This window comes from Muscardinus avellanarius (assembly GCF_963383645.1).
Source record: "Muscardinus avellanarius genome assembly, chromosome: 6".
Taxonomy (NCBI): Eukaryota; Metazoa; Chordata; class Mammalia; order Rodentia; family Gliridae; genus Muscardinus; species Muscardinus avellanarius.
In genome coordinates this window covers 135,670,312-135,811,395 of record NC_137791.1, presented here as the reverse complement: position 1 = coordinate 135,811,395, position 141,084 = coordinate 135,670,312, and the positions used below count along the sequence as shown (strand labels likewise).

Genomic DNA, 141,084 nt, shown 5'->3' with positions numbered 1-141,084 from the left:
CGTCTCACCCTCCCAAGTACTGGGATTACAAGTGTGCACCAGCATACCCGGCTTCACAGTTACATTTTTAATGTGCCTATAATTAATTTTTAGGTAGGGCTTGAGGTAGGGATCCAAACCTACTTTTTTTCCGAAGGTGTTCCAGCGTTGCCTAGGGAACGGCCCAGGCTCTCTCCTGTCTGCGGTTGTTATGAGCTTCCTGACATGTGTGGTCTGGATTCTCTTCTGTGGCACTAGTTTATTTATTTATCTTTGCACCAGTACCACACTGCCTGGAGCATCCCGGCTTCAGCGTGTGCTGGTATCTGCTGGGGCAAATCCACTCCTCCTCCGCTTCCTTCTTCCCTTCCTCCTCCTCCTCTTGCCCCTCCATGTCTCCTTCCTCCTCCTCTCCTCCTCTCCCACCTCTCCCTCCTCCTTCTTCCCTCTTTTCTTCTTCCTCCTCCTCTTCCTCTTTTTCCTCTCCCTCCTCCTCTCCTTGCTCTCCCTCTTCCCCCCTCTCCTCCATCCATTCTACACACAAGCAGCCGGCCACTCTGTCCCTGATCCTGATTCTCCGGGGCAAACCAGCCATTTGTTACCTTGCCTTTGCTCACGGAACCTTCTGTCTGTCCCTCGCCCCCTCTTCCCTGCTCAGTGTAGCCTGGACGAGCATCACGTCCCGAGGGGCCTTTGGAGCCCCCCTCCACAGAGCAGGCAGCGTGTCTTGGCACCTGACAAATGTGCCCTGCGGCTCCTCCCGCCCCGGCGCCCAGCACAGGGTGCCAGGAAATGCCCGCCAGACCACATGAGCTCCTGCTCCGCCTCTGCTCGCCTCTCTTTCCCTGAAAACACTCCGTCAGTTCCTCGAAAGGGCAAGAAGCAACTTCCCAGCAGAACCCGGGTTCCTGTTTCAAGACCAGCTCCAAGAGCCGCGCCCTTGCAGCCCGCTGGGTCGGCTCAGGCAGGGTTAGGCTTTCGCTGGATTATTTTTATGCTCTGACTCTTTTTCCTCCAAGGCTGGGCTTTTCGTCCTGTACCTGGTGGGTGAAATTTTATTTAAAAAAACACGCCCAAGACCTAATCCCCATAAAGGTGGAGGTGACCTTATTGGAGATAAGAGGGTCTTTGCAGACAAAGCCAAAGATGTCCAGATGAGACCATCCTTGCTGGGATCCCGCCCCAAGTGCCATGACTGTCCTTACAGGAGACAGGAGTGTGTGTGTGGGGGGGTGTCCGAGGGTGCCATAGCAGGGATGGAGGCCAGCCCGCACCAGCCAAGGGACCCACAGCCGCTGGACCGAGGCTGCGCAGTGACCCCGGAGCCCTGGCCACGCCAGCCTGGCCAGCACTGTGGCTTCAGTCCTGTGAGACTCACTTTGGACCTTTGGCTTCCAGATCTGCGAGGAAACAAAGCTGTGTGGTGCCAGGCCACCAGGGTACTGTCATCTATTCCGGCCCCTCAGCCTCGGGAACGAGTAGGAAGGGCACCCAGCAGGAGAAAGAGGGCAGGCGGGCCTCAGCCCCCGCCTGCCCAGATGACGGCCTGTCTGGCCCCACACGTGCCACCCCTCCCCCAGCCTGCTTTCCTCTGCCCCCTGCCAGAGCAGGAAGGAACCTGGACCCCACGCCATGGGTCCCTTCTCCAGGAGGACGAGGTGGCAGGCAGGGGCATCACTTGGCCCAGGTGGGATCAGCAGGGTCACACTCAGCACCTTGAGCCCCTGCCTGCCAGGCGCCGGGGGCACCCACCACCCATGGCTCGAGGTTCCCCGTCCCCGGGGATGGCCAGCGCCCCCTCGTCCTGCCTCCCCTGCTGTCCCAGCTTGCTGTCACTAAAGTGGGCACAGGTGTGATGGAGGTCTCCGTGTCAAGGGGGCTGTGGTGTTACAGCCTCTGGGCTCCGGGCTGACACTCAGAGCTGCTAGGAGTCACCCCCAGACACCATGGCTCCCAACCAGGGCGGGCTCAGCAGGGGGCGGGCCAGAGGGAGGGCGCCGCCGCCAGGGACATTCCACCCGGAGCCCTTTGAGCAGTGGCTGAGGCCCCCAGGCCTCCTGAGCCCGCTCCAGTCTCCCCACAATGTGTCCCACAGGAGAGGTCAGCGTGGGGTGGGGTGAGGGTGAGGGCTCCTCTGGATGCCTGGGAGGAGCTTTACGCCATGCTGGCACCCCCTTACTATATATATATATATATATATATATATATATATATATATATATATATTTTTTTTTTTTTTTTGCGGTACTGGGGATGGATGGAACCACCCAGGGGCATTCTACCTCTGAGATACACCCCCTGCCCTATTTTTTTTTAATTCTTTATTTTGAAACAGAGTCTCACTGAGTTGCAGAGGGCCTCACTAAGTAGCTGAGGCAGTCTATGAACCACAATCCTCCTGACTCAGCATCCCGAGTGCTGGGATTACAAGCGTGCGCCACCACGCCCGGCTCACCCCCTTATGATTGAACAGGTGATGTGGGGACCTATGGGACTGAATGAAGGTCCTCTGTGTGCACCATATGTGTGAGATCTGACTGGACTGTAGGGCGGAGCTGGAGGCCTTCGGGCTGGATGGGCAGGTCCTGCCCTTCCATGATGGACGAGCCTGCCTGGTCCCACCTTGGGGTGCCCACCCAGAAAGCACAAAAGTCTCATGCTAGCTGAGCATGGTGGTGCCAGCCTGTAATCTCAGCTATTCGGCAGACTGAGGCAAGAGGATTGCAAGTTTGAGGCCAGCCTTTGTCTCAAAATAAAATAAAAAGGGCTGGGGTAGAGCACCCCTGGATTCAATGCGCAAGATCAAAACAGAAAGAAAAAAAAAACCCTCACATGCTGGAAAACAAGACAGACTGTGATTTGGTTTAGAAACGCCCCCACCCAGGGAAGCGGGGAGGCTGAAAGCTGGGTGCAGCCGAGGCGGGTGCAAGTACTGTGCTTGGGTTTGAAAGGTGGAAGCATCTACGAGCCAGGGAGGCCTTGCCTTCATGTACCAGCATCTTCTGTGGCTGTATGGCTGTTGCTAGGCAACAGAGTACACTGAGGAGGGTGCAATTTTAGAGCATGGCTCCCAACCGAAGAGGAAACCATTAAGCAGGGTGGGGCTTGGGGTTCAGTACGGCCCGGAAGGGAAGGCTCGGGACTGTTGGGAGCTGAGTGCAGCGGGCGTGCCCGCCCCTCCTGCGTGGTCCTCCAAGGGCGTGCGCCCCGCGAGCTTACAGAGGCCGCCGGCAACCTGCTTCTCCTTCGGAAGGACTCTGGTGTGCATTGATCTTTGATTTTGCACTGAATGGACCCAGCACATGTCGCATGTCTAACCTGGCCCTGTCGCTGCCATACACAGTGGGTATAGGGCGTGTCATCGTGATGGTCAAGACCCGCCATGCACCTGTCCACATGGCACCCGGCTCCAGTCGCACAGCTCAGTTCGTGTGCTAGACAGGTCCTGATGCCCCCTGTGTGCCCTACTGGGGGTCCAGTAGTCAGATTCAGGACCCCCCAAGCTGGCATTCTGACTGGGGGACAGACATTAGGTAAGAGTTTGTGCTGGACAAGCAAGTCCTATCTTATGTTGTTAAAAAAAAGATACATGAGTTGGGCGTGGTGGTGCACGCTTGTAATCCCAGCATTTGGGAGGCTGAGACAGGAGGATCACGATTCGCGACAGCTTTAGCTACTTAGTGAGGCCCTCCGCAACTCAGTGAGGCCCTGTTTCAAAATAAAGAATAAAAACTTGGGCAGGGACTGTAGCTCGGAGGTCAAATGCCTCTGAGTTCCATCCCCAGACTCACAAAAACAAAAAAACAAACAAACAAAAAACAAAAACAACAACAAAAAAGAGATACATGAGTTGGGCGTGGTGGCGCACGCTTGTAATCCCAGCACTTGGGAGGCTGAGACCGGAGGATCCCTGGTTCTCTGCCAGTCTCGGCAACTTGTGAGGGTTTCAAAATAAAGAATAAAATAGGACCTGGGGGTGTAGCTGGGAGGTAGAATGCCCCTGGGTTCAATCCCCAGTACAGAGGGAGAGAGAGAGAGAGAGCTGCTGCTAGATGCTGTGGGGCATGGGGCTGTACATCTCAAATAAAGAATAAAAAATTGGGTTGGAGCTCAGAGGTAGAACGCCTTGGGTTCCAACCCCAGTAACACACACACACACACACACACACACACACACACACACACACACACAGTTAGACACGCTCAGGCTGGCTCTGCACAACATAGTTTGCTGTGGCACTGTCCCGTGGGAGGGGCCAGGAGGACGGGGGCACCCGAGGTGCTGGCTCCCAACACCCACCCGCCCTCCACTACCGTGTCCAACAAATACAGATGGACCGCCCGCCCCGGCACACGGCAGTGCAGCGGCACAGCCCCTGTCCGCACGCAGCTGCTACTCTAGTAGAAAAATAAACAGCAAGTCAGTGGGCAGAATATAAATGCTTGGTGGGACCGGGGCATGGTAGGGCTGGGCTGAAACTTTAGCAGGCGGAGGCCCTGCGTCCAGTGAAGGCAGCCTGGGTTCGAGGCCCATCTGCTGTTTGTGTGTGACTGAGCAGAGGTGGCTTAGCTTCTTCCAGCCTCAGTTTCTCCTCTGTGCTACTGAGAGACCCTGCCCATGGGGCTCGGGGACAGGTGTCAAATAGTGCCAACTTTACAAGCATGGTGCATGCTTGTAATCCCAGTGCTTAGGAGGCTGAGATAGGAGGATCATAGGTTTGAGGCCAGCTCGAACAACTTAGTGAGACCCTGTTTCAGAATAAAAACTAAGAAGCGCTGGGGGTGTCGCTTGGAGGTAGAATGTCCTGGATTGTGTGGGGCACCGTCTGGGGGTTCTGGGGGGAAGAAAAACTTGGCAAGTGTCAGATCAATGCCGTGAGGACTCAGGGGTGGCCTGGAGCACTGAGCATGCAAGGAGGGCCCCGTGGAGGGAGGGCCTGGAGTTGCCCGTGGGGGAGAGGTGGGCTGTGTGCAGCACCCACTTCACAGATGGAGAGCCCGCGTCCACAGATGGGCCGCTGCCCCCAGGAGCCTCCCTCCGGGGTTTGCAGTCTCGTTCCCTGACAGTGTCAGGCTCGTTGGGAAGTGGGGGGCGAGCTCAACCTTCAGGCCGCCCAGAAGCGCTGGGCCTCCTGGCCAGAGCGATGGCTGTGCGGAGGCTGTGCGGAGGCCGGCAGGTGCTGTGAATTATTGATCACCAGAGAGGAGTGTACAGGCCCAGGTCACTTCCCTCCCGGGCCAGACTGCTCGATCATACCTAATTGCCCGTTTCCCCCATTTCCCCAGGGCTGGCCTGGGGGAGGGATTAGCTCTGTGCCCATTTATTTGGCTTGAATCCAGTGTGCCGGGGTAGAAATACTGCCCACTTCTCTTGGCGTTAGGTGAGAGAGCGGTGAGTAGATGGAGCCAGGCGGTGCACTATTGGGCGCTTCTCTGTGCACCCCCCCCTCGGTGCTGCTGCACTTGTTTGACTAATGGGTTGGCAGAGTCTGAGAAACTTGGGGGCCATGTACGCTCTCCCACCCTCAGTGTGCGCAGGTCATCTTTCCTTCTCAGAGACACTCAACTGAGGAAAAATAACCGAAAAGGGAAGAATCACACGAGGAAGCAGAATCCCACAGAAGGGCCCGTGTAGAGGGCCCTTCTACTCCTTGCTGGCGGGCAGAGTGGGAAAGGTCGGGTGGTGTGCCAGGCTCGGTGGCGCACGCCCGTGATCCGGTGGTTGGGAAGCGGAGACAGGAGGATTGTGGGTTTAAGGCCAGACACAGAAACTTGGCAAGGCTCTCAGAAACCTAGCAAGATCCCATTTCAAAAACAAAAATATAAGAAGGTAGAGGTATAGCTCAGCGGTAGAACGCCTCTGGGTTTAATCCTCAGTACTGCAAAAAAGGGTGGTGGGCACTAAGGGAGGTTTGTGGGGAGCGCTGCATGGAGAGGGCTGGCAAGACTGAACACTCAGCAGGCTATAAAAAAAAGACCTAGATCATGAAGCTGAGGTTGTATGCAGAGGTGGAGTGCTTGCTAAGCTTTCACGAGGTTCTGGGCTTGATCCCTGGCACTGGAAACAGCATCCTAAATCAGAATATTCCCAATAAAACTACAGTGTCAAGAGGAAGAACACACGGATGGACACAACGGCAGAGAAGATGTTGCAGGAAAAATGGTTAGCTAAGTTGAAAGCAGCAATAGAAACTATCCTAAAGGAAGTACAGACACCAAAAAGTTAAGAAGGAGGAGAATTTTAAAGAGACAGAGATTTCCTCAGTGAGCTGGAAGACACCTTCAAGAAGCCAAATACATATGCAGCTGGTTCCTGAAAGAGGGTGTGGGGGGAGAAAAATATCTGAAGAAATAATGAGTAGTAGTTTTCCAAAGTTGATACAAACTATATATTCATACACACAAGAATATCAGTGAAACCCAGATACAGTAAAAAATGTAGAAAACCACACTATGTCACATAGTAATTAAATTACTCAAGTAATAAAGAGGAAATCTTAAAAGTAGCCAGAAAAGGGGGAGAGGGGAAGGACACACGACACCCAGGAGAAACGAGGTGAGGATGACAGCAGATTTCTCCTAGAAAACAATGGCCGTGGGAAAACAATGGAGCAACATCGTTAAAGTACTGAGTTGGGAAAAGTGCGGTCACCCTAGACTTCATAACAGAAGAAATATCTTCAAGGAAGAAAAGCAAAGCAAACACTTCTCAGACATATAAGACCTGAAAGAACACAACCCTAGCAGATCCGCAGTGTAAGAACTGTTAAGGATGTGCTTCAAATAGAAAAAAATAATGCTAAATTGAAATATGTATTTCTGCAAAGGAATGAAGAGCTTTGTTAAGTACAATATATGGGTATATGTACATATATTTTTATTATAATCATTTAAAAATATAATTGGCTCTTAACCAGGCATTCTGGCACACACCTGCAGTCTTAGTACTTGGAGGCTGAGACAGGAGGATCACAGGCTTGAGGTCAGCCATAACAACTTATGAGACCCTCAGAAACTTAGGGGCACCCTGTTTTAAAATAAAAAATAAGCTGGGCTTGCTGGCACACACTTGTAATCCCAGCATTTGGGAAGCTGAGACAGGAGGATTGCAGCCAGCCTCATCTACTACTCAGTGAGATCCTGTTTCAAAATAAAGAATATAAAATAAATAGGGCTGGGGGTGTAGCTCAGAGGTAGAATGCCACTGGGTTTCATCCCCAGTACTGCAAAGAGAGAGAGAGAGAGAGAGAGAGAGAGAGAGAGAGAGAGAGAGAGAAAAGAATAAAAGAAAAATCTGTGATCTTGAGGTAGTCAAAGATATCTGGATATGACTGACACTTAAAGCAGGATCCTTAAAAAACAAACAATAACAAAAACCTGGTAATTTTGGCTTTAAAAAAAACTAAAAATAGGCCAGCTACTTGGGAGGGAGGCTGGGGCAGGAGGATCACAAGTCTGAGGCCAGCCTGGGCAACTTAGTGAGACCCTCTCTAAAAATAAAAATAAAAATAAAAATGGCTGAGGATATATATCAGTGGCAGGATGGCCCTGGGTTCAATCCCCAGGACTGAGAAAAAGAAAAGAAAAGATGCCCTCTAGCATCACTACTGTTCAATAGCACCTTGCTTTGATATCTACTTCTCAGAGATGTTGAAAAAAATAGGTTAAAATACAGTGTTTAGAACAGTAGCTGGTGCAAAATAAATTCTTATAGATGGTTGCTATTATTATTATTATTGATTATTATTGAGAAGGAGAAAAATCACAGAAGGACAGGAAAGAAGATGCAAATTAGTATAGAGATAGACCATATTCATGGATCAGGTGATTCAGTATGAGAAAGATGTCATTTCGCTCCCGGTTAAAGATAGATTTATTGTAGTTTCAATGAAAATATCAACGGGGTTTTAATAAAATCTGAAAGTCTGAAAATGTACATGGAAGAATAAAAGTCCAAGTATAGCCAAGACAATTTTGAAGAAAAGCCAAAAACAGTACTATGAGATCGACTTGGCGTTGATTTATTATGAGACTACAGTATCTAAGACGGGGTAGTACTGTCACATGAGCAGGACAAAAAGATCAACGGGACAGAACACGGAATACAGAGATAATCCGCGCACACAGGCACCTGGCGTAGAGGAGAAGAGCGCTGTGAATCTAAGGGCGAGGATGGCTTATTCAGTGACTGGTTTGGAGATTAGGCTCTATCTCTTGATACCGGGACTGAACCCAGGGGCATTCTACCTCTGAGCTACACCCCAGCCCTATTTTATTTTGAAACAGGGTCTCACTAGGTTGATGAGAGTTCTACTACTTGCTGAGGCTGTCCTCAAGCCCACGGTCCTCTTGTCTCAGCCTCCCAGGTAGTGGGAGCCACCATGCTTGGCTTAGACTTTTTTTTTTTTGGTGGTACTGGGGTTCCTGGAAGCCCTTCTCCCTCCGGGCTACACTCCCAGACCTATTTTATATTTTTTTAAATTTGGAAACAGGGTCTCTTAAGCCGGCAAGGCTGGCTTTGAACCAAGGTGATCCTCCTGTCTCCGCCTCCCAAGCGCGGGGATTACAAGCGTGGGCCACCACGCCCAGCAAGACTATTTTTTTAAAGATGTTATGATGCCGGGCGTGGTGGCGCACGCTTGTAATCCCCGCGCTTGGGAGGCAGAGACAGGAGGATCGTTCTGGTTCGGAGCCAGCCTCGCCGGCTTAAGACACCCTGTTTCAAAAAAAAAAAAAAAAAATAGGTCTGGGAATGTAGCCCGGAGGGAGAAGGGCTTCCAGGAACCCCAGTACCACCAACAAATAAATAAATAAATAAATAAATAAATAAATAAATAAATAAATAAATACATACATACATACATACATACATAAAAAAGATGTTATGATTCTTATTTTTTATTTACTCTGATCATTTACATCCTGGTCCTATCACTGAACATAATTTCGAAATTCAATATTCCTAATTTACATTTAGGATATTAGGTACTCCACACGGGAAAATATATGAGATCCCTCTCCACCCCACACAGAACAGTGGGCTTTAGAGTATCTAAATCTCTTTTATTTTATTTGTTTATTTAATTTAATTTATTTATTTTCTGCGGTACTAGGGATGGAACCCAGGGGGCATTCTACCTCCAAACTACACCCTAAGCCCTATTTTTTATTCTTTATTTTGAAACATGGTCTCACTGAGTTGCAGAGGGCCTCACTAAGCCGCTGAGCCTTGCTGGGAACTGTGGTCCTCCTCTTTCAGTCTCTTACATGCTGGGATTGCAAGTGTGCGCCACCATGCTGGCAAGGTGATCTAGATCTCTAAGAACACACCTTCACATGTAAATATAAAGGAAGGACGTTATGTAAAACAACTTCCACCTCAGGGAGCTGAGAGGTGTTGACCAAATGGGACACAAAGGGCAAAAGACTTAGCCTACAGTGTTGATTAATTTTACGGTATTAAATAATTAGTGACTTCAAGCTAGGTATGGTGGTGCACGCTTGTAATCCCAGCATTGGGGAAGCTGAGACTGGAGGATCTTGGTTCACAGACACCCTCAGCTACTTAGTGAGACCCCTTGCAACTCAGTGAGACCCTGTTTCAAAAATAAATAAATAAAATAGGGCTGGGGGTGTAGCTCGGAGGTACAATGCCCCTGGGCTCCATCCTCAGTACTGAAAAAAAAAAAATTAGTGACTTCTTGCCTGGGCATGATGGCCCATACCTATAATACTACTACTTGGGAGGCTCAGACAGGAGGACCACAGGTTTGAAGACAGCCTCAGCAACTTAGTGAGACTCTCAACAACCTAGCAAGACCCTGTTTCAAAACAAATAAACACAAACAAATTCCCCAAATAAAAGGGCGAAGGGGGTATAGCTCAGTGGGAAAATGCCCTTGGGTTCCATCCCAAGTATCAAAAAAAAAAAAAGTGACATCTCATAGGTCTAGAGTCCTAAAAGTAATGTCAAGAGAAAAGCAACAAATTGGAAGGTATGTTTGCAACACTAGCAGCTGAGGCTAGCAGTGCCCTTGAGGCTAGCAGAGCTCCATGGAGCCCACCAGAAGAAAGTCAGACAACCTAATGGGAAAGAGGCCGGTCTAGGAGAGGACATGCAAATGGCCGGTGGAAAGATTCCTGAGCAAGCGATGAATCAGGAGGTACAAGGTAAACAACCGCCATCACTTCCAGGCGGCCGATGTCTCCTGAGAAGGTGATCCCCTGCTGCTGGTGTGTGGATGGGGTTTTCAATTTGGCAGCAAGGCTGGGAGTTCAACGCTACATGCCCCAGTACGCGTGACCCAGTGAGGCTGGCCCAGTTGTCCTCACTCCACATCCTAGGAAACGTTTGCATTGGGCTTTGGGGGACTAGGTAAAAGAAGATGACTGCAGTGCTGTTGTTTGACACCTGGAAAGACTGAAAGCCACCTACGTGTCCATCAGGGTGGGTGGAGGAAGGAATAAGAACTGGGCGCGGCACTCTTGGGTGAGAGCGCTGGCGAATGTCTCACAACTCACGCCTTGAGGGAGCCTCGCTCAGGACCTTCTGCCAATTTCGGGGCTGTCGAACCCCGCCATGGCTGATTTCTTGCCCTCCCTGTGGCGGCACTGAACCCAGAGCCGGGGGAAGATGGACACTCTGGGTCCTTGGGAGAAGGTTCTTGGGGGAGTGACAGTGCACTCGTGATTGCTTCCTTCCAGGATCCGAGATCAGTAGGGAACCAGCAAGAGCTGAGAAAATATAACGCTGGGGGGAGGGGGCAAATTGCAACCTGGGACCATCAATATGATCCTGTTTGCACACGTTCTGAAATGACGCAAAACGACGTAGTGCATGTATACGTGTTACAGAACATGAATGAGAGAAAGCGCTGATTGGAGGAGTGTCTGCCTTTGACAGAGAAAGAGGAGAAGGACCAGGAAGGGAGGAGAAGGAACGTCAGCTCTCTGTTTCTTTCTGTCTCTCTCTCTCTCTCTGGTTTTATTTCTTAAATGAAAAGAGCTGAAGCTCATATGTCAGAATGGGAAGACTGATTCGTTTTGAATCAATATTGGGAGGGGGGATTGTAATACCATGTGTCTCAGTGTATTTGGTTTATGTGTTACAACAAATAAGAGAAACTGAAGACTACCCTGGAGGGACTTGCGGCATCCAGATTTGAGGCTGCTCCCATCCGCCCCTGGAATGAAGATGACAAGGACCAGAGGTGTGGCCAGCTCATGGTGGACACGTGGCATGAGTGAGAAATAAGTCTGTAAGCCGCCACACTGCTGCAGTGTAGCTCGGTCCATTCTGGCAGAGACAGGTTCCTCATGTTCTGAGACAGAATGAGATAACACATGTGAAGTGCTCACAGGGATGTAGCAGTCAGGATAGGCGAGGGAATGCCGCAGCAACAAACATCCCCTCAGGTCTCACTGACTAAACACAGCACATCCTTTTTCTTGCTTACACTAATCGTGCACTAGGGGTCCTTGTTCTTTGTAGTGGTGCAGGTCCCAGGTAACGGAAGCTGTATCTTGATGGGTGCTTTTCCTATGCAGGAAGAAAATAAAAGAAACAGAAAGAACAAGAAAGGAAAGGAGGAAGAGAAGGAGGTTGAGAAGGAGAACCAGGCGTGATGACTCATGCTTGTAGTCCCAGTGCTTGGGAGGCTGAAACAGGAGGACCACAGGTTCAAGGCCAGCCTCAGAAACTTAGCGATACCCTGTTTCAAAATAAAGAAGACTGGGGCAAAGCTTGGTGGTAGAATGCCCTTGGTTCAATCCCTGTATAAACATGCATGCATGCATGCACTCACATACTGGCAGAGGTGGTGAGAGGCTGAGCTACAAACCAGGGCAGTAGCTCATTGCAGGGGGGTGTATGCCAACCAGAACTCCCTAGTGTTACCTTCTAAGAGACTGCTTGGTCTCCATAGCTAAAGCTAGCCATCCACAGGCCCGTCACTTGGCAGGCCCTGGCACTGAGTGCACATGCGTGCTGAGATGGGAGTTTGAGCCCTCAGCTTCCAAACCAAATGCTCCCTCAGTACCCATCAATAGGCAGGCAAACTGCAGTGTTCCCATGGAATATTACACAGCAAGGAAAATGAACAGATCACAGCCACATAGAGATATGTAATACCATAAGTAAATCTCAGAAACGTAAGAAACACATTCATACTTGATGAGTGTGGTTATGGAAATTCCCTAAACTGGTAAAACTACTATGTTGTAAGTGGAGATGGAGTTCTTTTTGGGGTGGGGTCTTAGTCAACCAGGGCTGCTGTAACAAAGATACCATTGCCTGGGGGGCTTAACTCATATTTTGCACCATTCTGGGGAAGACGTTGTCTCAGTATCAAAGCACCGAGTTAACGCTTCGACAGATGGCTTTTGGGGGTCACACACACCTGGTCCCTAACTGGTGGAGGGCGTGGGCAGGTAGGGCCCCGCGAGGTCGGCTGTGCCTGCTCACTGGTGTGGGTGGCAGTTATGGGGTGATCGCTCTGTGATGGCCCACTGAGTCGAACATTTAATTTTGTGCACATATTTGTTGATGTGAGCCACCATAAACATAACAAAAAACATCGACTGGGCGGCTGACGTGACCCACAACTTTATTCCCTCACCCTGAGGAACTCAGAGAGCGGAAGGTCAAGGTCCCGGCCACTTTGTCCAGTGTGAGGGCTCCCTTCTGGTTGGTGGGGGCCCATCTCTCTCCGTGTGCCCCCGAGCAAGAGGTCAGGGAGCAAGAAGGCCTTCTTGCCTCTTTGTACAGAGGCACAAATCCTACCATGAAGCCCCCACCCCGTGACCTTCTCCAACCCACCTCCCTCCCCAGTGATCCACCTCCCTCCCTAGTGCTCCGCCTCCCTCCCCAGTGCTCCACCTCCATCCCCAGTGCTCAACCTCCCTTCTCAGTGCTCCACTTCCCTCCCCAGTGCTCCACCTCCCTCCCTAGTGCTCCACCTCCCTCCCCAGTGCTCCACCTCCCTTTCTAGATCTCCACCTCCCTCCCCAGTGCTCCACCTCCCTTCCTAGTGCTCCACCTCCCTTTCTAGATCTCCACCTCCCTTCCCAGTGCTCCACCTCCCTTCCCAGTGCTCCACCTCCCTCCCCAGTGCTCCACCTCCTTCCCCAGTGCTCCACCTCCCTCCTAGTGCTCCACCTCCGTCCCCAGTGCTCCACCTCCGAATGGCGTCACATTGGGACCTGGGCTGTGAGTAGGGACTCAAGGGGTCACAACCCAGTCTACACTGTACTTTTCTATATGGCTATGTGTCAATTAAAACCTGTCAGGGAGCTGGGTGTGATGGCGCACGCTTGTAATCCCAGTACTTGGGAGAATGCGACGGGGAATCGCGGGGAATCGCGGGTCACAGCCAGCCTGAGCAACCTAATGGGGTCCTCTGCAGCTTAGTGACACCCTGTTTCAAAACAAACAAATGGACTTCCGGGAAGATGGCGACCGAGAAAAGCGGGGCTTAAGAGCCCCGCTAACAACCAATCTCCATTACCACAAAATCAGCGCCTTTCATAGCCAGAAAACACCATCACCAGAGAAACAAAAAAATCACCAGGCTCCAGAGAGGAGGGGGACTCAGAATGGAGCTCAGAGCCACAGAGGAGATAACCGGCCTCACGCCCGAGGACGCGGCAGCAGCACCATACTGCCAGCGGCAGCGGCGACTTCACCGGACGGCTACAGCAAGCCGCGGTGAGCCGCTGCGGAACAGCCAGGCGGGATTTCTCACCGCAGGTAAAATCTAAAGCTCCCAGTGGCTGAGCTCAGCACACGCCGCAGGGATTCAAAGTGGAAATCAAAACCAAGAAGAAATATGCCAGCCTCACGGCCGAGGGCGTGGCAGCGGCGCCATATTGCCACCGGTGGCAGCAGCAGCGAATTCACCAAATCCAGTACAGCTACATCTGCGTACTCAAGAACAGTGAGTCAAATTGCGGGCCACAGAGGAGAAATACCAGTACTGTACTCCCTGGGACTTGACCCAGTGGGGGAGGGGCAGTGGCAGAGATATCACACCATAGGAGAACGTGCAACCTGGCACCCCCCACAGTCTAAAGCAGCCTCTATCGATTCTCTGGGTCGGAGACTCTGTGATACAACCCAGCAAAGGAGTAGTGGGGTCTGAGATACTACTGACTCGAGATCCAGAGCACCTTAAGTGAAGTCATAGTGACCCAAGGGAAGAACCCAGAGAAGGCACAAACTTCCGAAATCATGGGAAAGAGGAATAATACTGGAGCAATAAATGCCCACAACCCCACAACATCAGAACCCGATAAAACAGAAAATCAGAGATTTCTAGAAGATCAAATCAGGAAAATAACTGTAGAAATAATAGAGGTGCTTCGAAAAGAACTCAGAGAGAGTCAAAAAGAGATTAAAGGATGCAATTAATGAAGTAAAGGCCTCAATTCAAAGCACGAACCGATTAGACCACATGGAGAACAGAATCTCGCTCTTAGAAGATGATCATTCCAAAAATGAATGCATAGTTTCTAATCTAGGAAAAAATATCCGACAGCAGGAATCTGATATTGAAGAAATATGGGCCCATTTTAAGAGAGCTAACCTAAGAATAATTGGAATAGAGGAGGGAAAAGAAAGTGAAACCAAAGGGATCAACAATCTCTTCAAGGAAGTAATAGCAGAAAATTTCCAAACATAGAGCAAGAGGTTGATACACAGATCCAGGAAACTTATAGAACTCCCTTTAGACAGGATCGGAGAAGAGGATCCCCACGCCACATAAATGTCAAAATGACCAATGTGGAAGCCAAGCAGAGAATCTTAAAGGCAACAAAAACAAAGGGCCAAGTGACATTCAGAGGCAAACCAATTAGAATCACTCCAGACTTCCCAAACCAAGTCATGAGAGCCAGAAGGGCTTGGAGTAACATATTCCAAACTCTGAAAGAAAACAACTTCCAGCCAAAAATTTCCTACCCAGCAAAACTTTCTATCAAATTAGATGGAGAAATAAGAAGCTTCCATGACAAACAGAAACGGAAGGAATTTTTGTCTTCAAAACCAGCGCTAGAGAAAATACTCAAAGAGATTAACTACAAAGAAGAAATAGGTAACACACACCAGAACCAGAGAAACAAGATTTTCCATCCAACAGACAACTAAGATTGGTTATCTGTGGAGATTCATTACTTATGTTAGTCTTTTACCTATCTCTAAATGGTATTGTTTGCCTTTATTGTTGCTAATTTTTAGGATTTCTAGTTGGAATATTAATATACCTTCAGATATAGCATTTGGAAATATTTTATCCCATTCTATCAGTAACTGTTAACTCTGTTTACATTGTCTTTGGGTATAAATTTTTTTTTTATTTTTTAGCTAGTTTGTATACTCTTCTGTTGCCTGTGCCATTGAAATCATATCCAAGAAATCACTGCCAATTTCAGTGTTGTGAGGTTTTATGACCCAGATTTTCTCCTAAAAGTTTATAGTCTTAAGATTTATATTTAGGTCTTTTATCTGTTTTGAGTTAATATTTGTATATGGGATTAGGTAAGGGTCCAACTTTATTCTTTTCCATGTAATTATTATGTTTCAACAATATTTAGTTAAAATATTATTATTTCTACCACCAAATGTTCGTGGAAACCTTGTCAAAAATAACTTGACAATATAGGGAAGAATTTATCTCTAGGCTTTTATTTAACTCCAATGGTTTATATATCTGCCTTTAGAATAGTACTACACTGTTTCAATTATTGTAGCTTTATATGGTTTGAAATCAGAAAATATATATCTTCTAGCTTTGTTCTTTTTCAAGATCATTTTGGGTAGCCGGGCGTGGTGGCGCACGCTTGTAATCCCCGCGCTTGGGAGGCAGAAACAGGAGGATTGCGCAGGTTCGAAGCCAGCCCCGTGCGCTGGCTTAGGAGACCCTGTTTCCAAATAAAAATGTAAAAATAGGTCTGGGAGTGTAGCCCGGAGGTAGAAGGGCTTCCAGGAACCCCAGTACCACCAAAAAAAAAAAAAAAAAAAATCGTTTTGGGTATCTAGAGTCCATATTCCATATTAGGATAAATTTTTTTCTGAAAAATAAATATATAAATATATGATAGTTTCACCTAAAAAAAATAGAAAAAAATATTCTCTGGTAAGAAAGAAAGTAAAAAGAAATATTGAAATGTTATCTTTAAGTCATCAAAAGCTTGGTATCAGACAAATGAAAGTGTTATGTGAGATTATCATTTTTAATTTTGGATAAATTGCTATAATACTAGATGTCAACCACTAAGCCAGGCATGGGAGGGAGGGATAGGGAGAGAATGGGGTGGGGATCGGGTGGGGGCTGACTGGGCGAGGTGTGCATGTATGTCTACAAAAGTTTGTATCCCACTATGATGTATGAATGCAGTGCACCAATAAAAAAAAAAACCAAAACAAACAAATGAAATAAAATAGGACTAGAGTGCGGCTCAGAGGTAGAATGTCCCTGGGTTCAATCCCTAGCACCGAGACAAGACAAAGCAAAACAAAACAAGACAAAAACAAGTCTAGAGGGAAACAGGGACATGGAGATACAAATAGCAGGGACCAGCAGAAAGACCGTTGCCCATAAAGCAGCTGAGAAGGGGCAGCAGACAATAGGAGACGCCCCCAGGAAGGAAAGTGGGGGTCCGCCCCTGGGTGGGAGCTGAGGACCCTCAGTGTCTACCCGCTCCAGGACCCAGGAAGTCACTTTCCGCCCACGAGACCAGCTACTTTTTTGGGTGGGGCGTGAGGGTGGTCAGAGCTGGGGGAGGCTGTGGCGGGGAGACGCCGAGGAGGAGGAGGTCACCGCAGCCGTGTCCCCGCGACACCGTGGCTGTGGGCAGAGAGGGCTGTGCTGGCAGCTGGAAGGTTGCGGGTGAGGACTGAGTTGTTCTTTGTGTGTGTGGTACTCGGGATCGAGCCCAGGGGCATTCTACCTCCGAGGTACACCTCCTGCTCTATTTTTATTTCAATTTTGAAACGGGGTCTCACTAGGTCGATGAGCCTCACTAAGTAGCTGAGGCTGGCCACGAGCCTGCGATCCTCCTGTCTCAGCCTCCCAAGTACTGGGATTACAAGTGTGCGCCCCCATGCCCGGCTGGGACTGAGTGTTAATGTCAGAAGAGAGCGACTGGGTGTCTGGCACAGGGAGCCTCCAAGGAACGCTGCCAAGCTCCACGTCAGCACCGGGCGGCCATGCACCTCTCTGCAGCAGACCCTTCCCGAAGGCGCCTCCGCTTTCCTTCCGTACGCATCACGCCCCATCCAACACACACGCCCTTTACATCGCACATCTCCTGCTACCAGGAGCCCCAGGCCGTGCCAGTTCTGTCTGAAAGGTGGGGGGGCATCCCGACAGAGGGGTGTGGGGGCGGGACCTGGAGCCCAGGCTCCCGCTGGAGGGCCCAGGGCTGTTGCAGAGAAGCGTGGGAAGTATTGATTCTGTGATTGGAGGTGCAGGGAGGGGCCTTCACTCCGGCTGGGGCTCCAGGAGAAGGGGGAGACAGCCGGGGCGGCCTCGAGGACACGGCGGTGCTGTCGTGAACTGATCCTGAGTCTTGGAGTCAGCAAGGCCAGAGACCCTCAATGGGTCCCCGGGCTCAGCTCAAGGGCCAGGGAGGGTGGAGGCCAGCGAGGGCTGGGTGCTTGGGTAGAAGTAACAGATGGGTAGGGTGGGGTGGGCTGCCTCAAGATCAGAGAAGAGGGTAGGGATGAGGGGGGCTCAGCATGGTGATTGGCAGCTCCCATGAGGCTGGGCCCCTGCTAAGCTGACCAGCCACTGGACCCTCTGGGCGCCTCCCGTGGTCACGCCCATTCTTTAGACGAGGCTGCACAGCCCGCTGACTTGAACGCAGCTGCAGCCCGTCTGTCTTGCAACGCTTAGGGCTGCAGCCATGTTGCTCTCAGAGCTAGCTGGAGAGGCGAGGAGGGTTCAGGCTGAGACCAGCATGCTGGTTCAGGGTGTCCAGTAGGGGCCATTTGAGGAACCAAGTGAGAGAGACAGAGAGTTATGTGGACTGGCATTGTGGGGCCCTGGGGGTGCCCGTCATCTTCCTGTGTGGTGGAGGTATGGGAGGCCAGGGAGTCCTGGGGGCCTTGGCACAAAACAGGGGCAGCGGCTACAGGGGTCAGCGGTGGCAGCTGGCTCTGCAGAGAGAGCCCCGGCCAGGCCAGGTCAGGGACAGGCAGGTGTGGGCAGAGCCCCAGGCCTGTCCTGGGTCCAACCGTCATCTCTGCAACGTGCAGGTTGATGGGTGGGTGCTTTCACCTCTGGGTACTTCTAAAGGACGAAAGCCTAGTTCTACCTGAAAACTCTCCCCACTCCCCAGCAGGAGACCTCAGCAGCACCCTCAATAGGCCCTCCCAAGACCAAATAGGCCCTCCCTGCAGCTGGAGGCGGGGTGGGGCTGCCTGGAGTCCCGGGCCCCAGTGGAGAGAGAACTAACACACCTGAGACCACCCCACGCCCAGCTGGAGCTCCTCTGGTTACCCACAGCATTTGTTCCCCAGAGGGAGGCCCCCTTCCCTCCCTCCCTCTCCAAGGAGGCCTTGCTGGGCGCTTTGGAAGGCCTGATGGGCCCTCACCGTCCCTGAGCCCTCGGTGTCCTGCACAGGGGGCCCAAGACTGAGTGGTCAGGGACCCCCTGGATCAGCAGCAGATTGGCAGGAGAGGAGACCACCGAGGTGGCGGTCTTGAGCAAGATGGGGGAGAGAAGGGAGCAGAGGCAGGGGGGAGGAGAGGTGTCCTTCCAGCCGCAGGGAGGAGCTGGGGGTGCGTTAGCCAGCGTTTCTGGGGTGCACCCAGCGCTGACCCCACAGCTGCACCTTGCTTGCGAGCGTGTCGGTGAGCAGGAGGGACCACCTGAGCTGCACCTGGGGGGGGGGGCGACTCACCTCCTCCCCCGCTGGGCGGAATCAAGCAGACGCCACCTCCCCAGGCCCGCGCTCCGGGGGTCCCCGACCTGCCGACCCCGCCCTCTTCTGCTAAGGGAGGGCCGTGGTCCTGCCCTCAGCCTTCTACTCTACAGGTGCCCCAGGCGGCGCCCACCCCGCGCAGTCTGCCTTCTGCCGGCGAAGCTGCCCCCCACCCAGGCCCCCACCCGTGCGGAGCGCCTGGGCACCGAGGGAGCCTCCTGCCAGGCGCAGCTGCCCGCCCGCCCGCGCCGGGGCCGCGTCCCCGCCCCCCCCCCCCCCCCCCGGCCGCGGCACCTGCGGGGGGCGGGGCGGCCGAGGGAGGGGCCAGCCGCAGCCCGCCGCGCAGTCCCCTCGCCGCCGCCGGGCGCTCGCTCGGGCACCGGGACCGCGGGACGCAGCCGCTCGGGCCGGCCGGGATGCGCGCCCCGGCCCCCGCCCGCGCCATGCCCGCCCCCCGGGGCCCCGGCGGCCCGCGCCCCTGCTAGGCTGCGCGGCATGGCCCGCGCCCGGCGCGACCTCTGCAGACTGCATCGGCGAGCGGCGGGGCATGCCCAGGGCGCCGGGCGCGGCCTTCAATGGGCGAGGACGCGGACACTCGGAAAATCAACCACAGCTTCCTGCGGGACCACAGCTACGTGACCGAAGGTAACGTAGGCGGGTCGGAGCCCGGGGACGCCGGCACCGATGCCCTCCGAAGGTGTGGACCGCGCGCGGCGTGTCGTGCCCGCCCCGCCCCGGGCCCGCGGGAGGGTCCGGCCCCCCGGCCAGGCGAGTGGGAGGGCCGGGGGCTCGGGCGATGACCGCGCAGCCCCGCGCGCTCCCCGCCAGCCCTGCCCGAGCCCGCGGGGCTTTCCAGGCTGCCCACTGCCCCCCGGGGAGGAGCCCGGGGCCAGATCCCCGGAGGCTCGCGCCCCCCCCCCCGCCCGGCCTCCGGGCAGGTCCCTTCCCGGGGGCGGGGGGCGGGGGGCCCGGGCTGCGGCTCTAACGCGGGGGAGTTGTACTGGGACAGAAGCACCTGCACCAGGCGCCCCCGAACCGGCCCTGCATTAAAACCCCCGAGTTGGCCCTACAGCCCAACCCCCACTCCAGGGCTGGTGGCCCCCCGAAGGTCAGGGCCCCTCTTGGGGGGCGGTGACACCCGGGCCCTGCTCGTCTTGCCCCGGGAAGGGGGGCAGTGCCAGCGCGCCGCCGAGGCCCGGGGGCGAGCCCCAGGCGCAGGAGGGGAGCTCCGGCCCGGGTCCTGGCGGGACCCTCCCGGGAGTGGGCGGCGCGTCCCCCCGGGCCGCAGGGGGTTGTAGCCCGGGGCTCCCCGGTGGGAGCCCCCGAGGGGCCGGCGCCCCTGCGCGTGGGTGCCCGAGCCCGGGACCCCGGGTGGGCCCCGCGCGGCGACTGGCCTCCACCTGGAGGCGCGCGCTGGGAGCCCTGCGGAGGCCGGCCAGCGCCCCGTGCCCACTCCCCGCCGCGGCTGCGGGCGGCGCCCCGCTCGCTCGCAGGAGGGAAGCGCTGAGTCACGCCTGGCTGCCGGGTGCGGGAGCGCGCGGGGCGGCCGCGCTGCCCAGGCCCGGCTTCGCTTTGGGGGCCCCGGGCCCCACGCGGGCCTTTGTCGCCCGCAGCAGCGGCGAGGTGGAGCGGGGACCGGCGCCCCTGCGGGTGGGCGGGCTTTGGGCTCGCGCCCAAGGGCGCTGGAGGGTGGCGAGGCCTCGGTGGCTGGCAGGTGCCCCAGTGGCCTGGCTCTGCGCTCGGGCATCTTGGCAGGTCATCTGCTGCGCCCGAGCTGGCGCTGGTCGCCTTTCTGGAGGAAGCCTCGCTTTTCTCATCTCTACATTGGGGGCGAAGGGGTAGGGTGCAGGGCTGTTGTGTAATGAACCGCGAAAAACACCAGCCCAACCCATACTGGACATTTTCAAAGGCTCATCCCTCCCGCGCCTGCTGGCCTCCCAGTCTTTAATAAACCTGCCAGTTCTCAGGGAAGTAGGGAATACTGATAGCGGCAGGAGGGAGAAGCCCTGCTTCTTCATCTTCTCTTTCATTTTGTGATGCTGGGGACGGATCCTAGTACCATATTCTTCCTCTGAGATACACCCCCATCCCTATCTTATTTTTTATTTTGAAACAGTCTAAGTTTTTGAGGGTCTCACTAATTTGCCAAGGCTGGCCTCGAACCTGCAATCCTCCTGTCTCAGTCTCCCAGGCAGTGGGGCTCTAGATGCGCCCCACCATGCCCTGCCCTTAGACCCTCTTCTACTGAGCGCGGGTGTGCAGCCTGCACTGGGTCCCCGCAGCCCCAGCTCTGGCAGGGAGCTCTCCACCTGTCAAAGGAGAGCCAGTGAGAGCAGCCTGCCTGCAAGGTCCCGGGGTCGCCCTGAGGGGCAGGTGAGTGGGGAGATGGAGCCACGTGACTGTAAATTGTTAAGAGCGGTTTTTTCTTTGATGAATTTTAACACCTACTGTTTCACGTGGTTCTTGTCACACACTCTGCATGAGGAATCCGCGACGCGGTCTTGTCCAGGGCTCAGACTGCGTGCCAGTCGGGGACACAGGAGCAAGACCAGCGGTCCCGTCCTTTATTCTAGAAGACACAGTAACAGTGATTGTCGTAGTGGGGGTTGAGTGCGAATCGGCCCTCCTCCCTAGAGGAAGACGCCTTGCGCGCTGTCCCTCCTCCTGCGTTTTCGGTCCCCAGCCCAGGGCAGGTCAGAGACTTAGGTTAAAGTTCCGCTCTGAGTCCTCCCTGCCTTGGAGGAGCCCCTGCACCGTCCTGAGTTCCACTGTCTCCCCTGCAAAGGGAGAAGTAGAATGGCCTGTGTCCTGGGATTGCTGCGATGACCGTGTTGAGACGGAAGCAGCGGCGCGGTCATCAGCTAAGGAGGTCATGGAACGAGTGGGGCTTTATCGCTGGCGTGTAAGTGGAAGGGCGCTGTGAATGGGTGCTGAGACCCTGTTTGCAGACGCCCCGGGTGTGCACAGACGTCTTACTGCACTGCGGCCGGGCCCCACTCAGAGCCCCGGCAGGCTGTGCCTCAAGCCCCGCACTGGCCGCTTCCCCTGCTTGGAAGTCTCCCTTCTAGGACCCTTTGAGCCCAGTGTCAGGCGTCCTCTTGTCCACCCGGAGTCCCGCTAGAGCCCCCCAGTCTCCCGTAGATGCCTAGATATCTTGAGAATTGGTTGGGCTCTGGTAGTCATTCACACCTTGGTGGGGATCGGAGCAGCTCGGTGGTTTTCCTGTGTGCGCCTGCTCTTGGCTCTGGGGCCTGTGATCGCTAGGTGTGGGTGGGGAGAACTTGTCGGCTGAGCAGTGAGGTAGATACTCTTGGGACAGGGGAGGGACCTCAGCCCTAGAGAAAGGTGCCCAGGGACCGGAGGTGGCTCCAAGGTCTCTTTTAGACGGTTCTCAAGAGCTGGGTCTGTTGCTGGAAAGGACTGGCCCTGGCTCCATTCTGCTGCTGCAGGCCCGCTCTGAAAGGACCCCTTTTTAGAGTGCCTTCATTGTTGTTTTTATAGCCAACTCTACCCTCTTCTCTGGGCACCCCTTCTCTGTGGGCACATCCTCATCGGGGCCTGGGCCCGGACAGGAGCTCCCCCTGGGGGAGGTGGCACAGGTGAGCCTGGCAGAGACCAGAGGGCTTTGGGGACAAGCGATCACGCCTGGGTGCCTGGGGAACACTGTTTTCTGCTGGGATGGTAGACCCAGCGCCCTCTCCCTGGAGCACCCCAGCCATCCAGCGCCCTGCGCAAGCGCTGTCCACACCCATGGGAGGGCGGACCTTTGTTTCCCAGCCCATCCTTGGGAGTTCCCTGTGATTTTGTAGCCGCCTGCCCTGCAGACTTAGTTGAGGGAATGGCATCCAGATACATGAGCTATACTTGAGGAAATAAAGGGCTGGGTGGGCAGGGGGTCCCGGCCTCTGTAAACCCCGCAGGTGGGCAGGTTCCACTTTGGGGTACCAGAGTTTTCTGCCTACCTCGAAACCACACTGGAGAGGGGTGCTCCCTTCAGGAGCTGCAGCATCAAGTGGGATGGGTACCCCCCAGTCCCAGTTTCTCCACCCCCATGCACGGGTCCTGGAACGAGACTTGGGGCCACCTCTGGGTCTTATTGCTTCCAGGGCGATTTCATCCCCTTCCAATGGCTGATTCCAGAGTGGACATGGGCGTCAGTTCTGGAGGTTAAGTAGGAAGTAGAGCGCTACCGGAAGCCAGCCCCTCTCTTGAGGCGAGAACACAGAAGCCCTATGGTTGCTGGCAGCCATGTTGGCACCACGAGGGAAGCAAATCTTAAGTTGACGTTGATGATGGGTGGGGTGGAGAATGCGGGAGAACTGAGGACGATGGGGACGTCCAGGCCTGGTGGACGTCCCCACCTCCCCGCCTCTAGCTACGTGAGCTGGTACGTTTCCTCGTTGCATGTCAAGCCTCTGTTCCTTATAGCCAGCAGTTCTTCCCCACACACGCAGCCTTTCCAGTTTCCCAGAAACTGACTCAAAGTGCATAAAACCAGGCGGGGTTTTAGCTCCCTATGTGGGGAACCCTCTTCCACGATCCTACAGAGGTGGCCAGGTAAGAGACCTAGGACCTGGCTTTGGGCACCTGGTGATGTCGGCTCTGGGGCAGTGGTCTTGGCTGGGCCACATCCTCCGAGACTCCATTTCTTTCCTCTCTGTTGTTGCTTAGATCTGAAGTGAGGGAGGCACCATTGGTATTTTACGTCTCCCTGTGCTCCCAGCCCAGTTCCCGGGAGGAGTGCTCAGCACGCTCTCGGGCAAATGGTTTGGCACATCTGGTTGCGCCCAGCCTGGGCCGGAGCACAGATGGCCTTTCATAAACAGGATCCGCGAAGAGTAACGTGCGCTTTCCGGGGGCTGCAGCGAGACCGGTCTTCAGAACTGCCATCAGAGTGGCCAGCCAGCTGAGGGGAAAGTGGGAAACTGAGGCTGGGGGTTAGTTTATGGTGACCTGCAGCCCAGGGGCAGCCTGCCCTTGCTGCTTGAAAATCAAGGCGTGGAGATGCACACCGTAATCCCAGTAGTTGGGAGACTGAGATAGGAGGATCTCAGGTTTGAGGCCAGCCCCGCAACTTAGCGTAACTCTGTTTTAAAATAAAAAATAAAATAAGGCTGGGGGTGTAGTAGAGGCAGAATGCTCCTGGGTTCAGTCTGTAGTACCAAAAAAAAAAAAAAAATCAAGGCGTGGAGGGCTTGGATTCTGAGTTCCTTTTGCTTCTGTCTACGAGGACTGCGCACACGAGCTTCCGTGGGCTGCACAGCCCTGGAGTTTTGTTTCAGGGGTGGGGGCAGGCCGAGGCAGGGCCTGCCGGTTGGGCTTTGTCAAGTCCTGTCACCCCTCTGAGCCTCAGTTCCCCTGTGATGCTCAGTGCCCAGGGGCGTCAGAGGGCTCAGTGAGCTGAAGTTGTTCTGGGTGAGGAGTTACCGCTGCCACCAAGTTCCCCGGGCTTTTGCAGAGACCAACATGGCCGCCCCTAAGCAACACTGTGGGTTTAACCAGCCCCGACTTGACACGAAAGCTGGGTGCAGCCAGGGAACAGGGGTTTCTCCTTTGCTTGCTGGAGGATGGAAGTCTGATCCTAATAGTGTGTCTGCATCATCTCCTGGTTGTTTATAACTTGCTGCAGCTCCTGGTTTTGTCCCCAGAGCTCCAAGAGCCAGTGGACGTCGGTGAGAGGCGCCTTAGGCCCCAGGAGCTGGTGCCGAAGCTGAGCCCTGGAGATGAAGTGGGAGGGTGACGGGGCAGTGATTTGCGTGGAAGGGGGAGGTGCCACCGCTGATCTGGTCTGCAGAGATCCACCCTGCTGGGATCGTGTGATTTCCCTTCCAGTCTTTTTTTGATGGCCATGGCTGTTTTTAATAAAAGCTGTCATTCCTTTATATAAACCAAATTTGAAGCTGCTTTTCTAGTTTAGCACAAGATCATAAGGATTTGCCAGGGCTTTGCTGCGAGCCTGGCTTTATGGTGTGACGCAGCCCTTCCCACATTCGAAGATCCCGGTGTGTGGACCCACGCTCAGATCTTGTCATCTTGAAACATTTAGTAATTTTATCTTGGAGTCTTGTTCTGCCAGTGAGTCTGCTGGGCACTTGGGTGTGGAGTGAGCCGAGGAGACAGGTGCAGTGAGCGTGTCTGTGAATTGTAACACATTTCCCCAGTTTGCTTTGTCTCTGGGCTCCTGTACATGGTGCAGCCAGTCTGTGCTTGAAGGAACAGGGCCATGCTTCCCACTGTCCAGATCTTGTTTTAAAAATGATGGTTCCGGCCGGGCATGGTGGCGCACGCTTGTAATCCCCGCGCTTGGGAGGCAGAGACAGGAGGATCGCACAGGTTCGAAGCCAGCCGCGCGTGCTGGCTTAGGAGACCCTGTTTCCAAATTTTAAAAAATGTAAAAATAGGTCTGGGAGTGTAGCCCGGAGGTAGAAGGGCTTCTAGGAACCCCAGTACCACCAAAAAAAAAAAAAAAAAAAAGATGGTTCCAAGCCAGGTGTGGTGGCACACACATGTAATCTCAGTATCTGGGAGGCTGAGACTGGAGGATCGCGGTTCACAGCCAACCTCAGCTACTTAGTGAGGCCCTTTGCAACACAGTGAGACCCTGTTTCAAAATAAAGAATACAAAATAGGGCCGAGTGTATCGCTCAGGGGTAGAGTGACCCTGGGTTCCATCCTTGATACAAAAAAAAAAAAAAAAAAAAAGATTGTTCCAAGCCCGGCATGGCGATGCACACCTGTAAATGCAGTACTCAGGAGGCCAAGACAGGAGGATTGCAGGTTCAAGGACAGCCTCAGCAACCTAGAAAACACTGTTTCAAAGAGAGAGAAAAAAAGGGGGCTAGGGGAATAAGCTGAGAAGTAGAATGCCTCTGGGGTAAATCCCCAGCACTATAAAAACAAACAACAACAACAACACACACACACACACACACACACACATACACAATGGTCCAAAGTGTTGTTCATTTTTGTGTGTGTGGTGCTGGGGCTGGAACCCAGGGGCATTCTACCTCTGAGCTATACTCCAGCCCTATTTTTTATTTTTTATTTTGAAGCAGGGTCTCACTAAGTTGTGGGGGGTCTCACTAAGTAGCTGAGGCTGGCTGTGAACCTGGATCCTCCGGTCTCAGCCTCCCAAGTACTGGGATTACAAATGTGTGACACCAAGCCCTGCTGGGTACTGGTCTTCTAATGCAGTAACTTCTAAGGAACCGAGGAGTCCTGGCTGATCCATTTTTACCCCCTGGATTAGCAACCATTCCGGCTCAAAATGACACAGGACAGGGAAGGAGCGGGTCTTGGGCGAACGTCCCTGCTCATTGCGGGTGGGAGGAGAGTGTGAGTAGATGGTGCACACACCAAGAAGTGAGCCCACAGTTGCTGTGCAGCCTTGCCTCTGCTCTGGAAGGGACGACGTGCGCGTGCGAAATCCGAGCTGTGCATTTTGGTGATGCTGTGTGCACACTGGCATTCAGAACTGGGATCGCACCACGGAGTGACGAGCGATCTAAATCATGCTGGGAATACGAAATCTTACTTTCTCTTTATTTCGATGGCCTGAAGTAGTAAACAGTAGGGAGACGAATGGAAGAAATGTGAAAGGTGGGAATTTAGGAGGAGGTGGACCCCACTTTGGCCCGGACCCCTCTTGGCTTTTGTGATGGGTGGGAATGGTGAAAGCCCATCATCCATTGGGTGGGCTCAGAGCATTGATGCTCCGCCTCTGGGCACGGCCTGGCCCCAGGGTCTGTCTACAGGGGGAAACCTTTGAACTGTAGACTTCAACTTGACTCTTGCAAGGCTCAAGGGATAGTAGGCCCTAGTTCGGTTTTCTTCCAGCTTGACTCTTTTAGAAGTAATGTGTGAGCCCGGGTGTGGTGGTGCACGCTTGTAATCCCAGCGCTGGGGAGGCTGAGACAGGAAGATCACAGTTAGCAGATAGCCTCAGCTACTTAGTGAGGCCCTTTGCAACTCAACGAGACACTGTTTCAAAATAAAGAAGAAAAAATAGGACTGGGAGTGTCACTCAGAGATAGAATGCCCCTGGGTTCCAGCCTCAGTACCACCACAACAACAAAAAAGCAAAAACAAAAAAAGAGGTGTTGTGTGTCCTCAAAGCCTTGCAGGGAGGGGTGACCATAGAACCCATAGCACGGGGAACCCATAGCATGGATAACTGTTATTTTATTGGTTGCTTATTACTGCTACGATAGATGGGTATTGCCGGATTATTCTTTGGGAAGTTTCTGTCTTGCCCAACTTGGAACATTAGATAGTTTAGTTTGTTTGACCTTTGCAAATATCAGAGATGAAATGACCTGTTTTATTTTTTTAATGTTTTTTTAATTTAATTTAATTTTTTTTTTTGGTGGTCCTGGGGTTCCTGGAAGCCCTTCTACCTCCGGGCTACACTCCCAGACCTATTTTTACATTTTCATTTGGAAACAGGGTCTCCTAAGCCAGCACGCGTGGCTGGCTTCGAGCCTGCGTGATCCTCCTGTCTCTGCCTCCCAAGCGCGGGGATTACAAGCGTGCGCCACCACGCCCGGCGAAATGACCTGTTTTAATCCTTGTCTGAATAGCAGCGAGGCTGAGCACTCTTAGTCTTTTCTTCAATGTGAGTTTACTGACCTCTTCCCTGAAGTTCAGGGACACACGCCTTCCTTCATTCACTCAGCAAGTATTAATGGCGTCCACTCCGAGCGAGGCGCAGAGGGTCCCATGTTCCTGGGGCCGGGAGGGGACTGCTAGGGTGAGAAGGAAGGAGAGCGGAGGCTGCAGCCCCTAGGCCTACCGGAATCTAGGGATAGCTGACGAGTCATCAGGGACAGACGGAGCTCGGAAATGGAGTAGGAGGGAAAGAGGAGGGCCGTGGCTCAGCCTCCCAGGAGATGCCCAGGAAGGAGCGGAGGGCGGGAGGCAGGGGAGCGAAGGTCCAGCAAGACCTGGAGAGCATCCCTGGCTCGCCCTCAGCCTCTCTGTTGGGTGTCATGGCCCCTCACGCCTGGTCCCTTGGGTGCTGTTTTGCGGAGTCGGCTTCCCATAGGCCAAGGTCTCCTTGCCCAGGCTGTCTCCTCTGGAGAGCACTGCACCGCGGGCTTCACTCTGTGGACACAAGGTGGGCTGACACGGACCCTCCTCTCTGAGGGACTTGGGCGTCAAGTCCAAGGATGGGCCACTGCCGCAGAGGCCGGCGCCGCAGGAGGACTCCGCGGCCCGGAGCGCCCCAGCCAGCCCTGTTGGTTAAGGCACCATCAGCTCCCAACAAGGGACCACGTGGACTTTAGGCTTAAATAATGATACAACAAAGAAAACAGCCATCACCATGGCTGAGCCTCTGTTGAACACGCACTGCGTCTTACTAGACGCAACACCCGATGTTGCATGCGTGATGTTGTGTGTGTGACGTTGCCATTTTTCAGAGACACGGGTACTTGCTGAGTGCCACGTGGTTTGGGAGGGACAGAGCTGGGCCTGCAGAACGGCAGTCCTGGCCCCCTGCACTGAGTGGCTGGGACCCCAAGGCAGGGATCAGTGGCCTGCTCACTTCTGGCTCTACACCGTGCTCAGGTTTTGGACCTTTAACCCGGTGTGCCTGGCTGGGACCTTCTAGCTCCTGCCACAGGTGGGCACACAGGTGGTGGTCTGTACAAGACAGGTGGTTCAGGTGCCGCAGTGTGGGCGACATTTCCCAGGTTTTTGGGGTAATGGCAGTGTTGGAGTGCGACTTTCTAGTGCCTTGCAGGCAAGAGTTGCTTGTGCAAGGTGACACGCTTGTTTCCTGACAGTATCAGAGCTCCTGTCTTGAGCCCAGGAGCAGGGTGTGGGAGCCGCAGGAGCTCTGGACAGTGGGCCATTGTCCTCGGAACCCGCCTGAATGGCCCATTGAGGCAGGACAAAGGCTGCCCACAGGCTCCGGCTGGGGGTGTGGGCTGCCCCAAGCAGGGCTGGGATCTCCAACTGCAGGCCTGAGCCCCCCACCCCCACGAGGGTCAGCCTGGCCTCCGAGTCCCCACCAGTCCCCGTCTGAGACCCAGGACAGCCGCCGCTGGAAGCTGGGACCTGGGCTTGGACTGTCAGGCCTGTGCCCCAGCTCCGGTCCAGCTGTGTGCCTCTGGCAGATTCTTTGGCCTCTGAGGCAGTTTCTCCATCTATGAAGCAGAGAGTGCGGCCAACTGCCTAGGCTTTTAGCCAGGATTAAATGAAATAATGTACGATAACTACACCTAATTGGAATAAAAGGCAGCTACTTTTGTTAGCAGCTTTAGAATTTTTTAAAAATACCAGAAAAGCTTTCGTGAAACCTTTCGAATCTGCACAAAAGTGGGGGAAATCACATTGCTACGAATGCGATTGCTGTGAACCCAGCCCCTCCCTTGGCCGTACTTTCCAGTATTTTCTGCGGTTACCACCCATCCCCCTTGCATTTGGCTGAAGAACTTTTAAGAAAACACGAGACTTCTGTCAGTGCACCCTGCTGTCACCGGGCATTGCTGAGCGCCAGGCACTTCCCTTGCATACCTGGAGCCATTAACTCACCTACCCGAATGAGTCCTGACTCCTGTTTCTGAAATTCTGGTCCATGTTATCGATGTCCCTTGTTGTCTCCAAAATGTCTTCTTACAATCGGTGGGTTTGACCCTGGCTCCCAGCCCGCGCCTGCGTTCGGCGTTTCCCTCTCAGCTTTTTCTGGTCTGCACCCGTTGGTTCCCCGTTCTGTCTTCAGAGCTCTGACTTGCTGAAGCCATTCGTTATTATTTCATGAGGATTGCGGCGTCAGCTCCCCCACTGTCCCCAAAACTCATGCCTAGGGGGTAGAAGCTGGCAGGTGTTTGCCGATGTCCCGGGGACCAGGGTGGGGCCGCCCTCTCTGGGATGGTGCCCATCCCAGCCTGGCTGGGTGGTCTCGGGCAGGTTGCTCGGCCGGGCCATGCCTGAATGACCACATCTGCGGTGGGGTAAGGGTGGCCATGTCTTTCTCAGGGTGTGGCTGGTGGATGGATGCCACGGGCCTTGGGCAACGGACGGGAGCTGACCTTATGCCCACGATGAAGAAGCCGCGGGGCTCTGGGGCCCCGCCCACCACTCCTGCCCACACTGTGCCAAGGCTCATGCCCCTGCGCCAGCCTGTGGTGGGGCCAGAGAAGACGTTCTGCTGTTCAGTGGTCCCAGTGCTGAGGGCAGTTTGTACCAGCTGTGGGGGAACAGTGTCATCAATACTAGTTAGGAAGAAACGCCCAAATTCAGTGCTTGAATGCCTTTGAACTCTGTACTCCTCAAACAGTTTGTGGGGAGCATCCCGCAGGTGGGCGGTCTTTTCCTGAGTGACTGGGGGTCCTGGCCCCACCTCCTGTCTGCTTCCACATCCTCTCCCTCTGGGGCACAGTGGGGAAGGAGTACCGCTTCTGAAACACTTTGTGCAGCCCATTGGCTGGAGCTGGTCATGTGGCCTCATCAGCTGCAAGGGAAGCTGGGACATGTAGTCCTGGCTGGACTTTACTGATGGAAGGGCGAGTGTGGATTGTGGTGGACAGCTAGCCGTTTTTGGTGTGCATCCCAACAAAACAAACTGTCATGTTTTCACTCTAAGAAATTCCAAGAATCCTGCACGAGAGATACCCTCACTCAACCCTGCCTCTTCCTGAGTCTCCATGCACTGGGGCCGGTGGGGCCAGAGCGGAGGGCAGGGAGGCCCTACTGGGAGAGGTGATGTCGCAGCTGAGGGTTGAGGTTGAGCGCAGACAGGTGAGGTGGGAAAGGAATCGTGGAAGCTGGTCGTACAGGGGTAAAGACTGGCGTCTTGGGAACGAACATCTTTTGGGGTAAGCTCCTGTGTGAGGCGAGAGGAGGTGTGAGGGATGGGGCCAGAGCAGGAGGGAGGTGGGGAGGGGGTAGGTAGGGCCACCTTGTGAGAAAAGAGAGAAAGAGAAAGAGAAAATTGTACCACTGAAATTTTTTTGGCTTTTTTTTCCTATTTCTCTATCATCTCTAACTCTTTCACTGAGAAACATTTTTTTGACCATCTACTGTGAGCTCATTCTATTTTATACTCTTAATATTTCCCTTAACAACACACACACAGACAGCTTTCCAGGTTAGAGAATGCAGAGCCTGTTTTATTAGTCTGCTTGGGCTACCGTGACTGGGGGCAGACCAGGGGCCCAAACAGATCAGGCGCTTGAACAACAGAGATTTCCTAGCATACATTTCTGGACTGGAAGTCCAGGACCAGGGTGTGGGCAGGGCCAGCTCCTCCTGGGATGCTGTCCTTGGCTTGCAGGTGGCATCCCCCCACCCCCTGAGTCCTCAAGTGGTCTTCCTTCTGTGTGGGTCTGTGTCCTTGTGCGCCCTGTTGGATCACGGCGCACCCATATGAGCATATCTTACCATAATAACCTCTTTTAAGGATCTATCTCTAAATACAGGCACCTCCCGAGGTCCTGGGGAGGGGGTGGAGCTTCAACAAGTGACTTTGGGGACGCCTGTCGTCGTGCGTAATATATGCCAGGTGCTCCAAATAGACCGTGAGCCCTGGGCGTTGGTGGGCGTCGGGGGAGCGTGCGTCTGCTCGGGGTCGGAGTTGGTGCTGCGGAGGGCACCTTTACCACACAGCTCTGGCTATTCCCTGGGCAGTGGAGTGGCTGCTCCTAAGAGTGTGTCCTTTAGAGCACCTATTGCCTTTATTCAACACCAGCTTTTCCTGACGATCGAGCCTGGCCATATCTGAAGGTTTTCCCTCGAGCCTTGATAGATCGAGTGTGTTTCATATTTGCTAATATAACAGTAAAACAAGTTGTGCTTGTGTGTGTGTGTGTGTGTGTGTGTGTGTGTGTGTGTGTGTGTGTATTACTGGGATTAAGTCCAGGGGCATTCTACCTCAGAGATACACCCCAAGCCCTTTTTAGATTTTTTTTTGAAATACTGGGCTGCTGAGAGTCTAAGTTGCTGAAACCGGCTGTGAACCTGTGATCCTCCTGTCTCAACTGCTCAAGTATTGGGTTTACAGGTGTGCACCACCACGCCCGGCTGTTCTTTTCTTTTCTTTTCCTTTCTTTTCTGTGCTGGGGACTGAACCAGGGCCACACACGTGCTAGGCAAGCGCTCTCTCACCGAGCGTCACCCCAGCCCTTTATTTCTTTTATTTTGAGATAGGGCCTTGCTAAGTTGCCGAGGCTGGCCTCACACTTGCGGTCCTCCTGCCTCAGTGGCCCTGGGCTGACGGGCGTGGGCTCCGGGCCCAGCACGTGGCCGCGTTCCTGGGCAGCTCCTCCAGTGAGGCTGAGCTCGCCTGTGCCTCTGACGTGGGCTCAGCCGGGTGTGACTTTTCCTGCACGCTCTTTGCCCGTGTTTGTGGCTCATCATTTGTCACCCGGTCACCAGCACGGCCCCCTGCTTGGTGTTTGCCTCTGGCCACGGTTCATTTTCTCTGGCCGGGTGGCAGTTTTGCCACGTCTGTATAATTCAAGGCCCCGTTGTTGGCTGGGAATGGATCTGCCCACTGCTCAGTCGTGAGAAGGAGCGAGAGAACGCGGTGTAGGTGACGCCATGTGGCTTAGGAGGCCAGGCCACAGGTGGCCGCCACGGGCCTGGCCCTGCTCTCTGGGGGAGGCTTGGCCTTGGATTCCAGCTGCCACATTGTGCGTGGGGCAGCCCGGGCTCGGTGGAGAGGAAGCCAGGCTCCTGGTCGAGTGGCCAGCCGACAGCCTGCACCATGTTGCTAGTGGCTGAGTGGCTGGATCCTACAGTGGCCAGTTCAGCCATCAGCGTGGAACAGAGAACCGTCCACCCAGACCTGCGCCGGTGGCAGGTCAAGAGCAAGACAGCGGTGGCTCATCTGGAGCTGCTGACCACTGGAGGTGCTCGGCTGCCTGGCAGCGATGCCTGGCATGGCCCCGGCTTCCCCTCCTTGCAGTCCCAGTCCTGACTCTCCGACACCCTCTGAGGCCACTCCTGCAGCCGTGGCGCCCACTCCTCGATTCTCTGGGTCTCTCAGACCTTTCCAGTACCTTCCTCGCTTGCTTACATTGGGTTGCTTCAGTTTCTGTCGCCGCTGACTACAGAGTCCTAATGGACAGGCACAGAAGGCTGCCTAACAGGTGGTACGCAGCTCAGGCCACGGCTAGGACAGCAGCCCAGGGCTTTCTGCCCAGTCCGTGGCCACCCTTTGGCACGCCAGCAGACACCGCCGCACCCCGCCACATCTGCTTCCTCCGCACCCAGCTGGAGCTGGCACCTGAGCCACACCCCCAGCCCTTTTTATTTTGAGACAGGGTCACACTAGGTTGCTGAGGATCTGTGTAAGTTTCTGAGACTGGCCTAGAACCTGTGGTCTTCCCATCTCAGCCTGTCAGGTGCTGGATTACAGGTAGCACCTCCATGCACACCTGTGCTTTTTTCCTGCAGGAGCCCAGAGAATGTGCGCTGAATGACCGAGTGAGTGAGCAGAGGGGCCTTCCACGCCTGACGGTGCCTGTTGGTTTCACCAAGCACCACACCACCCCCGGTCAAATCCCCCGAGGGTAGGTGGTCTTCACTTAGCACAATCCCAGCCTGTACCCACGTCAGTTATCTGGGTTGGTTATGTAATGCCAGCCCCAGCACCTCGGCTCCGCTTAATGGGGTAACTGAGTTATCACTCAGAGCGCTGACTTTGCTGCCAGCTCCTTGGTCCCCAGATGCCAAAGAGATACCAGGTGCACGTTGTGATGCTAACCCAGTCACAGGCAGCAGGTATGTGATGCTACTGTGAATGTTTGTGTCCCCCCAAATTCCAGCTAAAATCCTAATCCTAGTCAGGCATGGTGGCGCACGCTTGTAATCTCAGTACTTGGGAGGCTGAGACAGGAGGATCACAGGTTCACAGCCAGCCTCCGCAACTTAGCGAGACTGGGCGGTGTAGCTCGGAGGTAGAATGCCCTTGGGTTCAACCCCTCGTTCTGCAAAAAGAAAATCCCCAAATCCTAACCCCAGTGCGAGGGTAAAGGTGGGGACTTTGGGGTGATCAGGATATGAGGGTAGAGCTCTGGCGAACAGAATCGACAAGACCCAGGGCTCCCTGGCTCCAGCCCCGTGAGGCTCAGGGTCAAGACCGGCGTGACCAGAAGCCACCCTCTCCGGACATGGAACTGCCTTGCCTTGGCCTTGGCCTTCCAGACTCTGGACTGTGAGAACGCCGCGTGTTTGCAAACCCTCCAAGCAATGGTGTTGGGCTATAGCATGCCCCAACGCCCCAGGGCACCCTAGTGATAAGCCCACATAACTTTTGTTTGAATTTGTTTTGGGTACTGAGGAATGAACCCAGGAACGTTCTATTCCAAGCTACATACCCAGTCTTTATTTATTTATTTATTTATTTATATTTATTTATTTTCTTTTGCAGTACTGGGGATGGAACCCACAGGCATTCTACCTCTGAGCTATTTTTTATTCTTTATTTTGAAACAGGGTCTCACTGAGTTGCAAAGGGCCTCACTAAGTAACTGAGGCTGGCTGCGAACTGCGATCCTTCTGATCCTCCCAAATGCTGGGATTATAAGTGTGTGCCACCACACCTGGCTTAGTCTTTTTTATTTTGAAACAGGGTCTTGCCAAGTTGCTGAGGCTGGTCTGGAACCCGTGATCCTCCTGTCTCAGCCTCCCGGGTACTAGGAGTATAGCCGTGCGCCACCATGCCCGGCCACATGACATTTTACAAATATGGATAATTGAAAAGAGGAACTGGCTGATGAAGGTGGCGCTCAGAAAAGATATGAAAAGTGTAATGAGGCCGGGTGTGGTGGCACAGCCTGGAACCCCAGTACTTGGGAGGCTGAGACAGGAGGGTCACTGGTTCAGAACCAGCCCTGGCAACTCAGCGGGGCTCTCAGCAACCTAGCGAGAACTTGCTTCCAAATAAAATAAAATCAGGCTGGGGTGTAGCTTGGAAGTAGAATGCCTCTGGGGTAAATCCCCAGTACAAAAAAAAGTAATAATGCTGGGCCTGGGGTGCATTGGGGGGCAGAGCTCAGGGGCAGCGCTTGCCTGGCACATACAGTGCCCTGGTTTCCTTCCCCATCCCTGAAAAAACAAAAGTGATAATTCTGGAAATGTAATTTGAATTGAGTTTCAGTGGAGCTTTAGGGGAAATGGATGCCCTGGAATGTTGAGGCTGCGGCTCCTGAAGAGATTCCTGCAGCCAGGGGACGGGTGCAAAGCTGAGCTTACCCGCTCCAAGGAGGGTGGCTGGGCTGTGCCCTGAGGGTGGCAGTACCCTGGAGGAGGCGAGGCTGGCCCAGCACTTCCTGCGCGAGCTCTGGGTGACCCTGCAGGAGGTGGACAGCTCACAGGCTGAAGCCCTGGACACAGGTCAGGAGGGGTAGAGTTAGCCCCAGGGCTCAGGGAGCAGCCTGGCAGCGCGCAGACTACTGTACGTCCCTTCAAAGGAAGAAACACTTGACCTCTCGGTCTTCCTAATGTCTTAAATTAGTGTCCTAATTAAATACCAGTATGCTGTTTCTTAATTTCCTTGTACATTTGTAACAAAGTTTTCAAATGTCTTGACAAATACAGGTATGTGTGTGTGCATGTGTGTGCGTGTACGTGCATGCGTGTGTGTGTGTGTGTGTGTGTGTGTGTGTGTGTTTTGGTACTGGGGATTGAACCCAGGGGCGGTCTGACTCTGACCTACACTCCCAGCCCCTTTTCATTTTTAAATTTTGGGACAGGGTCTTGCTAATCTGCTCTAAGTTCCCGTGCTCTAAGTTGCCTTAAGCCTGTGATCCTCCTGTCCCAGCCGCACAAGTGCTGGGGTTACAGGTGTGTGCCATGGTGCCTCGTTTGGCTTTGGGCGGTCTCAGCCTGGGCGTCATTTTTATGGGCCACACTGCCATGCAAAGGAACACCCGCACGCCCCCTCTCCCGAGGAGCAGCGTCAGCGCCGTGTATCTCATCCACTGCAAGGTGCAGTGACGTCAAACCCCGGTGGGATTGCAGTCAAGATTCTTCTTGCAAAAGGCCACGGCTCAAATTCCTCGCTGCAGAAATGGTTCTGCGCGCTTGCATCACCTGGAGGGCAGCTCGCGGGCTGAGGCCACCCTCCGTGTTCTTCCTGCAGGCCTTCTGCCTGCAAACAGTCCTCCTCCGAGGGGAGGAAGCAGAGCTGGATGATAGTGGTCTGACGCCAGCTTTCGGTGTGAAAGGTGATAAAAACAACCATGAATATTTTATAGCCCCGAGGAGAGGGGAGGCTCTTTACTGAGCTGTGAAAACATCATTCATCGCCCTGGGTAGGCTGGGGGAGCTTAGTCCTGCGTATGTTACGCGGCTCCTTGTGAGATGGTTTTAATCAGATCCGCTATTTTATCTTAGTACAGAAATGCTTGAGGACGCAGAGGGGAGCGTGAGGGGTGACATGACATTCTTTTTTTTGGGGGGGGGTGTAGGAATAGAACCCAGGGGCATTTGACCTCCAAGCTACACCCCTGCCCTGTTTTTTTATTCTTTATTGTGAAACAGGGTGTCATTGATTTTACTATCCCAGGAACATTGTTCACATTTTGTATATATCCTCTCGACCACTCCCACTGAAATAGCAATACGGATTTGTGTCTTTTATGATTGAAGCACACTCTAAGCATTTCCCCCAGAACCATGTACTCTGAGTAAATATTTTTTATTTTTTTATTTTATGGGTGCATTGTAGTCATGCATCTTAATGGGATGCAAGATGGTGGAGACAGAGTAAAAAAATTTTATTGGCAATGTAGTATTCCACCACATAACGATGATTAGTCATTCAATAGTTATGTAGAGCTTCACTCATTGAGTTAGTGTTGTGAGGGTGGGGAAGGGGATGCAGAAAGGAAGACCGAGCCTCCCTAGAACTTCCGGGATCAGGGAGACGTAACAGATGGTCGTAATCCAGTGTGATGGGGCGGGGACGCAGAGGCCCTGCTGCAGCATGGAGCAGGTGGTCAGAAAGCCAGGCTGCTGCGGGGGCTGAGGACAGCTACTGCCCAGCAGTCGGGGAGCAGGGTGGGCGTGCTCCGGGCAGGCTGGGCGCTCTCCTCTGCATGGCGGTCTTGGGGAACCTGGACTCTGTAGGGCAGCTGGCTTTCCCAGATCGAGTGCCCCAGGATGTCCAGGCAGAGGCCACAGGTCTTTCCTGACTTCTCCTGAAGCCTCACGGCATCTCGTGACCATTGTAACTTGGTGACAGGTGACCCCGGTTGAAGGAGAGGTGGTAGACTGCCTTTGGGTGTGGGAGAGGCCTGGCCACTTTCTAGGAGAGCAGATGGGGCAGGCGGGCATGCGGTGGCCCGCTCTGGAGATCCAGCCTGCCACAGATGGCCCTCGCTGGGCGCTGGCTTGGCCCGGCATCCCTCCGCTGAGTGGCATGCTCTGCCCCCCTGCTTGGGCAGATGAAGCAGGGTGTCTTTTCCATGCCGGTCCGCTGTTCTAAAATAGTGAAAGCACCCCCACATTTCGCTCATGAAAATATAGAAAAAGGAAGCCAGGCACAGTCGCACACGTCCCTAATCCTAGTACTTGGGAGGCTGAGACAGAAGGATTTCAGGTTCACAGCCAGCCTCAGCAACTTAGTGAAGCTCTCAGCAACTCAGAGAGACCGTCTTTCAAAAATAAAATAGGGCTGGGGATGTAGCAAAGAGGTGCACTACCCTTGAGTTTAATGCCTAGAACCATGAAATAAATTTATATTAAAATATATAGGAAAAGGAGATAGCCAAAGCTTTCCTCCTCTTCTTCTTCTTCCTCTTCCTCCTCCTCCTCCTCCTCCTCCTCCTCCTCCTCCTCCTCCTCTTCCTTCTCCTCTTTCTCCTTCTCCTTCTCCTCCTAGTGGTACTGGGAATGGAGCCCAGGGGCTTTCTACCTCTGGGCCATACTCCCAGACCTATTTTTATATTTTATTGGAAACAGGGTCTCACTAAGTGGCTGAGAGCCTCACTAAGATGTTGAGGCTGGCTTCGAACCTTTGCGATCCTCCTGTCTCAACCTCTCAAGTACTGGGATTAGAAGTGTGCGCACCACACCCGGCTCAAAGCTTTCTTTACAGTAGGTTGACTCGAGGCAGGTGGCTGCCCTGTGTTCCCAGTGAGACTTATCAAAGTGAAGGGCTGGCCTGGGCTGCGTCTGTCCCCGCCCTCTCACATGCCCCTCTGGGGGTTGAAGGTGCCTGTTTCAGGGGTTATGTCTGCCTTGGGGCTGCACTGGCTTTTCTGCCAGGCCGCTGTGTGGGAAGCCCACAGGGGAAAATCAGGTGAGCCGGCCTGGTTCTCTCGCTGGCTAATCCGGCGCGGCTCTGTGCCAAAGAGGACGCGCTGACCTCCCGATCAGCTCATTTGTTCAGCCTGGCAGAAGCAGTTTTTTTTTTTTCTTTTTCTTTTTTTGGTGGTACTGGGGCTCCTGGAAGCCCTTCTACCTCTGGGCTACACTCCCAGACCTATTTTTACATTTTTTTATTTGGAAACAGGGTCTCCTAAGCCAGCGCGTGCGGCTGGCTTCGAACCTGCGCGATCCTCCTGTCTCTGCCTCCCAATGCGGGGATTACAAGCGTGCGCCACCACGCCTGGCTCAGAAGGAGTTTTATGGGAAACCATTCCAGCCCCCGCGGTCCAGCCCTGACACCCTGTGCAGCTCACTCCCTGCCAGGCGGTAGTGGGGGAAGGGTGTTCTCTGCCTGGTGTGCCTGCCTGGCAGGTGGGCAGTGCCTAGGCATTGCCCATGATGGAGCTACCCCAGGTCCTCCCGAGGCACCAGGAAGCCAGCTGGGCAGGGCTGGGCTGGTTCCCATGCCAATGCCATAGGGCGGGCACTTCCTGGGCTCAACACCACGCCCTCTCCATGGGAACCTCTCCTCCCCACTGCATCCCTGCTGCCAGGACCTGTGCGGAGGGTGGGAGAGGGCACGGGAAGGGACTCTGGACAGCCTGGGGCTTAACCTATCAGTGGGCACTCCCCGTGTGTGCGTGCGTGCGTGTGCGTGCGTGTGTGTGCGTGCGTGCGTGTGTGTGTCCAAGGATCCCCAGTGGCCCCGTGTCCTCAGCTCTAAGTCAGGGACAGGAATGTCCTGTGGCTTATCAGAGGGCCGGGGGAGGGGCTGGCAAAATGCCCCCCCGGCGGTGGCCACCCCAGCTGCCCTCTTCCAGGTGCCTGCCTTGCGGGCATGAGGGGAGAGCGTAGCTCCAGGCCGGCGCTGGGCCCAGGACTCACCATGGGCTTCGTGCCCAGGACCCAGTGGACTGCTCTGCTTCCAGGCTTGGGATCCCTTTTGGGGGAGGGCAACCCCGGAAGCCCCGGGCAAGTCTCGTTCATAGCAATCCCTGTAGGTGGACCCCATTTTCAAAACCCCAAGCTGGGGGGGCACTGTTGGACCACACTGTGCATACGGGGACATGGGACAGTGGGTTTGGCATGTGACTGGCAGCGGCTGAAGGCCCGGGCTTGCCGTGAGGGCGCCGTCCACCAGGTGCAGGGCAGGCACAGCCCCTCTGTCCCTCAATTTCATCTCCTGTGAAATGGGGACTCTTCCTTGGGGCCACGAGCCCTAGTGTGTCCTCTGGAAGGAATGGCATCTGACCCATGCCTGGGCCCCAGCAGGATCCACGGAGCCTTAGAAACCTGTCCAAGAGGTGACATGGGCGAGCCTCAGGGGCTAGAGGAGAGGGGGAGGCAGCTGACAGGCGACCTCCAACGCCCACAGGTCTGGTCACCGTGGAGGGTGCAAAGCCACGCTGCAGGACCGGCGCCCAGGCCAGCGGGAGGGACTGCGTCCAGTTGCACCCATGAGGGAGGCCACGTCTGTTTCTTGGCAGCCGTGGACAAAGCAGATGCACTTGGCCCCTCCTGCCAGGCCATCCAGGCTGTGGGGGAGCCCACTCCCCTGCCCTCCCGCCGGGTTGAGGAGCCTCTGGACTCTGACCACCTTGCTCAGGCCCCTGCAGGCGTGTGAGAGGGGCTTTTGTCTGAGGGTTGGTGGGAGCTGTGAGCATAAAGAACTGGCTTGCGGGCCCGGGGTGGGTGGGATGTGTCTGGGCTCTGGGCTGGGGTCCTGCTGCCCTGAGCCAGGTCCTACCGAGCATGTCTCTGCCCCATTGTACAGTTCTCCTGCCATTCCACTTGGGAACTTTCGCACTTGCATAGAAACGGGGTGTCATCGATAGACCCCAAACAACCCACCCGTTATTAGGAGCGAGAGGCTAGGGAGTAGGGGTCACTACAGTGGGGACTCACGGAGGGGCTGCCCCGGGCTTTCTTTGTCCTCCGGACTCTCTGGTCACCAGACCTGGGAAGGCTTGGAAGGTAATTATGTGTTGTCTTTGTAAACAGGCAGCCATAAAAACCTATCAGCAGCACAGCACCTTTTCCATAAAACGGGGTTGGCTGGATTTATAACCAGAGGCCCTTCCCAGTGCAGCTCAAAGAGGAGCCAGGAAGGCAGGCCCTGGCCACCGCCAGCCCGCTGCTTATAGAAGACACAAAGGACAGTGCCAGCAGCCGCAGAGGAAGCCCATCCAGCTGCGATGTCTCTTCCAGAGCTTTTGTCCCAACAAGAAGGTGGATTTTGCGGAGCATGGTGGCACGTGCCTGCAATCCCAGTACCTGGGAGGCTGAGACAGGAAGATTGTAGATTTGAGGGGAGCCTCAGCAACTTAGTGAGACCTGTTTCAAAACATAACAAAAATAAGTAAATAAAAAGGGCTAGGGGTGTAGCTTAGAGGCAGAGCGCTCCTGGGTTTAATCCCTAGTATCATAAATAAAGAAGGAGGAGGAGGAAGAGGAGGAGGAGAAGGAAAGAGGAGGAGGAGGAAGAGAAGGAGGAGAAGGAGGAGGAAAAAGAGGAGGAGGAGGAGGAGGAGGAGGAAGAGGAGGAGGAGGAGGAGGAGGAGGAAAAGTTGAGTTCCATGGTTGTTCAGGAGTGAGATGGAGGACCAATCAAGGCTGTTGGCTTTGGTGCTGGACAGCGGAGACCTGTAGGGAGGGAGGGGCTGGTGTGGGTGAGCCTCTGCGGGCTCCTGGTGGGACTGGCACCTGCTCCGGGCAGCCTGTATTTTGTTGAGCGTGGACTATGTGTCCCCAGCAGTTCGGGGTGGGAACAGCGGCTGTGGATGTGATCGACAGGGTGTGTGTCCTGAGGAGTCCCTACACACACTAGATGGACGAGCGGTTGGTGCTGGGGCAGTGTGGGCAGGCGCATCCCTCCAGCCTGGCTGACGGGCCTGGGAGGGGCTCTGTGCCCTCCTCCCTTACGGAACCTCCCTCGGTGCCCACCAGGTCTCCAGCCCTAGCTGGGGTCTTTGGGGCTTGGAGACTGGCCAGCTGGGTCCTGGGCTCAGCAGGGGCCTGTGACCGGCAGTATCGTAGGCAGGGGCATTCCCATCACTTGTCAGGTCAGTACTGGCCCTTGGGGTTGGCCAGAACCTCACCAGACAGATGGCCTCCCTTTCTTTGTGCATGTGGACGCTGCGGGTGATGGCCACTGGCCACAGTTTCTTTGTTCACTTAGAATCGGGGATGGCCAGCCATGGGTGACAGGGGCCTGCAGGGGCAGCTCTGTCCCTGGTCACAGGAGATGGCTTCTCACGGTGGGCGAGGCCTGTGTACCCTCATGCATCCAGATGATGGTGGTGGACAGTGGAGGGCTCTGGGGCTGGAGGGCAGTCCAGGCCTGCTTGGGGGCCCAGCCTGAGCTCCTGGTGGGCTGCAGCTCCGTGGGGTGGGCAGGGCCAGGCGGGGGCAGGGAGCACTCAGAGCAGCCTGCCCAGTGGGCCTGGGCCTGGACTGCCCACCCACCTGGCCTCTCGGTGCCTCTGAGTTCCCATGGGCACAGCGAGGTGGTGGTAGGTCTTAGTTCCAGGGTGGTTTTGGGAACAGGAGGAAGGCTCCACACCTGTCTGGACCAGAGAAAGCGCCCAGGAAATGTTTGCTCTAAAGGTCATGAAACCCCTCCTCCTTTGTTGGTGACCTTTAGAAGCCCCTCCGAACCTCGCTCTTCTCCTTTGCCAACCCTGCATGATGACCGACTGCATCTCATGGGGCCTTGGCACAGCCTCCCTGGGGTACATGGGGGCCCCCACCTCCTGCCCGTTCCCAGGGCTCAGCAGATGAGCCACCAGTGAAGCTGAGACTTGCCATCCACTTTAAGATGCGCAGGGCTCCGCACCTCCACTGCAGGGAGGGAGCCGGGAGCCCGGGCGGCGAGGCGGCCAGCGCACGAGGTGGACCCTGGGTTTGGCCCTGGGCCACGTCCCTGTAAGCCTGGGCATTACTGGGCCTGATGGGCCCTCTCACAGGCAGGTGGACGGATGTTCCAGGGATGCGGTTTTCAACCCCTTCTTCGCACTGAATTTTCAAGGCAAGGGTCCTCTTGCATCCCCTAAAGTCGGGGACGAGGGACTAAAGGTTAGACCCCGAGGCCCGGAGCCCTGTGGTCTCTGCTGGTGAGAGTGCGTTGGGGTGGGGGTGGGGGTGGGGTGCTCGGTGCCTGGACCTGGACCTGAGTCCACAGCATCCCAGGCGCTGGGAGGGCCCACCTCCCTCGCCACATTTCTCCCGAGCTCTTCCTCCGCAGGGAAGAATAGCAGCCTGTGGGGTTATTTCAAGGGGGTTCCCATGGAAACGGAGGGGGGCGGCTCTTCTGCACGCGTGTAATGGAGTTGGCTGCGTGGCAGTGTGTCCCAACTAAAAGGTGCCAGGGGCCTGCCTGCACTGCGGGTCTCGGGCGGCCAGAGAGAGGCTGCGCCCTCTCCACACTCCCACACACGCCTCGGCGTGGGGTCCGGGCTGGCTCCCCAGGGACCCCCGGCTGGACCTGCACACCTCTGTCTCCAGCATTTTCTGTGCGGTCAGCCACCACTCCTCCTAGCTGTGGCTTGGATCGGCCTGCGACCCCCTTGCTCTCCGCTGGGGCCTCCTTCACTCATCGCCGCTACCCAGAAGAAGTGTGCGTGGACCCATCAGAAGGCTCTGCTGGGGGACAGGTGGACCGCATAACCTCTCCGAGCCTCGCCCTTCTGGTCTGATCCGCGGGGACAGAGGCGCAGGGCAGGTGGCTCTGAGTTGGCCTCCTCTGTGTTGCCACGGCACTGGGCTCGTGACTCGCAGACAGGCTCTGGAGTCCATCCGGATAGGCACCGAGAGACCCGCGGAGGCGCTCGCAGGACAGCGAGACCCCTCAAGTCCTGCCTGTGGTTTTATTTGATTCTTATGCTGGGCCAGGAGGCAAGTGATGATAATCTTCGTTGTACAGATGGAGAAACAGAAACTCAGAGAGGCAGCGTGACCTTTGCCCAAGCCTGGGAAGAGGAAGCGCCGGACTCGAGCCCGGGTTCTGCTTCAACCCCGGGTTCTGCTTCAACCTCAGAGCTCTTTGCGAAGATCCAGTCCTGGGTTCCGTGGCTGGCTCCCCCGCCTGGCAGTGGAGGTGGGGTTAGGACTCCAGAGAAGGAAAAGCAAGTCGCTCTGTGTGTGTGTGTGTGTGTGTGTGTGTGTGTGTGTGTGAAGGGCAGATGCTGGGAATGCCCAGTGCGCTTCCCAGTTGAGTTCTGCTTGGTGTGTTTGGGGCTGGGGGAACTCAGGCCCTTTGGGCGGGGTTGTCGCTGCAGGACACCTGAGTTCTGGTACCTGGGGCTCATGTTGCTGCTCCTGGATGGTTCTGCGGGTCAGGCACTATTTTAAGCACTTTAATCTTCAACATGTCCCTGAGGCTGGGTACCACTGTGCTAGTACCTTGCAGATGGGGACATGGAGGCAGGAGAGGTTAGGTACTGTGTCCAGAGGCACCCAGCCAGGAAGGTGCAGCCCCCGAGTGCCAGGTCCTTACAGACGGTGCAGTGTGGTCACTCAAGCTGAGAGGCTTTGGGCTCGGCTCCAGACTACTTTCTGGGGTCAGGAGAACCTGCTTCTGGTTCTGGGGCACACGGGGACCCAGAGCAAAGGGACCCAGTGTCTTCCCCAGAGCATCACGTCAGAGCGAGGCTGCTCAGAGCAAACAGGAACTCCCTGCTTAGAAGGGACTTCCACTCAATGGAAGTCACACGTGTAAAGCTCCGTGTCTTAAAACCAGAACCTTGCCGTCAAGTCTATTCTGTTTACAAGGCTGTGCCTCTGTGCAAGATGTGTGCCCATCGTCTCTTGTTCTTTAAATATTTGCCTAACAGTAAACAGGCTGCAATCTCCTTGAAGGTTCATCTTTTTGCAGACTTAGTTTCTTAAATTCCCTTTAGTTGGTTCCAGTTGGATGTATTTAATGCATATATACTGATGACACATGTGTGCCGGTCATGTCTTAGCCTGACCCTGGACACAAGAATCTAGAATATTATTAGCTACTGCACTGACATGGTCAGGAATCACCCTGGAAAGACGGGGGAGAGGTTTGGATTGTAGCGGGCTGTGGAAGTTAAGGTGCATGCCCAGAAATGCCCAGCTACCCTACTTAGGTGTCCAGGCCACCTTCCTCCGATCTGTTCAGGATCATTACAGTGAGTCAGAGTAAAAACTGCTGAAGGCAGGGGGGACGTGGCGGTGCATGCTTGTAATCCCAGTACCTGGGAGTCTGAGACAGGAGGATTGGGGTTTCGAAGTCAGCCTCAGCTACTTAGTGAGGCCCTCCACAACTTAGTGAGACCCTGCTTCAAAATAAAGGATAAGGCCGGGCATGGTGGCGCGCACGTTTGTGATCCCAGCATTTGGGAGGCTGAGACAGGAGGATTGCAGTTTGAGGACAGCCTCAGCTACTACTTAGTGAGGTGCCTGAGCCAGCCGGCAAAAGTACGGGTTCCGAACAGAGGCGTGAGGATGAAAGAATTTTTAATTCTAATGTGGGGGGACTGCCAGCCTACTATCTCTACTGGCCGACCCCTGCTCCTGGGTCAATATCTCTAATGGCTGACGACTACTCCTGGGTCAATATTCTCTATTGGGCCGACCTACTGGCCGACAATGGTTTATTTTCCTTGAGGTATTTATACAATTACAGGTCAATCAATGTCCTCATGCTATCACCACCAGAATACAATACAGACCAATCCAAAGCACATACATTACAGGTAGGTCAATCAATACCCTCGTGCCATCACCACCTGACCTTCTCTCAGACCTTTTACTTTGAATGTTCTATGACCCCAAATCTTGTTGACTCTGGGCGAAGGACAGTCAGCTGAGTCAAAATATTCTTTTAGGGGCTGGGTGTGGTGGCGCACGCTTGTAATCCCTGCGCTTGGGAGGCGGAGACAGGAGGATCATGCAGGTCCAAAGCCAGCCGCGCTGGCTTAAGAGACCCTGTTTCCAAATAAAAAACCTAAAAATAAGTTTGGGAGTATAACCCGGAGGTAGAAGGGTTTCCAGGAACCCCAGTACCACCAAAAAAAAAAAAAATTCTTTTAGGGGAAAACCTTAATGGTTTCCCACATTTCCCCCTTTCTTAGTATATTCAAAGAAGACTGTGCCTGTCCTAGGTTGTTTCCTTCAGGTATCAAGGATTACCTGTCTTTGGATAAGCCGTATATCCTGTTTTAGGTTTCCTTGTCCCAAGGAAATCTTACCCGTCATTGGCTACCAGCCTCTTAAATGGGGGTACTTTTCAAATGTAAATTGTGCACTTCTGCTAAATAAAAATGTTTTTGCTTTGTCCTAAGACCACACTTTGTCCCGAGTTTCTAACAAGCAAGGTATTGGGAATATTATGTTAAATAGGCATTTCAGTAAGACATTTCCTCCAATTAACACTGATTCTTTACATGTTAAATCAGTTTAACAGAGTAAACAAGTTGTTACTGGGCTAACATTTTTATCTTCTTTCCCTGGGTAACCAGGGCCCCACAAGACCAAACCTTTAATAGCACAGTTACTACTTGTCTGTAATACCACGGGTGTCAACTGCAGACATCCCATCTTCTTGACATCCCTAGAAAAACATAAGCGTGTGCCAGTTCTTTGTCCAAAATAACCAAAAGTACCAATTCTTTGTCCAAAATACAGTTACTATCAGTCTTTGCACTTGTCTGCAGTACCACAGGCGTCAACTGTAGACATCTCATCTTTTTTTGAATAACACAGTTATTCAGTTTTTGTCCTTGTCTTCAGTACCACGAGCATCAACTGAAGACATTTCATCTTTTTGACATTTAAAAAAAAACATAAGGGTGTACCAGTTACCAGTTCTTTGTTCAGAATAACCAAAAGTTTCCACAATGGGTGTAAAATTCAAAGCAAGAAGTCTTTCAAAGCAAGAAGTCCCAGCAATCGTGAGTTGTTACTGAAGACAGCGATCTCACGTTGCTCCTAAACAGCTGGATGGAGTATGGGATGATCTGGAACGTAAGCCCGTGTTTCAGTCCTCAGCATTAATCCAAGTCTTCCATCTCTGCTTGATCTGTATGTCGCACGAGTCGCTCAGGTATCCACCGTGCATTATCTTCATCCTGTGAGAAAACACAAACATGCCCTCGTCCCCGTATAAGTACAGGGTCGGGACCTTTCCAAATTCCTGTGCAAGGATCTTTCCATTTTACTAAAGCAAAATTGTTTTTGGAGGATGGATGCCAATATCTATCTGCTGCTGTGCGACCAGTTTTGTCAGCATTCAAGAAATTAACAACACCTCCTTGACCCAGTTTTGTCGGCATTTAAGAAATCTAATAACACCTCCTTGACCATCAGGGTCTTCAGTATCCAGGAAAACTCTGAACCCCCTAGTATCTTCTCCGTTTTCTGCAGCCCGATTTATAGCCGCCTGAAGCGGTGATATTAAAGATAACAACTCATCTCTATGGTACTGAGCAGCAGCTTCCTCGAGCTGCTCCTCTTCTTCAGTATCTAAAGTATCCTCATCTTCCTTAGGAAGCTTAACACAAAGCGTATCTTTTAACATATGTGCAAAAAACAAAAAACTAATTTTTTGACCCATTGTATATTACAACATTTTTTGACCCATCGTATATTACAACTCTTACGTTAGGCGCCTTCGTGTTCTGTCTTAGTTTCCCTAGAACAGAGCAGCTCTTTTAGTTCATCCATTGTACATTACAATTCCCACGTTTTTTCACCACCACCACAAACCTTCGAGCGTGCTCCTTTTCTCTTCAGCGGTGTCCTTCAATGGTCCTCAGCTTCAGAATCTCCCCGTACGGGCCACCACCTGCCGGAGCCAGCCGGCAAAAGTACGGGTTCCAAAGAGAGGCGTGAGGATGAAAGAACTTTTAATTCTAATGTGGGGGGAGGGCGGCAGCCTACTATCTACTGGCCGACCCCTGCTCCTGGGTCAGGATTCTCTATTGGGCCGACCTACTGGCCGACAATGGCTTATTTTCCTTGAGGTATTTATACAATTACAGGTCAATCAATGTCCTCGTGCCATCACCACCGGAATACAATAAAGACCAATCCAAAGCACATACATTACAGGTAGGTTAATCAGTGCCCTCATGCCATCACCAACTGATCTTCTCTCAGACCTTTTGAACCTTCTGTGACCCCAAACCTTGTTGACTCTGGGCGAGGGACAGTCAGCTGAGTCAAAAAAATTCTTTTAGGGGAAAACCTTAATGGCTTCCCACAGTGAGGCCCTTTGCAAATCAGCGAGACCCTGTTCCAAAATAAAGAATACAAAATAGGGCTGAGGTAGAATGTCCCTGGGTTTACTCCCCAGTAACACACACACACACACACACACACACACACACGCATTAAAAATAGCGTGGGGGTGCAGCTTGAAGGTAGAATGCCCCTGAGTTCCATCCCCAGTACTGCAAAAACAAAACAAACAAACTGATGAGAAGGCAACGTGTTGTCTGGGCTTGTCATCCTCAGAAACATGGAGACCCTGTCTTTCTGCACCATGATACTCTCTCGTGTGCAGATCCCTTGAATTTAAGTAAGAAACCAAGCCCCTCTTAGTGGTCCCTGACCTGCAGAGCCACTGTCTGTGAGCAGAGGAGGGGCCTGTCCTTCCCAGAAGCCTTGCGGAGCTGCGCGGCTGGGATGGCAGCTCGGGGTGGCAGAAGTGTTTGGAATTCCCAGCAGCCCTCGCTGTCCTACGCATCATCCAGGGGCCGGGGCAGGTCACGTGGCCTCTCGGAGACTCAGTCCTCTCATCTGGGAAATGGATCATCTTACTCTTCAGAAGATAAATAAGAAGACGGGTGTGGACGAGCTGCTCCCGGGACGGCCTCCCTCCTGGAGCCCTGCTTCCACAGACGCAGCCCCAGGGCCAGGTTCCCGGGCCAGGTCTGCCCCGCAGTCCGGCTCTGTTCCTGCAGTGGTGCCTCCGGCCCGTGCTGGGCTGGCGCTAGGTGCCGACCGCGTGGGTGCCGTGCTGTTGGATGTTGCGGTCCGGCTCCTGGCTCCTCTGCCCACTCTTTCCTAATCAAGTATTTGCACCGGTGTCCCGGGCGCTGCGGTGGGCCGAGGGCTGCAGGGCAGGCAGGCTCCTGTGCGGCAGGGCTGGGGTGCCATGCTGCTGCTGCGTTGGGCCCGCCAGTCCTGGCCTCATCCTGGGGCTGCGTGGGCCGGAAGAGTCAGCCAGAGAAGATGCGCCCAGGGCCATCTGTTTGCAGCCCTTGGACAGATGGTCTGCAAGGACTGCCGGGGGTGGCACGCGGAGGGAACCATTTACGAGCACCCAGCATCTTGCAGAACCTCAGCACAGCCCGGGGAGTGAGGCCTTGCCACCCAGGTCTACCTAGACCAGGAATCTGAGGGCCGGAGTGGGTGAGTCGCCGAGGGAGACCGCAGGGCCAGGAGGTGGCGGAGGTGGAGTTGGAGCCCAGGGCTTCCTGACTCCTGGGCTCTGTTCTTGGCACCAGCCTGTGGCTGTTCCAGCGGAAAGCTTTGGCAGAGTGACAAGAACGACCCCGAGTGGCTGGTGCCTGAGGCCCCAGGCCCTGATATGTCCTTGGGGCTGTTCTGCAGCACCGCGGAGGTCCAGGCGGGTAGCGGGGTCTGGAGAGGACCCTGGAGTGCCCTGTGCCTACAAAACCTTTCTAATAAAACCGGCGGGAGACAGAGAAGCCGACTTGGGTTTTCAGAGCTGCCGCTAATCCTGTTAGCGCTGATGAGCCAGGGCAGGCGGGCGTGGGCCAGTCCTGCCAGGGAGCTGTCAGCTGAGCACTGGGAAGCCTGTGGGATCCTTAAGAGGGAAGGACGGGCTTGAGGGAGGCTGGGAAGGGACCTCATCTCTGCTGAACGCTTAAAAAAGTAGGGCCTTGTTTTCTAGAATGCTGAGGATAAATAGTTTTTTTTTGGGGGGGGTACTAGGGATTGAGACCAGGAGCGTTCTACCTGCAAGCTATACCCCAGCCCTATTTATTTATTTATTTATTTATTTATTTATTATTTTTGTGGTACTGGGGATGGAACCCAAGGACATTATACCTCTGAGTTACACCCCCAGCTTTCTTTCTTTCTTTCTTTCTTTCTTTCTTTCTTTCTTTCTTTCTTTCTTTCTTTCTTTCTTTCTTTCTTCGGTGGTACTGGGGTTCCTGGAAGCCCTTCTACCTCCAGCTACACTCCCAGACCTATTTTTATATTTTTATTTGGAAACAGGGTCCCTTAAGCCAGCGCGGCTGGCTTCGAACCAGCGCGATCCTCCTGTCTCCGCCTCCCGAGCGCGGGGATTACAAGCGTGCGCCACCACGCCGGGCTTATTTATTTTTGAAAGAGGGTCTCACTAAGTTGTGAAGGGCCTCTCTAAGTAGGCAAGGCTGTCTGCGAACCGTGATCCTCCAGTCTCAGCCTCCTGAATGCTGGGATTACCAGCGTGCGCCACCACGCCCAGCCTTTTCTTTTCTTTTCTTTTCTTTTTATTTTTAAAGCAAGGTCAGCTGGGCATGGTGGTACACGCTTGAATCCCAGGACTTGGGAGGCTGAGACGGGAGGATCACAGGTTCACCGTCAGCCTCAGCTACTTAGTGAGGACATCTACCACTTTGTGAGACCCTGTTTCAAAATTAAGTATAAAAAAGCAGCCGGGCGTGGTGGCGCACGCTTGTAATCCCAGCATTTGGGAGGCTGAGAGAGGAGGAACACAGTTCGTGAACAGCCGCAGCTACTTAGTGAGGCCCTTTGCAACTCACTGAGACCCTCTTTTAAAAGAAAGAATAAAAAATAGAGCTGGGGTGTAGGTTGGAGGTAAAACGCCCCTGGGTTCCATCCCCAGTACCACAATAAATAAATAAATAAATAAATAATAGGGCTGAGGGTATAGTTTGGAGGTAGAATGCCCCTGGGTTCAATGCCCAGTATGGCAAAACAAAACAAACAAATAAAAAACATGATCTCATTAGGTTGATGAGAGTTTCACTACTTGCTGAGGCTGTCCTCAAACCTGCGGTCCTCCGGTCTCAGCCTCCCAAGTGCTGGGATAACAAGTGAGCATAACCATTCCTGGCTCTCGGCGGTGGGGATTTAGGACAGGTGCTTGGAGCCTGCAAACTCCAGGTCAGATCTCTGGCACTTGCGTGGTGCTGTGCGAGTCATGTGAGTCCTTGGTGCCTGGGTCTCCTGCTCTGTGATGGGAGATACCTGGTGTCTCCTGGGACTCGGAGCACCGCCTGCCGAGCACTGGGCGTGTGAGGACGAAGGCCCTGGGGTCGGGTTGCCTGTACTCGGGCTCCCCTTAGGGCTGCGTGGCCTGTGACGAGTCGCCTCGCCTCTCTGTGCCTGACTCTCTTCTACGATGGGCAAGGATGGACACACTCCAGCCGCACCCTAGGCTTGGGAGGCCACCCGAGATCAGGTGTGCAAAACACTTAACAACCACCACAGTCACGCCATCATGTCACGATGTTCCTCTCTGGGTTGGGCCTGCCGCTTATGGTACACAGCAGGGCCAGAAACCCCAGAACTGAGCAGAAGCAGAACCTAATGCCCATAAGCCACCAAGAGCGCAGGTCGCCGCCTGGGCTCCAGGGGGTGCTGGGGGGCCGTTCTGTCCCAGCCTGGGCACCGCAGCTGGCTCAGCCCGCTCTTGCCGGCTTCCCAGCATGAAGAGGGGGCAGGAGATTGTCTGTAGCCCCGCTCGGAGGGGGTGGGCCTTCTGCTGGGACAGATGGCTGGAGTGGATGGCCAGGGCTGGCACCGGCGCGGGAGATGGCACCTTAGGCACAGTCTGGCGGTCTCCTCGGGCTCACCCCGGGTCTCCCAAGCCACTGGGCGTTTCTAGATGGCATTAGAATATAGCAGGGTGAGCTTGCGGTGAGCTACATGAATGGGGACTGATAGAGTCACCTGGGCCAACTGCCTGGGCAGAGACAGGGCGGAGGGGAGCAGAGGCCTGCGGTGCAGAGCAGGGTTCTGGGCACAGGTGAGGAGAACAGAAGCTGGTGCTGAGACCACAAGCCAGGTGGGCGTACAGGAAGGACCCTCCGGGGAGGGGAAGGGGCGCACATGTGTGGTCAGTAAGGCAGGCCTGCAAGAACGGGCTGGAGCCAGGGGTATGCAGGCCTTGGGGCTTGCAGGGCAGGCGGGGAGCCCGGGCCCCCTGCAGCTGGAGGGGCCAGCAGGAGACCAGGGTTGGGGTACAGAGGGTCACTGTGGGGGCGTGGAAGGGACTTCAGGGGAGGAGCCTGGAGGTGTGGCTGTGGCCGACGTCGTCAGGCCTCTCCCCGCCCCCTCACCTGCTCGCTGTTTTTGTGCAGGGGACCCGAGTGTGACCGGTCTCAGCACCTGCACTGGACGCCGGTGGGTAGGCACCCTCAGGCTGCTGGAACCCACTCTGCCTGTGCACCCAGAGAGCTGGAAGCTCCCGGGATCTTACCCAGTCACCTCTCTGACACCCCGGCTCCGTGGCTCCTGACCCAGGCCCTTAGCTGTGACCTGCGCTGTCCCCTGAGGTCCCTGGGGGCGGGATGGAGCTCAGTCACCCTCCATGGGACTTGCCTGGGCCTCATTCTCTGCCCAGGCTCTGTCCTATCTTGGTTTTCTGGAAGCACATAATCACCTCCACAGAGTCTTTGCCAGGGTGCCTGCTTCAGAGGACCCAGCCCACAGAGGGCAGCACAGGGCTGAGGCACCGGGAAAGATGGAGACACCTGCCCCAGCGGGCTGCCAGCTGCAGGGAGGCTGGAGGCCAGAGGCTGAGCTGGTCACCGTGGACAGCGCTGAGCGTGGCCATCTGGCGGCACCGCACTGTTCTTCCCCTTGGCAATCTCTGAACAATGCCATGGGGTCTCCCTGCCCTCCCCCACAGATCTCTGGCCACCGGGGACAGGGCGATGGGACTTCGGGGCTCCCTGATCTGGCCTTTTCTGCTCCTGGGTTGGGATTCAGGCTTCAGCTTCCTGGACTCTGACCTGATTGCTTACACATAGGCCCTAAGAAGAGATGCCTTCTCCCAGGGGCTTCCCACTGGGTTCGTGAAGATCTGCTGCCCTGTCGGTATACCCACATGGGCACCTGGGAAGGCAGGCCCGTGTCTTAGTCTGTTCTGTGCTGCTGTAACACAATACCTGAGGCTGGGAAATTCATAAGGAAAAGGAAATTATTTCTCACCGTTCAGGAGGCTGGGGAGTCAGAGATGGAGGTACACGCGTGTTGAGTCTCCCCATGGGGTACGGAAGGCAGAGGTGTCAGAGCAGGATGAGCCGGAGGAGCTGCACTCACTGTTAGGACAAACCCACTCTCGCGATTTGGCGCCATGGCGCTACCCCACTCACCAGGGCGGAGCCTGGAGGTCTGAGGACCCCTCGCGAGGCCCCGCCTCCTGACAGTAGTGCATGGGATGGGATGTCCGCTGCCTGCGCTGTGGGGGGACAGGCACGCTCAGCAGCTCCTTGGCCATGCCTGCGCTGTGGGGGGAGGAACAGGTGGACACAGAGACAGCCTCACCCTCGTGACGAGCTCTGGGGAAGAGTGAGCCTCGGGCCGGGATCCCCCGCCCGGCTTGGAGGAGAATAGTAGGAAAGGCCCTCTTTATCCCTCCGCCTCTTCTGGGGTGGAAGCGAGCTATTTCGGACCACGCTAAAGTTAGATCTCTAATTTTCTTTTTAATCTGCGTCTCGTTTGGAGCATTAGAAACCGAACATCTTCTCTGTACAAATGTAGGGCCATAAATCAGCTCCGTCGCCCACTGCAGAGCGAGTCGTCCCTGCAAGCACACACAGCCTCGCGTTTATAATCAACCTAATTCTTTATCTTTTTAGGCTTCAGCCCGGAGTAATTAGTCCTTTCTGCTGATGCTGGCAGGGCGGCCTAATGGAAATGGATTCTCTGCTTTGCCTGGCTGCCGAGTGTCAGTCTGCGCCTCTCCTGCCTGCTTCTCGAGGGGAAATGTTCCGCGTACATTCTACCTGCCCTTTTAGAGATAGGTGAGGGCCTGGTAGTAAGGAAGGGCGCATCTCGGGCTGGTACGCCTCCCTGGTGCTGTGCGGAGACGCAGGAGGGAGGATCCTCTGTCCATGTTGACCTGCCTCTGTGCCTGTGCGGCCCATGCCCGGTCCAGTCAGGTCTTTTGTCCATTGAGACCAGTGTGCAAAATCACATTGAGTGGCGCCAGGCTGAAGGACAGAGGACGGTGGTGTGGACTCCTAGAGTCCTGTGTGGTGTCTACCAGACCCCAAGGGAAATAACAACAGTCCTGTAACAGCCTAGCTCGGTGTTTTAAGACCCTGGACATTCCCCATAATGAAACAGTGCAGCCACTGGGCAGGGATTAAACCCAGGGACAGTCTACCTCTAAGCTACAGCCCTCTCCCCTTTTCTGTCTTCTTTGGAAACAGGGACTCTCTTGGTGCTGAGTCTCATGTGGCTAAGGCTGGCTTCGAACTTGCAATCCTCTTGTTTCAGCCTCCAAAGTACTGTGATTACAGGTGTGATCCACCGCACCGGGCTTATGGTCATTGATGGGAGGGGGCTGCCAGGAAGGAGGCTGAGGTGGGAGTCATCAAGTCCTCTGAAAGTATCACCCAACAGACCCAGGCCCACCACAGAGGAACCCGCCAAACCCTTGCGGCTGAGCCAGGAGGAGGGCATGGGTGCCCGGGCCTGCAGAGCACTTCATCTCCGGGACTTCCGCTGCTGACACAGGGCGGAGCACAGTGAGCTGTTTGAACCATCCCCCCTTCCACATGCTGGTGTCTCCCCTGCTTCCCGAATCACGCATGGCCTGATTTGCTTCTCACAAGTTGTGGGTGTAGCAGAGCCCTGTGCACGGGGCAGGACGGCCTGTCCCCTGCAGGCCAGCTCTGCAGAGACAGGACCCAAGACCATGACTCCAGTCGCCAGCATGCAAAAGGGCAGGCTGGGAGGGCTGGATGAGATGCTGGCAGAATCTTATGGAATAAGTGCCCCCCGCCGCCCCCTTGAAAGCCGTGCTCAGCACCGGAGCCAGCCAGGGCCGGCTGGGCTGGGTGCAGGGGGTCGAAAGAGGAAAGCACAGCGGAACTCTCTCTGTCCCCTCCCTGCCACGGGGCAGCTCCGTGTTGTGGAGAGACAGCCGCTCGCCCACGTGGAGGCCCAGGATGCAGCCACATATGGGCATTGATAACCAAGGGGCAGGCGTGCATGCTGGGAGTGAGGGCCGAGGGTCAGGCGTGCACGCTGGGAGTGAGGGCCGAGGGTCAGGCGTGCACGCTGGGAGTGAGGGCCGAGGGTCAGGCGTGCACGCTGGGAGTGAGGGCCGAGGGTCAGGCCTGCACACTGGGAGTGAGGGCTGAGGGTCAGGTGTGCACGCTGGGAGTGAGGGCCGAGGGTCAGGCGTGCACACTGGGAGTGAGGGCCGAGGGGCAGGTGTGCACTGGGGCATTGAGGGCTGAGGGGCAGTTGCATGGCAGACGTGCGTCCTCTGTCACGGTTGAAGCTTTCCCAGAGGACGTGCGTGATTGGCGCCATTTTGTAGGAAGGAGAGGCAGAGGGCGTGTACCTGTCTTGTTCCTGAGCTCACGGCCATCTCAGGAGTCCTTCAGTGGAAACAGAGACGACCGCTGGAGACCCCTCTGCCCAGAAGAGCTCTGTGGTGAAGGGGGCTCGGACACAGGCGACGGCTGTCCCTGCTTTCTCTGCCTAGCCAGGCCCTTCTCTCCTCTCGGGCTCCAGCTCCCCACCATTAGGATGGAGGGATCCAGTCACTTGACAGGAAGGACTTCGCAGCCCTGTTCTCTCGGGTCCCGTGCTGACAGCTAGATGAAGGGGTGGCGCAGGCCACGGTGCTGTTCCCTTCTGAACAGTCTCCCTCCCTCCCTTCTTAATACTGGGAATAAACCAAGAGCCGCCCCACCACTGAGCCACACCCAGCCCTTTTTACTTTTTATTTTGAGACAGGGTCTTGCTAAATTGCCCAGGCTGGCCTCAAACTCGTGATCCTCCTGCCTCAGCCTCCTGAGCCTCTGGGATTACAGGCACGCGTCACCAAGCCTGCGGTTGGGTTTCTTGACGGTCACGCTCACCCAGCGCCTTACCATGCTTTTTGAGGAGATGGAGCAGATCGCTTGTCATTTGCCTTGGTGACTGTTAAAACTTGGACGCCAAGGAAACCAGCTAGGTCTACCGACGTGCAAAGGACAAAGCGTACAGGCGAGATGCCGTGCGGCGTGGGCTGGGCGTGAAGTGACGTTCCACTGGGCGTCAGGGAGTGGTGGGGACTGTGGCGCGGTGGCCTGTCTAGACTTGTGGGGTTCGCAATACCAGGTGCAGGAGGCGCTGGGGAAGTGGAGATGTCCAGGTACTGCTGCTGGAGGCAAGCGAGGGCCAGATATTTGGAGAGCTAAGTCAATGCCCTGTTGAGAAGTTAAAGGTGTCCACAGGACAGCGGTCTCAGCAGGACAGGAGGACTTGCAGTCACGTACAAAGGAACTCATCTGAGGGAATGAAGAGATCCAGACGGCTCTGAAGGCCGTAAGATCTTCTCCAACTTGTTTGGCAGTGAAACCCAGGCTAAATTGATGTGGTGCTATTTATAGCCTTTATTTATCCCTGGAGTGTGAATTTTCATAAGCTCTGCTGCAGAAAGATAAATGTGTGGAACGCCATCACAGATTGTCCTGGGGGTGATGGGTGTAAACTGTTCATGTACTATTACCATCCCGCGGTCCAGAACATTCTGTCCTGACATGCTGGACCCAGCCCAAGCTGCGAGCCATGGTTGGGGACCTGGTATGTTCAAGGAATTTCAAGGCCTGGAGTAGAGGGGAGGCTGGGGGATGAGGCACAGGGCCGCATGCTGGTGACGCCCCTCTGAGGCCTGTGGGCACGATGCAGTCCATAGCCAGGGGCCCAGGAACGTCTGCTCTGTCAGCCGAGTGGCCATTGGTCAGGATCTGTGTTCTGGAGGGCCACTGGGTGGCTGGCAAGGGGTCATGGGACCCCGGAGACCTGGTAGGGGCTGGTCTGATGCCTGGGCATGGACGGAGAGCGGGGCCAGGGGAGGCTGCACGGCTGGAGAGGGCTCGTTGATGCCGGCCTCTGTGGTCTGAAGATCCGCGCCCCCCAAATGCTGTGTAGGAACCTAATCGCAAGATGGTGGTGCGAGATTGTGATTAGATCCCAGAGGGGGAATCCTCTCGAGTGGGCTTGGAGTCCTCATGAACTAGGGTTTAGAGAGCTTTCTGCCACGCGAGGCGCAGGGAGAGGGCACCTTTTATGAATCAGTCCCTCAGCGACACCAAATCTGCTGGCCCTTGGTCCTGGACCTCCAGGCTCCGGAGCTGCGAACAAAACCCAATACATGTGGTTTTCAAGTCCACCGGCTGCCGTTATGGCAGCCCGAGGGGACTGACCCCCGCGGGCTCAAGGTCTTAGGGGGCTCTGGGGAGTTTTAAGCTGCCTCAGCCGGGGTCCCCAGAAGCAGGCCTTGGGAAGAGGAGTGCGCAGGTGATTGCTCCTGGGATGGGGTATTCCTCCCGCCCTGGGGGACAGGGCGCCATCTTTGCCAGCCCCTGGATTGGGCCGGGTCTTCATCATGCAGGTGCGGCCTGCTCTCCAGAGTTCCAGATGGTCCCAGGGTCTCTCCCCAGTACCAACAAAGTAAAACAAGTCAACGAATGGAGCTGGGGCCTCGGGCCCGAGGGCTCCTCTCTGGGGAAGGTCCCAGAGGCCCCGGCCTTGCCTCCGGCTTCACCCTGGGCGGTGAGCTCAGCTGCTGGGGCTCTGGGCTTGGTCCTGCTAGCTCATCAGAGCCAGCTGCATGAGTTTTAGTTAGTGGGCCTGTTGATACATCATTGGTAGTTGAAATGGGTAGTTGAACATGAGAGAATTTTCACCAGGGACGTGGCTGGGGCTGCAGCCAGCCTCTCGGCTGAGGCTGCACACACCTGGCCCTAGGTCTCTGGGCTCCCCCCTAGGTTGTCGTGACCCCTGGGAACAGCACCCTCAGCACCTGCCGTCTCCTTGGGATGGGGCCCCTGGAGGGCTCCCCTGGAGCCCTGCTTCTTCAGGGTGGGCATCCCGGGGCAAAAGGAACATGGCAAGCGCCTTCCTCTTGGTTCTATGTTGAACGGAGTTGTGTGTCTGCAAGGGGCGTCATTTGTGGAAGGCAGGAGTGAGCGGCTGACAGAGTTGGCCTGAATTCCCTCAATGAACGTGTCAACCATCTTCTCTGTGAACTGGCAGTGGGCCACCATTGTCCCCGCCATCTGGGCTGGAGTTCCCACTTCTCTGAGATGCAGCGTAACCCTTTGGGAGTCGCTGGCTGTCATGGAGACTCTGAAAGCCACCTCCCCCAGCACTGTGTGAGGGGGTCAGACAGGGAGTCTTCTCTCTTCTTGGACCCTTAGGCAGCTTTGGTCCTTGTCTGACACAGGAAGAACACAGAGCAGAGGAGGCATAGGCTTTGGAAACGGGCCACGCTGGTATGGGCTGTGTGGCATTAGGCAATGAACTTTGCCTCTCTGGTCCTCAGCTTCCTCCTGGAGTATCATCAGTGCTGGTCCTCCAGGTTTGGAGGGGTCGAGTGGTCACCATGCCCATCGAGGCATAGTTTCGGTGCTGAGGGAAATGTACTGCATTCTCATGAAAAAGGATTCACACGGCCACTTCTCACGTGCGTTCCCGATCTGCCCATTGGACCTTGTGATCTTGGTCCAGATTCAAGATGCTGTGACCAGTCAGGTTTCAGCATAACAGGTAGCATTTCTCTTTTCCTTTTTCTTTTTAGTGGTACTGGGGGCTTTCTACCTCTGGGCTATCCTCCCAGACCTATTTTCTATTTATTTGGAAACAGGGTCTCACTAAGTTGCTGAGAGCCTCACCAAGAAGCTGAGGCTGGCTTCGAACCTGTGCGATCCTCCTGTCTCAGCCTCCCAAGCGCGGGGATTACAAGCGTGCGCCACCACGCCCGGCTTTTTTTTTTTTTTTTTTTTTTTTTTAATGTGTGGTACTGGGGTTGAACCCAGGGGCATTCTACCTCTGAGCTATACCCTCACCCCAATTTAATATTTTATTTTGAAACAACAGGTTTTGAAATTGCTGAGGCTATCCTTAAATCTGCGTTCCTCCTGTCTCAGTCTCCCAAGTACTGGGATCACACGAGTGTTGCCCCCACACGTGGCATCCGGGTAACATCTTAAAATTACAAAAGGGATCGTTCAGGAGAGGAATCAGGCTCCTACTGACATTCTCTGTATCCTCAGGCAAAGTGGCCCTTTTTGGCCTCAGTGTCCAGCATCTCCAAACAGGCCTTCGCCAGGTCTTTTTGAGCTCTATAGAGGTGGGGGTGCTGCTGGCCTGGCTCCCCGCCCTGCCCACATGGGACCCGGCAGCCCCGCGGGCTCTCGCTGGCAGACCGGTGAACTCCCCGGGGTGAGGAGCCGTGACCACAGCGTCAGCCTGCGGTGCAGCGGGAGGCGGGCCTTACACTTGGCTTGTCGTTGTCAGAGCCTTCTTCCTGCAGGGGACAGGAGCATGGCATTCCTGTGCTCCCCACCCCGCTGCCACTCTCCATCAGTGCTCAACCAGGTGCTGAAGTTGATTTGTTTTGATTTTTTTATACTGAGGCTTGAACCCAGGGGTATTCTACCTCCAAGCTATACCCCCAGCCCTATATTTAGTTATTTTTGAGGTACTGAGGATGGAACCCAGGGGCATTCTACCTCCAAGCTATACCCCCAGCCCTATTTTTTATCCTTTATTTTGAAACAGGGCCTCACTGAGTTGCAAAGGGCCTCACTAAGTAGCTGAGGCTGGCCTCAAACTGCAATCCTCCTGTCTCAGCCTCCCAAATACTGGGATTACAAGTGTGCACCACCATGCCCGGGTTATTCATTTTTTAAATTTTGAAACAGGGTGCTAGGTGGGATGGCAAAGCTGCCTCTGGGCTGCTCCCTGGAGGAGGAGGAGCTGTGCAAATGTATTAACTTAGCTTATGCTCAGTCAGCGCTGGCTGCTGAAGAAGTCTCAGATGAGGGGTGTAGGAAGTAAAAACAGTTATGGTGAAACTGTCACAATGGTACGTTACAAAGGCAGGAAGAAGGGACAGGTTAATAAACCCCCATACCAGAGGTAGTATAGGGAGTAACTTGAAATAAGTCACTGAAGTTTTTGGATACAGAACAGTTTTATACCAGCAATTTTCTGACCTGACTAGATCCGCCCCTTCTGGGGCAGGTCTTTTGATGTGGGGATTCCTTCCCGTGGGCCTGCCCTGTCTCTGATACAGACCCCAAGCCTTTTGTTATACCCCAAAATGTGTTAATTGATTATCAGAGTGTGGGATCTCTTGAAGGCTTGTGGCATCCCCCCATATCCTTGGGGAATTTTGGCTTGTCTTTAAAATGTCCCGCCCCTCCCCCAAGGCGCCCACTGTCCTATGAGAAGAGAAGCCCAAGACACAGGCACTAGGGGACTGTCCCCTGGGTCTGTCCCCTGGCGAGGGTGGACACTGACCGAATCACCCCTGGCTATGCGGGCTCAGCATGGGGTTTGGTGACAGTGGGGATCGCAGCCTAGGGTGTTTGTCTAACGGGGTTTCAGGCCCGTGGGGCGAGTTGCCCCCCACCCAACCACAGCCAGCTGCGCTGGGTCCGAGGGGAGCCGTATTTACACGGGCAGCAGGTGATGGGCGGGGCTTGGTTAGACCTGCACTTGGGCTCTGGCTCTGCCGCCTGGCAGCCATGTGAGCCTGGGCCACTGTCCTCGCCTTGCTGGGCTTCACCCCTTTCCAGGAGGTCTGCCAGGGGTGTGGTAACACAGTCAAGCCCCCGGGCACGTGGGTGCTTGGTCCTAGTAATCTCATGTGTTTCCAAATGACAGCCTGATGTCTGGGTCAGGCACACTCTTCTGTGAGAGTGGTCCACGTGCCTGGCCCCGGCCCCTGGTCTATACTGCCCATGAGCTGCTGCGATCACCCCACTTCACAGACGAGGAAACCGAGGCCCGAGGAGCCAGGTCACTTCCCGAGTCTCCAAGTCAATTTGAGTGGCAGAGGGGATCCAGCGCAGCCCTCCCCCAGCCCGCCCTCCCATGTGTGCGTGCTTAGCCCACGCCAGCCTGCACTAAGTCATCTTGGCCATCAGGTGGAAAGGCAGGAGCCTGCAGGAAGGCTGGCATTGGGGGCACAGTGACCGGTGTGGCTCCTGGTGTCCAGGTGAGCTGTGGGGCCTCCCCTGTGCCCCTCCGTGCCCTCCCCTGTGCTTAGAGGAGACTTCCCTGGCCTGGATCAGATCGGGTTGGAGGGCCCGTTGATTCCCCTCCTCCATGAGGTATGCGTGAGTCACGGCAGCACTCAGGGCCCCGGGGACCTGGGAGCCCAGGCAGGAGGGCGTGTTCATGCCAACGCTGCAGCAGCTCCCAGAGGGCGCGGGGCATGGGCGTGCTGAGCGGGCGGGAAGGCCCTGGAAACACACCCTCGGGATGCCGGGAGCCTGGCTCAGCCTCGGTGTGGCGCAGGACGGGGATGGTGTCCTCCTCAGGGGCCAGATCCTGGTCACACACCAGGAGGGGCGCAGGACCCAGCAGGGAGATTCCCAAGGCCTGGAACAACACGGTAATGGCGGCATCCTTAGTTAACTTAGCCCCGGGGAGGGTCCCTGTAAAAATTGAGTTCAGGGAACCTGGGCCCCAGGGCTCAGAGGTGGCCTCTCCAACTGCCACCCCTTTTCCTACTCCCTGTCCCCTCCCTGGGGTCTGCGTGTCCTGTCAGTGGCTCCCTGTCTCCTCCCTGGGGTCTGCGTGGGGGTCCTGTCGGTGCACCCTGTCCCCTCCCTGGGGTCTGCGTGGGGGTCCTGTCGGTGCTCCCTGTCCCCTCCCTGGGGGTCTGCGTGGTGGTCCTGTCAGTGGCTCCCTGTCCCTTCCCTGGGGGTCTGCGTGGGGGTCCTGTCGGTGCTCCCTGTCCCCTCCCTGGGGGTCTGCGTGGGGGTCCTGTCGGTGCTCCCTGTCCCTTCCCTGGGGGTCTGCGTGGGGGTCCTGTCGGTGCTCCCTGTCCCTTCCCTGGGGGTCTGCGTGGGGGTCCTGTCGGTGCTCCCTGTCCCCTCCCTGGGGTCTGCGTGGGGGTCCTGTTGGTGCTCCCTGTCCCCTCCCTGGGGTCTGCGTGGGGGTCCTGTCGGTGCTCCCTGTCCCCTCCCTGGGGGTCTGCGTGGGGGTCCTGTCGGTGCTCCCTGTCCCCTCCCTGGGGTCTGCGTGGGGGTCCTGTTGGTGCTCCCTGTCCCACCCAGGGTCTGAACCCTCCAGGTTTAGTCAGAGAAGGGCGGGGTCTCACTTTATCAGCCATGATGTCCTGGGGGACCCGGCCTAGGCCCGGTGGCCAAGTAGCTCCTGAGGCCGGGCCAGAACTGGCCCAGTGCACCTGCGGGCGACAGGGGTGGGGGCGCTGGGAGAGCCTGGGGTCTCCCAATGGCACCACTCCTCCCCTAGGAGGGGTCAGCCCTGCACCCACTCTCCCTTCCGAATGCCCCAGAAGGGTGGGGGCAGGAACACTCCCCAGAGCCTGCCAGGGGCACAGGAGGCCTCTGGAAGAAGTGTCTTCCCTACAGCCCCGTCAGGGGTCCAGACCATGGGCAGGCCAGCTCAGAACAGGAGGCAAAGGCGTCAGAACTGAAGGGTCTGGGCTCAGGGCAGGCTCCGCTCATGGATCTGTGAGGCAGTGAGATTTGTGACTTCACTGGAAGGCCGGTAAGGGGGGTTAGAGGGGTAGAAGGCTCAAGCCCCAGGAAGGGTTAAACAGGATGACCTTTAAGTCCACTCTGAGTGGCCAGAGCTGCAGCCACCTCCACACGGGTTTGGGGCCAACAGGCCTGCGTGGGGGTCCCTCCTCCACCCCGCTGGCGTGGTCTGGCCTGTCACCCTACTCTCCAGAACCTAGCATCTCCCACTGCCAACAAGGGGACTTTCAGGGTGCCCGAATATGAGAGAACGGGTCCGCCAGCCGCAGTGGAGGTGGTTCCGAGAGGCGCCTGTCAGCTCCGCCTGGGCGGGGCCGTGCTTCTTTGGTAAAAAGCAGACACTGTAATGTGGGCATGAACCTGCCATTCCAGGAAGATGCCGAGTGGCTGCCAATGCAAATGTGTTACAGCAGCTGACCCCGGGAAGTGGCGGCGGGGTCTGGGGGCCCCTGAGGCCCGGCTGGCCACTGGCAAGCCTGGTGCGGGTGCTGGCCCTGGCGGCCCTGTTGGAAGGCACCCAGGAATGAGAGAGGGAGATGAGGCTGCCTTCAACCTGCGGCGGGGCTTCGCTGATCACCAGCTCTGGGAGAGGGTGGCGCCCATCTGTCCACTGTCCAGGGATTCCATAGCCTGTCTCCTGCCACCACATCATTTGCAGCCAGCAAGACCCTTGATGTCATGAGGGCTGATGCGTCCACTTGACCCTTGGTTCTCACGACCACTGGGAGGGGTGGCCCCGGCCTCCAGAGCACGGCGGTCAGCCTGGGGAGGGAGACTTTACATCCAGCTTTCAGATGAGGCCTCAGCTCAGAGAGGTTGGATGGCTGGCCGGAGGACGCATAGCCAGGATCCTGGGGCCCCGCTGGGGCCTCCCATTCCCTCTTTGTCCCTGCACCGAGCACAGGGCCTGCGACTACATCAGGAGCCCAACAGGAGCTCCTTTCTCTCCCCCTCTTTGCTTCTTGAAGCCTCAGTTTCCCCTGTCTACAGCCATGCCTCTTAATGATAGGATCACTGCTGAGATGCGTGGTTTGGTAATCTGGTCACTGTGTGAGGATCCGTGTGTTCTCATACGAACTCAGATGGTACAGGTAAGTTGAGGCAGGGGACCCCTTTAATGCCACCCAGGCACGCAGTAAACCTGAGGCTGCTGCTGGCGAGACACGGTGGGACTGTTTTATGGTTCCATTTTTAAATAAGCACACTTAAAAATAAGGATAAAGTAAAGTACCGCAGATCCACAACCCAGCGGCAGTGCGGTCGGTATCAAGCGCCAGGCGTGGCAGGTCACTGTGCCACGTGCAGCTGGAGTGCGGCGGCCCGCCTCGCGGCACTGTGCAGCCAGGTGGCACGTAGGGACAGCAGTGTCACCAGGACAGGAAATTTTCAGCTGTGGTGTGATCTGACAGGGCCACTACTGGATCACCGTGCTGTGGGCCCTGTGGTGAAAGGAGGGGCCTGCCTGTCCTCAGGGCTCTCTGGAAGGTGGAGTGGGACCCACTCAGGGCTCTCCATGGGACGGGGGTCAGCTCCCCTGGGAGAGCCGGTGGTGGTCAGCCACCCTAGAGACTCCAAGGGACTGCTGGAGCCGCCTCCAGGTCTGAGCCGCTGCTCCTCCAGCCGTGAGTTCAGAGCCGCCTGTGGGTGGGAGAGAAAGCCTTTCATTAACTTCACCGCACACAGAGCATTCGCTGTTCAGCTCAGGTCTACAGAACTTGGTCTTCCACGTGGGTAGAAAGGAGTGTAGGTGCACATGCCTGGAATCCCGGTACCTGGGAGGTGGAGACAGGAGGATTGCCGGTTTGAGGACAGCCTCAGCAAGTAGTGAGACTCTCATCAACCTAGTGAGAACTTGTTTCCAAATAAGAAATAAAAGCAGGCTAGGGGCGTGACACTGAGGTGGGGCACGGCCGGGCGTCTCTGACCCGCGCACCTCCTTCTGTCCTCTGGTGGTCCTCCAAAGCTTCGACTGAGCCCAGATCGAGGGTTGGGGGCTTAGTCCCCAGGTTCACGGTCACCGGTATCTGGAGGTGGGGACTGTGGGAGGTGATAAGGACTGGAGAAAGGTATGAGGGTGGCTGTGATGGCCAGTGGCTTAATGAGGAGACAGAGACAACGGAGTTGGCTCCCGTGTGGCCCCCACCCCATTATGGCGCAGCGTGAGGCCCCCAGGGGCTGGGACCACGCTCACAGTGTTTTGGCTTCCAGAACCAGGAGCCACATAAAACTCCTTCCCTTCCTCCCCCCTCCTCCTCTTCTCCTCTTCCTCCTCCTCTTCTCCCCTTCCTCCTCCTCTCCTTCCTCCCCTCTCCTCTCCCTTCTCCTCCTCCCCACCCTCCCCTTTCTTTTTGTCCACCTCCCTTCACTGAGCCTGGCAGACCCAGTGCCCTGTCAGGCCTCAGGGTGGCCACATGGTGGATGGGCCTGGGTGTCCCCGCTCCCCAGCAGCAAGGGCCTCATTAGCTGGGGAGCCGCTGGGGGGCACTTGGGGGCTCCATGGAGTACGGCCGGGGCAACAGAGTCTCTTCCAAGCAGGCCTGTCTGTGACGTACCACTTGCCCGGTGGCGTGGAGCTGGTGCCCCGGTGAAATTAAGGGCGTCCAAGGGCCACACATCCTGTAGACGGAGACACCAGCCCGGCTTCTTGCTTTAACTGTTATCACAAGAGAAATTTTGCCAGAGCCTTTAGGGAAGACCCCAGATGGAGGTGGAAGTGGGATTGTCATCAGACACCAAAGGACAGCGGGGGAGTCCCGGGTGGAGGGGCAGTGCAGGCAAAGGCTTGGGACACACAGAAGGACGTGGCAACAGGCATGGTCATTAAGGCCAGAGGCCTGGGCTCTCTGCACGACCTCCCTCCCAGCTCCACCCACTGCAGTGTCCCTAGGGCTGGGATGTGGAGGTGGCAGCCTCCGGCCTGTGGTCACCGCCTTGGGTCCCTCGCTCCTCGTGCCCCTTGTGTACTCACCTCTCAGTGCCAGCGTCACCCCACGTATCCTGCAGGGAGACCTCCCTCCCTGGCTCCTGTGCTCAGCTCCTGCCTCCCCCAGGGCCCTCCTCAAGGGCTGGCTGCTCCTGGCACAACTCAGAGGGCCTGGAAGGCGGGCGGAGCTGCTCTGGAGAGGAAGCGCTCTCCCTCCAGCTGCCCACCCACAGGCCAGCCTCCCGGGAGCTCCGAGACCCCGCTGGATGGGACTTGGTCTCCCTCTGCCTGAGCCACTCAGCCTCCCTCCAGCAGCCCGAGGCCAGGGTGAGGGGTTTGCGAGGGCAAGAGGTTGGATTTTGTTTTGGGTTTGCGTGTCTCCTCCTCTGCATTGCCTATTTTTAAAACAGGCTTTTATTTTTACAATAAAATTCCTTCTAGAAGTTGTGCTCTAGACCCATCATCTTACTGCACGGTTCCGGGGATCTCTATGTGAAGTAGGAAAGTGGACAGGAGGGCTGCAGGATGCCATTTGTCCTGGATTTTCCCCTTTTTCATCCCAACTCAGGCCCTTTTATACTGTGTGTCTAAATCTAGTCTTGTTCTCCAGGGCAGTGAGTAAAATACCACAGTTGGTCCTTCTTATGTCTAAAACAAACAGCCAAGGACAGTTGGGCACACCTGCAATTCCGGCACTTGGGAGGCTGAGACAGGAAGATCACAGGATGGAGACCAGCCTCAGCAGAGATGCCCAGAAACTTGAGACTGTTTCAAAATAAAAATAAAAAGAGCTGGGGGTGTAGCTTGGGGTAGAACACCCCTGGGTTCCATTGCTAGTACCAAAACAAAACAACAGAACCCCCCAACGACATCATTTTATTTATAATAAAATTAGAACATCTGTAATACCCAAAGCCTTGAGACATCGGCTCCCAGGCCTGCTCTGGCCTCCAGGTTCCTCTGTCGGGGTATCTGTTCCCCGGCGGCCTCTCCTTACTCTCTGCGATGGCTGGCCACCGCCCCTGCTTTCCTACAGCCAGATTGCTGAGAGAGAATATGATTGGCTCAGCCATCCTGGAAGCTTAGTGATTGGCTGCCTCTAGAAGGGAGTGGCTGCCTCTTGGTCCAATCAGCTGATGTGGGGGTGTGGTCACGTGTGTAGGGCCTCTGTCTGGCCAGGGTTCCTTGTAGCTCAGCGGGCCATAGGAAGGGGGGAGGGGAAATGAGGGCTCTGCTGCTATTGGCTTACCAATTTACTCAACGTTTGGCCCCTTTGGGTATCTTTGCATCCTCTGGGGGTCCTGGTCTCTTGCGCCATTTTTTAATTAATTTATTTTTATTTTGCTAACTAAGGGCACATACAACTAAATTCCCAATACTGTACTTACCAAATATTCAGTATCCTCTAAATAAGTCCTGAGCAATGGAAATGTAATGTATATGATACAACTTAAAATCTTCTAGTAGCCGTGTTACAGAAATAAAAAGAAGCATAGGTGGTGGCGCACACTTGTAATCTCAGCATTCGGGAGGCTGAGACAGGAGGATCGCAGTGCGTGGACAGCCTCAGCTACTACTTAGGCCCTTTTGCAATTCAGTGAGACCCTGTTTCAAAATAAAGAATAAAACATAGGGCTGGGGGGGGTAGCTCAGAGGTAGAATGCCCCTGGGGTCCATCCCCCAGTACTGCAAAAAAAAAAAAAAGAAAGGTGAAATTAATTGTAATAATTTAATGTCCAAAAGATTATCGACATAATATAATTGATTATGAGATATTATCAATATAATTATTAATGAGATAGCGTACATTGCCATTTATATTAAGTATTTGAGATCTGGCATGCATCCCATGTTTATACTTCATCTCTGCCCAGACCAGCTACATTTCAGGGCTCGATGGCCACATACGGCTGGTGGCCACCACCCTGGACAACGAATCTCTCATTAGTGACTTTGCTTTGGATCATTGGGAAATAATTTTTAATCTGTTTTGTTCATTTTTGAATAGATAGAGAACTTTTCAGTCCACTTGTCTAAGGGGATTTGACTTCAAAATGTTGGGGTTTTAGCATAAAGGCTCACAGACTCTGCTGGAGGTTTTTTTGTTTTTATTCCAGTACTGAGGATGGACCCCAGGGGCATTCTACCTCCGAGCTACACCCTCAGCCCTAGTTTTTATTCTCTTTATTTTGAAACAGAGTCTCACTGACTTGCAAAGGGCCTCACTAAGTAGCTGAGGCTGTCCGTGAACCGCGATCCTCCTGTCTCAGCCTCCCGAGTGCTGGGAATGCGAGCGTGCGCCACTCTACTGGAGTTTTGAGGGATTCTGTCCACCCTGAGTCGCTGTGTCTGCTTGGGGCTGGGTTGTGGCTGGGCCGCTGCGCCCCCACTCCTTCCCCAGCACGCGTAAGACCAGGCGGCGCACGGTCAGCGTTCACGTCCGGTTCGTGAGCATGCTACTCTCCGGTGTCTCCTGTAACATTACCGCACACCGGGTGGCTTAAGATAATGGGAATTTATTCTTTCACAGTCCTGCGATCCAGAAGTCCAAAATCAAGGTGTTGAGGGGCTGCGCTGGAGAATAGGGAGAATACCGTCTTTTCTAGAAACTGCCCGTGTCTCCTTGTGTGACCTTATGGCCACATCAGTCCAGTCCCTGCTTGGTTTTTCACGCCACCTCCTCTGTCTTCGCCTCTGCGGTCTCTTACAGGGACACTGCCATTGGATTGAGGGCCTCTGGGCTAATCAGAATGACCATCTCATCTCGAGATCCTTAAGTTTATCACGCGTACAAGGATACTTTTTGCAAATAAGGTCATGTTCGAAGGTTCTGGGGATTAGAATGTGGAGACATCTTTTGGGGGGAGCCGGTCAGATTTCTGCGTGGAGGGAGCTCTTAGCGTGTTGACATGTAGGAAGCAAAACGGAGTCAAGTGTTTCACTTTTCTAAGCCATGAAATGAACAGAGATAGCAGGCGTGGAGGCCAGCCTCCCAGGGCAGCGCTGCCCGCCTTGGCCTGGCTTCGGAGTCGACTGGACCAGCTGCCCCCGATGCTTCTGGGACAGCAGACGGACCAGAGCGGCTTCAGGTGTGCACAAGTAACCACGTGCGCGCTCGCGGCATGCTCAGAGTAGGGCTGGGCTCTTAATTGCATTATTGTGTTTGGAATGATTATTACACATTTACATCCACATCAGATGCCTCTGTGTTATTAATGAGGATGCGAATAGGTAAGCGGAGGGAAGGCGGGACGCCATAGGATGCAAGGCGCAGAATTGCGTGCAGTTCAGAGTCACCCAGCGGATTTCGATGCCAGCAGTCTTTCGGAGCCGCCGGCCCCTCTGCGACGCTGCTGCCCGCCGTCATGCTTGTTTGTGGCTCGCTTTATGTGCCCATCCTTCTTTTATATGACCGTCAGGGTGGCACTAATTTGGGTCTGCAAAGGGGGTTTGGGGATGTTGTCATGTCAGCATCTGGTTGCAAGACCACCCGCTTCCCAGGCCCAGCCCTTCCCCACCTGATCACTCCCCAGGAACTGGGGGATTCGCAAATGGTCCAGGGAAGCCATACACTGTAATGGAAACGCTTGTCTTGTGGGCGTCGGGTTGCCCTGGGGGTCCCTAACTCCTAATTAAAATGAGGATTCTCCTGCCTTTGAGCTGAAGGGAAGGCACATCCTCCCTCGGCTCCGTTCATCTATTAGTCCCCCCTTCATCATTCACCCATTTATTTATCAGCCCACCGCTGAATGCCTGCCCAGAGCCGGCTCGGAGCAGCCCGGGGTGGGGGTGGCAGGCGCAGAGACGCGGCCCCGCTCCACTCAGGGAAACCTCGTGACCTCCCTGGGGAGCCCTCTGGATTCTTCTTGCTTGGTTTCCCATCCATCTGCAAAATGGGGAGACTGACCTCATGGTAGCTGCTTTACAGGGTGGTGCAAAACCCAAGGAAGTGATGGATACAAAGCCTCACACGTGCCCGGCACCAGCCCTGACAGCTGGCAGTAATAGGACCCCGCTTCCGAGCACCTCGCTTCCAACAGCCCCAGCAGGTCGTGAAGCTGGGCACACCCATCCATCTGCCTCTGCGGAGGAGGCCGTTGAGGCCCGGGGAGGGCAGGGCTTGCTCAGATGCCTGGCATCCTGGAGCTGACTCCTCTGCAATTGACCTAAGACCATATAACAGGCAGGGAATGACTCCCCAAGGCAGACCTCCTCTTGGGACTAGCAGAGCACAGCTGTGACACACGTGAGCATGCTCGGGAGGGGGAGCTTGTGCAGGCAAAAGGAAGAGGATTATATAAGGTTTTTTTATATGTTTTTTTTTTAACAGTACTGGGAATGGAACCCAGGGGCATTCTACCTCTGAGCTACACCCTCAGCCCTATTTTATTCTTTATTTTGAAACAGGGTCTCACTAAGTTGCAGAGAGCCTCACTAAGTAGCTGAGGCTGGTCTCGAACCTATAATCCTCCTGTTTCAGCCTCCCCAAGTACTGGGATTACAAGCGTGCTCCACCATGCCCGGATTACTCTTTGAAGCAGTAATCCTTGGCCACAAGGATCAATAACTAGGAGCCGGGAGCCGGGCGCGGTGGCACAGTGGCACATGCTGTAATTGCTATACGTGGGGGGCTGGCACCAGAGGATCCAAGGTTTGAGGCCAGTCTCAGCAACTTAGCAAGACCTTCAGCAACTTAGGGAGACTTTCAAAATAAATACAAAGGGTTGGGAGTGTAGCTCAGGAAGAACCCGGGTTCAATCCAAGAAGGAAGGAAGGGAGGGAGGGAGGGAGGGAGGGAGAATAATCAGGGTGGATGGCGTCAGTCTCAGGTTAAGCACACGGCTGCTGGGCCGACGTCCTGGCAGACATGGCTTTGTGTGGGGCTGTGGTTCCCACGACTCCCCTTCCTTCAGCCCCTTGGCTTCCGGACAGCACCACCTCCACCTTGCCTCTCCTGCTTCCCTAGGCCGGCGCCCGTCCACCTGGCCTCCAGGACCCCTCTCCTCTGTAGCTGTTGGGATCCCTGCCCCCACGTGCACCTGCCCCGGGGAGTCCCGCTTGGATGCAGATTCCTGGCCCCGCCCAGGCCCTTGGCTCAGGCTCTAGATGGGCCTGTGGTGGTCGTAATACACTACAGGATTGGGGACTCTCTCTTCAGGCCACGTCGGGTTCCCCCCGTGCTGACTGGGTGCTTCACGGGTGCGGCCACACCCCAACGCAGGCGCGTGCTGGCAGGTGGCAGGTGGTGGCAGGTGGGAACGGCGCAGACCCTCTCGGCAGGCGTGTCCCCGTCGGGAGGGGACGACTTATTCCCCATGACTAAGCACACACACACCAGTGGGAAGAGTCTGAGCTCAGAGCCTCAGCATGCTTCTTGAGCGAGGACAGCCACGGCTGTGGGGACATCTGGCCAGGGACCTCCCTGCAGCCGCCCCGCTGTCCCAGGCTTCCTGCACCCCACCCACACGCCTGGGCTCAGAGCTGGACCCTAAGCGGGAGGGGCGAGGCGGAGGAGTGCTTCTCGTTCTTGGGCGCCTGTCTCCTCCTGTGCACCATCCGCCCGTTGCAGCCAGAGAATTGCTCTGGGTCCTTCTCGCCTTCGTTGCACAGGGAACGGCTTCCTGGTGGACGTAATCATCGGCCGACGTGGGAGGCTCTGTCCTGCCGAGAGCGGTAATTGAAGTCCTCAACTGCCCGGTGGTTCTAATTAGCCCAAGCTGGTCCCGCCTGGCCCTGGTAGGATTTACAGCCCCTCCTTCCTCCTGGTGTTACCAGCTGCTTCTTGAAGACGTGCACAAGTCAAGAGAAACCAAGCGATCCAGCCTCTCCTAGGCTGAGCGGGTCTTTCTTGGCGGCTTGTTCAGGGACTAGTGGAGGCTGGCTTCTGTCACTGCTGGAGCGGGCCTGCCTCCCTCCGCAGGATGGGCACCCCGGCTATGCCCTGCATGTCCCTTCCCACCCAGAATTCCTCCCACTCACACTGTTCCTGCTCCTACAGATCAGTAGGATTCAGGATCAGCGCCTCCTCCTCCGGGAAGCCACCCCGATGCCAGGCTGGGTGCTTCCAACCCCCAAATTGCCCTCTGTTGCAGCACTAGACACCATGCGGTGCTTGTTATACTCAATTCTCCATGAGACCAGGGGACCCTCGGGACGGGGACTGCTTGCGTCTCACACCTGGCCTGATGTGGGAGCATTGTACAAGTGTGCTGAAGTGGAGGGAAGGAGAGAGCAAGAGAGAAGGGAGAGAGAGAGAAGGGAGAGGCAGGGCAGGCGGCCCTGTGCCAGTGTCACAGGTGAGACACTGAGGACGCATGGCTGGGAGGAGCAGAGCCAGGCCCCCTGCGGGCTAGCGTACCCCACACTCTGCCTGTGTGAGCGGGGAGCCCTGTTTGGAGGAGTGGGCCGGGCAGATGAAGAGCCACAGGTGGAGGGCTGGTAGTCACGCAGGTGTGTGCAAAGCTCCACTGTTACCTGCTCCACCACCTTGGGCAGGACCCTCCGCCCTTGGGCCTTTGTCTTCTCACCCATAAAGTGGAGGTCACAGGGTGTAATAACAACAAACACTAACCCCCGAGAGTGTTCCTAGTGCTTCCTCTGTGTACAGGAACCCATGAGATAATCTATACCATGTTGTTTTGGTCAACATTCTCATTGCTGTAAACCAAAATAACTGACCACATAACTAAGAGGAAGGTTGATTTATTTGCTCACAGTGTTTGGAGATTTCAGGGTTCAGTCCTTGTCAGGCCAGGTCTGCGGATCTCAGGGCACGGTGGCAGGAAGTGGAGACAGAAAGGGAACAAGAGCTCTGGTCTCACATCATGGAGGTCTAAAGCAAGAGAATGTGGGGGTGGGGGGTGGGGGAAAGAGACCTTATATAATCCTCAGGGCTGAAACAGAATTCCTGTACCTGCCTCAGTTTGGCAAATCACATAATTGGGACAAGACTTTGGGAAGAAGGAAAAAGAAATTTATTTATTTATTTATTTATTTTTTATTGGTGCACTGTATTCATACATAATAGTAGGATACAAACTTTTGTAGACATACATGCACACTTTTCCCAGTCAGCCCCCACCCGATCCCCACCCCATTCTCTCCCCATCCCTCCCTCCCATGCTTGGCTTAGTGGTTGACATCTAGTATTATAGCAATTTATCCAAAATTAAAAATGATAATCTCACATAACAGTTTCATTTGTCTGATACCAAGCTTTTGATGACATAAAGATAACATTTCAATATTTCTTTTTGCTTTCTTTCTTACCAGAGAATTTTTTTTTCTATTTTTTTAGGTGAAACTATCATATATTTATATATTTATTTTTCAGAAAAAAAATCTATCCTAATATGGAATATGGACTCTAGATACTCAGAATGATCTTGAAAAAGAACAAAGCTAGAAGATATATATTTTCTGATTTCAAACCATATCAAGCTACAATAATTGAAACAGTGTAGTACAGTTCTAAAGGCAGATATATAAACCATTGGAGTTAAATAAAAGCCTAGAGCTAAATTCTTCCCTATATTGTCAAGTTGTTTTTGACAAGGTTTCCACGAACTTTTGGTGGTGGAAATAATAATCTTTTAACTAAATATTGTTGAAAAATAATAATTACATGGAAAAGAATAAAATTGGACCCTTACCGAATCCCATATACAAATATTAACTCACAATAGGTAAAAGACCTAAATATAAATCTTAAGACTATAAACTTTTAGAAGAAAATCTGGGTCATAAAACCTCACAACATTGAAATTGGCAGTGATTTCTTGGATATGATTTCTATGGCACAGGCAACAGAAGAGTATACAAACTCCCTAAAGAATAAAAAAATATTGTATATCCAAAGACAATGTAAACGGAGTTAAAAGTTACTGATAGAATGGGATAAATATTTCCAAATGCTATATCTGAAGGTATATTAATATTCCAACTAGAAATCCTAAAAATTAGCAACAATAAAAGCAAACAATACAATTTAGAGATAGGTAAAAGACTAACATAAATAATGAATCTCCACAGATAACCAATCTTAGTTGTCTGTTGGATGGAAAATCTTGTTTCTCTGGTTCTGGAGTGTGTTACCTATTTCTTCTTTGTAGTTAATCTCTTTGAGTATTTTCTCTAGCGCTGGTTTTGAAGACATAAATTCCTTCAGTTTCCGTTTGTCATGGAAGCTTCTTATTTCTCCATCTAATTTGATAGAAAGTTTTGCTGGGTAGAAAATTTTTGGCTGGAAGATGTTTTCTTTCAGAGTTTGGAATATGTTACTCCAAGCCCTTCTGGCTCTCATGACTTGGTTTGGGAAGTCTGGAGTGATTCTAATTGGTTTGCCTCTGAATGTCACTTGGCCCTTTGTTTTTGTTGCCTTTAAGATTCTCTGCTTGGCTTCCACATTGGTCATTTTGACAATTATGTGGCATGGGGATCCTCTTCTCCGATCCTGTCTAAAGGGAGTTCTATAAGATCCTGGACCTGTGTATCGACCTCTTGCTCTATGTTTGGAAAATTTTCTGCTATTACTTCCTTTTGAAGAGATTGTTGATCCCTTTGGTTTCACTTTCTTTTCCCTCCTCTCTTCCAATTATTCTTAGGTTAGCTCTCTTAAAATGGGCCCATATTTCTTCAATGTCAGATTCCTGCTGTTGGATATTTTTTCCTAGATTAGAAACTATGCGTTCATTTTTGGAATGATCATCTTCTAAGAGCGAGATTCTGTTCTCCATGTGGTCTAATCAGTTGTTCGTGCTTTGAATTGAGGCCTTTACTTCATTAATTGCATCCTTTATCTCTTTTTGGCTCTCTCTCAGTTCTTTTCGAAGCACCTCTACTATTTCTACAGTTATTTTCCTGATTTGATCTTCTAGAAATCTCTGATTTTCTGTTTTATCGGGTTCTGATGTTGCGGGGTTGTGGGCATTCATTGCTCCAGTGTTATTCCTCTTTCCCATGATTTTGGAAGTTTGTGCCTTCTCTGGGTTCTTCCCTTGGGTCACTATGACTTCACTTAAGGTGCTCTGGATCTCGAGTCTGTAGTATCTCTGACCCCACTACTCCTTTGCTGGGTTGTATCACAGAGTCTCCGACCCAGGGAGTTGATAGAGGCTGCTTTAAACTATGGGGGGTGCCAGGTTGCATGTTCTCCTATGGTGTGATATCTCTGCCACCGCCACTCCCCCACTGGGTCAAGTCCCAGGGAGCACAGTACTGGGATTTCTCCTCTGTGGCCCGCAATTTGACTCACTGTTCTTGAGTTCGCAGATGTAGCTGTACTGGACTCGGTGAATTCGTTGCTGCTGCCGCCGGTGGCAATATGGCACCGCTGCTACGCCCTCGGCCGTGAGGCTGGCGTATTTCTTCTTTGTTTTGAGTTCCACTCTGAGTCCCTGCAGCGTGTGCTGAGCTCAGCCACTGGGAGCTTTAGATGCTCCCTGCGCCGAAAGATCCCGCCTGGCTGTTCCACAGCGGCTCACCTCAGCTTGCTGTAGCCGTCCGGTGGATTCGCTGCTGCCGCTGGCAGTATGGCGCTGCTGCCGCGTCCTCGGGCGTGAGGCTGGTGTATCTCCTCTGTGGCTCTGAGCTCTGTTCTCAGTCTGCTTTCTCTCTGGAGCCTGGTGATTTTTTTGTTTCTCTGGTGATGGTGTTTTCTGGCTATGAAAGGCGCTGATTTTGTGTTAGTGGAGATTGGTTGTTAGCGGGGCTCTTAAGCCCCGCTTTTCTCGGTCGCCATCTTCCCAGAAGGCCAGAAATTTTTTAATTTGCTAGCAAACTGGAGAAGCCATGAGCTTAGGAGTTCAAAATCAGACCCTAGATTCTCCCAGAACAAAGGAATCAAGTCCCTTTTAAAGAATTTGGTCTCAGGGTCATGTGGGCTTGTCAGAAGAAACACAATTCGTCTAAGTCGTCCTTGAGTTAGTTATTTTCAGATTCACAGGTGCCAGGTGTCCGGTCTTCACTCCTTTGGTCAGTAAACTGATAAGATTCTGTTAACAAAGGGAGAAGGATAAGGCAGGAGGAAAAGAGGGGAGGACAAATGTCAGCTTTGAAGCAGGCCATCTGCCAGTTGCCAGGGTCAGAAGCAGCCATTGTTACAGGGCTACACCCCAGGGCCCCCCTTAGCGAGCAAGCCCCACTTCCACATTGCTGCCACATGAGGGCAAGGGAGCACTTAAAACCCAAACCATGACACAGGCCAAGATCTTCAATGTAGAGAGGTCACCACGGCACAGAGAGTGCCAGTAACAGGCCTAAAGTTACAGCACCAGAATCACGTCATAGCTTGCAGACGATGTGATTCTGGTCCTTGGCTCTGGTAGTGGTACCCTGGGCTACTCTGTTCTCCTATCTGGTATTCCAGGCATCCTGTTTGGGGCCTGGCACAGTAGGAGCTTAGATGAAGACCACCCTATCATTCCCAGCACCCTCCTTGAATGGACATCCCCACTCAGTCCGTGTGAGTGGGAGATGCCCCCAGAGGTCCCACTGCATGGACAGCAAGAAGGGGCTTTGTCCTGGCCTGTCTGGGTCTTTCCTCTGTGAGATCATCGCTGTAGCTGGGGAGCTGATCTGTGGTCACCACGCTGTGATCATGGCCCCCAGAGCCCCTTGGTGACAGAGGGCTGTGATCCTCACTGGATCACGCAGAGGAGGGTGGAGACAAACCCTGAGCCCAGTTTGAGGGGTGTCTTGAACTGGGGTGCACTCGATTGGGGCCTGGAGATGCGTTCAGCCCAGCTCCTGCACCGGGTGCTGGCCTTGATCTGCATGGAGGCCCTCTGCAGCTGCCCACCTGCCCAGAGCTCCTTCACCCTGTCTCCCCGAACATCTGCTCGCAGGTCGCCTCTGTTGAATTCACTGTGTTTCTATTAACTGAGTCCAGGAAACAGAAAAGTCTTCCTCCTAGGTCAGTTTCACAGGAGGGCGCACAGGCCGACTCATGGAACGCTAACATTTCCAATATGGTGGACGGTCCCTTCCTGCAGAGACTTTTTCCTTAAGTTTTATTTCTTAGTGTTTTAACTTTCATAGGCAGCCATATGACTCACATTAGTATGATTTTGTGTTTGGTATAAGGCAAGGGGCAGTGTGGTTTTTTCCCCCACATAGGAGCATACTGATTTCTTGGAAATTTCATCCCTTCCTCACTGAATTTTCTGTGTGTCTTTGACAAGAATCAGTTGAGTGTGGGTTTGTGGGTCTGTGTCTGGATTCTTGCTTTTGCAAACACACTGACCTGAATGTCTGACCTTTCACCAACACCATCCTACCTCACTTTTGTTAGTCTAGAAATCAGCCTGGATAAGTCCCCGGTTTTGTCAGTATTTTTTTTAAATTGTTTTGGCCATTCTATGAGGAATGCATATCTACTCGTTTCAACAATACAGCCCTCGGAGACAGGCATTAATATTAAGCCCATTTGACCAATGAGGAAACTGAGGCCCAGGGGGCAGGGACAGGCTCTCCCAGGGAACCAGGAAATGAAGTTTGACCAGGGATCTGGCAGGAGCACCCGCCCTTGGCTGTACTGCCCTCACTCTTTTGGGTTCTGCTAAAAAAATAAGTTGAGGTACGAACTTCTACCCCCGCCCGAGCCTGTGAGATTGGGATGAGTTTGTTGACTTCCTTGTCTCTCTCCCTCTGAGCCCTAGACCCCAGGTGGCAGAAACAGCCTGTACGTTGCCTCTGTGGTCCAGATGCAGAGCCCATCATGGAGGGGGAATTGGTAAATAGTAGGCGATTGGCTGAATGATGGGCGCGGACCATCCAGAAAGGCACCCCAGTTGGCAACGCCCGCCCGGGGCCCCAGCAGGGCTGCTGTGCTACCGAGCTGGTAGAGGCCCCATCTGGAGGCCTGTGCCCACAGTGGGGACTTGGAGGGCAGCCCTCTAGGTAGGGACTGTGGGTCGCCAGGTGTAGAGCCCCACCTCGCTTGCAGATGCCTGCGCTTGCTAGTGAGCTAGAGACACTCCATGCACCTCTGAGAGGGGACGGGGAGAGAGCAGGGCCAGGGCTTCCTGGCCAGTGCAGAATAGGCAGTGGGAGCAGGTGTCCCTCCAGGCCGGGCAGGTGGGAGGGGTGGGGCCCTGGAATCCCATGCACCTGTTCCCTGGCCGCCACTCATCCTGCCAAGCAGATCGGCCAGGGAAAAGGAGGTCGCTGAGGAACCTTGAGGCCAGCCCTGGGCCCTGGCCCGCCTCCCCAGGCTGGCACCCACACAGTGCCTGGAACAGCACCCGATGTTTCTTTTCCGTGCAGCAAAGCTCTGCTGGTCGTGCCAGGTGGGGCAGTCCACAGGCCCCGCTGGCCTGAGTGAGGCGGGGGTGTTCACGGCCAGGAGGCGAGTGGGTGGTACGATGTCTGGCTGTCCTTCCAGCCGAGCTCCCTGACCAGGGTCACTGGGGGTCTGTGGCTGGCCAGGGTCCTGCTGGCAGCCACGTGGGGGTTCTGGGGGCTGTGCTACTTGGAGGTGACATTGGAGTTAGAGCCTGAGGTATGGACAGGAGTGGCTTGAACTGGCTTAGGTAGCCTGTGGGAGTCAATTGTGATATTTTAGGAGTCTTTCGAGCCCGATATTTACTGGGTAGCTTGGAATCAACCTGGTGGGAGTATTTACAGCATGGATCCCACAAGCACTGCACAGCAGGGCATGCTCTACCTCTGCGCAGGACGAGCTCTACCCAGCTCTACCCAGCACCCAACCCCACCTCCCAGAGCCTCAGTGTCTGTCAGTAAGAGGGGAGGGGAGTACCCAACCCTTACGGCTGTCAACACCATTAAATGAGCTGACAGGTGTGCAGGAAGCCAAAACAGGGGAATCACCATACGGCCAGAGCTGCTGTCCTCAGAGCACCGTGGCTGGACCACATGCCCGTGCTGGGGGAGAGGCAGGGCCCCACTAGCCCTGCCTGCTTGGTGCACCTCGGTCTGCCGGTCTCTGTAATGGGCACAGTGACCCACGGTGGGTGGCCGTGGTCAGGAGTGCAGGCCAGGAGGTACAGATGTGGCCAGCGCCCCTGCATGGAGGTGCACCTCTGCACGGAGGTACGTGCTAGCTGTGGCTAAGGGGCTGGGGCGGGCCTGACTTCTTGATGGCTACACCCCGGGCTGCCGCGGTGTTACGGTACAATGTGTGGCTCCCGCTGAGTCCTCACAGCACCTAGGACAGGATCCTCTCCAAAGCCGCTCCCTCTGTTTCTATCTGGTAGCCCAGGAAGACGTTCTGTGCCAGCACACAGGCCAATATAAGGAGCCCAGGGGAGGCCTGGATGGATGGGATTCTCTCTGGCTGGGAGGGAGGCAGGGAGCCTGGAGGCCACAGCAACGTTTCTCGGGAGAGCTGCATCACCAGGGAGATCTGCCCAGTCTGTGGACCAGGAAGCCGCGGCCCTGGAGGTGGAGCTGCTTGCCATCATTTGCCTGCCAGGCCCCGCCCCTCCACTGCAGCCCCACCCACACCTGTCCAGCAGTGGACTGGCCTTCTCAACCAGGCTGTTGCCGGAGGCGGGCACATGGGGCCCAGCCACAGGAGGGCCTGGAGTAGGAGCTGGCTTTGTGCTGGGCCGTGGTGTGTCCTGCTGTGTTTGACACAGTCCCTCACTGGTCAGACTGGTCCTGGGGCCCGGATGGGGCCCCTTGGCACAGTTCTGAATGCCTGTTGCTAAGCCAGGGTCTGATGCTTAGTAGGTGCGCAGTCAATACTTGTGGAATACGCCAATGGCCCATCTGGGGAAGTGAAAACTGTCTGGGCTGGCTAACAGGGTTGCCCTGGGAGTATTGAGCAAGAGAGCTGGCCAGGCAGATGGGGCCTTTATTCCAAGGGCACTGGGGAGGGTCTTGTGTGATGACGTTTGGGTTTCAGAGAAGTCCCTTTGAAGCTGGCTGCAGGGTGACGTGGCCTGAGCCGGCGCAGAGGCAAGAGAGGCGGGCACAGGAGAGGGGCCAGCTCTGAGGACCGACCCCAGCATCCCAGGGACACAGGGCTCCGCCTCCCCCATGGGCAGTCAGGCCCAAGGTCAAGGTCTGGGGGATGCACTGATGCCATGAGACTTGAGAGGCCCTCTGGCTGCCTGGCCAGGGGCCCCACCCGCCCGCCGGCTGGGGTCTAAAGAGCTGGGCGGGAGGACAGGGCCCCTGGGACCCCAGGTGCGGGAGGACAGGAGCCAGCCGGGCAGCTGGCTGGGCCAGACCCGAGCCTTCCATCCGAATCAGCGTCAGGCCTGCGCGCTCCGCCTCCTGGCATGCCGACAGCACTTCACATTGTGCAGAGCCCAGCGCAGACAGCGCTCATTAGATATACTTTTCACATGGAGAAACTGAGTCACAGAGGGGCAGCAGGACATGACATTACCAAGACGAGGTGAGAATGGAAGCCAGGGCCCTCTCTCCCTTTCCAGATCCAGATGGCTTTGTGCTTTGGTTTGGTATGTAGTAGTACTACTACTACTAATGATAATAATAATACAGTACTAATCTTAGCAAGTTCTAGCAGTTTCTCAGTGCCAGCAGGTGCTCAGTTGTCTGTGTGCCTCATCAAATCCCTGCGAGCAACCCTGAGTTTATACCCATTTTAGAGATGACGAGACGGTATGGAACTTGCTTGAATCGGCAGCCCCACTAAGATCAGCTTCTTCTCTCCCCAGCCTGTCAGTATTTAGCCCGTGGTAAAGGACCTTCCAGGCCAGATCTGGCTCCACGGCCCAGGGCTAACCAGGGAGTCTTCCTCTGTAGGAGAGGCTGCAGTGACTTAGGGGGCCTTTCTGGAGCCCGTGTTGCAGGGCAGAGGAGCCTCCTTCACCCCGATCTGTCTCCAAGCCAGTTGCTGGCCTCAGGCCCTTGGCCTCCCTCGAAGGCCCATGCGGAAGCCATCGAGGGACCGCACCAGAGCGCTGTGTTGAAGTCAGAGGCAGGCATCACCGCCGCTCTGAGCTCAGCCTGGCTTGGAGTCAACCCCTTAGCTCGGCTGGATCTTGCTGACCACGGGCAGAGCCACAGCCCCGCCTCCGGCCCGGCCCAGCTGCCTCTGCGCCAGCCTGGCCAGCCGCACACTGCAGGACGGGGAGGAGCTGCCAGCGCACTCCCTGCCTCTTCCTACCCTGCTCTTGTGCAGTGGCCTGGAAGGAGCAGTGTTTATACACCCTCACTGCCTCCCAGGGCTCCAGAGCCGAGAGGCAGGGCTTGAGAGGCTCTCCACGCCCACCCCAGGCCCTTGATTCTGGGGTTTGGGTTTCTGCTCAAAGAGCAAGGGTCTGTGTAAAAAACACCTGATGAGCCGGGTGCGGTGGCGCACGCTTGTAATCCCCGCGCTTGGGAGGCAGAGACAGAAGCATCGCACAGGTTCGAAGCCAGCCGTGCTTTTTTATTTCCAAATAAAAAAGTATAAAAATAGGTCTGGGAGTGTAGCCCGGAAGTAGAAAGGTTTCCAGGAACCCCAGTACCACCACCACCACCACCACACACACACATAAAACCCACACAAAACACAAAACAAACAAGAAAAACACCTGATGACCGTGGAATATTACTCGGCTTCATGAAAGGGAGGGTAGCTCTGGTGTGCGCTCTGAATCGTGTGCCAAGGAGCTGGACAGGCATGAAAGGCTGCACAGCTTGTGGTCCTGATTATATGAGTAAGTGGTGGTTGGGGTGGAGGATTTGCCGATGGGTAACACTCCAGACTTGTTCCTGCCCCGGGATACCCCTACCCCATTACCTGCCTCCTCCTCCTCCTGTTAGGCCTCTGCTCCAGTGCCCTTCCTCCAGGATGTCTTCCCTGATTTTCCCAAAGAAAGCGACATCCCAGCCCTTGCTATATGGTGAGCATCTTGGCCTCACCCTCCCTCCAAACACGTGGCCTCATGAACACTCACTGTTGCCAGAGAGCGGGCTTCCTGTGTGTGCACGCTGCCCAGCTCCAGCGCGGGCACCAGGGCTTGGGACTCAGCAGGTGCTCAATTAAGGTTTTTTTTTTTTTTTTTTTTTTCTTTTGTGGGTCTGGGAATGGAAGCCAGGGGCATTGTACATCCACACTACCCTTCCAGACCTATTTTTTATTCTTTAATTTGAAACAGGCTCTCACTGAGTTGCAAAGGGCCTCACTAAATAGCTGAGGCTGGCTGCGAACTGCGATCCTCCTGACTCAGCCTCCAGAATGCTGGGATGACAAGCGTGCGCCACCACGCCTAGCCCCATTAATCTTATTTTCAATGAATAACTAAGAAGAATTTCTGAGGACCTGTCCCCTGCAGGTGAGGTGCCCTCACCCTCCCAACACCCTTGGAAGGTCTGCGGTGCTGAGGCGTCATTTTCAGAGGAGTGGATTGACTCAGGGAGGTGCTGCCTTGTGTCCGGGCCACACAGCTCACAGGAGCAGGGTTCAAAGCGGGTGTTGGCCCCTTCCGGGACAGTGCCAGCTCCCGGGGTCAACTCCATGGCAAGTACGTGGCCCACACCACCCAGGCCTCCCTCTGCTGTCCCTGTTCCCTGGGCCACTGCTTAAGCCGGCATGACATTCACAGTGTCCTCAGCTCCGGCTGGCTGGCCCCGGCGAGCAGGTGTGCTTTGGGACCGCCCCGAGGTTCCAGCATCCCACTCCACCGGGGCTCTGGGGCAGGGGCCAGGATCCTGGAACCCGCTTTCCTCGTCCTGTCAGAGGAATCAATACTAGGCCCAGGTTAAATGTTAAATGTTTACATAATTTATCATCTGCTCGCTCTCCTGTTCAAATGAGCTTTTATTTATTTATTTATTTTTTTGGTACTGGGGATGAAACCCAGGGGAATTCTACCTCTGAGCGACACCCCCAGCCCTATGTTTTATTCTTTATTTTGAAACAGGGTCTCACTAAGTAGCTGAGGCTGGCCGCGACCCCCCCCCCATTCTTCCTGTCTCAGCCTCCCAAGTACTGGGATTACCACTTTTCTTTTTCATAAGCCCAACCTGGGGAGAGGATAGTGAGTCTAGTGCCCATGGGTGTGTGGAGAGGGTTAGAGGAAGCCACAGGGGGAGGGCATGAAGACCCTTATATTCCTGCAGACCCAGGGCCATGCCCCTTCCCATCTGGTCTGTCCCTGGCCTGGTCTCTAGAGGGGTGATCGGAGAGGGAGGCGGCTGTGCAGGGTGGCCAGCCAGGACGCGCGGGCGGGGACTAGGGCCCAAGTGTAGAGCAGACATCTGCACATGGGCCTGGACCCAGGAAGCCGTAGGCCTTGAGTGAGGCGCCCCTCCTACCCTGGGGGGCAGAGCCTGAGACCCTACACCACTGGCGGTGAGAGCAGAGTTGGCGGCAGCTGACCCCACGCACTGACCCCACAAGGCTACCACAGCCTGCATACCTTTCTCCAGCCCAACAGCAGCCTGGGCACAATGGGGTTTGAGGGGTTTCGGACCTGGCCTGGCCACCTTGCAGCCACCCCACCCTGATGGGGCCAGGGAGCTGCCCCGGGCCTCGAGGTCCAGGCTGCAGGAAGACGTTTCTTGCTAGGCCTGCGTAGAGGGCTCCTGATGAATGTGTACCCCAAAAGCCAGGTACAGAGGCCGCCTCAGCCCTCAAATCCCAGTGCTTAGGAGGCTGCGATGGGAGGATTGCAGGTTTGTGACCAATCTCAGCAACTTAATGAGACCCTGTTTCAAAATAAAATTTAAAATAGTGTACAGTTAGTGCACTTGTAATCCCAGCATTCAGGAGGCTGAGACAGGAGGACCATGGTTTGCGGATAGCCTTGGCTAATTAGTGAGGCCCTTTGCAACTTAGACTGTTTCAAAATAAAGAATAAAAATTAGGGCTGGGGTATCTGCTCAGAGGTAGAATGCCCCTAGGTTCCATCCCCAGTATTGCAAAATAAATAAATAAATAAATAAATAAATAAATAAATAAATAAATAATAGGGCTGGGGGCTGGGCATGGTGGTGTATACTTGTAATCCCAGTACTTGGGAGACTGAGACAGGAGGATCAAAGTTTTGTGGCCAGCCTCGGCTACTTAGTGAGGCCCTCCACAACTTGGCGAGACCCTGTTTCAGATAAAGAATAAAATATAGGGCTGGGGGATAGTTTGGAGGTAGAATGCCCCTGGGTTCCATTCCTACTACTGCGAAATAAATAAGTAAGTAAATAAGTAAATAAGTAAATAAATAAAATAGAGCTGAAGGTGTAACTTGGAGGTAGAATGCCCCTGGAGACAGATAAGACAGGCACAGACAGACAGACAGACAGACAGACACACACACACACACACACACACACACACACACACACAGTGCAGCAAAGGGGAATCGGTGATATGTGACCATCACTCCGCATTGGTACCAGGAGCCGCCGTGCGCAGGGAGAGGAGCCACGGCAGGCAGCAATGGCGCCCTCTGAGGTTCCTCTCGGCCTCTCGGGACGCCTTCCCCATGTCCCCCTGGCCGGGAGCAGGACCCCACTTGCCCCCCTTGGAGCCCAGTGCCCCGGCCACATATTCTGCCAGGAGTCTCCTGTCCAGCTCCAAGGTCAGACCTGCGCTTCCTGCCTGCCTCTCCCTCAGGGAGACGGCCGGGCCTGCTCCTGCCGCGGCCTGGCGGGTGGGTGCAGGTGCTGGGTTTTGTCCCAAGTTCTCTCCCGGCTGGTCTGAATATTCCTGGGGGTTCTCAGCCACCTGGCCCGGGCCAGTAGCCACCTGTGGCTTTCTTGGCTGGGCACCACGTCCTCCGCCTCCGTCTGCAGCATCTCCTCGCCTGCACACAGCAGCCGAGAGGCTCCAACCCCCAGGAAGTGGACTGTGGAGCTCGGGGGCCTCCTAGAAGGGCGGCGCAGCTGCTCCCGGCTCAGCCCTGCGTGCCCTGTCCCGCCTGCCTCCCCTTCGAGGTCAAGAAGCACCAGGCTGGGCCGGAGGTCAGTGCCCGCTGGTGTGAAATCCCGGCTCCGCCCTCCTTATCTGGGCAGCTGCTGGAGAGGATCTATCCTCTGTGTGCCTCAGTTTATCCACTGGCACAGCAGGAATGATAATACCGTATCACAGTTTCTCAGGGGCGCTAAAAGGAGTCAGTACATGCAGCGGGCTAGCATGGGGGTGGACGCACTGTAACCTCTTCCGGCCCGCGGGCTCCTAATGCCTGAGGGCCGCTGCCCCTTTGGGCATCCCCGCTCCTAATCTGCCACCCCTCCTGCTCCTGGAGAAATGCCAGGCCGGGATGACAACTCCTGTTTCACTCCTGAGGTAGTGCTGGCTCAGAGAGGGTGAATGTGTTGGGCAAGGTCGCACAGCCAGGAAGCAGGAGGGCTGGGTTGGGCATGCCGCCCGTCACCTTGGTGGCATTTGGGGTCCATGGGCAGAGCACTCCTACCGTGGCACAGTGGAGAGAAAAGCCAGGTAGACCCCATGGCACGAACCAGCTGCCTACATTAATAAATTGATATCTATATATATATAGATATAGATATATAGATATATAGATATATAGATATAGATTTTTTTTACCAAATTTTGGGGAATTTCAGTACTATGTTTTCAAGTCCTGTTTTGTTCTCTTTCTAACTGCATGTATGTTTGACTTTTCACCCCCGCCCCCACCCCCAGTAGTGGAAGTGAAACCCAGAGCCTTACATACTAGGCAAGTACTCTGTTACTGAGCTGCGCCCCCAGCCCTTTAAAAATATGTATTTTAAGCCGGGCGTGGTGGCGCACGCTTGAAATCCCAGCCAGCATTTGGGAGGCTGAGACAGGAGCATCATGGTTCGTGGACAGCCTCAGCTACTTAGTGAGGCCCTTTGCAACTCAGTGAGACCCTGTTTAAAAATAAGAGTATAGCCGGGTGTGGTGGCGTACGCTTGTAATCCCCACTCTTGGGAGACAGGAGGATCGCGCAGGTTCGAAGCCAGCCTCACTGGCTTAAGAGACCCTGTTTCCAAATAAAAATATAAAAATAGGTACTGGGGTTCCTGGAAGCCCTTCTACCTTCGGGCTACACTCCCAGACCTATTATTTTATATTTTTATTTGGAAACAGGGTCTCATAAGCCAGCGCGGCTGGCTTTGAACCTGCGCGATCCTCCTGTCTCTACCTCCCAAGTGCGGGGATTACAAGCGTGCGCCACCACGCCCGGCAAGATTTCTTTTTTTAAATTAAGTATATTTTCTTTATATCCTTAAAACAAGCATAACTATTCTAACATCCCCATTTTCTTTTTCTCTTTTTTCTTTTTTGGTAATGGGAATTGAACCCAGGGGTCTTTTACTTCCAAGCAAAACTCCTGGCCCTTTTTATTTTTTATTTTTATTTTGAAGTAGGGCCTCACTAAGTTGCTGAGGCTGGCCTCGAACCTGCCATCCTGTCTCAGCCTCCCAAGCGCTGGGACTGCAGGCGTGTGCCACCACACCCGGCTACGTCTGTACTTCCTAGCTGCGCTGTTGGGGATGTCTTTTATATTAAGTGTGGATGATGGTTTCTATTTCTTGGTGTAGTTTCATATAATTCTGGAATGTATCCTGGGTCGGGAACGGTAACCTGATAGACTCTAAATTTGTACGCTCTTCCTCCAGAGAGGTTTTCTTATCACCTCCGCCTCCAGTCACGCACGCAGCAACCCCAGCCCCGGTCACCATTCTGCTGCCCAATTTCTTGAGCTCTCCTTTTTTAGACCCACATATGAGTGCGATCAGGCGGAGCTTTCCTTTGTCATTCTGTGCCTGGCTTATTTCACTTAACATAACGTCCTCCAGCTCCATCCACGTTGCTGCAAGGCGTAGGAATTGATGCTTTTGATGGCTGAGTAGTATTCCATGGGGTACACACACCACGTTTTCTTTATTAGCTCATCTGTGATGGAGACCTAGGTTGCTTCTGTTTCTTGGCTGTTGTGAACAGTGCTGCCGTGCACATGGGCGTGCAAACGTCTCTTTGGTATACCGACTTCATTTCCTTTGGATTGGAGGGGGAGCCTGGGTTGTTTCTTTTGCATTTGGAAGCCATCAACATGACCAAATTCAACTGCAAACCCCAGCTTCTGTGAGCAGCGCCAGAAATCTGGGCAGCCACCGTTGCTTGGAGTCGGTCTTGCGTGTGCGTGGCTTGGGGTCGGTAGAAGTCGTGGGCAGACTTTGCATGCCACATTTGGAGATCCCTCTCTGGGCTCTCTTCTTTCCAGAACTTTCTCTCTCACATTTCTAGCTGCCAAGCTTGCTTGTTTTTTGGTTTACCGAGTCAGTGTGGCTGGCTGGCTCTCTGAGATTTCCCAGGCATGTGGCTCTGGCTGGGACTTGCCAGGCTAAAGGTGTGAAGCTGGGAAATAGCCGAGAACAGAGCTAGAGCTGTCCTGCCACGTGTCACACCGCCTCCGGGCGGCCTCGGTGCCCTCAGACCCGTTTGCTTGGCGCTGTGGTTTGGTGGCGGGTTTGTCTGTGGTTGGTGTCTGTGAGACAGTCACTGTGGCCAGGCCTGCTGGGCTGCAGCGGGAGCTCCAGGAGCAGGCCTGGCGGGTGGCGGGCACTCGGGAAGGGGCTGCGATCGGCCACGCTGATGCGCTGCCCTCCTCGGTCAAGTCCAGAGGCAGCAGGACACGGACATCACCAGGGAGGGGGTGCTCGGCACCCCTCGAGGTCACAGAGGCCCTAAGCCCGCAGCTGTAGGAGAAACCTGTGTGGCCTGGGTGGCGCAAGGCGGGGCAGGCTGAAGGGCTCCCTGGCGGAGGTGGTGTTGGGGCTGGAGATATGTCAAACCTCTCAGGATGACAGGATGCCCCTTCTCCCCCGAGGTGACCACCAAGCCACTGATTGCGTGGTTTTGTGGGTAGAAACGTCAGGCTCTCAGCCAAGGCAACTCTTTTCAGGGCCGACTGCGAAGATGTTCTCCATACAAGTGAGTGTCCACTCTGCATCCGCCAGCCTTGCTGGGCCCCAGGAAGTAACGGGGTGGGGGATCTGGCGAGGCTGGAGGTCTGGTGTTCCTGTAAATATCTGCAGAGCAGGGTGGGGCAGGGGGTGCTCAGGACTCTGTGGGTGGGGCAGGGCCCTGATCTGCCGCTCATACTCCTGAGCTGGCCCTGCAGATTCTACAGGCCAGAAGCAGAGACAGCAGAGCATTGGCTTTCTGTCCATTATAATTTGTCAACTTCTCAGAGTTCTGGTCCTCTCTCCATCCTTTCTAACCCCTCTGGTCCCCGTTGTCACATGAGCCTGGAATCCCTGAAAGACGTTACCTTAATAAGCACACTGTAAGCCGGGCATGGTGTCGCACGCTTGTAATCCCAGCATTCGGGAGGCCGAGACAGGAGGATCGCAGTTTGCAGACAGCCTCAGGTACTTAGGCCCTCAGCAACTCAGTGAGACCCTGTTTCAAAATAAAGAATCTAAAAAGGGCTGGGGGTGTTGCTCGGAGATAGAATGACCCTGGGTTCCATCCCCAGTAACACACACACACACACACACACACACACACACACACACACACAGCACACTGCAGATGAGAGACAAAGTTGTGTGACTTGCCCAAGGCCACGCAGCTGAGGACCTGAGCCAGGACTCCAACCTGTGCTTCTGAGCAGACCTTGAAGAGTCATGGGGTCGCTGCTGACAGAGGGAGCTCCGTCTCTGCAGCTGCCAAATAGAAATAGCAACCTCTCCCCGGGGGCTGGAGTGATGTGCAGGGGAGGCAGCAGGTATGCGATGACATCTAATTCGTGAACCGCCTGCAGACGTTAGTGCCCGTTGCTGTGGCAACCGCCCGGCCTTTGGACCTCTCTTACTCTGCACAGCAAGGTTACGTTGGCATTTGAATTTAATAGCATTGTTATTTCCCACCATAAAAATAATATACATTATGCACATGTCTACACTCATCGATTCATACACATTAAACATGTGCAGATGTTTGTATATCGATTTTACCTCCATAAAGCTTTTCTTTAATTTTTTTTTAATTTTTGGTGGTACTGGGGTTCCTGAAAACCCTTCTACTTCCAGGCTACACTCCCAGACCTATTTTTATATTTTTATTTGGAAACAGGGTCTCTTAAGCCAGCAAGGCTGGCTTCGAACCTGCGCGATCGTCCTGTCTCCACCTCCCAAGCGCGGAGATTACAAGTGTGCGCCACCATGCCCGGTCCATAAAGCTTTTTTATTTTTTATTTATTTTTTTATTTTTTGTGGGTCTGGAGATTGAGCCCAGAGGTATTTGACTTCTGAGCTACACCCCCTGTCCCACTTTTTATTATTTATTTTTTGAAACAGGGTCTCACTAAGTTGTGGAGGGCCTCACTAAGTAGCTGAGGCTGTCCGCGAACCGCGATTCTCTGGTCTCAGCCCCCCGAATGCTGGGATTACAAGCGTGCGCCACTACGCCTGGCTCATAAAGCTTTTTTTAAAATAACATACCTCCAGCTGGGCGTGATGGAGCACGCTTGTAATCCCCACGCTTGGGAGGTGGGGACAGGAAGATCACGCAGGTTCGAAGCCAGCCTCCCTGGCTTAAGAGACCCTGTTTCCAAATAAAAATATAAAAATAGGTCTGGGAGTGTAGCCTGGAGGTAGAGGGCTTCCAGGAACCCCAGTACTACACACACACAAAATAACATACCTCCAGCCAGGAGTGGTGGTGCCCACTTGTAATCCCCACACTTGGGAGGCTGACACAGGAGGATGGCACAGGTTCAAAGCCACTCAGCTACTTAGTGAGGCTCTTGGCAACTTAGTGAGACCCTGTTTCCAAATAAAAAATTAAATAGGTCTGGGAGTATAGCCCGGAGGTAGAAAGCTCCTGGGTTCCACCCCCAGTACTAAAAAAAATAATAATAATGACATACCTCTCATTTCATAAAACCTGGAAGGTGCAAAAGTTGAAAGAGGAAGAATAAGTCTTTCAGCACCCTAAAGCAGCTTCTCGTCCTCAGCCTTGGCAGCTCCTTTGCTTATGTAACGGGCCGCGATCACTGGTCTATATAATTAAAAACACTGTATATGCGATTTGACATCCTGTTTTTCCCCCTTGGGGAGGTTTTATTTGAAAATAAAAAGAACTAGTGCTACACCTGGGCATCAGCACCACCGGGCAAGGCTGTGACTCCACGTCGAGCGTTGGGCCTCCCTGTCAACTCCCTCTCCACGGACGGAGAGCACTGAGCAGCCCCGACGTTTTGCCTCCACGCTCAGCTCATTTGCTGGTCCCTTTCCGTGTCTTAAATTTAATAAAGCGCACATCTGTGTCGAGTCAGTGAAAGTGTCCAGCTCATCCTCCGACCGCGACTTGTCTTCTCTCTTCCCTCTTCCGTCGTCATCCAGACTGGCATTGGCCGTGGCTTTGAGGGTACGGGCACGCTGACAGGCGGTGACAGTACTGACCGGGCTGTCGCCAGGGAGGCCTTCAAGTGCCACTGGGAATGGACAAGAGCCAGACCCTGGGCCTTTCATGCTAGTGGGGAGACAGCCAGTAGACATAAAAGTGTCCTAGTAAAAAGAGAAACACACACACACACCAGGCGGGGCTCCAGGGGCTAGGCTGCTCGGGCTGGGACTCCAGAGTGCGGCGGTAATTTCAACAAAGGAGTCCAAGTCGGGCCCTAGAGAAGGCGGCAGGTGAGCAAAATTGGAAGGGAACGAGCTGCCCTGTTAGCCAAAGAATGCAGCCCAGGCCCAGAGAGCCAGGACGCTGGAGGCAGAGCCAAGTCAGGAGGGGAATAAACAGGACAGAGTGGAGTGGGATGAGGCAGGGACCCGGCAGGGTATCCGTTATCTTTGGTTGAGTTAAAACCCAAAGCCGAGGCTTCCTACAGTAAACACGTTCCCTTTCACCTCTGCAGAGACCGAGGGCTGGGCTGGGCTGGCCCTGCTCTGAGGTCAGCGGCTCTGCTCCAGGCAGTCTGGCTAGCCGCTCCCCGCACCTCCCTTCTTCCTGGGGACCAGCGGGCCAGCCCGGGCAGCTCCTTCTCCTGGCCGAGGCAGAAGCGCAGGGCGCAGACTCCAGTGCCTGAGCCCTCTCCTGTGTCTGCAGATATCCCAGAGGCCTGAGCAAATCACAGGCCATGCCCAGAGTCCAGGGCAAGGAGAGTAGACCCAGGCCTACTGAGCCCCAAAGAGAAGGACACTGGGTCCTGGGGCTCCTGATGTGGACCCTGCCAGGGCCTTCCAGACCACCCTGATACCTCTGCATTACTCTTCAGGGGAGTGACCTGGTCAGCCATAGGACAGGTGTCCCCAGGCACCTCTCACTGCTCCCCTGAGGCTAGAGAAAGTAAGACTTCCATCAGGCATGTGGGTGTCCAAGGAGGGTGGGAAGGGGCCGACTTCTGGGTGTGGTGAAGGTTGCAGGGTTGGATGTGGGATGTGGGATGCGGGATGCGGGATGCAGGATGGGGAGAGAGGGAGGGAAGCTGGGCGGCTCCATGGCCCCAGCCCCAGTTGGCTTCTGCCGGAGCTGCTGTCCACTGAGATCCAGAAGCTGCAGGGGAGGGCAGGGGAGGGGCAGGATTCAGGTTTGGGGGCCACTGGAGTGTTCTAAACAGAAAGACTCCCTGTGACTGAGTAGGGATGACTGCTAGGGTCCTTTCTGGGGCCCCGGGGAAGGGTTACTCCTGGGGTTTGTTTGAAAGTAGGTCCATATCTCTAAAGCCAGGGTCCGGGTCAAGGTCCACAGAGTCCAGGCCAGGACCTGAAGGATGACCGGGGTCCCGTGCGTGGGGGAGGCCCTGCTCTGCTCCCCCCAATAAATTGCTGCTTGGACATAGGTGGCTGGCGTTCCAGAACTTTCCACCTTTCAAGACACACTGGAAGTGGGTTTTTTACAGATATGCCTCTGGTTTTCAAACATTAGAAACGAATTCAAGAGCTAGGTGCGGTGGCGCACTCTATAATCCCAGCATGCGGGAGGCTGAGACCGGAAAAGGGAAGTTCACAGCCGGCCTCAGCTCCTGAGTGAGGCCCTTTGTAACTCAGTGAGACCCTGTTTCAAAATAAAGAATAAAAAGTAGGACTGGGGATGCAGCTCAGAGGTAGAATGCCCCTGGGCTCCATCCCTAGTACCGCAAAAACAAACGAACAAACCCCCCCAAAAACGAAATGAATTCAAATTAAACACAAGTCACTGGGGGTTCAGTAAAGCTCCCTGAAGAGCAGTCTGCGGCTTAGGGTTGCTGATGTTGGCCCTGGCTGTCCCCTGGAGGGGCAGCTTCCCCGCTGCTAGGCCACAGCCCCCAGGAATGGCCCCCTGGAATGTTGGGTCATCTCTGTGACTGAGCCTGAGAATGCTGATGTCTGAGGGAGACCCTCTAGTTCCCAGGCTGGGGCCTGCAGATGGGGCTGTTTTTCTCCAAACATCTGCCTGCACAGGAGGGCCAGCCCTGGGTGGGGAAGGCTCCAGGTACGGGGTGACCCCACAGCACAGACGGAAGGTCCCTGGGTCCGTGGGGAAATATGGGTGGAAAAAGGAGGAGGAGCAGAAGCCAGGCACATGCGGAGCTGAGCTTGGCCTTCTGGGGGTACAGACAGGGGGACTTGAAGGCCTGCCTGCAGGTGGAGCTCCGAGGGGCGGGGCAGAGCGCCCCTGACCCTGGCAGGCCCCTGGTAGGGCAGTGTCTTGTTTGTCTATGGAGATGCTGGGAAGGGCCGGTCTGTCCCTCCCAGGACAGGAACACAGGGGTCTGGGAGTCCAGAACACTTCAGATGCCTGTCCAGGTCCTACAGTCTGTCTGGCCACCAGCTGCCCCGCACCCACCCCTTGTCCTCCCTGCCCCAGGCCAGGGCCTGTGTTCCCAGCCAAGTCCAGGGAGACCCCAGGCCTCTTGTCTTAGCCCTCAGCTCCTCTGGGCCCCACCCCCAAATGCCTGCACTGGCCTGCCTGCTGAGGTGCCACCCAGAGTGGGAAAAAAGCCCCACCACTCCCAGCCCTGAAGGGGACCTTCCTGTCCCCAACCCCCATCCTGGCCCCAAGCCTGAAACCTGACCCCTGCTGTCACCAGCCCAGTCCCCTGAGATGAGCACAAAATAGTGTCACATCCACGGGGACTCACCTGCCCAGCACTGGAGGAAACCTGCAAACTGCTTCTAGAGGGGAGGGGGCAGAGGGAGCACCCCCCAGGGCGCGTCTCAGTCCACAGCAGTAGAGGCGGGGTCCTCTTGCGTGCTCCCCAGGGGCCCCCCGGGGTGTGGGGCGGGGTGGGGGCAGTGCCTGCCCTGCAGGTGACGCCCAGCGCCTGCACCCTGCCCTAAGGAGCGGCCCTTCCGGTCTCTCCCCAGCCGATATCATCTCCACCGTCGAGTTCAACCACACCGGGGAGCTGCTGGCCACAGGTGACAAGGGCGGCCGCGTGGTCATTTTCCAGAGGGAACCAGAGGTATGTGGGGGAAGGCGGGGCCTAGAGGGAGGGGCGTAGCCTAGCAGAGGAGTGGGTGTGGCCAGCAAGAGGGCGGGACCAGGCAAGGCAGAGCCTAGTAGGAGGGTGGGCCTTGCGGGGGCGGGGTCTGGGAGCAGGCCGGGGCCTGAAGGAGAGGCGAGGCCAGGCAGGAGGCACCTTTCCTGGCTAGGACTAAACTCCTAGGGGCCTCTGATCTGCAGGTCAGCTGGTGTCCTACGTGGGCGCGTCGCTGGCTTTACACTGCCACCACCACAGGATCCCTGGTGCTGGAGTGAGGAGGGATGCAGGGTGGAGGAAACAGGCCTGTGTTGTGGCCCCACCCGGGCCTGCTTGCCAAGCCTGGTTCTGAGCAGGTGTTTGCTGGTTGCCCAGTGCCTGGGCTGAAGCCTCCAGTCAAGCTGCCTCCGCTGGGTGACCCGGTGTCCCCTGAGAAGGTGGGGAGGGCTTCGCTGTGTCCTACTGCGTGCAGACCACGGGCTGGGCTTGGTGGTGGCCGCTCAGGCAGGCCCTCCCAGCCTGTGTCTCGAAGTTCCCTCCCTGACCCCTCCACCCCACTGAGATCCTTCAGTGAAATTCTGATTCAGGCAGGCATGGCCCGGGGTCACGCCCAGGGGTCATTCCTGCAACACGAATTCTCTGATAGCGGCCCCACTTCCTGAGCACCTGAAGCATGGACGCCTGCCCACGTCCCACACACTCCCTGCTTCTCAGAGCCCACCCGGGAGGGTGGTAAGGGTCCAAACGCATTTGACAGGGGAGGAAACAGACAAGCCACAGGCAGCCTCCACCCAGGCCTGCAGGCTCCTGGACCAGGGCCTTTCGGACACCTCCCTCCTGGCCTCAGCCCTCAGCGAGGGGCCTGCCGCCAGTGTAGGATCTGGGAAGAGAGGGCGAAGACAGGGGCACCCACGGGGGAGAGGAGAGGAGGAGGGAGGGTGGCAAGAGGGAGGAAGGCTGAAAGTCACCTCTGTGGACCACAAGCTGAGGCTCAAGTCCCCTCTGCAGCAGCCCCACTGAGGCAGCTGGGTGCTGCCGCCCCGCAATCGCCACAGCTCGTGGGACTTAAAATAGCTCACCCAGGACACAGGCCAGCGGCCCCTGTGACCCAGCGTCCCACCAGGGGCTGGCCACAGAGCCTTCCTCCTGTCAGACCGTGGAGAGGCTAAATCGATAAATGCCGGCTCTGTTCTGAATTTTTTCTCCTGTAGTTTTTCTTCATTCTGGTCCTGCTAACCTTTGTCAAAACCAGTTCTCATGGGAGATGAAGGGAATTGGAGGCAAAAATTGAAAACTTTAGTGCTTTTCTAAAGCAATTTGGGGATAGGAATCTAAAAATAGGTACTTTAAGAAAATGAACAGAGCTGGGTACAGTGGAGCACACCTGTCATCCCAGTACTTGGGAGGCTGAGACAGGAGGATCGCAGGTTCACAGTCAGCCCCGGTAACTTAGCGACACCCTCAGCAACCTAGTGAGACCCTGTTTCAAAACAAAACAAAAAAGGGCGGTAGGTATAGCATGAAGGTAGAATAGCCCTGGGTTCAATTCCCAGTACCAAAAACAAAAGAACAGAAAAACTTGAAGTTGTGCCTGGTCAAACATCATTAACTGTTTCTGGTTGTAGAAGGCTGAATTGCTTACTGGGAGACAGTCCCTGCTGTGTATGGCAAGCCTGCTCCATCACTCTTTGGGGGGCTGCACCAGGATAGTTTTTATTCTAAGACCTGAGCCAGGATGAAACTGCCAAGCAAACTTAGGGGACGATTTTCTGTCCCAGGTCTGACTCTGCAGGACTCAATGGCCAACACATAGTAGGTGGTCGGCGCACAGTAGGTGCTTAGGAAAGGCAAGGCGGTCTGGATTGGACTGATGAGGAGGTGGGTGTGGCCACAGTCACACTGCCAGTCATGGGCTCTTTACGTGTTGTTTGCTTTGGCATCGTTGTTTGAATTGGACCGGCTGGTGCTGCGTGGCGGTGTCCGGCCCCAAGACTCTGACCACCTGGCCCTGCCCCGCAGCCGCCTGCACCGCAATCAGCTCTGTCCCTGGGTCTCCTTGCAGAGTAAAAATGCTCCCCACAGCCAGGGTGAGTACGACGTCTACAGCACTTTCCAGAGCCACGAGCCCGAGTTCGACTATCTCAAGAGCCTGGAGATAGAGGAGAAGATCAACAAGATCAGATGGCTGCCCCAGCAGAACGCCGCGCACGCGCTCCTGGCCACCAACGGTGAGCCCGGCCCTGACCCCTGACCCCTGGCCCTGGCAGACCCTGACCCTGACCCTGGCAGACCGCCTCGCACTCGCTCCTGGCCACCAACAGTGAGCCTGGCCCTGACCCCTGACCCCTGACCCCAGCAGACCCTGACCCTGAACCTGACCCTGACCCCGGCAGAACGCCGTGCATGCGCTCCTGGCCACCAACGGTGAGCCCGGTCCTGACCCCTGACCCCGGCAGACCCTGACCCTGACCCCAGCAGAACACCGTGCACGCGCTCCTGGCCACCAACGGTGAGCCCGGCCCCTCCACCCGCCCTGCTCTGCCAGCAGGCCCCGGGTCCCCAGAGCCCCAGACCCTGACCCTGACCCCGGCAGAACACTGCACACTTGCTCCTGCCAGCAGCGGTGAGCTTGACCCCTCAGCCCTCTCTGCTCTGCCCTGCAAGTGGTCCTCTGGGCCCCCAGGGCCCCGAAACCCTAGCCCTGGAGCAGCTTGGAAATTGCAGCCAGCGCCCCGGCCAGCACTTCCCTGCCTCTGTCCCAAGGCTGGACATGGGCTTCCTTCCGCTACTGTGAATAGCACCGCCATGAGCATATTCCGAACATTGTCTCTGGGGTGGAGGGGCGTGATATTCCAGGGTGCACTTGATGAACACAGAGCCCCTCCACCCCATGGTGAGACTCCGTCTTCTCTGACACCTACCTCCCGCAAACTCCCCAACCTTGGCTACATTTTTTTTTTTTGGTGGTATTAGGGATGGAACCCAGGGGGATGCCACCTCCCAGCTATATCCCAGCCCTATTTTTTCTTATTCTTTATCCTGAAATAGGGTCTCATTGAGTGGCAAAGGGCCTCACTAAGTAGCTGAGGCTGTCCACAAGCCGCAGTCCTCCCATCTCAGCCTCCCAAATGCTGGTATTACAAGCGTGCGCCACCATGCCCGGCTCTGATTTAAATTTTAATCACATCAAAAAAATCCTTCACAGCAATATCCAAGATGTGTTTCACCAAATATCTGGGCACCGTGGCCTAGCCAAGGTGACACGAAGCAACCTGCGCGGCTACTCGCGCCGCCTCGTGTGCCGTTCTTGGCAGGAGTCCAGAGAAAGGAGGCCCCAGAGAGCTGGCCTGGCAGGACGCTGTGCACTTAGGAAGAGCAGACGGGCCACCTCTTTTGTCTGTCAGTGAAGAGGAAGAAAGTGTGGTTGTCCCGTGTCAGAGAAATCAGTGTAGAGGTGACAGTGATCCTTGAAAGAGTCCTACCCGCCGGGCAGGGTGGCGCACAGTGAGGCCCTGTTTCAAAATAAAGAATAAGCCAGGCATGATGGCGCACGCTTGTAATCCCCGTGCTTGGGAGACTGAGACAGGAGGATCGCACAGGTTCAAAGCCAGCCTCAGTTATTTAGTGAGGCTCTCAGCAACTCAGTGAGACCCTGTCTCCAATTAAAATAGAAAATAGGTCTGGGAGTATAGCCCGTAGATAGAAAGCCCCTGGGTTCCACCCCCAGTACCACAGAGAGAGAGAGAGAGAGAGAGAGAGAGAGAGAGAGAGAGAGAGAGAGAGAGAAAGAGAAATTGGAGGTGTAGCTTGGAGGTAGAATGCCCACTGGGTTCCATCTCCAGTACCACACAAAAAAAAAAAAAAAAAAAAAAAAAGAGTCCTGCCCTTGGTCCAGCAGCATCACCTTCGAGTCAGTTTAGAGAACAGGGCAGCGTAGAGACAAAGCGCCCCCTGCAGGGACATTCTCCGCACCCACCATGCGGGGCCTAAGGTGAGAGCCAGCCCACCCTGCCGGGCTTCTGGATAGCGCCGTGTCGCTGCTTAATTATGCATTTTATTTTCCTTTGCTCTGTTCTTACAGATAAAACAATCAAGTTATGGAAGATCACGGAGCGAGATAAAAGGCCCGAGGGCTACAACCTGAAGGATGAGGAGGGCAGGCTCAAGGACCTGTCCACGGTGACGTCGCTGCAGGTGCGTGCGCGCAGGGCGCTCTTGTCCAGCACAATTCAAAAGCAAAGGATTAATTTCTCTCTCTCTTTTGTAAATGATATTGGGGATTGAACCCAGGGGCATTCTACCTCTGAGCTACACTCATGTCCCTTTTTATTTTTTATTTGGAAACAGTCTTTGTTAGTTGCTGAGGCTGGGCCTGGAACCGGCAATCCTCCTGTCTCGGCCTCCCAAGTACTAGGATTACAGGAGTGTACCATCACACCTGGCCAAAGGACTCAGGAAAAGGGCCTGGAGTCAGAGGACCAGGCGTGCCAGGCAGCTGGCGGGTCACCATACACAGAAGGCGCTAATCAGTCTTGTTCCCAGGGAGGGAAAGTAAGTGTTTAAACATGTCGTCCCTAAGTGACTGGCAGATTGCGCCTGTAACTTCTTTTTTTTTTTTTTTTTTGTGGGTCTGGGGGTGGAACCCAGGGGCATTTGACCTCCGAGCTACACCCCCTGCCCTATTTTTTATTCTTTATTTTGAAACCGGGTCTCACTGAGTTGCGGAGGGCCTCACTAAGTAGCTGAGGCTGTCCGTGAACCGCGATCCTCCGGAAGCATGCGCCACCCCGGCTTTGTAACTTCTGAGGAAGCCAATTAGCTCGGATGTGGAGCGAGGGAGGCGTGGTGGCGAGGCCCCCTCCCCTAGGCCTGGGAGCGAAACAATTAGCTCGTCTTGATTGGCCTGGCGTTTTGGTGGCCCAAGGGAATGGCTGTTCCCTCCTGGCCTTGGGGGTGGTTGTCTGCCTGTCATATGTGCACCCCAGGACCCTTACCGATAAACTGAGGCTAGAGAAGGGAGGCACTCGGTGTCCTGGGCTTCCCTGGTCTTGCCTCTGACCTCTTTTGCTCCCCGTTTCCCCAAAGCCACCCAGCTCTGTGCAGCTTTCTGTCTGACCCACGATGCACGTCGTAGGCGGTCAGTTTTTATTCATCTATGCTGGGGCTTGTGCCAGGTGAATTCCTGGAGCCCCAGAGGTGAGTCCAAGGTCAGACCCCAAATCCTTGCCACCCCCATGGCACGGTGGTCAGTGCCGTGACATGGGTTGAGAGAGCCATGATCACTTTCTTCTGTATTTGAGAACTCCTCTTTGTCCTTTAAAACCCCGTTAGATTTCCCCTCTGGAAAGCCTTTTTGGCATAGGCCAGGTGCAGCCCCTCTCCCCCTTCTGTCTCCTCCAGCCTTTTGTAGCCAGCACTGCTCTGTCCCTAGCTCAGGTGTCTGCCTGCCTGCCCGCCCCTGCCCCTCACCTATCCTAAGCCCTCCCTGCCTTGTGAGTGTGGGGAGGAGGTTTTATTCATGAACCCCCCAAGCCCTCAGGGCAAGTTTCTTTCCACTTTTCCTCTCCTTTTTAATTTAAATGACCTTGGAGTCTGGCAGGGGGTGACAGTGAATAGATGGGCACAAGACTGACCCGAGGCTGCCAGAGAACATGCTGCTTTAGGAAGGAAAGGGGTGAGGGAGGGACACCTGGAGTTGGCCAGGCCAGGGGCGCTCTGATCTCCGCAGCAGCCAGGCTTCCTGCTTCTGCCCAGGGTCCAGGGTGGGGTCTTGTGCCCCCAGGAGAGGGAAGGTCAGGAGATGACCTGGAGGTTGGCCACTCAGAACAGGCGCAGGGCAGGTCCTGGGAGGGGTCCAGGCAGATCAGCACAGACTCCTGGCCCACAGCCCGGGAGCACGGACACACGCTAGCGACACAAGAACCCAGAGCCAGGCGGCGCACACACCATGCACGCACACATGATCACACGTGCAGTTAATGAATGCACACCCAGACACAAATGTGCACACACTTGCACACGCCCGGGCCCTGGTGCTTGTGAAGTGAGGTTGCAGGGGTGCGTGTGCAGCCTGGAGCCTGCTGGTCCTCACTCACTGCAGCCCCGAGGCCCCCGGGTGTCCCCGGAGCTCAGAGACACAGCCCACCGCCCACGGCGCTTCACCTACTCACCTCGCGTACTCACCAGAGGGCCTCTCTGTGCTGGGCCTGGGCCGAGACAGAAGAGAGGACACGGCACAGCCCGATTGGTCCCCAGGCAGCGGAGCGTTAGGACCAGACAGTGACCTCGAGGCTGGTCAGGGCCGGGATGAGGGCCCCACGGTGGGCGAGAGCGCGGGGGTCCCCAGGCCTAGCCCATGCAGGGGTGGGTCAGCTTCGGTTTCCTGAGCACCAGTGTAGGCCAGGCCCTGGGAGAGGTGGGTGCGCTGAACAGAGTTGTGCCTGGTGCCTGCTGAGAGCCTGGACAGACCTGAGTAAGTGCTGGACAGCAGGGCGAAGGACACCCCTGCAGGGGGGAGCAGGGGCAGTGACACCCCTGAGGGGCAGGCACCCGCCCTGGGGCTCGCTGCCTCTGGTCTCAGAAGGAATCAGGGTTGACCAGGAGTCCAGAGAGGGTCGAGCATTCCAGGAAGAAGGCACCAATGAAAGCACAGGGACTCCTGACTGACCCTCTGAGACGTAAATGAATCAGGCTGCCTCCAGCCGCTGCGACAGACAACCCAGCCTTCCAGGGCTGGGCAGGGGAGGTCCACGTGGGTGTTCCAGGTTGGTGGCTGTTCTGCTTCTCCACCCCAAGGCAGGGGTTGTGCCCTTCCCCACTCCTGGCTTACCTACCTCCCTACAAGAACTGTATCCTTGTGCTCATCTCTCATTGGTCGGAACCAGTCACATGGCCATACTCAGGTGCAAGGGCAGCTGGGAAATGTAGTTCACTCTGAGCAGCTCTTTCCCAGTGACATTATTGTGGAAGGCAGTTGGCTGGCTCTGCCACATTTTCCTCTCATCCTGTGTTAGAGATGAGATTGGGGTGCAGAGGGGTTCAGAGGGTAGGGGTCCATGCCAGGGCTCAGAACCAGTCCCAGGAGCCCATTACTAGAGGCAGCCTTCCTGCAGGGCTGGGCAGGTGATAATTACCACCCATCAGGGGCGCCCCTGGAGTGTTCCAGCCTCTTGTTGGGATCCCACATGCCACCCTGCCCCGTTCTACTCTGACCTCACCCTCTTGTGCAGGTCCCCGTGCTGAAGCCCATGGACCTCATGGTGGAAGTGAGCCCCAGGAGGATCTTTGCCAATGGCCACACCTACCACATCAACTCCATCTCTGTCAACAGCGACTGCGAGACTTACATGTCGGCGGATGACCTGCGCATCAACCTGTGGCACTTGGCCATCACCGACAGGAGCTTCAGTATCCTTCGCCGTGGCCCATGTGGGGGATTTCAAGGCTGGGGAGGGGGGTTGGGCATAAGCAGGCTGTTTGGGGGGGTCTACTTTAACTTTTTCAGGGAGGAGCCTCTGACTCTGAACGAGGTCCAGCGATACACTCACATGTTGTCTAGTGGTAAAAAGCTGAAGGGCACTGCTGCTGAGGGTCACATCTACCCTTGCCTCCTGTTCCGTGGCCGTGATCCCATCATCCCGGGGCCACTCTGGGAAGTGAAGGGGCAAGGGGCCCAAGGTTCACCTGCCCTGGAGGAGGATGCCTGGCCGTCCGAGAGAGACAGCCGGAGCACCTCCGTGCCCTCCCTAGGGCCGGAGGCAGGTGCGTCAGTGTGTGATGGACATGAGCCTTCCCAGGGATTAAAGTGTCCATTGGGGTACCAGAGCCCACTGCAGGGAGACCCTCATCCAGAGGAAGAGAACTGGAAAGGGCTACAGGGAAATTGTCAGAGGTGCCCGGAGCCCAGCAAGGGAGCCTGGGGCAGTGCCAGGGCTTTGGAGCCAAAGGCCTTTGTGTGAGCCACCTTTGAGCTCAGGCAAGGTGCCACATCCCTGAACCTCGTCCTCTTCAGTGACACCCTCATAGGCCCACGCTGTCCATGCCCTCTATGGGTGTGGGGAACATCAGCATGGGGTCCTTTCTCCTGAGTGGAGGAGGAAGTGGACTGTGGTGGTTGGGAAGGTTCCAGAAGGAGCTGGGTGGGAGCTGTTTTGAGGGTGAGGCTGCGGATCCGCGGGACGGAGAGGCTGGGCTGCATTTGTGGCCGTTCTCTCTCTGTCCCCAGTGCCCATGGCATTGGGTGGCCGGGACTTTGCATTACACGGTCAGAATGCCTCACCCCAGGTGGCTCACGCAGAACACGGACATTTACGGACCCGTGTGACTGACAACTCCAAGCACAGGAGGCCCCAGGGCTGGAGCAGAGTTACCGGGTGGTGTCCCCGCACATGGCTCTGGTCTCGCCCTGGCCCCAGCGTTGGGCTCCATGTACTGGCAAGCTTGGACTCGGGCTTCTAGAGTGAAAAACAGATGGAAAGAGACCAATTCTCCAGCCATTCACCAGGACCCTAGATGGCAGCCCATTGGTTCTTTTTCTTTCTTTCTTTCTTTCTTTCTTTCTTTCTTTCTTTCTTTCTTTTTTTAGTGGTACTGGGGGTGGAACCCAGGGGCTTTCTACCTCCGGGCTATACTCCCAGACCCATTTTATATTTTTTATTTGGAAACAGGGTCTCACTAAGTTGCTGAGAGCCTCATTAAGTAGCTGAGGCTGGCTTCGAACCTGCGCGATCCTCCTGTCTCAGCCTCCCAAGCGTGGGGATTACAAGCGTGTGCCACCACGCCCGGCAGCCCATTGGTTCTGACTGGGCTGGGCGCCCTCTGAACCAATCACTGCTGAGGGAGGGTGGGTGCCATGCTCTGATTGGCCAGGCTGGACTCACATACACCCCTCCCCCACAGTCAGCAGCTCTGTCCAGCTGTTATGTGTCTGGTTGGGTTGGGCAGTTCCCAAGGAGAAGCACTCTGTCCCAGGAGCTGGGACTTTCGTGGCGGGAGGTCTGTTGTGAAGGACATCACGACAGGGTAGATTGAGAAGAATTAAACACAGGAGCTCCAGGTCTGCATGTGGGGAGAGCAGGGGACCCACAGAGCTTCCTGGACTCTACAAAATAGCCAGCCATTATTGGGGGGGATGGAAGGGGGGTTGCTGGGGATTCCACTCAGGCACATTCTACCTCTGAGCTATACCCTATTCCTTCTGAAACAAGGTCTCCCTAAGTTGCTAAGGGCCTTGATAAGTTGCTGAGGCTGGCCTTGAACCTGTGATCCTCCTGCCTTAGCCTCCCATGTACTAGGATTAGAAGCCTGCACCACCATACCTGGCTGCCAGCCATTCTTTATCTTGGCAAAGCTGAGGAGAAGCAGGAATGTTATTACCACCCCACGTCACAGGTGAGGACATGCAGTCCCTGGAGACAGAGGATGTAATTGTTAAAAAAATAAATAAATAAAAGTAAGCCGGGCGTGGTGGCGCACGCTTGTAATTCCCGCGCTTGGGAGGTGGAGACAGGAGGATCGCGCAAGTTCGAAGCCAGCCGAGCTGGTTTAAGAGACACTGTTTCCAAATAAAAATATAAAATAGGTCTGGGAGTGTAGCCCTGAGGTAGAAGGGTTTCCAGGAACCTCAGTACCACCAATAAATAAATAAATAAATAAATAAATAAAGTAAAAGTATTTTCGCGTGCCAAGCATAGTCACACACGCTTGTAATCCCGGCATTTGGGAGGCTGAGACAGGAGGATCGCAGTTTGAAAACAGCCTGGGCTACTTAATTAGGCCCTTTGCAACTCAGTGAGACCCTGTTTCAAAATAAAGAATAAAAAATAGGGCAGGAGGGGGGAGCTTGGAGGTAAAATACCCCTAGGTTCCATTCCCAGTACCACAAAAATAAAGAAGTATCTTTGACTGTGGTTGGCTGAGTCTGTCTCCCCTGCACATAGTAGGTGCTTCCCTGGCAAGGTTCGGCACATACTAGGTGCTGCCGCATGGTGGTAGATACAGGGGAATGGCAAATTGAGAGGAAGCTCACCATTTGCAAGTGGTCATCAGCATGTTGACACCTCCCTCTCAGTCTGGGCTCCGGGTGGCTCAGACCTCAGACCCCAGACCCAGGAGAGCAGGGCAGCAGCCCTTGCCTTGGGCCCTGCAGGCCTGAGCAAGGCCCATTGCTTCCTGTCCTGGGCCATCAACTTCCAAAATGGGCAAAATTTCTTCTTCTAAGGATATTTTTAAGGCACAAAGAAATCATTCACATAAAGGGCCTGATAGCTGCTCGGGGCCCAACTGTCAGCTGGACTTTTTATTTTATGTCTCTACTTTTATCGGTGCGTTGTGGCCTCACTCATAATGTAGTTCAGAGAGACGGTGACGTACGCACCTGTTGTGGTCACGCGGTCTCGTTTTCTCCCCCACCACCCCGGTATTTAAGTTTGGGTCTCACAAAGTCCCCGCGCCTCCCTCCCCGCAGCTCTTTCCCCACAGCGCCGGTTCATCATCTGCCTAAACAATCTCTCATGTTCTTTAATACCAACATTTTGAGACGGCTACACAGCCTGGGGTTTTTTTCCAGAGTTCGATGCATCTTAGAGGTAACACATTGCTCCAGAGGCCTCAGCCGATGGGCCTCAGCTTTATTTTTAGCACCCGGAGAATTCTGAAGATAGTTCGATTGATTTTTTTTCTCCCCCTGAGCAATTCCTCGTGCTGGAAGCTGGCTTTGCACCAAGCCTCGCTGTGGAACAGATTTCTAATTCTCATTTATGGAGCAGGTCCCGCAGCCAGGCAGGCAGTTCTGTGAGTAACAGCAGCAGGGCTTCAGGACCACGGTCAGCGCATGCCTACCCCAGGGCTCCGCTGAGCTTCTATGCAGGAAACAAAGAAACCCGCCTCCCATGCCAGCTCTGCTGAGCCAGCATCCCAGAGCTCTGGCTCCCCAGCCTCTGGTGCTCACCAAGACCCCTAGCCAGTCCCTCAGCCCCCTGAGCCTCCGCCCCAGCTGTCCAATGGGGGTGGTTCCTGTGCCAGGGTCTGACGGGGATGAGGGGGCTCAGAATAGCCTGTGCCTGTAAGGCCTGGTATGGTGTAGACACACAGCCCTCTTTGGCCCACTGTCAGACCCCATATGGGCTGCCCGTTCATCCCGTGCACAGTACCGCTGTCCAGAGAAGGAAATGGGGGTTCCTGCCCAGAAGTTCTCTGTCCCCAGCTTAGTGAATAAGTAGAAGTGATGGCAGGAAGTCGAGGTTGTCTATCTATCTCTGGCCTCCGGTTCTAGCTCTGCTGCTCCTGGCTGAGCACTGTGGTGCAGAGCGCAGGCAGGGTCTCTGCCAGACTTCCAGGCGCAGTTGTCTATGGCGCAGAGGAGGTGGTGAGTCAGGGCCAGAAATCCAAGCCAGGCACCTAGGGAAGAAGAGACGTTTTAAAATAAATTCAGCCTAGAAAAGATGTCTTTCATCGTTTGCCCAAAGGCAACTTCTGGCTCAGGGGTTTCTAGTTGAGCAAGAAGAGGGGCCCTGAGCTAAATAGCTTTGGTGCGGCCGCTGGCCCTTCCTCCAGCTGCTTCCAGCGCCCAGCTGCCTGCCTCTCTGGTGTGTGTTGCCGTCTTCTCTCACCCTGACTGCCACCGTACCCTCACTGGCCCCCTTCTTAGATGGAGAAGCCCACAACCCCAGAATCTCCACTTTGGCCTGAGGTGTATACCTCTGTGGTCTTGGTAGTCTGTGTGGACCCAAGCGCATGACATGAGGGGAAGCCCTCCCACTGCACGGCTGAGCTGAGGATGGCCCCCAGGAAGCTTCTAGAACAGCCCCTGAGGAGTGCTCAAGGCCACATCAGCCCTGCCCTAGCTATGACTCATGTCCCCTCACCATCTCCAGCAACAACAGGGAGGACTTAAAACTGTGAACAGCTCAGGCCACCCCTGCTCAGAGAATTCTGCCTACATGGGGTAAACTCCTGCCCCTTCCTCTGGCTTAGAGTCTGGCAGGTCCCCCTGCTGTTACCCCCATCCCCTGCTCCTTGCCTGGGCCTTGCTGCTTCTGCCTGGTGTCCCAGCAGGCTGCTACCACCCCCTGGGCTCCTGTGGCCCCTTCTCTTAGATTGACATGGCTGGGTTGGCGCCCAAAGCTCTCTGAGACAGGTGGGATGGCCTCCTCAGGTCGCCCTGGTTGGCCAGGTGTACCCTGTGCCATGGAGTCGGGCTGCTGCTGGCCGAGCTGGCTGACAGGAACCACCTAAACACATCTCTTCCCTCTGTTCATGGCGTGGCGCTGGCAGCTCAGTCTGGGCACAGTGTACATTTCTAGTACAGACATACACAAGTCCTACAAAACCAGCTCCTCTCCTCCCCAGGAAGGTGAAGATGCTAACCCACCGCAGCTTTGGGGCCACAGCAAGGCGGGTCAGCTGGGGCCGCCCCAAGGCCAGGGCTACTGTGGAAGCGCTGCTGCTGTCCATGGTGCTGACCCCACTGGAGCCAGTGCTGCGTGGCCCTCACGCCGCCTCCCAGCCCGCTGCCACTGCTTCTGAGCGCCCACCCCTGCTGCTGTGTTCCGAGCACACTGCACACAGACACTTACTGAATCCCGGCCACTCTGTGCAGTCAGAATTATTAGCATCCTCCTATTACAGAGGACCAAACTGAGCCATTCCAAGGTTAGACTGCCTGCCCCGTGGCACTGCTGGGAGGTGCAGGCTCGGGCTGCGTCTGGGATGCAGAACCTCGCATTCATGATGGTAACAACCCGGGACCCCGCTGTCCTGCGCACGCACACGCTGCCCGGCGCAGGGCCCGTGCACACGGCCGCGGCTCGGCTGTGTTTAACTCTCAGGGGGACCTCGAGCGTGGGTTCTGCACTTCCACCACTTTGCAGAGGTGGAGACAAGCTCAGAGACTCAATGTCCCTGCCCGAGACCTCTCGGAGATCCCAGTCCCTCCGATTGCCCATCCAGCTCTGTCGGTGCAGGAATGGTTCCCGGCTCTCATTTCTTAAGAATGGAGGAGGTGATTTTGTGATGTGTGGCCACGTGCATGGATTTTGGCAGCTCTTATGATTGCCACACTTTCTATAGACGGTAGGAAGGGGACACACAGCCCTATTGTGAATCCCATCCCTTCCTGATGGGCCTCCGTGGCACTTCATTTTTTTGCAGTATGGGGGATGGAACCCAGGGGCATTCTACCCCCGACTACACTCCAATCCCTATTTTTTTAAGTCTTTATTTTGAAACGGTCTCACTGAGTTGCAAAGGGCCTCACTGAGTAGCTGAGGCTGTCTGCAAACCATGATCCTCCTGTCTCAGCCTCTCAAATGCTGGGATGACAAAGTACACCACCACGCCCAGCTCTCCATGGCATTCCTAACCACATGGTTCCCACTCAAACCCCTGGGGCCCCAGGCTGGAGCCCCAGGCTCCCCCTGCTTCCTCCTCACAGGAGATCCGGCCCTCATTCCTCAGCCCCTCACCGGCTCCCCTCCTCCTGCCACCTCTCTAAGTCAGTTCTCTCCTCTCCTGGTCCACACTCCCTCCCTCCAGCCCTGCCTGGCCCTGGGTCTTGTCCATCCTCGTCTCCCACATGGCCATCTTCCTCACAGTCCCCAGCTGCCCCCTGCCCCCATCAGAGCTGATGTGTCCCTCACGCTCCACTCTATGCTGGGCTGAACGCCTCTGCTCAGGAGGCGTGTGCCTGTCCCTCCAGACCAGCCCACACACACCTGTGCACCTCTCCTGTGTGTGCGTCTCAGAGCCGCGGCTGCCTTCCCAGCTGGGCCCAGGGCCCCCAAGGTCCGGGTGGCATCTGGTCGGCCCTTCCTGGTGCTATGGGTGTGCAGCTGCCTGGCCCTGTATCCCAGCTGGGTTCAGGCTGAGGCTTCCTCTCCCAGCTCTTAGAAACTAGGTGTGCAGCTCAGCAAGGCCCCCCCCTTCCAGGGTGTGACAGCTTCACACCTTTTGCAATTTTGATTGTTTTCTTGCAACTTTGATTTTTTTCTATCTATCCCCCACCCTGGAGGGACAGAAAGACTGATCCTTGATTTTGATTTAACTGACTTTAACCACGTGGTAGGCCTTTTGACATAGGCATGTCATGAATCTCCATTACACCTCTGCAGGGTAGTATCAATCCATGCTAGAGGTGAGGGGCAGGGCGCAGGGAGGCGGAGCATTTGAGAGGCTTCACAGCACCACACTCGGACTGGGAAGCCCCGACCTTTGGACTCCAGGTTCAGTCTTTCAAGATTTTGCCCTTGCATAGCCTGGTTGGCTGCCATCTGTGCATTTAGGAATGACCCGGCTGGCTCATGGTTAAGCTGTGTAGACTAACTCGCCACCACAGAGCAGGGCTGCATGGCTCATGCAGGGAGTGATCCCGCCGAGCTGCCCGGAAGCCTGCTTCGCCCCCTAGGAGGGACTGCGAGCAGAGAAGGAAGGGGTGTAGCTTAAGAGCGGGAGCACTGCTGGGTTCAATCTCTAGAACCATCATAATAATAATAATAATACTTCTTATTTAAGCCACTGGTGTGAGCTTAATCCACGTTACTGGTATCCTTATAAGAACTGATAAAGACAAGCATAGTAGTTCATGCTTATGATCTCAGTACTTGGGATGCTGAGACAGGAGGGTCACAGTTCAAGGACGGCCTCAACAATAGATTCTCATCAGCCCAGCAAGACCCTGTTTCAAAATAAAAATACAATAGGGCAGCCAGGCGTGGTGGTGCGTTCTTGTAATCCCAGCATCTGGGAGGCTGAGACGGGAGGATCGTGGTTCGTGGACAGCCTCAGCTACTACTTAGTGAGGCCCTTTGAGACTCAGTGAGGCCCTTTTACCTTTATTTCCTTTATTTACCTTTTCAAAATAAAGAATAAAATACAGGGCCGGGTCTGTAGCTTGGAGGTAGAATTCCCCTGGGTTCAATCCCCAGTACCACAAAAGTAAGTAAATAATAATACAATAGGGCTGGGGTGTAGCTCAGAGGTAGAATACCCCTGGATTTAATTCCCAGTCTCTCTCTCACACACACATACACACACACACACACACACACACACCCCTTATAGAAGAGGACACATAGGAACCAAGGATGTGTGTGTGTGCAGAGGCGCTGTGAGCAGGTGGCCAACTTAAACCCCAGGACAAGGTCTTAGAAGGACCCAGCCTGGCTGACGTCTTGACTTTGAACTTCCGGGCACCATGACTATGAGAACTAAGCGTCTTCTGGTCAAGCTGCTCTTCTGCGGCAGCCAGGACCCCCCTGTGGAACCTGACGTGTTGTAGCCCGAGTGTTCACAGCTCACGCTGTAGCTGGGTCATCTTTTGCGGAAAATCAGCTGAGAAAAGCAGTTTTTCTGGATGGCCTTCGCGTGCAGGACCCCTCCGAGCCTTCCCCTACCTCCGCATGCAGCATCCCTGCGTGGGAGGCTCTTCATGGCCGGGGCCGCCTCCATCCCTCACCCCGGCGGCTGCTCGGTTGCTGTGGTAACCACCTTTCCTGTCCTGAGAGCAGGCTCCTGCCAAGGCGACTGGATGAACCGAGCAGCGTTTAATAAAATCGATGCAGCCCAAGGCCGCAGCCTGCTCTCTCTCACAGAGCCTCTGTCTGCGCTCAGCACTTATCCTGCTGAGTGACTCGGGCCTGGCCAGGCCCTGGGAGGACACTCCATGCCAGCCACTCTGCCGCGGCTCCACGGAGTTCTAAGCAGGTGACTCCCTGGCCCCCTCTCACGGGATGGACTGAGAGCAGTGGCCCTTTCCAGCGGCAATGGGCTCCGTGCCTGGCGTGCACCAGCACAGCACTGCTCTTACCGTATCTGGGAATCAGTGAGTTGCTGTCTTCACGTCTACACCTGAGCTATCCCCATGCAGGTTGACACAGGTGTGAACGCTCAAGCTCCTCGCTAGAACAAACCAGCAATGTTGCTTCATTTTCTCCTGCCGACTCCATCTGCCCGTGGAGAAGGAGCGGTCCTCTGTCCTGTGCCTGCTGTGCGGGGGAGAGATCGAGCTCAGCCTGGTGTGGCTTGGTGTGCCAAGGCTCTGTGAGTGAGAGCCGCCGGGTGCTCAGGGCCCTCCTCTTCCTCGTCTCTCCAGCCCTCGTGATGGCCCGCCCTGCTGGCATGAGCGGGTGATGCCAGTGGGACAGGAGGGAAGGCGCTTCCGTGAAGATCCCCGCACACCCAGACACTGGGAAGCCCATGTGGACTGAGTTCCTGGGTCCTCGACAGGAAGAACTGTGGGCTTGGCTCGGGTGGAGCCTGCCTCGTCTCTGAGCTTTGTCGACTACCCAGCACCTCTTACAGTCTGCAGGGCTGGTCTGACGAGCCAGGGGCACCCAGCGTCCTCCAACCAACAGGGTGAGAGGGTCTCAGGTCAGAGCAGGGCAGGGCCCCACCTGCCTGCCTGGGCTACAACTGAGCCGTCCATCTTGGTCTCGCTGCCAGTTCCTGGCTCTGTCTGTGGTCCTTGTAGCGGCCCCCTTCAACCCTGCCTCCGTCTTCACATGGCCCCCCTTCTGGTATCTGTCTCTCCTGTCTGTCTGTCTGTCTCTCTCTTGGAACTGGGGATTGAACCCAAGAATGTTCTACCTCTGAGCTGTACTCTCAGCCTTCTTTTTTACAGGTCTTGGGGTGGAACCCAGGGGCATTTGACCTCTGAGTTACACCCCCTGCCCTATTTTTTATTCTTTATTTGAAACAGGGTCTCACTAAGTTGCAAAGTAAGGGTCTCACTAAGTAGCTGAGGCTGTCCATGAACCGTGATCCTCTGGTCTCAGCCTCCCGAATGCTGGGATCACAAGCGTGCGCCACCACGCCCGGCTACCCCCAGCCCTTTTTATTTATTTATTTTTATCTTGAAACAGGGTCTCATTAAGTTGCTGAGGGCCTCCCTATGTTGCTGAGGCTGACCTTAAGCCTATTATCTTCTTGTCTCAGTCTCCCAAGCACTGGGATTACAGTCATGCACCATCACGTCTGGCTTCTCTGTGTCTTATAAGGACAGTTGTGTTGGATTTAGGGCCTGCCTGCATACACCAGGGTCATCTTACTTCAAGATCCTGAATGATGTCTGCAAAAACAACCTTTTCCCAAATAAGGCCACAGTGTTTGGGGAGGGGAGTTAGGATTTATAGTCACATCTTTTGGGAGCGTCCTCCGTGGCCCGCTGCTCTCTCCCGAAGGGCCCCCGTGCCTGCCAAACCCCTTGTAGGAAAGACGATTCTTAGCTGCCATCGTGATTGAAACCTAAACCAGAACCCATGGACACTTAGAGCAGAATTAGGTGAGAAAATAATGTATGAATAATTCACTGAGCCTGGCCCAGGGAGGAGGGTGGCCCCGGTGGACGCTGCAGCACGTACTGCCTGTGAGACCCAGGGAACCCGGCCATGTGTGGAGGGAGGTGGGGACCGTCAGCGCGGGGGGCAGGCTCGTAGCCTCTAGGGTAGCGTGCAGTGTGTGACTGCTGCTGTTTTGATGGCAGGAGCCAGGAGCCAGGCACCGGGACTTGGCTCGCTCTTGCCCTCCCTGCAGTGTTTCTGTGGTCTCGGTTTCTTGTTCATGATGTGATGTGCTTCAAGAGTCTGGGCGAGGTCACAGCCCCTCCCTGTGCCTTCGGATGGAACCGTCACCCCGTTTCCTGGAATTTTATGGTCTCGTGTTTACAGGAGTCAGATAATATGCGAGGAAGTGGGGTGGGGAGGAGGAGGAGGAGAGCTGTGGCTGGCAGAAGAGCCTCTGAGTTTCAGCTAAGACTTGCCAGATCATAAAAATGATAACGCATCTGACCTTGGTCGAGCTTTACAAGGCCTCAGGCTGTGTGGGAAGCGCTATGCCTCTTAAGAGCTTCACAGCAAGCCGGGCTTGGTGGCACACGCTTGTAACCTCAGTACTTGGGAAGCTGAGAGTGGAGGATCGCAGGTTTGAGGCCAGCCTCAGCAGCTTTTCAAGGCCCTCAGTAACTTAGTGAGACCCCATTTAAAAATAAAATGGACTGGGAATGCTGGGCGTGGTGGCGCACACTTGTAATCCCCGCGCTTGGGAAGCGGAGACAGAAGGATTGCGCAGGTTCGAAGCCAGCCGTGCGCGCTGGCTTAGGAGACCCTGTTTCCAAATAAAAATGTAAAAATAGGTCTGGGAGTGTAGCCTGGAGGTAGAAGGGCTTCCAGGAACCCCAGTACCACCAAAAAAAAAAAAAAAAAAAAAAGGACTGGGGATGTAGCTCAGAGGTAGAATGCCCCTTGATTCGATCCCCAGCAACCCCCCCCACAGTACCATTGAGCAACCAGCCATTGCACAAATAAGAAACTGAGGCCAGGCAGTGAGCTGGGGGCACATTTAGGACCACACAATCAGGAGGTGGCAGAGCCAGAACTCGCACACCTGACTCTCAAGCTCCAGGGCTCACAAAGAGGGAGATTGAGTTCGAAGGAGCAGGGCTGGGGAGGTGGGGAGGCGGGTGTCCCTGTCAGGGGGACAGTCCTTTTTGGACAAGCTCACTAGGAACTGAAGCTGAGAAGCCGGAAGGAGACCTGGGTGGGCAGGGCCTTGAATGCTACATCAGGGTGTTCTGATTGGCTGCTGCAGGCGACAGAGAGCAAACAGGAAGAGAGTAGGTTTCGGGGCCTGGAGGCAGGTCACAGGCTGAATCTGGCCTTGCCACTCACTGCTGGGTGGGTCACCATGGACAGATGCCGGCCCTTCCTGTGCTCTGTGTATTATTTGGGGACACTTCTTTGGCAAGCTGCAAATTCTTAACTCTAAATAGAACACGGAAGTGTATTGCTCTCATCGTGAAGAGTCTGGGGTGACAGCTTCGGGTCCAGCTCCATCCAGGACTCAGGCGGCCTCACCAGACCTTTCTCTCTGCCCTGTCTCCTGCTGTCTGCCCACCCCCAGGATCAGGCTTTTCCCTGCCACAGTGGCACACAGAAGCCCCTCTCTACCCGCCAGCCCAGCAGGCATGCGGGCACCGCCTCCCGGCATCCCCAGCACTCCGGATCCCAGGGCTGGCCCCGGAAGGCAGGAGCTTTTCCCACAGGAGAACCTTGATACTGTGGACTGAAGTTGGGAGTGGGTGCTGGAGAGAGATAATACTAGCTAGGGTCACACACCCAGAGGCCCACACACTCAGAAACTGTTCAGAGACAGAGGTGAAATAGCTCACTCAGTGTTCACAGCCCAGCTAATCGAAGGTGCACCATAAACTTTCCTTCTGCGTGGCAGCTGATGGGGGGGGCAGCAGGGAGAGGCCCGTGGGCACCACCGTGTGGGGCTGGGCAGCTTGTGGGCACTCTGGGGGGAGTATGGGTCAGGAGGGAGGTGTCCGGGGCTCTCTGTCAGGTCTGTGGCTTGGGCTTCTCTGGCTGGGCTGCTGTCCTGGGGTTTGGGGGGCAGACAAGCAGCTTGGCCTCGAGGGGTCGGCATGCCGGGAGGTGCTGGGAGCCCTGGGCAGGCAGAGCGGCCCTTTGTCCTCCTTGACCCGCCGCTCCAGACATCGTGGACATCAAACCTGCCAACATGGAGGAACTCACGGAGGTGATCACGGCTTCTGAGTTCCACCCGCACCACTGCAACCTCTTTGTCTACAGCAGCAGCAAGGGCTCACTGCGGCTCTGCGACATGCGGGCAGCTGCCCTGTGTGACAAGCACTCGAAGCGTAAGTGCCCGTGTGGCGGTGGCTGGGCACGGGGGTGGCGGCGGCCAGGGGCTCTCTGCTGGGTTGGGAAAGAGGGGGTCATATGGGTGCCACTCTGCTGGGGCGGACGGGTGTGGACCGTGTGGGTGCCACTTTACTGAGTGGGTGGTTGTGGACTTTATGGGTGCTCTCTGATGGGGTAGGTGGGTATGGACCACGTGGGTGCTCTCTGCTGGAGTGAGTGGGTGTGGACTTTGTGGGTGCTCTTTGCCTGAGTGGATGGGCATGGATCATGTGGGTGCTGCCTTGCTGGGGTGAATAGGTGTGGACGGTGTGGGTGCCACACTTTACTGAGGTGGGTGGGTGTGGACTCTGTGGGTGGGCCGGTGTGGACACGTCGGTGCCTCTCTGCTGCGGTGGGCAGGCTCCACGCTGCCTTGGCTCTGTGGCCCAGAGCCTGGTCCTGCCATCCCAGGTCCATGCACAGCCAGGAGCTGCCTGGTTTCCGGGGCTTGGGACTCTAGGAGAAGGTCCAGGAGATACAGAAGGGGGCCAGACTGAAGTGTCACCTCCTTCAGGAACCTTCCTGCCTGTCCCGTTGGGTCAGGACCTTCCCCTGGCTCCAAAGCCCCCTTCCTTCCCAGAACGTCCTGGGGACAGCTCCAACCCTCCCCACAGCAATCCCGGGCTCCCTGAGGCTGTGGGTGTAATGTTAGCTCCACCCTGGGGCCTATGCAGGGGCGCCCCTGGAGGTCCAGAGGACAAAGGTTAGAGCAGCGACCTCGATGGCTACAAGTCTGGGGTGGAGCCCGTCCCGCCAAGATCGTTCCTGTTGTCTCCTGATCATCACACAGGCTCTGAGGAAACTGAGGCCCCAGGTGCCCAGCGCTGTGGCCTCCCGCCCCACGCTGCCACGATGCCCCCACAGGCACCTGGAGAAGAGATTGGGCCGGGCGCTCCCCGCCCTGGTGACCCCGGGGCAGCCGGGCAGGCCACGCCAGCAGGAGGCAGGGACCCTGACTTCCTGGCCACCTCTCCATCTCTGCGCGGTGCTGTGACAGTGTCTGGGGAGAAATACCCGCTGGGTAAATGGATGGATGGGCGAGTGAATGGGCACCAGCCATCAGCTGTGGAGGGCGCGCGGTAGAGTCTGGTGCAAGTGGCCAAGGGCTGGCTGGCTCTGGGTCCCACCGTTCCCCGGGGCAGTGGGTTTCGCTGGCAGCCGGGGTGGGCACGACACCAGCCCCAGGACTCGGCTCAGCATGCTCCATGCCTCCGGGTCAGGTCTGTCTGCCCGTCTCCTCTGGGCCTGTCTGTGCTCTGTGGGTCTCCAGCCTCCAGTGGACGCCAGTCCTGCCATGCACATGGGTCAGAGCCGTCCTTGGGGCTGAGGCTAGTCCAGAGACCATGAACGTGTAACTAGGTAACAGTGTCAGGTATAGGGCAGGCAGGGTCAGGGAGGTTATGGTGGGATACACACCAAGGCGGTGGGTCACGGGAGTCTCTGGGAAGGCTCCAGAAGGAGCACTGTGCAGGGGTAGAGACTCTGAGGGCCGAGCTGGGAGGCCGTGTGGCCGGAGGTGAAGCAGTGAGGCCAGGAGAACTGAGTCAGAGAGGGGCAGGGCGGGCGCCCAGGACGCCTGCAGGTCAAGGGAAGTCCCAGTTTTCTCCTAGGAGTGTGGGAGGTGGACAGTAGACCTGAGGACGTGGATGATTGACAGGGGCCGGGAGCACTGCACAGGAGCACGTTGGGCCCTGCGATCGGCAGTGGCAGCCCTGGGGTAGCAGGAGATGGGGAGAGCCCGCCCTCCGCAGACCACCCTGGGTGTTCCTCGAGGTCCAGCCCCGCTGTCGAGATGTGGGCACACGTGGTGATGCGTGGTGGCCCCGCCCATGGCAGGCTTGTGGCACCATGAGCGGGAACCCGCACTGGGCCCCTGGGGATCGGGGTCCAGCCAGCGCGGGCGCCGAGGTCTAGAAGTGGTCTGTGTGTCCACAGGAGCAGGTGAGAGGTCACCATGCCCACGCCTTGCAGCAGATTCACCTCCAGTCATTTCGCTGCCAGTATTGTCTCAGAAGATTTTTTAAAATGACACCGGGAGATGATTGTTAAAAAGAATCCTCAGGGGATAAAGAGCAGACCAGTCAAGACAGGGTACCCAAGGGGTGGACTGAAACAGCAACTGATATTCTGTTGACAGTTTTCTGTGTGTTTGTTTTTTTGTTTTTGTTTTTTTTTTTGTTTTTGTTTTTGTTTTGCAGTACTGGGGATGGAACCCAGGGGCATTCTACCTCTGAGCTACACTCCCAGCACTATTTTCTCATTCTATATTATTGAAACAGCGTCTCACTGAGCTGCAGAGAGCCTCACTAAGTAGTAGTCGAGGCTGTCCTTGAACCCGGATCCTCTTGTCTCAGCCTTTCAAATGCTGGGATTACAAGTGTGCGCCACCAAGCGTCACTTATTTGTGTTTGGAAAATAGATTTCAACCCTGAATCAGAAAACACGTGTGGGTGGGAGGGGGCACTGAGCGGTGGACACCCCAACACAGGACCCTTTCTGCCCCTGGCTGTTTGAACGATGCCCTGGGTGGACGTGGAACCCAGCGTGCCTTGGAGCAGCGCCCCCCTTCCCCAGGCAGCCACACGAGAACTGTGCCTGTTCCCGAGCCCGGCGCGCACACATCAATGCGGGTCACGTGATCGCCACGCACTTGGTCACGTGTGAGCTCCGTGTGACGCCTGCAGACGAGTGGGAAAGACAAACTGCTTCCAGTGACTCAACTCAGACTCGCCCCCACCTCCCCATGCTGCGGGGAACAGGAGCTTTCGGGTGGTGGCGGTTCCTGCCCTCCCACATTGCTCTGAGTTCCAGAAAGCTCTTGTAGGGCCAAGGCACAGAGGGAGGGCCTTTGGGCCTTGGATCAGGGTGGGCTCTGCAGGGTACGGTGCCGTCTAGCTGCCCAGCTACTCTTCCGGGAGCCTCCTGGCGCCCGGGCCCTCCCCAGGCCACGGTGCCAGCCTGCGACCTGGCGGGCCGCCTGTGGCTTGCCCTGTGTCTTACACGCGTGCTCTTTGGTGAAGTTGGCTCCAGTTTTCCTTCCCTGTTCTCTGTTTGCCCAGTTATATTGAGATTTTTTAAAACTGGGTGGCTGTCTCTTCCTCTCTGTTGAAGTTGGGAATGGCCCCTGGAAGTCTTGTGTGTAAATCTGCCTGGTTTCTTTTCAAGGGAGGAGATTAAAAACAAAAAGAAAAAGAGAAAACCCAGTTCCACTGCTTGTTTGATCGGTGGTTTACAGGTTTTCCATTCGAGTTAATTCACTATTTTAAATTTATCTAGAATGTTCTCATTCTCAGACTTAATAGTCCGAATCAGTCTCTCTGCCTGTCCCTCTCACTTTCCTTCCCCCTAGTTACTTATTTATGGACCTGTTTATTTCGCAGGTGTTAGGGATGGAACCCAGGCCCTCGTGCACGCCAGGCAAGCACTCTACTCCCGAGCCACGCTGCCAGCCCCGGAGTCTGTCTTTCTAACGCCAGTGAAAAGATGGCTCAGGAGTCTTTCGCATGCCTTAACGGCCTGTTTTTCTCATCTCATTAATTTGCCATAAATAAGTGGTGCGCGTTGGAAGACCCCACCCGTGTGCTTGCGCAGACTGGCTTGTTCTTAGTTCTCAAGAGCGACTGAGCGGCCAGTCCCCCATCAGCAGGTGGCGGTGGCTGTTTTTAATCAGAGCACGGATGGTTGCTCTTGCAGCTGACTTTTCTTTAGCGATCTGGAGACAAGACTAGTTCTGCAACTCCCACTTGTGTGGGTTTATCCGCTCACTGCCGGAAGGGCGGGTAGCGGCTGGGAGCAACGCCCCAGAGATGTGTTCCCAGTATTGTTTCCCTAACAGGACAGACCCGTGGTGATCTGCTCCCTGAATCATGAGCGGCTTGGGCCTCGCTGGACATTCGTTTCTGTCACTGGACAGATGAGGCGCCAAGGGTCCCAGAGGCGCGGTAGCTCCTCAGACCCACCTGCAGCAGGGCCGAGCCGGGGCCCCCGAGCCGCACTCTTCTCCCATCCATGGCTTCTGTCTCTCTCAGAAGCACTAGAAATATGGGTCCTTTGTCTGCTAGGCGTTGTGACAGGGTAACCATGGAAACAGCCATACGTGAGTCCTCAAAATAGACAGTTATTTCTGCTTCTGACAGCAGTCTGCTGAAAGCAAGGGCTGTGCTTGGAGCAGAGATGTCTTAGAGTGGGTGATGGCAACGAGAGACCTCTGTGGGACCCAGGCTATGTGCCCGGCCCGGGACAGGGCAAAATAATAATGCAGCCTGTGTTTGCCGAGCACTGGGTACAAACCACGCCACTGTAGGTGGGCATCTCGTTGAGCCCACAGAGCCGTCCTGGGTGGAGGGCTGTGTGGTTCATTTCCAAGATGAGGAAACTGAGTATATCCAAATGTTTGCTGCTGTAACAAGCGGCGTCGCTGTGTTCTTTGGCTCATGGCTCCTTCTTTTATACACGTCACTCTGGCCTCTGCCTCCTTCACCCTTCTCTTTCTTCTGTCTTGACCCTCCTGAGCAGGCGTGATTCTGAGCAGGGAGTGATGTCTGTTGCTGTGCCCATGACCTCTGCACAGGAGCTCCCCGTCTCCGCTCTGCACCCCTCCCCACAGTGGCACCCAATGGGACTGAAGAGTCCCCAGTGCCCAGCGACCCCTATAATCTGTAGTGCCCCCTGCTCCTGCTGTACTGACCCTTCCCAGTTCCTCAAGTGCGCTGCCAGAGGAGGGGCCAGCCTGGGCTCAGAGGGGCCAGCCTGGGCTCAGAGGCCTAGCCTGGGCTCAGAGGGGCCAGCCTGGGCTCAGAGGTCTAGCCTAGATGCAGAGGGGCCAGCCTGGGTTCAGAGGGGCCAGCCTGGGCACAGAGGGGCCAGCCTGGGCTCAGAGGCCTAGCCTGGGCTCAGAGGGGCCAGCCTGGGCTCAGAGGTCTAGCCTAGATGCAGAGGGGCCAGCCTGGGTTCAGAGGGGCCAGCCTGGGCTCAGAGGGGCTAGCCTGGGCACCTGTGCTCCTTGCAGTCATATGATGGCCTGCTATCATGGCAGAATAGAGAAGGGGCCCATTGCCTGGCCAGCCAGGAGCAGTGACCAGAGGACCCCTCTTTGCCTGTCTGTGTTTTCTGTCTCCAAGGACCCACAGCCACATGGCCTGTTTCTCCCCAGGGTCTCACTGATGTGCACCGTGTCCTTGAGTGTGTGGCTTAGCCCATGTGTGTTCACCAGCTAACCCTGACTCTCCAGCCTAGCCCTGTGAGTTTAGCGTAGCCCCTTACCCCACCATGTCCAGGAAAAGCTGTCCAGGTACCAGAAACTACAGGACACCACGCACTCTCGGGAGCCCTTCCTGTCAAGCGAAGACTTCTCCTCTGGTCCTGGAAACCTAAGTTGTATTTTTTTTTTTTTTCAGTACTGGGGATGGAACCCAGCGGCATTCTACCTCCGAGCTGCACCCCCAGCCCTATATTTTATTCTTTATTTTGAAACAGGTTCTCACTGAGTTGCAAAGGGCCTCACTAAGTAGCTGGGGCCGTCCGCGAACCACAATCCTCCTGTCTCAGCCTCCCCAACACTGGGCTCACAGGAGTGCACCACCACGCCCACTGGTGAGCATTTCTTAAGATAACGACCGAACAGCATGCACAGAGCTGGCGTTAGAGCTGGGGTTCAGAAGGATGTTAAGAGTTAGAAGGAGAGACCAGCCAGAAATGGCAGAGGGGATCCCAGGGGAAGATAATGTGAAAAATAACTAAAGCTAGCTGCGGTTGCCAGGAGTCACCCCCGCCATCCATTACTCCCCTCCAGGTGAGAGGCGCAGGGTTGCCCAAGGGCTCGTGGTGGGGCAGGGGCTGTGGAAGCTGGCAGGGGCCTGGCATAACCTGACATACTCACTCTGTGTGGATTTAGGATGGTGCGCCGGGCCCTGGCAGGAGCGGGTGGCGCTGTGGGGAGGAGGTGGCCCTCGTGCATTTGAGGCCAGAGCAGCAGGTTGGTGGGGACCCAGTTAGGAGGGAGGTCATTGGTGATGGGTTATATCTGAGCCGTGGCCCCATGAACTCAGGGGAGCCCTGGAGGGATGCCCTCAGGGTTGCGTTTGGGCTGGGAGGAAGGTTGGCGCCTGGGTTTCCTTCCAGGCACAGGGCCTTGGAGCCCAGTGCCGTGGGTGTCCCCCACCTGGGCTGGAGCAAAGGATGGGGAGGGGGTGTCACTCCTGTGCTGGTGGGACACCAGGAGGCAGGAGGGGAGGAGGGCGAGGTTCTCAGGGCTAAGCCTGGGGAGCCTTAATTTTGCAAAATCAGAAAGGAAGAGATGGGGTGGGGGCTTCTTCTGACTCAGCCCTGTGACTTGCACAGAAAAGAACCCGGGCGAGGGTGGGGAGGGACCGGGCTGGGCCGTCAGGAGGGACAGGGCTCTGGGACACATGTCTGGAAATTGTTGGCAGCAGTAATTACTGTGAAATGTCCTTAGTGATTCTACCAATTAGAGGGGAAATCTTTATCTCTTATGCATGTATGCATGTCCTTGTGGAGGTGCAGCGTGTGTGTGTGTGTGTGTGTGTGTGTGTGTGTGTGTGTGTGTGTGTGTTGGGAAGGGGAAGATTAACATGGAAGAGTAGCTTCATGTATTTTTGGGGAAAAAACTACTGTATCAAAAATGTTAATGACATGTTAATAAAAGAGAAACAAGTAGCCAGGCGTGGTGGCGCACGCTTGTAATCCCAGCATTCTGGAGGCTGAGACTGGAGGATCGCAGTTCACAGACAGCCTCAGCTATTTAGTGAGGTCCTTTGCAATTCAGTGAGACCCTGTTTCAAAATAAAGAATAAAAAATAGGGCTGGGGGTGTAGTTCAGAGGTAGAATGCCCCTGGGTTCCATCCCTAGTACTACGAGAGGGAGGGAGGGAGGGACGGAGGGGGAGAGGGAGAGGAGAGAGAAGTGAGGATTTTTAGGGAGAATTTCTCTCAGACCAATTAGTGTCCCTTCCCACTGGGCCTCTGAGGTTCTGGCCCTTTAGTGCTTAAAACTATCCGAAATACCTGGGCCCAGCCAGGGTCAGGGCTGTAGGGGCCAGCGCCGGCAGTCTCTCTACCTTTGACTTGTGCGGGTGTCTCCTCCTCTGGACCGGCAGGAGGCTCCTGCCGGCACTCCAGGACACAGAGTAGGGTGTGGGTGCACCTCTGTGAGGCGGGGCCCATTGCCCGCCTGCGTCCTCGTGCCGGCCCACGGGGGCAGGGGCACTCTCGCTGCATCACTCCTGGGCCTTTAGCAGTACCTGCCACTTAGTAGGTGCCCAGGGTAAATCCACTGAATGAACGAATGAGGACATCCATCAGGCCTGGAGTGCTCCGGCTGCCCAGTGCCATGGGGTGCGTCAGAGTTGTGTCTTTAGAAGAAGTGGGGGCAGAACAGCATCTCCCTTGGACAGAGGAGATTGGGAGGTCCCAGCGGAGGGGCTCAGGGGTGGGACAGAGCTGGGAAGCAGGGGGGACACTGTGAACTTTGAGCCCGTGGACAGGGGGCCCCTGAGCCTCTGGGGAGCTGCGGTCAGCTCTCCACCTCCTTATTCCAGCCCTGGAGATGCAGGAGAGGCCAGCAGGCAGGGCTGCTGCTCAGCCGTTTCCATGTGGACGCTGGTCAGCCTGTCAAGTGTTAAGTCCCAGTACATGGCTGCCAACCCCACCTCATCCTTTCCCCATGGAGTCGCAGCTGTGAATGTTTGCCCTGCAGGGATTCTGGGCCCCCCCCCGCTCCAGTACCAGGGCTACCATAGGATCTGATTAACCATGAGCACCCTCTGCACCATAAACAGAGACGCCTATCTACCCAGTGTCCCAGGCCAGTTAGCAGACAATGTCCAGCATAGCTGCAACTATCAAGACACCTTTGCAATCTAGTGTCCGGCATCACCAATAGAGGGCAGTAGAGGGCAGCGCAGATCTACCACTTCCCGCTCTGAGTCCTGGGTGTACTGTTTAACTATCTGCCTCAGTTGTCTTGGCTATAAAGTGGGGATGGAACCAGGTGTGGTAGCGCACACTGGTAATCCCAACATTCGCGAGGCTGAGACAGGAGTATCTCAGTTCGAGGACAGCCTCAGCTACTTAGTTTGGCCCTCTGCAACTTAGTGAGACCCTGTTTCAAAAGAAAGAATAAAAAATAGGGCTGGGGGTGTACCTCAAAGGTAGAATACCCTTGGGTTCCATCCCCAGGACCTCAAAAAAAAAAAAGAAGAAAGTGGGGATAAGAGGGTACCAACCTGATATTTTTACAGGGGGTCCGGTGGTGTAATGCACAGGACAAGCCCATCACGGAGTGTGGTGCAGAATAAACGCTCAGTAAACACTGGCCCCACAGGCGAACCCTCCGAGGGGCCGGCTGTCTCCCCTTCGGACGGTCAGTTTGGGCCTCATGCCTTAGAGGAGTATGGCTGTAGGTCTGGTGAGTGCATAAATGACTGTAGAGATGACAGCTGGCCGGGGCGGAGGCAGTGGCCTGTCTTTCTGGCCCACCGTGAGCGGAGCCCAGTGATGATGGTCGGTTATCCATCTCTGCAGTCTTTGAAGAGCCCGAAGACCCCAGCAACCGCTCCTTCTTCTCAGAAATCATCTCCTCCGTGTCGGATGTGAAGTTTAGCCACAGCGGCCGGTACATGCTCACGCGGGATTATCTCACGGTCAAGGTCTGGGACCTCAACATGGAGGCGAGGCCCATCGAGACCTACCAGGTGGGTGCTGCAGCCTGAGCCTCGAGCCGCCCTGCGAGCGGGAAGCCCCGCAGGGCACCCTTCCCCCAGGCTGAGAACAGCATGGAGGGGTTTCCCAGCCCGGGCCTGACTCCCAGGGAGCGGGACGTCTCTGCACTGGGCCTGCAGTTGGGGCCAGAGTCTCAGTTTCAGGAAGGGCGGCAGGCTGGATCTGAATGCAGGGGACATGGCCCAGCATCCGCTCTCTGACTGTTCAGTTAAGCACTTCCTTCCCCCGTCGAGCTGCGGGAAACACCGTGTGTGGAGGTGACGGGGCATGCGCGTTCTGACCCTCAGCACGGGCCTCGTGAGCCAGCATCCAGGGTGAGGCGTGGGTGCCTCCCTGGAAGGGACTGCTTACACTTCCCCATCATGGTCCATCCAGAGATGTTGGGGTTAGGAAACAAAATTCACATTGTTAAAATAACACGTGGACTTTAAAAGTCTGGGCCTGCTTCAAAGCTGGCTGCGGTGATATCCAGAGCCGGGGAGGCCCTGAGGGCTTCCTGGAGGAGGAGTTGGCATTGTGCTCGACCTTGGAGGATGAGCAGGACTTGGTCATGTGGGTATGGGTAAGAAACACTCCCCGAAACGCCAGCTGAATCCTCATGGCCTCACCGATATCAGGTACCTGGGAGAAGGGGCACGCTTGATGGAGCCTGTCGGCTCTTCATTTCTGTGACCAAAATATCTGAAAAGAAGAGCTTAGAGTAGGAAGACTTCCCTGGGCTCATGATTTCTAAGGCTCAGTCCACGGGTGAGTGGCTCCAAGGCAGGCGCATCATGGCAGCAGAGTGTGGTGGAGGAAAACTACTCAGCTCATGGAGGCCGGAGGCAGAGAGAGGAAGGGGCCAGGGGCAGACAGAGGCCTCGGGCCACGCCTGCCGTGACCCACCTCCAGCCACGTAGCCAGTGCCCCAGCTCCGAACCCAGCTGCCTTCCAAATCCAACCATAACACTGTGCGCTGGCCCCAGCTCATGTCCACGTCACAGGGCAAAATGTACTTAGTCAGCTGCAAGGTCCTCATGGTCCTAACAGTTCCCGCGTTGCTCAGAAGTTCCAGTCCAGGCAAACCCTTAGCTGTGAGCCCCTGTAAAATAAAAAGCAAATCACATACTTCTCGTTTATGACGGCAGAGAATAAATACTCCCATTCCAAGAAGGAGGAATCGGGGCACAGAAAGAAGGTGGACCACAGTAAGACCAGAGCCCAGCAGGGCAAACCTTAGGCACGTAGCTCCATGCCTGGCATCCTGGGCACGTGGTGGCATGTGCTCCTCAGGGCTCGGCATCTCTGCCCCACGGCCCTGCTGCTTGCAGCCCACGTGGCCTCTCTCTTAGCCTGGCTCTCTACAACCTGAAGCTTTCCTCAGAAGCTCCATGGGCCATGGGGGTCGCCATCTTCCTGTGCTGCCAGCCCTGGGGAAGGTCCTGTGGCTCCACGTAAGCTGTGTGACCTCGGGCTCGCTTCTGCACCCGAGCGCAGTCTCACCTGGTGGAGGAATGGGGCTGCCTGTGTGAGTTTCCTCCCTCATCCTTAGGATTGCTGTTACCTTCAAGGGGCGCGGCCTCCACCAAGCGGGGTCCTGCATTGGCTCCCAGAGCAACCAGGAGGTCTGTGCTCTCAGCACAGTAAAGATGAAGAGGCAGAGACTCAGAGAGGCGACCGCTCATCCGAGGTCACGCAGCAGGGCAGGGAGCCAGGCTCTGGCCGCTGAGCTGCAGGTGCCCCTCCCCTGTGAGCCCTGCTGCTGCCGGTCTCAGTCAGGGTCAGCCCTGTGCCTGGCCACACGTCCTTCCTGATGTCCGGCGCGGAGCCGGGGCTCCACCTAGACCCTGCAGCTCTCGGGGCCCTTCCCCAGGGAGGGCCCAGGCCCCTGACACCCCATGTGCTCACCCCCTCCCTCCCTTGCCAGGTCCATGATTACCTGCGGAGCAAGCTCTGCTCCCTGTACGAGAACGACTGTATCTTCGACAAGTTTGAATGCGCCTGGAACGGGAGCGACAGGTGAGCCCCAGCCCGGCCGCGGCCCAGGGGTGGCCGCCAGCCTCCCTGCTCTCCCACACCCATCCCCACGGCCGCCTTGAGCCCCTGACCCTGAGCTGTCATGGGAGCCGATTTAGTCCATCCTGGGTCCTTGACCAAGTGCCACAGGCCTCGGTCTCCAGGAGGTGGAGGCACTTGGTGTCTGGGCTCCGTCTCCTGTCCATGCCCAGGAGCCCTGGGATGGCCCACCTCCTATTGGCTGCCAACCATTGGCCCACCCAGCCCCCTCGGCGGCTCCATAGTTCCTCCAGGGCTGCCAGAGCCTGTGTGGCCACCTGGGGCGGCCCCTGGTGCCTGCCGTGCTCCCCAGAGCCACAGCCCCGGTGCAGGCTGGGAAGCCTCTGCAGAGGTCCTCACTCTGTGTCCCCACGGCCCAGGCGTCGTGCTTGGGCCTGAGGCGGGAAGATCCGTCTGTCCCCACAATCGTCTCGCTCTCCCGCTTGGGACCCCAGGACGTCGAGCCACTCCCTGTACTCTGAATGGAGCCTCCAGGCACCTCCTGGGGGACAACTGATGGTCCACATCGGGAAGGGGTCTCCTGGCCACAGGGCAAAGCCGGATAAAGGCTACACTGGCCAGTAGACCAGAAAGCCATCCTCCGTTTCTGTGTTCGGCCACTGTGGCGACGCCTCCCTCCCCGCCATCCATCCGCGCAGTGTAAGGAAGGCCATCACCCAGGGTGTGGCCACGCATGCGCGGTGTCCGCCACGTGGCCACTGCCCGGGCAGGCTGGGCTTCCTGAGCGTCTGAGGGTGGCAAGCCACCACACTGTGATGCTCTGTGATTCTGGGCACAGGGCTGGGAGGAGGGTCAATGATGGGGACAGGACCGGGGACTTCCCCAGAGGCGAGTGAGGGCCCAAGCCCCGGGTGGAGAGGGACCTCAGGGGACCCCAGGAGCTGCTGCTGATGCCAAGGGCCGCTGAGCACTTGGAAGGGCCAACATGGTGGTCACGGGTGTCCACCAAGGGGCACAGGAATCCAACAAGGACCCAGAGGAGGCTGGCTTGGCTCACTGGGCATCATCCCTGCCCACAGGTGATCCTAGGGCACAGGGCCGCTCAGATCCTCCTGGGCCACAGCTGGGCACACGTGGGGCCCCTGGTGGGCCCCGGGCAAGGTCTCAGGGAGTCACAGGAGAGGGACTTACTGCTGTGCACAGGCGGCTCTAATCCCACTACTGTGTGTGTCTGGGATGGTCCTCCACTGTCCGTCCTTCCTCACATTGCCACCAGGGGGCGTGCATGGACAGGCAGTGCCCAGCTCAGCACCAAGGGCACCAAGCCCCAGGCAGACAGCACCCAGGCCCTGGGGCACACTGTCCTGCCTCCTGCCACCACTTGCTATGGGTATGCACTTTACACAGCTGCTGGCCCCAGCCCTCGAGGTCCCCACGCCCTCCCTGTCGCCAGCTCCCGGCACCGGGAACCCATCGCCAGTGCTCCAAGAGGCTCAGTCAGCCTTCTGGGTCCTCTCCGCCTGGGGCGCAGGCTCCTGGGCTCTCTTCCCAGATCTTGCCTTTTTCTGCCCGTTCTCTTGCCTCTGTTTCTATGTGCCTCCCTGACCGCATGGGGTGTCCCTGGCGGGGAGGGGGTACTGGTACTCAGCCCAAGCCCAGCCATCACTCGGGGCCTCAGGGTGCCTACATTTCTGGAGAGCATAGAGAATGCCACCGCTTCCTCAGCGTGACATTTGTGTGCACAGGACAGACCCTGGCGCAGCCTTCCAGGGAGAAGGACCCCCACCCCTGCAGACCAAGGCACACCTGCCCGCAGTGGCTCCCCTGGGCTGGTGTGAAGCTGTCACCACCCCCAGAGCACAGCCAGCCGGCAGGGAGCTGCTACACTCCCCAGGCCCCCCAGCCCCTCCAGGAAGATGTAGGGATGGCCTTCCTCCCCAGAGGAGACAGCAGCAAAGTTGTCAGAACCGCAGCTCTTCCCATCCCTCTGCTCTCCAGCAGTGCCCCAGCCTGCCCATTTGGAAAGTGGTGCTGATGGGGTGGCCTTCTGCGGCCATCTTGGGGCAGAGACTGACGCCCCTGGCAGCTCACAGGCCCGTGGTGGCCCCAGCATCCTGTGACAGGCCTGCACTTTCCGTGCCCCCCACCAGGAATCTGGCTGACCCTCCTGAGCTGCTCAGATGTGCCTCCTCTCTGAAGCCCTCTGTGGTTTGCCTGGGGAAGTGGGGATTTGTGTCAGCCAAGCAGCTTGGTCTGTCTTGCAGGGGTCAGACAGGCCTTAGTGGATCTGAGAAGCTCGGCCAGCTCTGTATCCTGGGGCCATGGCCTCTCTGCCCCACCCCACATCTGTCCTCCAGCCTCCTCCTACACCCTGGCCTCATCCTGGCCCATGCAGATGGCTCCCGCAGGTCCCTGCTGGGTTGATAACTCCCAGTGGTCCCCCTCTCCAAGATCTCACAGCCCCCATCCCTTTTCCAGGGGTGGAGGTGGGGAGAGTGCTATGATTGGCTGTCCACAGGGCTAGGGGGCGGGGAGAGTGCTGGGATTGACAGTCCATGGGGCTGGGGGAGGGGAAAGCGCTGTGATTGACAGTCCACAAGGAGGGGGCGTGAGCCCTTTCCCCAGGTGAGAGGAAAGCTGAGGTCCAAGGCAGCAGGGTGATCCCACATGCCCTGAGGAAACAGACCCGGAGGGGAGAAGCCACTCGTCCCAGTCTGAGCCAGGGCAGGGGCAGACCTTTGCCATACAGGGAGCCTTCTGGAATGGAAGGCAGCGTGTGCGTAGCGTAAGCCATGGCTGTCTTTGCCGGGTGCCGTTCCACTCTGGAGGCCTGGTGAGAGAGGCCCCGGCCTCCCCCTGCGCTCGGTCACCAGCTGTGTCTCGTGCTGGCTGCCTCATTGTCTGGCTCTCTTTCTCTCGATGGGTCTGGAGGAGAGCTGGCATCGTGGCCTCAGCTCCCGCTTCGCTGGGCGCTGGGCATGGGCACGAGCACCCTTCCCTGTGGCCCACCCCCCCCGGGCAGGACACTCCCCACCCATGGCCCCCTCCTCACTCCTGGATGAGCAGGGGGGCTTCAGGTCGCACAGATGATTGGCATCAAGAACTGCCTGTCGAGCCGGGCATGGTGGCGCACGCTTAATCCAGCATTGGGGAGGCTAAAACTGGAGGATCACGGTTCGTGGACAGCCTCAGCTACTTAGTGAGGCCCTTCACAACTCAGTGAGACCCTGTCTCCAAAATTTAAAAAAAAAGGGGGGGGCTGGGAGTGTAGCTTGGAGGTAGAATGTCCCTAGGTCCCATCCCCAGTACCACACACACACACACACACACACACACACACACACACATGCGCGCACGCGAACTGCCGTTGGCAAACGTTTAGTAAGTAAGGTGGAGAACCATGCCTGGAGCCTGGCCCTGGTCTGTGTAAGCTAATCCTGGGCGGGGCGGCACTGGACCCCTTGCTGGACCCCTCAGCTTGTCTCCAGCCCGGGCAGGCATGGCCTCCAGGGAGAGGCGGAGGGGCCGTGGCGTGCTGGGGAGGTGAAGCCTCCTCCCTGCTGCACTTGGGCAGTGCAGCCTGCTCACGTTTCCCTTGGTTACCCCCTACAAAGCTTGGCTGGGCACCCAGCACCATCAGCAGGACACCGGTGTAACTTCCAGCGGGCTCCTAGCGGGTGTCCCTGCCCTGTGCATGCCCGCTATGGGTGTGAAAGGCACTGGCAGGTCCTCAGCCTAGTTATCCACGGAACCAGGCAGGCTGGGTTGGGAGGTCAAAGATCATCCCAGCTTGTGACCCCAGGCCACCAGCCTGCCAGGTCTGCGTATCTGGTGCCTGGTGCCCTTCCTGGAGGACCTCGGTTTCCATGGAGACAACCTGCAAAGCAAGGACCCAGGGAAGCCCCATCAGGAGGGCGGGGATGCCCATTGGGGGCTCCAGTGAGGTGGAGGGGTGCGCTGGACACAGGCCACCTGTGGACGGTCTGAGAGTGGACAGGAGGTGGCCCACACCTCCTACAGGTGACCTGGGGGTGGGGGTCTTTCTGCCCATTGTCCTGGCACATACTGCTGGCCACCAAGACCTCAGGCCCCTGCTCTGAGCTGGACGTACATCCTCACCAGTGTCAAAAAGCAGGGCTGGGAGCCCAGGGGAGACACTGCTCTCAGCCTTAGGTTGTAGATGCCAGATAGCACCCCCGCCATGAGCAGACCCAGGCGGCCTCCTTCTGCCCTGGGGGCCGGGCCACACCCTCACTGTCTTGTGTCCTCAGGACTCCAGGGACAGTAAAGCCCTGAGGCCCAGGGACAGGGGCTTCCCCAGGCCGGGGCACCTTCTCTCTCTGTTGACTCCCTCCTGTCACCTGCAGGCCTGAGGGCCATAGAGACTAGAACCCCGCAAGCTACCAGCCCCAGGGCTTTGTGGCTCCCTTGGAACTTTCCAGAACACCCTTAAGAATCTGTTTATGGTGTTCTTCCAGTCACCCACGGACGTATGCGTTGTTTCTATGGGGGTCCTGGGCACCCCGGGAACATCCACAGAAGAGCCTCTGACCTCCTCCCTCACACAGAGCAGGCCCAGCAGCAGGCAGTCAAGGCCAGCAACACAGTCCTCAGGGATTCCCGGTCACAGAGAGTCACCTCCAGTCTCTGCTGCCCACCACTGGCTCCGTCTGTGTGACCCTGCAGAGCTTAGGCTCCACAGGGCCCCCTCAGAGCTTACTCACCCACAGAAACATAGCTTGGGACAGAGCCCACATGGCAGGGAGCATGCATCGGCTCCCCGGGCATGGGGTCCCCTGTCCTCGTGGACAGGCAGCCCTAGGGACACACAGGTTGGGGTGGTACAGGGCCGCCCTCGCTCAGTGCAGATTTGCCCGACCCCCGTCACTCCCACCGCAGTGGCAGGTCTAGAACTGCCAGTCCTGGACTAAGGGGACATGACAGGGACGTTTCTACTGTGTCAGGGTCTCAGCTCCGGCCCCAGAGTCCAGGCATTAGTGGCAGCTTAAAAAGAAGAGGGGAAAGGCCCCGGGTAGGTAGCATCAGGCAGACGCCGGGGCTGCCTGTCCCCCGGGTCCCCTGACACCTCTCCTCTCTCCCCACAGCGTGATCATGACAGGGGCTTACAACAACTTCTTCCGCATGTTCGACCGCAACACCAAGCGGGACGTGACCCTGGAGGCGTCCCGGGAGAGCAGCAAGCCCAGGGCGGTGCTGAAGCCACGACGTGTGTGTGCGGGCGGCCGGCGGCGGCGGGACGACATCAGCGTGGACAGCCTAGACTTCACCAAGAAGATCCTGCACACGGCCTGGCACCCGGCCGAGAACATCATCGCCATCGCAGCCACCAACAACCTGTACATCTTCCAGGACAAGGTCAACTCCGACATGCACTAGAGCGTCGCCCTCCCCGCCAGCCTGTCCCGGGCTGTCCCTGCTTGGCCCTCATGGCAGCACGGGACGCAGGGCACCGAGGTGGCCGTCTTGGGGATGCGGCTGGCGTGCTCCCAGCCCCGGCCAGTCTCCTGGCTAGAGCCACCTTCGGTGGCGATGACCTGGTTTTTTTAAAAAGGAAAGGATGGACTGATGGCCATGAATCATAAAATGGGTGTGATTGTTGAGTCTAGAGTTCTGGGGTCTTTTGTTCACCTGTCTCCCTGTCTCCGTCTGCGGGCTTTACCCCATCACAGGACTTTGTCCGGGATAATGTCCCCTCCCTGCCCTGGCAGGTCTTTTCAGGAGTAGCAGGCGCAGGAGCTGGGCCCCAGTCAGGGCTCTGGGATCAGGTCAGGGGCTCTGCGGCCTAAGTGGAGTGGCTTGCCCTGTTTCAGAGCTAACACCTCCCCTGAGTTTTTTGGGTGGTAAATTCACGCAAATAATTTGCAGAGGCAAGCTCCTTGCTTAGGCGTTTGGTGCATTTTTATCTACCCAGGGCCTGGACCGGTGCATTCCTTGCAGACAGGGTGGGGGCTCAGTGCCAGCCTGGTTCCCACATCTCTTGCACACCACTTGCTGAACAGCTACACACTGACATGGTGCAGCCTGTAGGTGCCTCTGTCGGGTTCCCGAGTCCTCGCAGTGACCGCTTCTCATGCTTCCTTCTGAGTGGATGCAGGCTCCCACCCGAGCCTCATGGTTCCCTAGACCACGAGGTGGGCGTCTGTGCATTTCTTCCGTGGACATCAGCTGCCCCCGAGTGCGGGCTGTCATGGGGACAGGGATACAAGATGGCCGGTCCTTATCCACTTACACAGGAGGAATTCAAGCTCTGAGCGGAGAATGGGGCGGCCCGAGGCAGGCTCCCACCTCGGGTGGAGTCCAAGGCCTTGCCCAGGTGCGCTCGGGTCCACCGTGCCAGCAGCTCTACTTTGGTAAAGCAGCATTTTGATGGAAAGTTCTGGAAGGGAAACCTCTTCCATCTTGTGAAATAGGACAGAGTAGTTGGTTGCTGTCTCAATGACTGGGGAACGGCGCCGGAGGGGCGGTGGAGACCCACCATGGCTTCCTTTCGGTCTGGAGAGGCAGAAGCTCCGCCACCAGGACTTTGAACTGCTCCCTGCACCTACCCACACCTCAGCTCTTCTCTGACACGCGGAAGAGCTTCCAAAAGGAAGCTGCGTGTTATGACTATCTTGGGGTATTTTCTTGGGGATCCCACATGGAGTCCCAGAGGACACTCATTAGGGACCCCCTTTCCCCGGGACCACAAAGAACGTGGTTTTTCCATGGTCAGTGCTGGCCAGCCAAGACCAGTCCCCAGCCCGCGTCATCCTGACCCTGGAATTGCAGTCACATCATGGAGCTCGGGGGTTTTGATGCAGGCAGCGGAGTGCAGACGGGAGCCCGGCCGAGCCGGCTTCGTTTTTTAACCTTATGGACCACAACCCAGGAACAGACCCAGCAGCAGCAGCAGCTGAGATTTTTCTCAGTGGACGACAGAATATTTCGTGTGTGTAAAAGCACAACGCACATGGGCACTCACCCCCAGCCATATCCTATTCACACAGAAATGGGTCCATTAATTTTTTTTTTAATTGACGTGAATGAAGAATGTTTATATATCACTATAAAATCCAGGTGATCTGGACAGTATTATATGTACATATCTATCCTAATTAAACTTAATGATCGCAGGACTGGATGACGATCTTTCCCTGTAAAGAGGTTTGAGGACGCGGCGGCCGGTATAGAAAAGTTGTGGAAGCCAGAAGCTGGCTCTGAGGGCCTTACACAATCGCCTGGGAATTTGGCGTAACTACTCCTCCCTTTGAGATTCAAACACAGACAGAAGAAACTTGCGTTTGAAGCCAGAAGTCACTGTCAAATCCGAGGGTCCACATTTACCATCCTGGAAGGACAGATCTTGGACGGTTTTTGTAAAGGGATCTTCAGTACAATTCCTAGTTCCTTACTTCAGTTTAAACTTTGGGTGCCGAACCAAAAAGAGAGAAAAAGATCATCTTAGAAGAAAAGTATGTCTTTGAATCGCTGGAAAATAATCACACCCCAAGCAGACTGAACGCTCAAATGTGTGTGGAGAAGACATGTAGAGGGTTACGGACACAACCAGACGGGGCGGGAGGGCCAGCCAGGGGGCGCAGACGCCGTGTCCTCGACTCGTTCCTCTTCAGTGTCTGGGTGTTTGCATAGTCATTGTGGCGCTGTCGGGGTTTTTTGATTTCTCTTCTAGTTTTTGGGTTCTCCGAGGAGGCAGTCCTGAGTGCGGGGTGGGGCCACGGCGATCCAGCGAGCCACAGCATCTCAGATTCTGTAACTCATAGGTGCGGTCTTTCTTCAGTGTCTCACAAATTATCCAACTGTTGAATAAAATTATAAATATGTTAATACCAGCTTTTTCCAATAAAATAACAAATGTTACATCTAACGTGAGGCCCAGAATGCCATCTGTGTTTAGCGAGGCCCCCCCGGGGGGTCAGCATGGTGGTTTACGGGGGCTTTGTGGCCCCCAGCTCTCTGCCAACTCCTGATGCTCTGACTCTGAATTCAGCTCAGGGGACATGAGCTAACACCAGTGGCCAACCAGTAGGTGTGGTGGGTGGAGCAGAGTGCCTGGCACTCCGGGGTGAGAGTTGGCTTGCTTTTTTTTTGCAGGTCTGGGGATAGAACCCAGGGGCATTCTACCTCCAAGCTACACCACCTGCCCTATTTTTTTATTCTTTATTTTGAAATAGGGTCTCACTGAGTTGCAAAGGGCCTCACTAAGTAGCTGAGGCTGTCCATGAACCGCGATCCTCCTGCCTCAGCCTCCTGAATGCTGGGATTACAAGCGTGTGCCACCACGCCCGGCTACTTGCATTGTCTTGAAGCAGACTTATATGGCCCCCTGTGACTTCCAAACACACTCATTTTCTCCGAGAAATTATGGTACAGAACAGGAAACAGATTCAAAGAGGTTATGAATTGGCTCAGAGCCAGGCGTGGTGGCGCACGCTTGTAATCCCAGCATTCGGGAGGCTGAGGCAGGAGGATCACGGTTTCTGGAGGGCCTCAGCTGCTTAGTGAAGCCCTTTGCAACTCAGTGAGACCTTGTTTCAAAATAAAGAATTAAAAAAAAATGGCTAGGTGTGAGGGGTGTAGCTCGGAGGTAGAATGCCCCTGGGTTCCATCCCTGGTAAAAAGAATTGGCTGAGGATCATAGCGAGCACAGGTGCCCCTTGGTTGACCCCAGCTCCGCTGTGCTGGACGACGCGATGGGGAGCACTAGATCCTTAAGCTTCACTGCGCCCTTTGTGCAGGGCTGGGAGGTAGAGCTATGCTTACACCCATTTTATGTACAGAGAAACTGAGGGTAGGAGAGATAAAGTAGTTTAATTTGTGCCCACAGAAGAGAAGTCTAAGTGTGGGGCAGGCAGCACGTGGTGGGTGCTCAGGGTGGTGTCAGGTGCTGTGGCCTTTGTCCACCAGCTCTGGCCTCAGCAGCAGCGGTGGGCACCCACTCTGCACTGCACACGTGCTGAAGGCCGCAGCCCCCGGACAGGAGATGTCTCGAGCTACCCGGTGGGCCTGTCCATCACCTGGGTCCTTCAGAGTGGAGAAGCACCCTGGTCGTACTTGGAAGGGGGTGTAAGAACGGGAGAAGGGTCAGAGAGGTGTACCATGGGAGTGTCCATTGATGGACACTGCTGGCCCTGAGGATGGAGGGCAGAGCCAGGAGCCAAGGCCTGGGGCTCTGGCCGAGGCAAAGTGTGGACTCTTGGCCAGTACCCCCAGAAGGAATCAGCCCTTAGCTACACCCTGATGGAGTCCAGGGCAGACTTCTACCCTCTAGACTGTCCAGTAAATATGTGTTCCTAGGCCGGGCGTGGCGGTGCCGCTTGTAATCCCAGCACTCAGGAGGTGGAGACTGGAGGATCGCGGTTCGCAGGCAGCCTCAGCTACATAGCGAGGCCTGGGCTGGGCCTCCTCCCCCTGCAGGAGGAGGGCGCCCCGCATGCTGGAGAGCATGGCGGAGGCCTGGGGACCCCAGAAGGAGCTGGAGGTGGGAGGCTGACCCGGAGCAGATGGTGCTCACCTGCCTGCATCAGAGGTGTGTGAGAGGCCCCTACGCGGGGCACCTGAGGATCCAGAAGGATCTGCCGGTCCACAGCACCATACCAGGAGGCGCAGCGTTTGGGGAACATCCCTGCCCCTGCGCACAGCCCCCAGCAGTCACTAGAGTAGGAGCAGGAAGTCCCGGAGCGCCAGATGTGTGCGCACAGCCCAGCTGTGCAAGGGACCAGACAGAGCAAGCAGTACCATGGAAGGAAAGCACTGGGGACCTTCAGATACGTGCAGGAATGAAATAAAGTGGGTTTGGGGTTTTTTTGGGTTTCTTTGTGGTACTGAGGATGGAACCCAGGGGCATTCTACCTCCAAGCTACACCCCCCAGCCCTATTTTTTATTCTTTTACTTTGAAACAGGGTCTCATTAAGTTGTGGAGGATCTCACTAAGTAGCAGAGGCTGTCTGCTAACCACGATCCTCTGGTCTCAGTCTCCCGAATGCTGGGATTACAAGCATGCGTCACCACACCCAGCCGTCCCACCCCTATTTTCTTTCTTTCTTTTTTTTTTTTTTTTTTTTGGCGGGTCTGGGGATGGAACCCATGGGCATTCGACCTCCGAGCCACAGCCCTATTTTTTATTCTTTATTTTGAAACTGGGTCTCACTGAGTTGCAGAAGGCCTCACTAACTAGCTGAGGCTGTCCCCAAACCGCGATCCTCCTGTCTCAGCCTCCCCAATGCTGGGATTACAAGCGTGCGCCACCACGCCCGGCTCCCCCAGCCCTAGCCCTATTTTCTAATCTTTATTTTCAAACAGGATCTCACTGAGTTGCAAAGAGCCTCACTAAGTAGTAGCTGAGACTGTCCTCGAACCGAGATCCTCCTGTCTCAGCCTCCCCAATGCTGGGATTACAAGCTTACGCCGCCATGCCTGGCAAGGTGTTTTTTTTTTTTTTTTAATACTATCATAGACAGGTGTGGTACACTAGCCTGTGATCCCAGTGACTCAACTGAGGAAGCAGAGGCAGGAGGATGACTAATTCAAGGGCAGCCTGGGTAACTCAGAGAGACTGTCTTAAAATGAAAAGGAAGCCAGGTGTGGTGGCGCATGCTTGGAATCCCCGCGCTCGGGAGGCGGAGACAGGAGGATTGCGCAGGTTCGAAGCCAGCCGCGCTGGTTTAAGAGACCCTGTTTCCAAATAAAAATATAATATAAAATAGGTCTGGGAGTGTAGCCCGGAGGTAGAAGGGCTTTCCGGAACCCCGCTACCACACACACACACACAAAAAAAAACCCCAAAACAACAACAAAAAAAACCTAAACAAAAAAGACTAAAAAATAGGGCTAGGGGTGTAGCTCAGAGGTACAATGCCCCTGGGTGTTCCTCTCTCTCTCTCTCTCTCTCTCTCTCTCTATATATATATATATATATATATATATATATATATATATGTATATATAATGACTGTATGATTGAAAGTATAGCTCAGATGTAGAATGCCCCTGGGTTCAGTCCTCAGCAGGAGAAGGGAGGGAGGGAGGGAGGAAGGAAGGAAGGAAGGAAGGAAACAATAGAAACCATGGAAAGTAGCGATGTCACTGCAAAAACAGATTTCTGCAGAGATTGGGAGATAGAGTTTTAGGACATTTCTCAGGAAGCAGAATTGAAAAAATCAGAATCTCAGAGAAACACAAGCTCTCAGGGAGGGCTCGGCGTGCAAACAGGAAGGAAATGTCACGGTGTGTACACAGAGCAGCTGTGAGTCTGTTTACACGGCATGCAGCTGAGAGTGATGGATGCTGGTTCCACAAGAACCTCCGCGAGGATCCTGCTGGGGAGACGGGGTTGGGTCAGCCAGAGGCCAGGGGGGACATTGGACAGCTAAATATTTATCTCCCGCGGTACATCTGGAGATTTCCTGAATCTGGGAAATCAGATTTCGTCCACTTGGGCTGCGATAACAAAACGCCTTGGGCTGGGTAGTGTGTACACAACAGGAGTTCATCGTTCAGGGCTCTGGAGGTGGGAGGTTCGAGATGGAGCACGCAGTCAGGTCCTGCAGGCGTTGGTCGGTCTGTCCCTCTTAGGTGGTGCCCTCTGCTGTCCTTGTGCTGAAGGGGCCGCCGAGCTCCCGGGGGCTCTTTGAAAAGGATGCTGGTCCCAATTTTGAGGCCTCCGCTTGAGGGTCTAATTGCCTCCCGAAGACCCCTGTGAATGCCGTCCCCCTGGGATTATGTGTCAACATAAGAATTTTAGGGGGGGGGATGCGGAGGGGATGTAAACACCCAGGCCAGCACAAACATACTATTGGGAAATATGGAAGTATTATCAGATTAAACAAACAGCTGAAAAGTCTGGCCACAGTGGGCTCTGGTACATTTAAATCAGGGATGAGACATGGGATGGGGAATGGTGGTGTCACAATGTTCCCAAACAGACTTTCCTTTTGAATAAGAAAGAACATCTGGGCCTGGTGGCACACACCTATAATTCTAGGACTTGGGAGGCTGAGACAGGAGGATTGTAAATTGGAAAGAAAAAACACAATAGGGCTGGGGGTGTGGCTCAGTGGTAGACTGTTCCTGAGTTCAATCCCCAGAACCACAAAAATAAAAAAAGTACAAATACAGTACATGTGACATATACCCTTGGGGGGCTGGTGGGGGCAGGAGGGCTCAGGGTCTGGCAGACCCCTGAATGGCAGGGAGATGAAGACACCCCAAACCAGGGTCTCCTGGGCAGCCCACAGTGGGCCCGGGGCGGGAGTGCACACCATTCTTGGGCTCCATCTCCAACATGGACTGGGTGATTGTCCCTGGCACTACCTACCTCCCCGGGGACGGTGTTGCCAGACATGCCCTGCGCCGGAGACTGAGGGACTGGAGAATGAATGGGTGCTGGTGTGAATAAATGAGTGACTAAGTGAATGAATGATTGCGTGACGGGAACGTCACTTCCTGTGGACTCATGATGGCTCTGCAAGGCAGCTCTTCCCAAGCCTGGTTTCCCAGAAGAGCCTGCCAAGGCCCGGCAGAGCTGGGCAGCGGCTGAAGACCCCATCCGCCATCTGATAGCGACACCGTGGTGAGCCCTGATGGACACCCCGTGTGCACAGGCGCGTGTCCACACTTCCCATGTATGCTCTATCTTACCGTGAACCCACACAGTAGGTACTATTATTTCCCCTGTTCTGGAGATGAGGATGGAGGCTCAGCGAGGTCAGGGGGCTGCCCAGGGCCACGTAGTTGTTACGGTGTCCCACGTTGCTGGGCGCCAGAAACTGTGCCGGTGTGAGATGCAGCCGCGGGTTCTGTTTCTTAGCTATTTGTAGAAAAGAATAGCCAGAACTCTACCGCTGTCAGCTTAAGCCATTTTATTATCACAAGGGCAGAAAGAAGGGACAGAATTTTCAAAGCACTGCAGGAAAGACCTAAATGCAGTGGAGTAACTTGAAAAGAAGTTACTGAAGTTTGTGGATACAGAACAGTTTTTACAAAGATGCGTTATCCTTCATCTCGCTCGACCAATAATCTTCTGACCTAGGTGTGAGCTGGCCCATCAGTGCCCACGCAGGGCCCTTTTATGATTATGGGGATTTCTTGCTCGGCCGGAAGCCTTCTTCCTGCCTTGATTCAGGTGTAGGCCCAGGTCTTTATTAGGACCAGAATGATGAACAAGGTCAGGGGTCACGTGGTATCTGCCGCTCCTTGACAGAGGCCTGTGCCCTCCTCTCACATTCTTGGAGAATTCTAGAATATCTGCTAGAAGTTATTTATTATATAAACCTGGAAATATGAAGGTCCCAACTCTTTTGTGTTTTTGCTAATTACTTTTTGTGTGTGTGTGGTGGTGGTACTGGGGTTCCTGGAAACCCTTCTACCTCCGGGCTACACTCCCAGACCTATTTTATACTTTTTTATTTTTGGAAACAGGGTCTCTTAAGCCAGTGCAGCCGGCTTCGAACCTGCACGATCCTCCTGTCTCTGCCTCCCAAGCGCGGGGATTACAAGCGTGCGCCACCACGCCCGGTTCTGCTAATTACTTTTGGTGCCAGGAACTCTGCAGGGTTCCCTCTTTGCCTGAATGCCTGTGCTGTACCCAAGCTCTGACTACTGTTACGGATTGGGAGAATATGGCTTGGGGAAACTGTTCCCCGGGAACCCCTGCTAGGGTCCCGGACACACTTTCCCCCAACCCATAACAAAACCCAGAACAACCCAAAAGAGACAAAAACCCATGGATTCTTGTCCTAAGCTAAGAATAAATATGCATAGCTTGGACAGTTGCTGAAGATTTAAAGAAGTTTATTAAAGATAGAATTACAGAGGATATAGTTACAGCCCTGTGCCCGAAAACGGGCCAGGGGGGCAATTCAAATGAAAATGCCACAGAACCCCAGTTTACTAAGTGTTTTTATCCCACCCAAGTCCACGGGCAGGTCCTTTGATCTGTAGATATGCTGGTCCTATCTCTAGCCCCGTCTCTGCTGTCTCCAGGCAGATTCCGAATACCTTTTGATTCCTCCCCCAAGATGTGTGAACTTGTTTCTCCAGGATCTGGGATTTCCTCCCATCTCTGGCTCCAGCTTTCTTTCCTTTTCTTTAGAAATTAAATTACAAGTCCCTCCTTTCTGCTAGCCCTGGCTTTCTTAGTATAAAAGATATATTTTTAAAGTTGGAAATCTTTTTCAATACTGACACATTAATACACTTTAAAACCTCTTCCCAATACTAGTACAACTACTTTCTATATTTTGAGGATCGATACATTTTGAAGCCATTTCCCAATACTGGCACAACAGTGAAGGTCGAGGCAGCCGGGTGGTCAAAGGTTCTGGAGACAGGAAGTGACCCCATTCTTCCTGACCCCAGCACTGCGTTCTTCCTTCTGACCCCACAAGCTTGAGGGCGATCAGCTCCACAGGAAGCCAGCCTGAGGAGCGCAGGGGAGCGTGCCCATCTCTCCTGGAGAGCACCGGGATTCTCTATGACATGCCATAAAACGTACATGCGCATCACTGCCATTCTGCTGCAAGAAACCTCTACTGCTGACATTCCCCCTGCCTGGGGCTGAACAGAACGTCTCCCAGGGAGAAAACACCCAGAGTGCAGAGCGGCCGCCGAGCGGATGCGCGAGGTTGCTCAGTGCGGCGTAGTCAGGGACACCAGCCTGCCTGTTTCTCACTTCATTATCCCCTAAACCTGAGAGGGGGCGCTCACATTCACCCCACCCTTCCCAGGAGGCGAGGAGACCCAGAGACACAGGACACACCCTCCAAAGCCACGGCCCAGGGGCTGGTGGAACCCAGGTGTAGATGATGTGTTAGTCGACATGTCTTTGTTGCTCAAACAAAATGCCTGAGGCTGGGTACTTTATAAAGTAGAAAAGTTGTACCAGTTATTGGGAAGAGGCTTTAAAATGTATTAATGTACCAGTATTGGGAAATATTTTTAATTTTCAAGATATATCTTCGGTAGTTAAAAAAAAAAAAAGCCAGAGGCTTCAGGAAAAGGGCTGCAGAATTCCAGGCACCAAGGGTGATTAGCAAGACAACAGAGATAGTCCCAGGGCCCTTTTTCATTGTAAAGATAAGAGTTCCAAAGAAGGTGGGAGGATGCCATAAACCTTCAAGAGGTCCCAGGCTCCTATGATCAATTAACACATTTTGGGGTGTAACAAAAGACTTGGGGTCTGTACTGGAGACAGGACAGACCTACAGGAAGGAATCCCCACATCGAAAGACTGGCCCCAGAGGGGGCGGATCTAGTCGGGTCAGAAGATTATTGGTATAAAACGCTCTGGGTCCAGAAGCCTCTGGTGACTTCTTTCCAAGTCGCCCACTACACTCCCCTGGGTATAGGGCTGTATGAATCTGTCTTTCCATCTTTATAATAATAAACTCATTTAAGCTTCCAGTGAGTTTGGACTAGAGTTTTCTATACTTAGTTCAGAACAAGGACCTGCGGGTGCGCCCTCTCTCACGAGGGAGCAGTTCCAGGAGCCCGACAGGGTCCCTGGAGGAGCTCCCTCAACCGTAACAGAAGTTTATTCTTCTCACAGTCCTGGAGGCTGAAAGTCCAGGATCTGGGGGCCCCGTCAGTTTGGCCTCTGGCGAGGGCCCCCTTGGCCATGTGACAGTATGACAAGGGCAGAAAGAGAAACAGCTGCAGGCTGTTTGCAGGGCCAAGCGTGGTTTTATAACCCATTATCACAAAAAACAATCCACTCCTCTAGACCAGCATTAATCCCTTCTGAGGGCAGAACCCGCCATCACCCCCTCACCCTCGTGTCTCCAAGGTCTCACGTCTGGAGCACAGAAAGGCTCCGGGGACAAACTGAGGAGGTAGAAAGGAAATAGGCAGATAGGAAAAAGGCCTTGGTAGAAAAAAGTTAATTTCCTGAGTTTCCTGAGGGGTGACAAATACCTGAAATTCCAAAGGCTCAGAGATAAGAAGGCCAGAGCTTCACAAAGCCATCTGTTTACTAATCAACAAACCCAGGAGCCAGCACAGAGCAAGTGGACACTCCTACTGAATGGAAGGAGATGAGACCCTTCAAAGGACTTGCAAATACCCTATGCAAATTCTCCTTGGAATCCCAAAAGTCACCCTAACCAAAAGCGGACTTGTAAGTGGTCAGGCTTTGCCTGACCGGACGACAAAGGGGAGCTTTCCCTCTTGGGACCCCCTCCCCTTTTGGGGAGCTGTTCTCTCGCAGGTCGTGTTGGCCCTGAGAGAAGGCAGAGTGCATCTGAGGGCACGTGGCTCGGGCGACTCTCGAGTAGTGACCTGAAGGCCTCTGCTGGACATCATGGCTGACCAGGCCCCTAGGGGTGACCTGCACCTCTTTTCTGGCAGATCGCGTGGACTCTGGGAGAAAGTAGTTTGCAACTGAGGGGCACTTGGCTCGGGCGACACTCGGGTAGTGACCCTGAAGGCAGCTACTGGACCCCGGAGTTCTGACCGCCCCTTTGGGGTGTTCGGCCACTTTTCCCTATTCCCTTCTGGCAGATCGTGTGGACTCTGGAAGAAAGCAGCCTGCACCTGAAGGCAATTTGGCTTGGGCTACTCTCAAGTATTGTCCTGAAAGCAGCTGCTGGACCCAGAGTTCCAGCCCCTTTTGGGCTGTTCAGCCACTCTCCCCCCATTCCCTGCTGCTTCCAATAAACCTTTTACTCCCCTTCCTGAGGTCTGGGGGTGTCATTCTTCGCTCACCGTAGACAAGAACTCACCAGGTTTCCTCTCAAGAAACCCCCGTTTCAAAACCCCAGCGGATGCTGCCTGGACCCACGTAGCCCCACCAGGCCGGGCACTGGGGAATCAGACCAGGAGGACACACAGCAGGTCGGCACCGGTGACAGCCACCACGTCCTTTTACCCAGGCTTAGCTCCAGGACAACTTTGAAAATCGTTACAGTTCCATAGTCAGAAAAATGACACTCACCTTACACCCCCATTTTAAAGCCCACCGAAGCAGGAGTGATGGAAACATCTAGAAAGATATGATGGATTCAAAGAGGGGAAGGTGAGGCCCACACCTGTGGAGAATCTGACAGCCCAGGGGTCTATGAGAGCACTCTGAGGTCGCTGGGGACTGTGCTGGTGTGTGTGGTACCAGGGATGGAACTGGGGACATTTTACCTCCAAGCTACATCTCTATCCCTACTTTTTATTCGTGTGTGTGTGGGGGGGGTGGGTACTGGAGATGGAACCCAGGGGTATTCTACCTCCAAGCCACACCCACAGCCCTATGTTTATTCTTATTTTTTGAGGGTCTCACTGAGTTGCAAAGGGCTTCACTAAGTAGCCAAGGCCGGCTTGGAACCTGCGTAGTCCTCCTGTCTCCCAAATGCTGGGATTACAAGCATGCATCACCACGCCCGGCTTTATTCTTTATTCTCAAACAGGATCTCACTAAGTTGCAGAGGGCCTAAGTAGCTGAGGCTGACCACAAATCTGCGATCCTCCTGTTTTAAGCTAAAGCACGCACCGTCACACCAGGCTTGCTGGGGACTTTTAAGACGGTTGGAGAAAGCAATGAGAGAGAGAGAGAGAGAGAGAGAGAGAGAGAGAGAGAGAGAGAGAGAGAGAGAGAGAGAGAGAGGAGAGAAATGGGAGAGAGAGGAGAGGAAGGAGGAAGAGAGAGGAAGGAGAGAGAGAGGGAGAGAGGCAGATGGTTGTATCAGTTATCTACTGCTGCATAACAAACCATCTCCAAATTTAGCAGCTTAAAATGACAACATCTATCATCTCTCATGGCTTGTGAGCTGAGACTCAGGAGTAGATTGGCTGGGTCCTGCGCGGGGCAGCCTAAGGTTTGCAGTAGAGCTGTAGGCTGCGGCTGCTGTCTCTGCGGAGCCAGCTGGGAGCGGAGGCTGTTCCCACGCTCACTCAGTGGCTGTGGGATGCTGCCTTGGCTTCGTGACGCATGGCCTGTGCACAGGGCCGCTCACACCTGCTGGTCCACAGGAGCGATGGAGACAGGCACGCCCACAGCCGCAGTCTTCTTGCAAACAGCCTCAGGAGGTCAGCCTCCCTTCTGCTGTATTCTGCCGGTCAGACACGGAGTCCGCTATGCTGGGGAGGTGTGTGCAGCATTGGGCCATCTTGCAGGCTACTCCACGGGGGTCTCAGGCAAGCCACTGCACTCCCTACCCCTCAGGTTCCCAGGGATGGAGCGGGGACAGTACACTGCCCGAGGCTGTGCGCCTGGCATTTGGTGACAGCCACAGAGTGGTCACTGTTGTGGTTTAAATGGTCCAAGGGCTCTTTTTCTTATGCAACTAAAGTTTATCAAGTAGAAAAATTAAAACTAATAGACAGCTTGGTGCAGTTTAACAAATCTTTATTACAAAATCAGTAGGAAATAGAGAAGGAAAAAGCAGCGTGCCGACACGCGTGCTGGAGAGCCTGAAAATTGAACTCTCTCTCCCCCTCCGGGGACCCCAGCTCTTAAGTAGATTTTGTATTGGTATCCTCTTA

At 55.3% G+C, this 141,084-nt stretch overlaps 1 protein-coding gene across 2 annotated transcripts; it reads left to right on the top strand.

Annotated features, from left to right (window-relative positions):
- Positions 1-19,476: 19,476 nt before the first annotated feature.
- PPP2R2C (protein phosphatase 2 regulatory subunit Bgamma) lies at positions 19,477-127,994 on the top strand (the record flags this gene model as incomplete). Of its 2 annotated transcripts, none has more annotated exons than XM_080697346.1 (9): positions 19,477-19,546; positions 92,054-92,151; positions 94,232-94,397; positions 96,251-96,363; positions 99,399-99,576; positions 111,656-111,820; positions 120,405-120,574; positions 122,509-122,600; positions 127,703-127,994. In XM_080697346.1, the coding sequence occupies 9 exons, from the start codon at positions 19,477-19,479 to the stop codon at positions 127,992-127,994; spliced, it is 1,344 nt and encodes a 447-aa protein (XP_080553472.1). The 2 variants fall into 2 exon arrangements, with proteins under 2 accessions (XP_080553472.1, XP_080553473.1); XM_080697347.1 differs by lacking the exon at positions 19,477-19,546 and adding an exon at positions 91,112-91,178.
- Positions 127,995-141,084: the final 13,090 nt, after the last annotated feature.